The sequence below is a fragment of the Ursus maritimus genome, unplaced genomic scaffold (genome assembly GCF_017311325.1).
Source record: "Ursus maritimus isolate PB19 unplaced genomic scaffold, ASM1731132v1 scaffold_18, whole genome shotgun sequence".
NCBI lineage: Eukaryota > Metazoa > Chordata > Mammalia > Carnivora > Ursidae > Ursus > Ursus maritimus.
In genome coordinates this window covers 12,371,306-12,508,501 of record NW_024424230.1, presented here as the reverse complement: position 1 = coordinate 12,508,501, position 137,196 = coordinate 12,371,306, and the positions used below count along the sequence as shown (strand labels likewise).

General features: G+C 42.1%; 3 protein-coding genes across 5 annotated transcripts; all 3 read left to right on the top strand.

Moving 5' to 3' along the window:
- Positions 1-44,488: 44,488 nt before the first annotated feature.
- Positions 44,489-60,274, top strand: SERPINB2 (serpin family B member 2). 2 transcript variants are annotated; one of them, XM_008704864.2, is made up of 8 exons: positions 44,489-44,635; positions 48,409-48,585; positions 51,559-51,675; positions 54,056-54,184; positions 54,678-54,795; positions 58,052-58,194; positions 58,804-58,968; positions 59,302-60,274. In XM_008704864.2, exons 2-8 carry the CDS (start codon positions 48,418-48,420, stop codon positions 59,710-59,712), a joined length of 1,251 nt encoding a protein of 416 aa, XP_008703086.1. In that variant the 5' UTR covers positions 44,489-44,635; positions 48,409-48,417; the 3' UTR covers positions 59,713-60,274. The 2 variants fall into 2 exon arrangements, with proteins under 2 accessions (XP_008703086.1, XP_008703095.1); XM_008704873.2 differs by lacking the exon at positions 44,489-44,635 and adding an exon at positions 47,258-47,379.
- Positions 60,275-63,692: 3,418 nt separating this feature from the next.
- On the top strand, positions 63,693-83,549 carry SERPINB10 (serpin family B member 10). Its single transcript, XM_008704842.2, has 8 exons — positions 63,693-63,841; positions 67,275-67,451; positions 69,712-69,777; positions 70,195-70,332; positions 72,217-72,334; positions 77,973-78,115; positions 81,095-81,250; positions 82,630-83,549. Exons 2-8 carry the CDS (start codon positions 67,284-67,286, stop codon positions 83,032-83,034), a joined length of 1,194 nt encoding a protein of 397 aa, XP_008703064.1. The 5' UTR covers positions 63,693-63,841; positions 67,275-67,283; the 3' UTR covers positions 83,035-83,549.
- A 4,268-nt stretch (positions 83,550-87,817) lies between these two features.
- On the top strand, positions 87,818-103,303 carry LOC103675725 (serpin B8). 2 transcript variants are annotated; one of them, XM_040632447.1, is made up of 7 exons: positions 87,818-88,265; positions 94,422-94,599; positions 95,581-95,718; positions 97,669-97,786; positions 99,562-99,704; positions 101,246-101,398; positions 102,776-103,303. In XM_040632447.1, exons 2-7 carry the CDS (start codon positions 94,432-94,434, stop codon positions 103,181-103,183), a joined length of 1,128 nt encoding a protein of 375 aa, XP_040488381.1. In that variant the 5' UTR covers positions 87,818-88,265; positions 94,422-94,431; the 3' UTR covers positions 103,184-103,303. The 2 variants fall into 2 exon arrangements, with proteins under 2 accessions (XP_040488381.1, XP_008703074.1); XM_008704852.2 differs by lacking the exon at positions 87,818-88,265 and adding an exon at positions 88,865-89,204.
- Positions 103,304-137,196: the final 33,893 nt, after the last annotated feature.

Here is a 137,196-nt window from a genome sequence, read left to right as displayed (position 1 = left end):
ATGTTTCATTTCACCATCTCAGTAGGTTTGTAGGAGTATCTCATTATGGCCTTAATTCACATTTCTCTGATAATTAATGACATTGACTCATTTTTCATATGTCTCTTGGCCCTTAATATGTCTTTCTTTATAAAGATTTTTCAGTTGGGCTGTTTTCTTTTGATTGTCGAGTTGTGGGAACTCTTTACATATTCTGGAGACAAATAATTTTGTCAGATGCATATATTGCTAATATTTTCTCCCAGTCTGTGTCTTGTGTATTTATTTTCTAAAATATGTTTTTGATGAGCAGAAGTTTTTAATTTTAATGAAGTCCAGTTCATCAGTATTTTTCTTTTATGGTTTGTGCTTTCTGTATACTCTCTAAGAAAGTTTTACTTATCCCAAGGTCACAAAGATATTCTCTTTTGTTTTCTTTTCCATTTATTGTTTTAGTGTTTACATGCAGGTTTATGATCCACCTCAAATTGACTTTTATATAGGAGGTGAAATAAAGATAAAGGCTCTTTGTTTTTTCCATGCAAATAACTGGTCGTTTCAAAATCATTTATTGACAATCTAAAGACAATTTTCATTTCGTAAAGTGAAAAACCATGACAGTTTCTTATCAATTTTACTACTGAGGAGCGAGGAGGCATAAAAAGCATACAATCTTTCTTCTGCCATTTTCCCAGTGATCTCTTTTGCTTGATTTGAGCTGAGGGTCATTGTCAGGTGACAGTGGTGGTCTGCAAAACCACCTGCTCCCACGTTCATGTTTTCTGCGCATGGTGATAGGAGGAGAAATGTCACAGGAAAGCCAGAGCTGAATGGTTAATGTGTTAGGATCTCTAAACCGCCTCTTAAGTGGGTAACTTAATTGTCATGTACATTAATTCGGTTTTTTAACTTCAACAGGATTCCTAACTTTTAAAACCCCCTTTCCTATCTGCTAAATATTGGTGGTGGTGAATCCTCGTATGACACTTCATCTACATCACAGACTGCTCTGAGTCTTGCACATTTATGACATCTAACTGTTTCATCTAATGCCAGTTTGAATAATTCCTATCCCATGGCTGATCAGGTGTGTTTCTCTCCCCAAAGGTGAAATCCAGACCCTCTTGTCACCCAACAGCCTCACGGGGCCCCATCATCGGGTGCTGGTTAACCCCATCACTGTGCCTTTCAGAAAGACCACACCGAAGCAGTGGCTTTCAGGTTGGATGAGGTAGTCTCGTGTCCTAATTTATTTTTTGTCTTCAAGGTAATCCTCAACAATTTTGCCCCTAAAATATGTTACATCGTTTCTGGCCTTAGGCGGGTAATGCATTTCCAAGCGACTGTCCTAACTGCGTGTTCAACCAAGTGCAGGGTTGGATTTACGAAATGTTGGTTTTGCTATTAAACCTTTCTTCTAAATTCCCCATAGTATTTTTACCCTTTCTGAAAAGAGAGACACTAGTTTTGGCATCCCAGTTGTAAAATGAAGAAGTGGTATAAAATATAGACCTTGGAAGGGTTTAAAGTGGGTTTGGGCTTTGGGCTAAGCTTAAATCATTACTAAAGAATTCACTAACTGCAAACTGGAAGTGAGGCAGGTGATGGAGAACAAGGAATCAACACTTTGAGAACTAATGGGCAGGTCATTTGTAAAATGGGTGTGATCTTAAGCAAAGCCAAAGTGGTGAACAAGAGTCAAATCACAGTAGAAGTTTCCAGGCGTGCTGTTTTGCTCCTAACTCCAGTCTTCTTTTCTTCAGCTTCTTTTCTTAGTGCTCCGAACATGTCCAAGATATCAGGCTGTAACCAAAATAAGACGCGTCATTTGATAAGAAAGAATGGATTTGTATTTGATAACTCAGTCTGTAAACCATCAAATGTGTTTATTCTCTCAAATGTACTAGCAACAAATGCTTGAATTGTTGGTCAACTTAAAGTTTGTTACAGTTAACTATAAAAATAAAGAGGGTTTATAATTCTGAATAAAACGTTTTGAGGCACAAGGAATAGTGAATGACTTTAAGGAAAAAAATAATGCACCAGCCCAACACATTAGTCACATCTGGAAGTATCCAGTATTCTCTTTCTAAAGAATATTGCCATCACATATTGGGGTCATAACACATTTGGTGAAATTATGTTCTTTTTTATTGCTGATGTTTTCTAAAATGCAGATTCCAGGGCCACCTTCCTGAAGATTTACAAGAAGTGCTTGAGTATTTGCATTTTTAAATAGCCCTGTAGGTCCTTCCGAGGAGCCCCAGTTGGGGAACCCCAGTATAAGGAAAATGCAGTGGTGATTTTAGCAGGATTCATAAAGAGATACTTGAGGGGTAAGCATACCCAAAAAGGAGCACATCTGCTAGAGGAAATAGTTAATCAGTTGGAATCTTTCACTTCTCAGTAAATTCTGGTCCATTTCGTTTACATACACAATGCAGGTATCTTTATGTTATTTTAACTAGCATGTCATACAGAAAAACATAAAATACGGTTGGGGTCACAACTACATTTCCTTAAAGTGGCCTCATTATGTGGAACTCAGTACTTTGTTACATTCTTAGCTATTTTGTGACTACTTGGTACCACGCACCTCAATGCTGCAGATTAGTCCAGATGAGTCACATTTTACTTGATCTGGAAAGATTCCTAAATTATGTTCCTGAAAGGACCTATTTGACTTTTAGAAGTTTTCCTGATAAGATCTTTTGGTGCGTATTTCCCAGCTCTTCGGAGTGAATTCACCGCTTCCGGGCATCAGACACACCCAGTTGAGTGAAAAGAACAGATGGAGAGACAAGTGCTTTGTACTTCAGTGGCTGCTTCCTTGAGATGACTCCTCCTTTCAAATCATCACGATAGTCATCAGTCAGGTATTTCTGTGGAAAGATGCATAGATTTCGTTTTGGTCACTCAGTGTAGGCAATGTTGGAGGATGAATATAAACATGAATTTCCCGTGCTGTAAATGGAACAATAAGAAGAAATTGGCTTTGCTGTTTCCCTGGCTTTACTTTTACAGTAAGGCCAGCGGATAAGGCAGCCACAAGGGCTCCATATGGGAGCCTCGGGCACAGGGCCTCAAGGTGCCCGCCGCTGAGGGCCACTGAGCGTGGTCGTCCTGCTGCCTGGCGGGGATGGCGTCCTGGGACAGGGAAACCGCTGGCCACTGCAGCCAGAGCCACAAAAAAGGGCTCTGTCTGAGGATTCCATGGGGAAGGTTTGGGATGTAGAATAAGCACTGACACGACTGCTTAATGCAGTGCTACGTCCGCTGAAAAAGTAAGCAGAAGCCCCAAATGGAGGACATGCCCTCGCGCTAGGATGTGTTGCTTCTCCTTGTGTAAGTTCTAGGCTTTCAAAGCAGTCGCACACGTTTCCTCCTTCGGTCCTCACAGCTGGTTGTTGGTTTACATGTATATTAAAAAAAAATATACCACACACTGATATCTCTTTTAGGACCTGCTGCCAACCAACTAAATTGATTTCCACCAACACCCAAGGTCCAAACACACCAACTCAATGCTCAGGCTTTTCCCCGTGCTTCCTTCTCTGGTACATTTCCCCTGAACCCCATGTGGATGTTTTGCTTCCAGCATCGAAAGGATCTAGTCCCGGCAGCTTTCTTTAAATTCCTCTCTTTCCTCCTTCGCTTCTGAATTTTAAGCATCTCTCAAGTTCATGTCTCTCCCACTTATTTCACTCTGGCTGCAGACTTCTCATCCTCCCCTTCACCCTTTCTTCATCCCTGACGGTAAGGATCCTCACTGGCCCTGTGAAGTGACCAGGCAGGCACTGGCAACCCATCAGGGGGAGGAAACCTGGGGACCGAGCCATGATTTGCTCAGTTTTTCATAGCCACTCATGTCTGTGATGCTGTGAGAGCCCTGGCTTCTCAGCCTGCTCTGGCTTAGTGTTTAAGTTATTCAGACGCGCTGTGAACATGGCTGAAAATCAAAATCTCGGTTCTTATATGTAAATATATTTCCACATAAGCCAATATAGAAATACGATTGCTATAGGCTGTGAAGAAAAATAAGACAGACATGGAAAAGGCAGGGTTGGTGAGCATCTATTTTACGTTGGACAAGGCAAAACCTTTCTGATAAGTGAGGTTTGAGTCATTACAAATTAAACATTGTTAATGCTAGATAGTATTATTATTATAGACTTCCTTTCCCATGGTTAAATGCTGAATTTGTAGGTGGCAACATTGATATCCGACCATGGTTTTTGCCACAAACTCACTACAGGGCGGTGGGACAGTCAATCTCTCCAGACCTCACTTTATTCACACCATGAAGATGTTACAGTAAATGATTCCTATGGTTCGTTTTAGCTCTTAAATTTGATAATCTCATGGAAGTTCAGTGAGTTGGCATCCATCTAAGACAATCTACATGATTACTGTCGGTACTTTGTGGTGTACTTTGATATCCTTCACATGAGTCATAAAATTGGAACCTTTTAGAATAATGTTAAGATCTCTGAGAAGTAAGCAGACTCTGAAGTAAATCACAGTTGGATAAAATGATCTTAAAGAGGGAATGGGGTGCAATTAGGAGGTCTTTATAGTCGACCAGTTTTCTCCTGTTATGATACCTCACATTAATTCATCTCTGTGCATGAGGACAGTCATCCCCGGTTTCGTAAACGAGTATGAGTTAGAGGCAGTATATGGCGGATGTCAATTCCACGCAAACAAATTTTTTTTTTTCTGCTTGAGATTGCATCGGTTGGTGTCTGGTCTGCCTACCTTGTGATAGGTTCCATCCCCAACGCAGTCTAAATGAGCCATGGGACACTTAAACCTCCTCCCAGGAAGGCCAGCCGGAATGAGGAGAAGCCAGAGAAGGTGAGCTACCAAGAGGGAATGAGGAAAGGGGCTCAGTGTTAGGGAGCATGTTGGTTGTCTTACAATATTTTGTGGCCCTGGGGATGAAGGAACGAGTAATGTGTGGCTCCCTGAGTGAGAAAACTAATAGGTGGGAATTATGGAGAAGGAGGTTTATGGCCAAAATGGGAAGGGCCTTTCTTGCAAGCTGAGCTGGTCGACTATGGAGCCCACCTGTTTTTATAAAGAGCTGAACCATCGATACAAGGGCTTCTCAGGTGGGTGCTGGTTGGTAGCGCCAATGCTGTGAGAGACGCTTCTTCAAGGTCTCTTTCAAATTTAAGATTATTTCATTCTAATCATTTACAAGTATTGCTTTGATATAAATTCAGTCTCTGTGGATGCCTGACTAATGAGAAGGTTGGTTTGAGTTGAGTAATGAATCATGGAACTTTACATCAAAAACTAGGGATGTATTGTACAGTGACTAACATAATATAATAAAAAATTATTATTAAAAAAAGAAATTGGTCAGTCTAGAATTATAATTTATGTCATCAAAATCACAGAATCTCAGTTTCCCAAGGTGTCTTTTTTTTTTTTTTTAAGATTTCATTTACTTATTTGTCAGAGAGAGAGAGAGTGACAGAGAGACAGAGCACAAGCAGGGGGAGGGGCAGAGGGAGAAGCAGACTCCATGCTGAGCAGGGAGCCTAATGTGGGGCTCGATCCCAGGATCCTGGGATCATGACCTGAGCCGAAGGCAGACGCTTAACCGACTGAGCCACCCAGGTGTCCCTCAAAGGTGTCTTTTAAATGATCCAGAGAAAGGTGTAGGCATATACGTAAAGTGTGCAATTATAATACGTGTTGTGCTACTTATAGAGGATCATAAAAGGAAGAAAGTGGCAATTCCTGGTGATGATTATTTTTTCCCACGTGACTCTGGGATGGTGCATCAAGGCATGGATTCTAGGGCTCACGTACTTCAGTTGCAGTTCCTGCACATGACTGCCTTTTCCCCACTTATTCTTATAGAATCTGCTTTCCCAAGTGACAAGGGAAAGTAGCCTGACCTATTCAGAACCTCACATCTAGCCTTTAGAATGCTTCACACTTACGTATAATTTTTTTCTAAATAAAAATTTTCACATTTTGCTTCCTGCTTTCTTTCCCATAGGTTAGCAAGGAAATCACTTAGGAGAAACTGAAGAACTGGATAGGTTTGGCCGACACAAATGACACAGCTGTGGCTCTGCACCTGCCCCAGCTCCGACTTGACGGGTGTCATGAAGATGTAACTGTCAGACTGGCAGCTTTGGGAATGACAGATGTCTTTGACCCCTCAAGGGCTAAGTTTTCTGGCTTACATAACTGCAGGAGGAGGCTTTGTGGTCTCCAGGATAATCCGTAAGGCCAAGCTAGAAGTTTCTGAGGGTGGTTTAGAGTTAACAACCAACCAAAGGAGCAAAGTGGAAAATCCTGACATCTTCAAGGTGGGTGGTCCTTTCCTCTTCTTTATCTTACACAAAGAAACTAAGACGGTTCTCTTCTGTGGCAGAATCTCCACTCCTTAAGGAAGGGAATGAATTTATACTCAAACCACGCTGACTCTTCAACTTAGCTGTATTTTATGAGCTTGAAGAAAACTTTCCATAGAGTTGCAAATGAAAGAGATAAACCATGCTTCCTAGCAATGTTTTTCTTTCAACTATCTCACGAAGAATATCCAATTCATTCTTCCTTGGGTTGGTTTACATTGGTTAAAGAAGTTATAGCGTGCCATTAATTGTACTTATTAAAAATTAGGATCAATATTGCTTCTTTCTTTGGTAGCCTTCAACTTACTCAGAAACCTCATTCATTGGTTGCTCAAACTCAGAATGCCTTTTTCTAAAAAAACAGTGTTATTTAGTGTGATTAGGTCACCAAGTGAGTTCTTCAAAACTTGTTTACCTCACCTGCAGCTGACGTATGGTATCAGTGAAAGGAGCTGACCTTTGCTGGGCATGAGGCATGTGCCTGGCACTCACATGCATGACTTCCTGTAATTCTCAGCGAAACCCTCGGTGGCAGGAATTAGTTTCCTCCATTTTAAAGATGGGAACCCGAGGCTTAGGCTTAGTCATTCAACACACAAATGAAAAGTGACAGACTGGATTCTGAAACGCAGAAAGTCTGATACTAGACCCCAGACCTTGACCATGATTGGCCCTGCCCTATTTACTGGTTTGTGTTGTGAGACTCAGAGCCAGGGCCTCGATGATAGAAAATGAAGCAGACAGGAACAGAAGGGAGTCATTTCCCTCCTTTCTCTCATGTGGGAATGGGCACAGTTTAGAATAAAAATTTATAGAAGATTTTTCACGTTGACAAAGAAGTTTCATCCTTGAAATCATTTCATAGGCAAGTGTACTTGATTTCATGCTCATTCTCTTTTCTGTGTTTATCTCCACTTCTTAGCTCCCACTTCCTCCTCATCACGCTCTTTGTTCTTCTGGCCCTTAGATGCTCACAGTCTCAAGTCCCTCTCCAGGGAACCCTAATGGAATGGAAAGAGCCCTGGATTTGGTGTCAGGCTATCTCAGTTGGGCACCGAGAAGCTGACAGGCTTGGGGAGGCATCCCCCTGTCAGAGCTCAGTCTCCTTTCTGTGCAGATGGACTTTCTGAGTCAGCCTCCTTCACTAGGCTGCAGGCAGATTCAAAATTCATACACAAGGAAGGGCTTGCTAAGTTGTTAACTTTAAAATTACAGAAGCACGTGGGTGGCTCAACCGATTAAGTGTTTGACTCTTGATTTCAGCTCAGATCATGATCTCAGGGTCCTGGGATTGAGCCCTGCCTGGGGCTCTGTGCTGAGCAAGGAATCTGCTTGAGGATTCTCTCTCTCTCTGCCCCTCCCTACACATGTGCGCGCGTGCTCTCTCTCTCTCTCTCAAATAAATAAATAAATAAATCTTAAAAAAAAATAAAATTACATGCTGCCAAAATGCACTGCTGTCTGGAGCTCTGCACAAGGGACTCTGAGCCATCCCTTCCTTTGATGTGTCTCTCCCTCTCTGCTTTTCCCTCTTATGGGAGAATTTTGCTCCTTCTTCATGTCTACAAGCTTGATTATCTAATGCCAATTCCTTACTTCCCTGGTGCTGTTATTTTGCAGTCTTTCTGCATTTCTAGTTTTATCTGGTGGGAATGTTTGAGAAAAATGAAGTTTTGATCATTTTTCTCAGATTTGTAGAATTTGAATTGTATCTCTAAGTGAGTTGTGTTCTAACTCATAACTAGTTCAATCCCTTCGCTCATGTCAGAGCGTTGCTTTTTAGTTTTACCATTTAAATTTAAATTTATTGATATAATAAATCTAATATTAACGACTTCCCTTAACTCATTTGATTGGTAACTTGTATCAGGTGAGTCATTCCAGTGATGTTGTTGCATTGTAACGAGATTGTTTCTCAATCTCTGCTACCTCACAATTTAGATTTTAATTGCTTTAAGTTGGATATGGCAATTATATTTTGACGGGACTGAATAAAAATTCTGTAATGCATAACCACTGAGGAAATATTGGTGATGTTGTACTATTAAAAATTTACTAGTTGGTTAGAGTGTTTTTCATCGAGTCACTTTGCACACCCTACGTAGGTTGGTACACCCTAATTACACATTCCCAGAATTTATTGTAAATACCTTCCATTGTCTAAGCTGACGTTTGAGTCATCATAGTTTCCACATGAAGTACTGTCAGAAGCAGCCAAAGAGGTATGAGAAGACAATTAATGCTGGACAAGTCAAGGAAGGAAAAAATTAAAGGTGAGAACAAGGACAAAGTATACGGTAACATATAGAAACATTTTAACTATGGGGTTTTTTTTCATTGTAATGCTGGGGAGTTTTCTTCTTTCTTAAAGTTGTGTGTCTATGCCCCTAATCAGTTATACAGGAAAACAAGAAAAAAGAAAAAAGAAAAGGAAAGGAAAGGAAAAAAAAAAAAAAAAGGTGTAGTTGGGGAAAGTGGGACTCACACAGTTTTGTGAACTATTTTCTACAGAAACAACAGTTGACATCCCAAGAGTCTAATCATTAGTTCAAACAGAATGTATAATGGCTGAGTACTAAACCACTGCATCTCTAATGTAAACAAAACAAGTCCCCTCCCCATGGCCTTTTCTCGCCAGGGACATGCTTCTGGAGGGTGTGTGGCAGCCAGGTCTGCCTAAGGGAGCCCTTTGGTCATGGAATGCCAACCCTTGCTCTCCCAACAAGTAGAATGCTTTTTTTTTTTTTTTTTTAATATGGTGACTTTGGTTCCACTCATCCAAAAAAAAAAGAAGTGTTATTGGTAAAAAGAAGAAATATTAAAATAATTTTTGTATTTTTTTCATAAATGAATTTGTTAAATGCATGGATTTGTCCACCAACTATTCCATTGATTGTACTTTCTGAATTCTACACTGGCTTCTATCATCACTTACTTGAGCAGGTGCCCGGCTGCATTAGTTTAGTTTTGTTTTTTTTTCTTCAAAAATTCAAACCATTTTGACTTTTTTTCCTAGACTTGGATTTCAGTATTGGTTGGATAGTGTGGGGCTGTGGCTGTGTCGTTACTGTCCATTCATTATTTTATTCCTCAAAATCCTCTGCCTTCTCCCTCCAAACTGCATCACTTCACCCCTCTCACACACACATTTCTATACTCTTTGTCTCAAGAGCTTCTGCCATTTTGTGCTCTTCCATTTTTATTCTGCTAGCCATGTTTCTTTCTGCTTTTCCCTTGGGGATGTAAATTTCGCTGGGTCCACTAGAATATTACTAATTCCCTTACAGACTTAACTTCCTCCCCAAAATGATATGAAATGATGCCAAAGACATGAGAATAAGACATTTTTCTTTTCACTATAATGTGTGAGAGCTTAATATTAATCATAAAATCATTACTGAACATGTAAGTAGTTTGACACCTTTGATTAATATATTTTGTTTTAAACAGCATACAATCCATTTGATAGAAGGAAACACAATGCGATCAAAATTACATCACAATTTCTATTTCCTGAAAACAGGTATAGATAGATAAACATGTTGCATACAAGACACACCAAAAGTCACATAAATTAATTACCACCCATGAATACACTAAATTTCTTAACATCCAAAGACAGAAATTATAAATAGAATTACGTGAATTCCACCTACCTAATGAGGACAAGTCAAAATAAAACAGAAAAATATCTACCCATTGAGAGAGAAAGAAGATACCTGTGTAAAATAAAAAAGAATACATCCAAAAATTCATAACTAAAAATTTTTTTAAAATTAGAAATCTAAGGGACACCTGGGTGGCTCAGTCAGTTAAGCATCCAACTCTTGATTTCGGCTCAGGTCATGATCTCAGGGTTATGAGATCGAGCCCCGCATCAGGGTCCATGCTCAGCAGGGAGTCTGCTTGAGAATCTTTCTCCCTCTCCTTCAGCCCCTCCCCCCACTCATGCACACATGCATGCATGCGTTCTCTGTAAGATAAATGAATAAGTCTTTTAAAAAATTAGAAATCTAATTGTTATTTAGTACTACTCTTAACATTTATTTTTGAAAATAAAATGTTAAAAAAAGCTAACAGTGGTTTCTAGTAGATAAGATGTATTAAAGAAAAATGCCTTTACTTCAAATAAAGAAGATATGTTTTAAAAGAGTCTGAGGGACGCCTGGGTGGCACAGCGGTTAAGTGTCTGCCTTCGGCTCAGGGCGTGATCCCGGCGTTGTGGGATCGAGCCCCACATCAGGCTCCTCTGCTATGAGCCTGCTTCTTCCTCTCCCACTCCCCCTGCTTGTGTTCCCTCTCTCGCTAGCTGTCTCTATCTCTGTCAAATAAATAAATAAAATCTTTAAAAAAAAAAAAGTCTGGAATGTGTGTGGAATATACATAGGCAAAAGTGACCATGGAGTTGCATAATAGCACGAACCATAGGTTCAAAGAAATTCCTTACTTCATACTTGATGCAAATATTTCATTTTTATTCATCAAAATTTACATCTTTATATGCCTCACCTTGTATATAGCTTACTCCCTCAATGTACAGCTATACTTGGATCTATACATGAATTGAAAGTATTAATGAAGTTAGTCAATAAGCCAGCCACCACCCATTGCTTGAACATCCATACAGAACACGGCGCCACCCAACGATTTCTCTCTCCTCCTTCAACATAGCAACAAGGAGACTCCATCGCACAAGAAAAACCTCAGCTCCCTCGCACAGCTGTCCTTTCAGGGCGGAATGCCTGAGGGCTGTTCTCTGTGCAACTCTGTTCTAGCAGATATGTGCTGCTGTTTCAAAAAAAGTTTGGCATAGGATTAAAGATAAAATTTGAAATGAAGTATCTTATGAATTAATCTCTTTGATCTTGACATTCAGAAATTGAGAACAAGGAATGAAGGGAGTAAATCTGTCAAAATAATGAATAAATCATTAAGTTGAACACTTAAAATAGCTTCACCTGACTCTATCTTAGACCAAGACAGCTAGGCCAAAGGATCAGGAATAAACACTGGTAAATAATTTTATGGGAGTAATTAAAATTTCAGAACAGAAAACCGTATATTTCCATATGGAGAATAATATTGTTTGACAAATAAAGTTTAGATGTTTTTCTAAATTGCTGTTTGGAAGCAAGTATTCTATTTAGGAATTGTTTCTAAACCAGAAAACCATAAAAGCTATGGACTATAACTTATACAATATCTATTTTTCCCTATTGAAACAGATAATTTTCTAGAAAAGAGCCCTCCCTCTACCCCTGTGGCTATTCTACAAAATTTTAACAGCCTATGCCACATACTCTACTGTAATACTGATGAGCAATTTTATTTTTAAAAAATTTTAAAAAAGACTTTTATCAATTTTTTGACAGAGAGAGAGCATGACCAGGGAGGAAGGAGAGAGGGAGAGGGAGAGGGAGAAGCAGACTCTCCTGGCTGAGCAGGGAGCCCCATACGGGGCTCGATCTGAGGACCCTGGGATCATGACCTGAGCCGAAGGCAGACACGTAACCCACTGAGCCACCAAGGCACCCCCCAAGCAATTTTAGAATAAGCAACAAAACTGTAAGAGTAAGTAATAATGACGGTGATGATGATGAAGATGATTTAAACAAAAATGAGAAGAGAAACATTTATTTGCTTCCAGTTTTAATTAATAATTCTATCTGGGTTATGATTTGCTTAGGTCCGAGGCTGGCAGTAGTATTTCTAAACTTGGGTGGGGCTTTTGACCTATGAAGACACAAAGAAGACAAAAAATAAGGTTGACATGAGACAAATGCCTTGAATTTAATAAAGTGGAGTTAATAAAGTGAGGAAAGATGTTTGAAACTACTGTGTAGTAATACCTTCCTTAGCACACAGATTTTAAAGATAACTCAGAATTCATTTTGTGTATAGCTCTTTTTTGCAAGAGACTCTAGTAGAATCTGTAGATAAGAATCCATATACTTAGTCTTGTTATATTATTATATATTGTTATAATATATTACAAACTTATTTAACACATATGTGTATTACATTATGTTTTTATTGTCAACTATTTTGCCAAGCTAGTTAGGGAATTGGGTGGGACTCCTTAGGTGTATAAACAAGAAGAAGCAGTGGGGGAAACTCAGTAAAAAATGTTTTTCTCAAAGCATTTTTTATCCAGACTATAGTAAGGCTGTTTATATCCTTGCAATACTGATGAGCACCTTTCACTTGAGCTGAGGCCATGTTCTTTTTCAGGTTAAAAATTCATTTCCATTACAATTATATGCTATTTTTAGAAAATACGGGGCTTGGTATGAGAAAGAGAATTTAAATTAAAAAAAAGAATTTTCACATATATAATTTATTCAGACCCTAAATGTCCTGTTTTAATCATGTCTATCACGTAATAATCAAATATCTATCATCCAGTAGTATGAAGTCGGTACAGCCATCCATCAGCACAATCTGGAATCAGACAAGATTTGGGAGGATTAGGAAAAATGAGAACACTGAATAAAGACTGGCTTTCACTTTACCCGCGTATCATCGTAACCTCCAGGTAAATATAAGAGAAAACTGCTTCTGTGTAAAGTATCTTGTCAGGAACCTACGCGCCTCCTCCCACTGTTGCCCCCACCCCCTCATGCAGGAAGGAAAGGGTAGAGAAAAGAATCTTGTTGATTTAAATCAGAACGTACACATACTTTCATGTGTAGAAACAAAAAAATTTTTTCATACTGTAGAATTACTTTCCTTCTGTTTATCACAGTAATTCTGTTGAATAAAAACTTTGAGTTTTCCATTTCATAGCTGGAAATGTCTAGATTGAGACATGTAGTTGTTATCGTTGTTGTTTTTGATGGTCTTAGGCTCTAAGAATTACCTGGCAGAGCTCTTGAACTCCAAAACTGCCCCCTGAGGGAAGTCTTCAGTGAACTTTAACCTGAGGAGTCTTCAAAATGACCAAATCATTAGAAAACTCCCATCTGTAAGGTGATGGATGGAAATATGAATAGAGAATAAAATTCAAAATTTTTCTTTTCTAGTGGTGGCAACAGACACAATGATTTAATTTTAATGGAAAGCAAGATGTTTTCTTTTACGAGTTTTCATGAATTAAATATTGCATGCCACGCATTCAGGAAGCAAAGTGCTTTAACTGGCAAACACACACATAGCATAGAAACGTGATAAATACATGTAGCTCTACCTGAGTGGGATGCCCTCTGTTTTACTGGACTTTTTAAAGTCACGGACTCCTGGGGTGTCTGGGTGGCGCAGTCGTTAAGCGTCTGTCTTCGGCTCAGGGCGTGATCCCAGCGTTCTGGGATCGAGTCCCACATCAGGCTCCTCTGCTAGGAGCCTGCTGCTTCCTCTCCCACTCCCCCTGCTTGTGTTCCCTCTCTCTCTGGCTGTTTCTCTCTGTCAAATAAATAAAATCTTAAAAAAAAAATAAAGTCACGGACTCCTTTTAGAATTTGATAAAAGCTATTGATCTTTCCTCATAAAATGACATGGGCACATTCACAGAAGACGCTTCACACAATTTCCCAGACCTCTTTAAGTTGTGCATGGATCCCAGGCTAGGAAGTGCTGGTGTACGTAGCTCTATCTTTGTATCAGTGCTTCTTGAACCCATCCAGGTGGCAAGGCAACTGAACATTATGATCATCTTTGTGAAACATCACCTGTTTTTAATCCACCATACAATCTAGAAAAAATTACATATGTGTATGGGGTTATCCTGTGATCTTTGAGATAGTGCATATCTCTTATCCACAATGTTTCATGACATCTCGTGGTTTCAATGTACCTTTATGATTCTCGCTGGAATTTAGCTAGCTTACTTCCATAAATAATATCGTCTTTCTCATTAATTTGTACGTTGTTTAAATTAGCTTAAGATATTATATCCATTAGCTTGTTGTTTATCGTGCACAAATTGCCGTAAATCTGGCCTTTGGAAGCCCCCTCAAGGCAGACACCAGGTTATTTTGACATGTCCTCATCCTGCTTTGAGCACTTCTTACTGTTCAGTCCAACAAGATATCCCAGGATTATCCTGTATTTTCCCTGTCCCATTCCTGAAATCAGCCAGCTCTTTGAGAAGCTCTAATTCCTTTTAGCAAAGAATGGCATTTAGAAAACTAGATTTGGGTGCTGGGGTACTCCTTGCTTTATGGGTAGCTCCATTTCTAAGCCATTTCAGTAGGCAGAGATAGAAAATTAACATGATATATGATATGCCAAGATATATGCTATAATATATGCTATAATATAAGCTATAATATAATATAATATAATATAATATAATATAATATAATATAATATAATATAATATATGTTCATGTGTTTATGCTGGTAGCCATGCGTCAAATCCAGCCCTGCAGGATTTCTCTTCACCTTACTCCATTTCCTATTTGTGAATCATTCTCCCACAGTGAAAGTCCTGCTTCTCAGAAACATCAATATATTTACTTCCTATAATACATGCAAAAATTGTTTCAGAAACAATTTGGAACTCTTTTTAACAGGGCGAAGCTTACCTAGGAAGTGACATTTCATGAGTTCTTACTGACCCCTAGTGTTTTCTCTGCTGCTTCTGTAGTTTTTCAAATGGTTCTCCATGGAGGGGGTCACCTGCTCTGCCTCAGGTTTTCTCACCCTCAATGTTAATGGCATTTTCTGCCAGATTTCTGTGGTCGATTGTCCTGCACATTGAGAGATATATAGATTTAGTACCATCCATTGTCTCTAACAATTCGATAGTAACAGCACCACTTCCTCCCAAGTTGTGACAGTCACTTATGTCACAAATGTCTCCAGACATTGCTAACACTCCCTACTGTTCCTAAATTTCTAGTGAACCACAATACCATCTTTGCCTCAGAGAAGGAATGGAAGTACTGCCAAATTTGAGGATTTTTTTTAAAGGAATAAAGAGATTAAGATCATTCATGGCAAAGCCCTCAACTCAGGAATCGGGGTTTTAGAAGCTTGGCTGACCCAAGAAGGGGCCCTTCTTGACTAGAACATACACCTGCAGATTGACCTGGGAAGAATTAGACAATATGACCAGATTCCCTCAGCATTATGATCCTAAGCTATATGGAATACATGTGTCATTTTCACATTCCTGTGGCCTAGCAGATTTCTGAAATGAACTAGCAATTTAGCATCATCTTGGCTCCATGAAGAGCTAAGAAATGAGCATTCCAAGGTCCTGGGATGTTCTGCTTTCCTCTTTTCTTTTCTTTCTTTCTTTCTTTCTTTCTTTCTTTCTTTCTTTCTTTCTTTCTTCTTTTTTTTTAAGATTTATTTATTTGAAAGAAAGAGATCAAGTTGGGGGGGGGAGTGGGGGGAGGGAAAGAGAAACTTAAGCAGACTCTGTGCTGAGAGCAGAACCCGATGCAGGACTTGATCTTACGACTCTGAGATCAGACCTGAACCGAAAACCAAAAGTTGGGCGCTTTAACCGTCTGAAGCCCTGGGATGTCATTCTTGATAGACAGACCCTCTGTGTTGATATGGATCTCAACTGGTTGATCAGGGTCTCAGTTGGTTCCAAATTCCCTCACCTGTCCTGGGTGTTCTAATCTCTATAGGATGGGAATCAGAGAATTTTTGCTTTGAATTACCCCTTTTCCTGCTGCTTTCAAATAGCCAGTTTGGGAGTCATGAGTAACTCCCTTTCTAGTCTGGGCCATCAATCTCCTATAGGATGTGGGAATCATGGACCCATACCCTCAAAAATTTTGCCCCATTTTCAAATGCTTACATCCTCCCTCTATATTACTCTTGCAAATCTCTGCAAGGTTTTAAAAAAGCTATCCCTGGGGCGCCTGGGTGGAACAGTCGTTAAAGCGTCTGCCTTCGGCTCAGGGCGTGATACCAGCGTACCGGGATCGAGTCCCACATCGGGCTCCTCCGCTGTGAGCCTGCTTCTTCCTCTCCCACTCACCCTGCTGTGTTCCCTCTCTCTCTGGCTGTCTCTCTGTCACATAAATAAATAAAATCTTTAAAAAAAAATAATAAATAAAAAATAAAAAGCTATCCCTATTAAATTTTATATTTGTGGATTTTATATATATTGAATGTATTTTCCAAACTTTTCCTCTTATATTCTTATCATCTACAAATTCAAACGACTTGTCATCGCTGCCTTTGATAAAGTCATTCAATAACATATCCAATGACCTTGTTTGCCCTTTAGTGGGATATGCCGAAACATCAGCCATGGCCTGAAATTGCTTATGTTAATGAACTGTACCTTTGGGTTAAGGCCTGAGAAGACTAGTTAAAATAAACCTAATATCTTGCAGTGGTAATCAATTAAGTTTTGAAGGTAGCAAGATTGGGGATTGAAGCCAGGCTCCATTGCATGGGAATTTGGAGACTGACTTTGTCTTCTCTGGCCCTCTGCTTCCTCACTAAAAATAGGAAGACCAGAGCCACCTTTGGAGTGTTGTTGTAAGGGTTAATATGGTGGCATGTATAAATATACCTACCATGGTCCCAGGTACACAGTGGACCCTTAAGGAATGCTTGTTCCAGCATCCCTTCTGACAGAAAATAACCTGAATAGCTAGGTGTGCCTGTTTTCTCCCAAGTACTTCTGGCTTAACATTTGCATGGATCCAGGAGTTCTTAATTTAAGATTGCTCTTAGGCTTCTCTAAAGAGTTCTCCTATCATTGAATGTTAACTGTCACCATACTCAACTCTAGGGAAATGTTTTGGTTTTTTGGTTTGTTTGTTTGTTTGTTTGTTTGTTTGTTTGTTTGTTTTGGAGAGTGGTAGGGCAGGAGGCTGTCATACTAAAACACACCAGTTTGTTATTTGATCCAAAATTAAGCGCGCGCACACACACACACACACACACACACACACACACACACACTTGCTTCAATACATCTTAAGGCAGTTTTCCACAGTCAAGGTGAGCTGGTGTATTTACTAGTTTGAGTTATTTTTCTGGAACAAGACTGACCTCTAGAGGACAGGTGATGAACTTAAACCAACCAGAGCCCATGTCAGCAAATTACGGAGGTTAAGGTTGTTTAAAGGAGTCAGACAGATGCTGGAATTGGCATGGGGTGAGTGAAAGATCTTAATTCTGCATTAACTAATGAAAAAAATTTTGTATCTCCTTGATCTCAAGTATGTATTGTTTACAACTTTATTGACATGTTATGTATAATAAGCAGCATTTTAACAAAATCCTTCTTCCAATCCATGAGCATGGGAAGTCTTTCCATTTCTTTGTGTCATTAATTTCTTTCATCAGTGTTTTATAGTTTTCAAAGTACAGGTCTTTCCCTTCTTCAGTTAGGTTTATTTCTAGGTATCTTACAAATTTTGGTGTAATTGTAAATGGGATTGATTCCTTAATTTCTCTTTCTGCTGCTTCATTATGGTGTATAGAAATGCAACAGATTTCTGTATGCTGATTTTGTATCCTGCAAATTTACTGAATTTGTGTATCAGTTCTAGAAATTTTTTGGTAGAGTCTTTTGGGTTTTCTGACATGACAGTATCATGTCATCTGCAAATAGTGAACGTTGGACTTCTTCCTTGCTAATTTGGATGCCTTTTATTTCTTTTTGTTATCTGATTGCTGTGACTAGGACTTCCAATATTATGTTGAGTAACAGTGGTGAGAGAAGGCTCTCTGTCTTGTTCCTGACTGTGGGGGAAAAGCTCTCAGTTTTTCCTCATTGAGGATGATATTAGCTGTGGGTTTTTCATATATGGCCTTTATTATGTGGAGGTATGTTCCCTCAAACCTATTTTGTTGAGGGTTTTTGTCATGGATGGCTGTTGTACTTTGTCAAATGCTTTTTCTGTGTCTATTGAAATGATCATATGGTTCTTACCCTCTCTTTTATTAATGTGGTGTATCATGTTGCTGATTTATAAATATTGAACCACACCTGCAACCCAGGAAGAAATCCCACTTGATTAGTGGTGATGATTTTTTTAAATGTATTCTTGGACTCCGTTCGCTAGTATGTTACTGAGAATTTTTGCTTCCATGGTCATCAGGGACTTTGGCCTGTAGTTTTTTTTTTTTTTTTTTTTTTTTTTTTTTTGTGGTGTATCATGTTGCTGATTTATAAATATTGAACCACACCTGCAACCCAGGAAGAAATCCCACTTGATTAGTGGTGATGATTTTTTTAAATGTATTCTTGGACTCCGTTCGCTAGTATGTTACTGAGAATTTTTGCTTCCATGGTCATCAGGGACTTTGGCCTGTAGTTTTTTTTTTTTTTTTTTTTTTTTTTTTTTTTTTTTTTTTTTTTTTTTTTTNNNNTTTTTTAGTGGAGTCTTTATCTGGTTTTGATATCAGGATAATGCTGGCCTCATAGAATGAGTTTGGAAGTTTCCTTCCTTTTCTATTTTTTGGAATGGTTTGAGAAGAATTAGGTGTTAACTTTTCTTTATATGTTTGGTAGAATTTGCCCACAAAGCCAGCTGGCCCTGGACTTTTGTTTGTTCAGAGTGTTTTGGTTACTGATTCACTGTCGTTGGTGGTTATTGGTATGTTCAAGTTTTCTATTTCTTCCTGTCTCAGTTTCAGTAGTTTATATATTTCTAGGAATTTATTCATTTCTTCCCAGTTGTCTAATTTGTTGGCATATAGTTTTTCATAATGTTCTCATAATTTTTTGTATTTCTGTGGTGTTGGTTGTTGTTTCTCCTCTTTCGCTTGTGATTGTATTTTTTTAGGTCCTTTCTCTTTTCTTTTTAATAAGTCTGGCTAGAGGTTTATCAATTTTATGATTTTTTTCAAAGAACCAGCTTCTGGTTTCATTGATCTGTTCTATTGCTTTTTTTAAGATTCCATATCATTTATTTCTGCTCTGATCTTTATTATTTCTTCCCTTCTGCTGGTTTTAGGCTTCATTAGTTGTTTCTCTTCTAGCTCCTTCAGATGCTTTATTTGAGATTTTTCTTGCTTCTTAAGGTAGGCCTGCATTGCCACATACTTCCCTCTTAGGACTGTTTTTGCTGCATCCCAAAGGTTTTGGACTGTTGTGTTTTCATTTTCATTTGTTTCCATGTATTTTTTTAAATTTCTTCTTTGATTTCCTGGTTGACCCATTCATTGTTTAGTAGCATGTAGTTTGACCTCCATGTATTTGTGCTTTTTCCCAAATTTTGTCTTGACTTTAAGTTTTATAACGTTGTGGTCAGAAAATGTTCATGGTATGATTTCAATCTTTTTGTATTTGTTGAGGCCTGATTTGTGACCTAATATGTGATCTCTTCTGGAGAATATCCAATGTGCACTTGAAAAGAATGTGTATTCTGCCATTTTAGGATAGAATGTTCTGAATATATCCATTCAGTCTGTCTGTTCTAGTGTGTCATTCAAAGCCACTGTTTCTTTGTTTATTTTCTGTTTAGATGATCTGTCCATTGCTGTGAGTGGGGTGTTAAAGTTCTCTACTACTATTGTATTATTATCACTTAGTTCCTTAATGTTTGTTATTAATTGTTTTATATATTTGGATGCTCCCTTGTTGGGTACATAGATATTTACAGTTGTTAGATTTTCTTGTTGATTGTCCTCTTTATATGATACGGTGCCCTTCTTTATCTCGTTACAGTCTTTGTTTTCAAAGTCTAGTTTTTCTGATGTAAGTATCACTACCCTGGCTTTCTTTTGACATCCATTTGCATGGTAAATGTTTCTCCATCCCTTCACTTTCAATCTGCAGGTGTCTTTGGTCTAAAAGGAGTCTCTTGTGGGCAGAGTATAGATGGGTCTTGTTTTTTTATCCATTCTGACATCCTATGTCTTTTGATTGGAGCATTTGGTCCATTTACATTCAGAGTAATTATTGACAGATATGTATTTATTGCCATTTTATTTCTTGTTTTGTCATTGTTTATGGGTATTTTCTCTGATCCTTTCTTGTCTTTGTCACTTTTCATCTTTCCTTTCCACTCAAAGTGTCCCCTTTAATATTTCTTACAGGGCTGGTTTGGTGGTCACGAACTCCTTTAGATGTTCCATACTCATGGATTGGAAGAACAAATGTTCTTAAAATGTCTATACTACCCAAAGCAATCTACACATTTAATGCAATCCCTATCAAAATACCAACAGCATTTTTCACAAAGCTAGAACAAACAATCCTAAAATTTGTATGGAACCACAAAAGACACTAAATAGCCAAAGCAACCTTGAAAAAGAAAAGCAAAGCTGGAGGCATCACAATTCTGGACTTCTAGTTATGTTACAAAGCTGTAGTGATCAAAATAGTATGGTACTGGCATAAAAACAAACATATAGATCAGTGGAACAGAATGGAAAACCCAGAAATGAACCCACAACTATATGGTCAATTAATCTTCAACAAAGACAGAACAACTATCCAATGGGAAAAAGACAGTTTCTTCAACAAATGGTGTTGGGGAAAACTGGGCAGCAACATTGAAAAGAATGAAACTAGACACTTTCTTGCACTATACACAAAAGTAAATTCAAAATGGATTACAGATCTAAATGGGAGACATGAAACCATAAAAATCCTAGAGGAGAACACAGGCAGTGACTTCTTTGATTGGTCATAGAAACTTTCTAGGTATGTCTCCTGAAGCAAGGGAAAATAAACTATTGTGATGTCATCAAGATAAAAGCTTCTGCACAGTGAAGGAAACGACCAACAAAACTAAAAGTCAGCCTACGGAATGGGAGAAGGTATTTGCAAATGACATACCTGATAAAGGGTTAGTATCCAAAATCCATAAAGAACTTATAAAACTCAACATCCCTAAAATGAATAATCCAGTTAAGAAACACTTGTTATGATAAATATCAGGTGTTGAATGGAAGTGTTGAATCACTATATTGTATACCTGAAACTAATATTACACTGTATGTTAGCTAACTGGAATTTAATTAAAAACTTTAAAAAAAGGAAAAATAAATAAATTACTTTAAGTCCACCTTCAAAAAAAATAAGCTGCACATATTTCAAAGGAACCATTTGGTTAGTTTATGTAGTGCATACACACCAGCATAATCAAGATACCAAACATTTCCATCAGCCCCTAATATTTCCTCATGTCTTTTTGCAATCCACCCTGTCTCCATCCCCATTCTTAGACAACCGCTAATCTGCTTTCTATTATTCTAGATGAGTCTGCATTCTCTAGAATTCTTTATAAATGGAATGATACAGCATCCACTCTTTTTGTCTGGCTTCTTTTACTCAACCTACTGATTTCCACATTCATCTAAAGTTGCGTGGGTCAGTCATTCGTTCCATTCTATTGCTGAATAACGTTCCATTGCGTGCAGAGGATACATTTTGTTGAACTTGAGGTGGATCCTAGTCCTTAACATGAATATTAAAACTTCTAGAGGAAAAGATGAGAGAGGAATGTTGTGACCTTAGGGTAGACCACATTTTCTTGGAATACCAAGTGAACAGATAATAAATAAAGATAACTGGACTTTATCATAGTTAAAAACATTTGCTCTTTGAAAGAAGCCGTTAAGAAAACAAAAAAGGCAAGTCACAGATGGTGAGAAAATATTTGTACACATGTATCAGATAACTAATACGACAATAAAATAATAAATTAATATCAAAGTAATAATGAACTCAAAGACAAACACTCAATTTTTTAAAATAGCAGATATATCACAAAAGAAAAGAAATGATAAATGTGTGTTTTAATGCCTCTGAAATTGGGTTACAATTAACGAGCTTGCAATTGGTATATTTCTTTTTATGTAGAATTAATATTTTTATTTTTAGATACTGTATCTGTTGAGTACTGAAGTTTGGTAATAGTCTAAGCACTTTGCACGCATTGTTTCATTTAATCTTCACAAAACCCTATGAGGAGACGCTGTGATTAAAGTAATCTTCACGGGTGAGTAGATTGAAGCTCAGCGAGTTTACGTAACTTGCCCCAAGTCACACAGCTAGTCAGTGGCAAAACCAGTCTCGGAATCCACTATCTGCCTCTGTAGCCCACAGGTTAAAATATTATGCTGTTCTTTCATTACTACATTGGTGGTGGATTTTCAATGGAGGACACAGAAGAAAATAGGATCTTCAGTAAGTCCTGGTATTAACTTACCCCATTATACTTTGTGGAACATTAAATGAGTCACTGTGAGTTAAGTGCCTAATATTCGGTAGGTATACTACATAAATGCGAGTTCCCTTTCTTTCATCTATTTTGAGACCTTTTTTTTTAAACTGTCAAAATAGGGAGAGTGAGGTCCTCGAGGCTCTAAATAGCCATGAGAAATAAATTGCCAAAATATATATTGGAAAATTACATGATTCCACTAATTTGAGCCAGATTTTATTTATCACTCTTTTCTTTCAACTTTTTACAGCAGTCGTTTATGTGAAAACGCTTGAATGCTGTGATCTTCTTTATCAGTGGATGTCAGCCAGGAGCGGTTTTGTCTCTCAGGTAATATCTGGTGACATCTGGAGAGATTTTTGTCTATTTAGGGGCTTGGGGGAAGTTTTCTAGTGAGTGGAAGCCAGAAATGCTACTAAACATCCTACAGTTTAGGACAGCCCCCCACAACAAAGAATTATGCAGCCCCAAATGTCAGTAGGGCCAAGCTTGGGAGATCCCGCCTTATCCAAACATTGTCTTACTGACATCAGTGGAGAATTGTGAGTGACTGCAGGAAATTAAAGAGGAGGAAGACACGGTCCCTGTTAGCACATCGAGTAATCCAGTAAGGGGGAAAAACCCAAGTCTAATGCTAAGAACAATATAATGAATGTCATAAGAGAAAATAATAGAATATTTTAAGGCTTTAAGAGAGGGAATATAACCAGATAATCCAGTCGAGAAAACCGAGAAGAGTTCTGAGAGAATTAAGTATGGAAATAACCTTCTTTCTTAATAAAAACAAAAGTGGGCTTCCCCATGTGTGGTGATATGAGATAATTTCTGGTAGGCAAACATCATCTACCTTTTAATACGCTGAAACGCAGCTAGGACACAGCTGAAACTGTAATGAGACTTCACTAAAGGCGGTGGAGTCAAGGGCGTAGAGCCGCGGGAAAACAGATGGGGGTCCCGCAGTGTGCTTGCCCTCTTGGGCTTGGAGATGTGTGGCCGGCTGATGTCGGGCTTTCCCCTCCAGCAGGGGTGTCTCCCAACCTCTCCCTCCCCAAAGCCTTAATGGCTTCTACACTTCAGTTTTCGCCTCTAAAATGGAGTAACAGTAGTACTACAGCATTGGTTATTGTATAAATTAAATCAGGTGACATGTAAGTCGCTTAGTGCTGTGAATGCATGTGGTCGCAGTCAACAACCCCCATTATACAAGAGTTATTTATCGCTGTGGTATTGTGGTTATTGTTATGAATTAAATCAGAGCTTGTGCTCTTCTCACTGGAAAAACACACTGTCTGTATGAAAGTACGAAAATTGGGGAAGCATAAAGAAGGTGGTTACTACAGCCCAGCATTGATGGAAGAGGGCTGTGGGCTGAGGTGGGAAGAGGAAAGGGAGGGCTTCCTGGAGGGCTCAGAGAGAAGGCGCTGGAATGGAGATGTGAAGGTGCGGAGGATAGCTTTGGGTAGCTGGGGAGCGTGACTGAGCACCATGAGAAATAGTTCAATGGAATTAAATTCACTCAATATTCACTGAATGCTTTCTTAACTCGAAGCAAAGATAAATACGATATACTGTAAAATCATAGCCGAGAGGACAAGACAGACAAGTAAACCACTACCTATTTGAATTTGGGGGGAAGGAAGCAGGTGTGTGGTGAGAGGTTAGGGGAAGTTCACAACCCAGGAAATGGTTATATCAAGAACAAGGAACAAGAAGGACTAAAAGTCAGATGTGGAACTTTTTACCCAAAAAAAAGCAAAAAGGGAAATTTAAGAATTGCCAAAGCCAAAGGAGGCCAAAAGCAATTATGAAAACTGGACTATGGAACCAGAAACTGGGAGTCAGGAAGGAATATACATGTTTAAACAAGTCGGGAGCAGCTGGGTGGGGTGGGGTGGGGACTAGGGAGAGGCAATTACTTTGCACAGCTGTTTGTGCCCATGGATGAGTTTTATGACAGTAATAAAACACTCTCCAATTAAAATAATGTAAATCCTCATTTTAAATTGAATTTAAAATGTTTAACGATTTATTGACTTAAATGCATACATTAAATAATAAATAGAATAAGTTAGTTAAAAAACAATTAAAATAATAAATTGTTAATGAATGAGTCTTCACAACTTCCCTTACCCCTGCTTCCCTCTATTCTCTCTGCTTCTGTTAGGTGGAGAGCTTTCTTGCTTCATGGATTCACTTCCAGGCGGGAGAGGCTGAGTAACACGTATAACAAAGAGGAAATGAAGAAGCCAGAGGGTAAAGGAACGGATACAGTCCTTTAGGGCTGATAAAAGGAGGTGAGGAAAGAGGCCAATGACTTGTCCTCCAGTCAGGGATTCTGGATGAATGATTGACAGCTGAGGGGGAGCTAGGACAGTATGAAGGTGGGGTTGGGAAGGGAATGGCAAGGGGACTTAGCAGGAGATGCTCTGGGGTCCCAGCTGGAAACCCTGTAATGTTCTCCCAGGAGATGAAAGCAAAGTGTGCAATTGCTTGATGATTTCTGGTCACTGCACTGTCAGGACAGGGTGCTGTGGGCCCCACGTTTCTGGTGGCGGTAAGTGTTGAACTCAGATGGGCTTTATCTGGGTAGAACCTCCAGGAATGGACATCAGAGGAAGACCCGGAGACACAAACATTCAGAAAGGGAGAGGAAAAGATAGCTTTAGGCTTCCTAAGGAAATAACGGGGGAAATTACCGTAGTTTCCAAATGTACATGAATCCATTCATGGTGAGGAAACACCCTTCCTTCGCCACTGTCGTATTCACGAGGATCGTGGCCTGGCTTCAGATGTCAATATAGCAAAGTTCAGAAAGACTCTAGTTTCTCTGAAGGGTTGCAGGTTTATTCAGGGTTTCATTCTGCGAGAGACCATCACCAGATCTGACCGTGTTATTAGTGATCTCAGGATGCTATCTGTTTCTCCTTGCCCATGGGGTGCATGATCCCACAGGAAGCAAGGAAAGTTTTTGTTTCCAAACTAATGAGGTTTCATAGTCTCTTAGAAAGGCATGAAGGAATAATTAGAAAAGAACTGAAGAGGGCCAAGGCTATGGAAAGGCACTAAACAAGAGAAAACTGTGTCAAGAACCAGCAGATGCAAATAGCAATGCAAAAGGTAAGGCAGAGAGACTCACTACCACTCTGGGTAGATGGGAGAGTGTTTGAGGCAAACATCCTCTGTCATTGATTTCACCCTTTGTAAGCCAAAACGAGGTGCTTCAAACTTCTCCTCAGAGATGGAAATTGTTATTTGAGCGACACATTTGTTTTACCTTTTTCTGCTTGGGTGTTTCTATGGTCAGCTGCACCTCTAATTCTCTGATTTCACATTGTGTCCATATGGGCCGTGATACACTCTGACTTTCTGTTTCATTTCTTATGGTGCCATGCCATAATTTGAAGGGATCATGAAAAATAAGATTTCGTGAGCATTTTCTTCAGAACGCTCCATGTAAATCCCAGATGACGGTGCTCGATTCCACATGCGTATGTGCTGGGCCTGCATTCCAAATGTGTTGCAAGAATACGTGCATGGTGGGGTTGCCCCACGAGCCAGCAGATGTGTGATGTGCTGCCATTACAAATATGCAGGAAATGGGTTTGCGTGGGGAGTGATCTTCCTGTCTTTCCTCATGATTAGAAAGCTACATTATCAGGGAGGAGTGCTGGGTCAGCAGCTCTGTGTTGATGTGGCAATTTACTAGATATCTGAGTGTTCTTTCCTGGAGTGGGGGTGAAGGGTGAGGCAAAAGGGACACAGGCAGCCATGCCAGCAACCAACCAGTACGGATCTATGTGAAAAGAGTGGGATCTGGGGGCATTTGTTGCTGAACCTTCTATACCTCTGGAGATCCCAGTAGTATATGGGAGGTTAAGGGGTGAGGGGGTAAATGGGCCTGGACTGGTATTCCTGTAGGAGGAGGGGCTCAGGTACTGCCATGACCACATGATCTGAAAACCAGATAAGGTTTTAAATCAATTTTATTGAGAACTTTGGTTCAATCTTACAAGTCATTCAGTTCACCCAAGACAAAACTAGAACAATTGAGTAAAGACTTGAATGGCCTTTATTCAAGGGAAGAAATGCATGGATCAGAGGCAGTGGAGCACCATTCTGGAGGGAGGGGCAAGCGTGAGTTTTATGAGCATTTGAAGAGATGCGGAAACAGGGCAGGATTGACTAGGAGGCTAGGGATTTCCTTCTAAGACCAGCAGGTTCTGTTTTCTAGGGTTAGGTGAGCTAGGTACAGCCAAGTGACAGCATTGTGATTGGTCTGTGTTCGGTTTCTTTGATAGGCATTTCCTGTAAGTACAGGATGACTTTGGTTTAGATTTGTGACATGGGCCAGGCCAGTGAGTAGAGCCTCCGTTTTGTGGGTCCAGATATATATATATTAACTTCATCAAACTAAAATTGATGAAGCACTTACTACAGCATGGTTCTATGCTGGGTGCTGGGACACAGCAGCACCCAATCTCTTCACGTGGAGTTCTTCAATGATTAATCTCTCTCTTGGAGGAGGCCACGTGTTTTGGGTTGCATTCTCTCAGAGGCAGACTATAAGCCTAGAATTCCTGTAGAAGTGCTTTCCCTCGAGGGGAAACCAGGAACAGTTCAGGGGAAGCAGGATGAGGAAGGAGAAGCTAGACAAGGGTGGAATTTCAGGGGAAGTCCTAGACTCGGCCTGATCCCATGGGGACCTCTAGATCATAACACTCAGAACACAAGAGTTGGGCTTTTCTATTCTCCCATCTGTCAGCGACTGGCTGTGGGCCTTTCATGGGAGATGTAAAACTCAGAGGTACTTCCAGCTCTCATTACTGGGGACATGGCTTTGGCATCCCCTGGAAATTTTCTGAACGTTCCAGATGCAAGCTATTAGCAGCAAGTGGACAGGAGCTGGGGATGAGCATGTAGGCAAGGCACCAACAGTGTCCACTACACCCACCAGTAGGAGAGGGTGGAGCTAGGACATGAAGAAGAAAAGAGCACCCAGAGCTTTTCTACTCCAAGTGTAGTCTCAGAGCAGCAGCATCTGGTCTAATGGGGATCCATCAACAGGAGCTTGTTAGAATGGTGGAATCTCAGGCCTCATTGAAGACCTAGCTAATCAGAATCTGAATATTAAGAAGATCTCCAGGAGATTGGTATGCACATTAACTTCCAAGAAACTTGACTCCAGAGTGTTAGAAAAAATGATTTACTGACCTCCTAAACTGGCGGAAATAAGCATGGCGATCAGAGCTGCAATCTGGTGGGCCCGAAAAATTCTTAGTCTGAAGGTCCTCTGGCCCGGCAGCTGAAACTAGGGGCAAGAGAATGCATTCCCTTGGGGCGCCTGGGTGGCACAGTGGTTAAGTGTCTGCCTTCGGCTCAGGGCGTGATCCCGGCGTTATGGGATCGAGCCCCACATCAGGCTCCTCTACTATGAGCCTGCTTCTTCCTCTCCCACTCCCCCTGCTTGTGTTCCCTCTCTCGCTGGCTGTCTCTCTTTCTGTCAAATAAATAAAATCTTAAAAAAAAAAAAAAAAAGAGAATGCATTCCCAGCTGAGAGCAAGGCAGTCCCTACTTTGCTATCCTGAGCCCTATTACGCCAGGCTTGCAGGGAAGTGGGGAGAGGATGAGGAAGAAGGGTTTGGGTGCTGACATGGGAAAGCAAAATAAAAAATAAGGCAAGATTTGGAGCTGACCCCACAATCTAAGCTTGAAAAACATATTGAAAAGCTGCAGCAGGTAAATGACTTGACTCAGATATGCATCATTAAGGAGTCATGACACAACTCATGCATGAGGAGAAACCTCTGGGGTAAAATATGTTGGTCACCAGAAGGCCCCCAATAATACAAAAATGTCTCTTCCGCAACACTGAAAGTTCCTGCCATCAGAGTCATGATGCAGTCAGTCCAGTCACACCATCTGCAGAGGGATGCCATCTCTGGAGGGCTGCTTGCCACCAAGTTTGGGGGACATCTGGTTAAAGACGTAGATGGCACACACTCACTTAACCTCAGGACATTCCTAAAATCACACGAGAAAATCATGGTTTTCTTATTTTGGCTGCTGTTGCTTTCAAACATTAAGTGAGGAAGATAAAAGGAATTGAAGAGAATATAATAGCAATAACTTTTTGGAGGCTGAAAAGGTAGGTTGGTTATTATGGGTGGTAATTGGCTTGGCAGAACCAAGAAAATTGAATCCTAGAAAGTGAACCAGGAGGAAGGCTGATAATCCATTTCATGTACCTGAAGAATGTCTCTAAAGGCTGAAGAATTAGCAGCACCGAGGTGGAAGCTTGAGCCAGAAACAGACCAATGGAGGGATTGGGAGTGTGTTGAAGGGCAGTCTGGTGTTTAGATCCAGCATGCTGTCCCCCCCGCCCCCTCCAGGAAGGGAAGCAGGTGACTGGAGGCTGATTCTCCAGAGGCAGTAAAACAGATGGTGGCCTTCAGATAGTAGTACACTAGACACAGCTAAGATCAGGGCTGCCGTAATGAGAAAGAGGGGTGAGTGAAGGTTTAAATTCTGAATTGTACAGGCCCCCGGGCCCCAGAAATCCGGTAGCCATTGTCTTGCAGCTAGGACCTCAAAACAGTCTACTCTGGGCATCCAAAGATAATAATACTGGGGATCCCCCAAAGAAACAGCCCAGCTAGATCATCCTACTTTCCACACTTTTCTCCCTTCCTCCCTGGTTCCCTTCTAAGCAGAGTTTCTAGTTAGGTTTTACACACCCCATTCTAAAATAGGAGTAGACTGACAAGTATCCACAAGCATTTTAGAAAGGCATCTAAAATGAAAGAGCAACATCAGGGCATTTTCCATGTTAGAGATGCTTCTCCCAGCAGCTGCCCAGAGGGGCTGGGAAACAGCCTACAGGTTAAAAGAGTTAATGTTCCACAGAAAACTTGGACCAGAGAGACAGGAGAATAGAGCAAGCCCACAGAGGAATCCCTCCCTGTTTCGCTTGGAAGGACTGTTCCAATGTCTTCTATTTCCCATACAGCTTCTCGGAGATGTGTGAGCTGCGTGAATGAGCCCCTGGCTGGGTTTTCAAGCTCTGGCCAACTAGGTAATAGCTTTCCTGCTTTCTACGTATCACTTGCCTTCTCTCTTCCTCTTGATACCCTGGAATGGCACCCCATCGTAACCACTAGCATGTAAGCTTTGCCTCAGCTTCTTCTGCCAGATAACACATGATCCTAGACCCGGGTTTGAGAATGACCACAGAGCAGACTGTTCAGCCTCTACCTGCTGCCTCACAGGGGACTATGGAGGGATTGGAAGTAGTCTTTTATTGCTTTAAGGTACTGACTTTTATTTTACTTTTATTATAGAAAATCTCAAATATGTACAGAAGTAGAAATACCATTTTCATGATCCATATACTCACCAGCCAGCTTTAGTTATGATCACCCAAGTTCTCTCGGCACACCTATTCCTCTACTCTCTTTCTCCCACAACTTTGGCGGCTTTGAAACAGATTTAGGCATCATCCCATGTTATCCACAAACATTCCAGTATATGTTACTAAAGGTAAGGACTCTTTAAAATCATAACACAGTATCTTTTATCATAACTAAAACATTTAATAATTTCTTCATATCATTAAAAAGCCCATCATTCTTTAAATTTCTCTACTTGATTCCTAATTTTCTCCTCTTGTGGTTGGCTAATTCAAATCAGAATTCAAGTAAGTCTACAAATTTCAATTTCTGATATATATGTATCTCATTTCTTTCAATCTAGATATCTCTTTTTATCCTCGAATTATAAATTTTGAAGGAAATTAGTAATTTGTCCTAAATATATTCCCATGAAATTCCATAGTTTTGTTGGTGTATTCTTTGGTGTTTTTCCCTTTAAGTATCATTTTAACTCATGAATTTTAATATATTTGAAATGTTTAAATTCATTGCCATTCTCGGGTTTTTTTTTCCTGCTCAAATTGCCTTATTTTTGGTCAGAGGGAGCTTTTTCATGTTGCTTCTGGGCCCTTTTGACCCAACCCTGGTAGTCTTTAATGGCCTCTTTGCTTTCTGGCATAACAAGATGTTCAGACTCATCCTGTATATTTCCTCCCCCAGACCTAGAATCAATTATTCCTTCAAGTAGCCCTCATCTTATATAGCTACAAAAGTATTAGAAGTTATTATAGGAGAATATTTTTTCTGACTTTGAGAAAAAAACTTCCTTAAAAAGACACAAAATGCTAAATGTGTAAGAAAGTACAGATATATTTAACAGCATCAAGAGACATCTTAAAATTTGTAAAATGCCAAATTAGAATATTTTTGCATCATATATAACCAACAGTATATAGAAAGAACTCCAATATATTAGTAGGAAAAAGAAAATAAAGCTTCCTCAAACTTTCCCTGACCAAAATAAATTTCAAATAAGGATTTCACAGAAGAGGAAATCCACATCATCATAGTGTTATGAAAGGATGTTCAAACTCTTTGGCAATCAGGGAAATGCAAATTATGACATACCATTTTATCTATTTCTTGACAATATTGAGTGCTGGAGAGGTGTGTATTGGGGATGTCTTTGTACAGTGCTGTTGAGAATATGTATTAGAAAACCACATCAGGAGACAAAAACTAGAACCAAGTTAAATACGTACTGACAGGAGAATGGATAAATAATTCATGGTACTCTCCTTCATTCAATCCATTGCTGTTCAATGGAATAGCAATGAAAAAATGAGCTATACGTAGAAACTAGCTGACTTTGAGAAGTATAATGTAGAATGGAATAACCAAGATGCAGAAGACTATAGAAAATGTATGATTTTTATAAACAATTTGGCACTGTTTTGTATACACTTTAGAGAAACTCTTGGGTTATCTGTGTACATATGCAGACTTTCCCTAGGGCAGGAGTCAGCATACTGTAGCATATGGCCCACCATATGCTTTTGCAAGTAAATTTGTATTTGAATACAGCCACACCCATTTGTTCATGTCTGTTTTCCCACCACAATGACAGAGAAATGGTAATAGAGACCATATGGCCCACAAAGATTAAAATATTTACTATCTGGCCCTTTACCAAACACGTTTGCTTCCCCTCTCCCCACTCTAGAGTATGTGCAAGATAGTGCCAAATTTTAATAAAGCTCATATGCAAGCAAAAATAAACAACCTATTATTTTCTCAGATTTCATGAAAAGGATATATAAATAAAACTAGGGAATGATGAATAAAAATTCAGAACAGTGTTTACTTCAGGTAGGGATCAGAAGGTAGAGGATGGAATTGGGAAGAAAGCCATAGTAGATAGAAGTTACTGGCACTATTCCCTTCTGTGCATTAAATATTATGTTAGAAATATAACAAAAAATAAATTTAAAAAACGAAAATAAATAATTCCAGAAAATTTCTTAGGACTGAACAACATAATCTTCCAGATTAAAAGAGCCTGAGTACCAGTAAAATTGGATAAAAGTAAGCCCACCCCAAAGTACATCATTATGAAATTTTAGGACATTAGAGACAGAGAAATTCTGTAAGCTTCCAGAGATCAAAGTTAAGGTCATATGCACAAGACCAGAAATTAGAACAACCTTTGAGTTTTTAATAGCAAGGACAGATACTAGAGTATTTTTGGAGAAAATGTTTTTTAGCCTAGAATCCTATATATCACCAAACTGGTCATTTAGTAGAGGGGGAGAGAAAAGGCATTTTCAGATGTTCAAGATCTAAAGAACCTTACTCCCCATGTCTCTTTTCTCAAGCTGCTCATAGAACATTTACTCCACAAAATTGAGCCAGTGAACCAAGAACAGGATGATGAAGGATGTAGGGAAAGAGAATCCAATCCAAGAGAGACATGAAAAAAAAAATCCTCAGGTTCTAGGTCATCACAAGAGGATGATGGACTTTCAGGAGCTTTGAGAGCAACTGTTTGGTCTGCACCATATCAGAGGCTCAGAGTGTCCCTATCTTAAGAAAATGAAATTGATTAGATACCTCAAGCATTTGAATGTATTTTTTTCCAGTTTTATTGAAAAATAATTGACACACATTTCTGTGAGTTTAAGGTGTATGGTATGATGGTTTAATTTACAACATTGTAAATGATCACAAGTTCAGCTAACATCCACCTTCTCATATAGATACAATAAAAAGAAAAGAAAGAAGAAAAGAATAAAGGGAAAAAAATCTCCTTAGGGTGGGAGAACTCTTTGGATTTACTCTCTAACCAACTTTTTAATATATCGGATGGCAGTGTTAGCTCTGGTCATCATGTTGTAATTACATCTAGTACTCACTTATTGTAACTGGAAATTTGTGCCTTTTGACCACCTTCTTCCAATTCCTCTTCTTCCCACCCCTTGTCTCTGGTAAGCACAGTCTGATATCCTTTCTTATGAGTTTTTCTTTCTTTTTTTTTAAGATTCCATGTATAAGTGAGATGATATGATATTTCTCTTTTTCTATCTGACTTATTTCACTTAGCATAGTGCCCTGTGGGTCCATCCATGTTGCAATGGTCCTACCAGTCCTCACTTTTTATGGCTAACTAAATATTCCATTGTGTATACACACAACTTTATCCATTAATCCATCAATGGGCACTTAGGTTGTTTCCATGTCTTCGCTATTGTAAATAATGCTGCTATAAACATGGGGGTGCTGATGTCTTTTCGGGTTAGTGTTTTTGTTACCTTTAGGTATATTCCCAGAAGTGAAATTGCTGGATCATATGGTAGTTGTGTTTTTAATTTTTTGAGAAACTTTATGCTGTTATCCATAGTGGCTACACCAATTTACAATCCCACCAACAGTGTACAAGGGTGCCCTTTTCTCCACATCCTCACCAACATTTGTGATCTCTTGTCTTTTGATGGCCATGTAACAGGCATGAAGTAGTATCACACTGTAGTTTAAATTTGTACATCGCTAAGGGCACATGATGTCAAGCATCTTTCATACCTGCCTTTCATACATCTTTCTTTGGAGAAATGTCTATTCAGGTCCTTTGCCCATTTTTAAATTGGGTTTTTTTTTTTGCTACTGAGTTTCATAGTTCTTTACATATTTTTGATATTACCCCTTATCAGATATATGGTTTACAAATACTTTTTCCCATTCTATAGGCTGTCTTTCCGCTTTGTTGATGGTTTCTTTTGCTGTAAGAAGCTTTTTATACTTTGATGTAGTCCAATTTGTTTATTTATTTTGTGGCTTGTGCTCATAGGTGTCATATCCAAAAAATCATTACCAAGACCCTCATCAAGGAGTTTTGTTTCCTATGTTTTTTTCTGAGAGTTTCATGGTTTTAGGCCTTCCATTTAAGGTTTTAATACATTTCCAGTTAATTTTTGTGAGTGGTGTAAGCTATGGGTCATTTCATTCTTTTACATGTGAATATCCAATTATTCCAGTGCCATATATTGAAGGGACAGTCTTTTCTCCATTGAGTATTCTTGGCTCCCTTGTCAAATATTAGTTGACCATATATTATTGGGTTTATTTCTGGGCTCTTGCCTCTGTTCATTGATCTCTTATGCTAGTTTTGATGATTACAGCTTTATAGTACAGCTTGAAATTAGGAGTGTGATACCTTCTACTTTCGTTTTTCTCATTAAATGTATTAAAATAAGATTTATCTAGCTAGGGAAGGTTTGTGGTTAAGTTAGTAATAAGTACATATAAAACTAAATACATTTTAAAAAGACAAGATAATTCAGAATACTAAGAAAACAATATCTGCCAAAAGAACAATTACAGAATATGGCCCAACTATGATGAATTCCATGCAAATAGTCATAATAATTGAAACAGAGAATATTGATCTAACTAAATTTTTGATATTACTATATTAGAATATGGCAGGATGGGAAATGTGCACATTTGTAGCTCTAAAGGCCACGCTTACGTTGTTACTTCTTAAACAGTTTTAGGAGAGACATGGAGGAAAATACCCAAAGAACTTGCTAAAGGAGTTAAAACTAATTCCTTTAAAGGAGTGAGAAATCTGAGAAGAAAAATTATGTGCCTGCACAGTTTTAATTAAAATTTAAAAAATAAGTTACAAAAATGACACCACAGACCAAAACTTGATATATTAAATACAATCATCCTTTCCCAGTTTAACCAACCAACCTTGAAAATATGGCAAATCTGGAACTGGCCTTTCCCTTGAAAGAAATGAATTAAACAAATCAGGTCGAACCCACGAGGATGAGATGCTATTTTTTTGGTACTGTCTTCAGCACATTACACAATCTTTCCATTCACGTGAGGCTGTTCCTCCAGAAATGAGTGTTGTTTGGCAGTCAGAAAGGAAAGAAAAGAAAAAAAAAAAAAAAGCAGCCTCTGACACTCAGAAACTAGTCCAAAATAGCCATGTCATGTTCTTCTCCTGTTAGACATAAACCTTGTCACGGAATACCAACTCAAGACACGTTACTCTAGACCACGAAAAATGAGACAAAATAGTGCATTTCATAATTTTGTTCAAGTATGGACAAAAGCAAGGTCACTGAGCCACCCATAAAATACCAAATACCCCTGTCTCTCACCCAAGAATGATTGATCGCTACTTCTTTATCGTTTACAGTTTTATCCTCTCTATAAATAAGATTTATTGGGATACCAATCAAAGAATTGCACTTCCTCCCTTTTCCGACAGCATCCAATACAGAGCAAACCCCAGCCATTAGTAAGGTGGGGTGTTGGATGATGCCTTGTCATAGGCGGTGTGGACAAGGGAGGATCCAGTTTAGCACGTTGATTGAGGACTTACTTTTGCTAATTACATCGCTAGGCACTGGGCAAGTCAAGAGTGAATATACCATTGTCTCTGTCCTTGAGTTCCTAACAGCTTCTTAAACAATCCCAGAAGCCTAGAATTATACATTTCAAAACTGGAAGGAACATGGAAGTTATTGTCGATGGAAAGAGCATTGACCTAAAACATTTGGGTTTAATTTAATCCTTACTGTTTATTAACAAGACAAATCACTTGACTACTCTACTGTTCTGTTTTCTCAGCTGTAAAACAATGATTTATCCTACTTAAACAATCAGTGAGAATATTAAATAAGATAGTGTGCATTGAAATATTTTATAAGTTGTATGAGACCACTATAATGTAAAGGAAGGGAGGCTCAAAGAAGTGAAATCACCTACCCAAGATCACACAGCTATTATCAGATGTCAGTATAACACCCGAAGAGGGATAATTACAAACAAGGCTTCAACAGTAATACTACTACTACTACTACTACTAATAATAATAGTATCAATTACTTATTATTCTTAGTCATTCTGCCTTACACTTTATCTATATTATTTCATTTATAACAATACTTAAGTCTTGCATATAGAATGTGTGGCTCTTTTTATATCTCTCTTTATAATTTTATGCAGGGCTGATGAAACTCATGAGCATTATTATATTTTATATGACTATCAGAAATTTTGGAAAGGCAGGATATGTCTTAACTTTCTACATTAATTTAAGAAGAAAGAGGATGTTACACTTCAAGATTATGATGCTGTATTAGAAAATCATGCAACACAATTTCAATATGAGTCAGGCTAAGGGGTCACAACTCTTCATTAAAAAAGTGTGATGACCAAAGGTTCCTCCTTGATGGTAAAGTTTTCCAAAAAAAAAATTTTGAAATGAGCTTTATGTGCTCATGTTCAGGCAAACAGGAACTTGTTATGGAGTAAGAGTTGTTAAACATTTGTAACTGTAAGAATGGGTCACAAAGATATACATACCTGAGTGCTGTGGAAAAGTCTAGAACTTTCCTTGAGTAAATGGTGTGGATTTATTCTTTATCCCTCCACATATTTGTATTTCTTAGCATCACTTGATGAAACATGAGACTAATACAATATGTAGTCAGTTCTGATGAGTCAAAGAGCAACTGAACTCTAAGAAGTCACTACTGTAGAAAAGTTAAATCACTGTAATCACTACTATACCCTGCCTGGGTATGAAACAGATAGTAGCACTTTCATATTAAGGCAACTCACATATGGGTACAAATTCTGAAATGACCAAGAAATACGATTGAAATGGTGTTGGATAGGTGGTAAGAGCAAAAATCACTGAAAAATAAAATACTTTGGGAGATATTCATTCCTTTGACTCCGACTGCAGATAAACAAGCACTCCAAAGGGATAAATTAAGTATCTATTATGAAATGTCACACACACAAAGCCATCACAAGTCCTGACCTGACGGAAACCTGAGATGTTCTGATCTTTGTATGATCTCATTAACCTATTCACTTCAGTGTCAAACACATACATTGCTTACATTATTTCTTTCCCCGGAGCCGATATTCTTGCAACCCTACTAGCAGTGTGGTGTTTAGCAGCATCTTCAATTTTTTTCCATTGAAATTTATGTATTTTTGTTGGTAGACAAGTGTCCAATGAGAAACTTAGAAAATTGAGACAAATGAAGTAGACTTCTTTTCTTGTGGTCTTAACGGCCCCCACCCCATTTTCTCTTAGCTCTTAACCTCCTTTCTTAGTGCCTGATACTTGCTCACTGCTTACAGCTCCTGGGGCCCCAACTCCTATGATGTCTTCACCCGAACCCTGGAGTAGGGGAGGTATTTTACCTGCCTGACTCCCTCTGTGCCTATGCAGCTAGCTAGCCAAGATCGAGGTCTTTGTTCCCTTGCTTATGGAGTCCTATCTCAGCACCTGCCCCTGGAGTTCTCTGAACTCTTCTACCCAGGATCCCAACGTTTATCTCACATTAGTTCATGGAATTCACCCTTAACTGCTCCCTGTCCCAGAAGATAAAGTTTTCTATCTTCATAGCAAAAGAGGAAGAGAAGGAAGGCCACACTTTGAGGCTATCTCAGTAGTTCTAGGGAGGATCAAAATTAGGATACGAAAGTTTGTTTTCCAGTTTAGCTCAAAAAACATTAAGGGAACATCCCCAGGGAGCACACATTATACTAAAAGTTGTGGGTATAAAAACTGAGATATATAGCTTCTGTTCTCAAGAGCTTTACCAGGAAACAAATATGTAAAAATAGAGCTTAGCACATTTATCTAAGTACAGTAATAGAGCAGATCACTAATGCTAACAAATTTGAGCACCTATTATGTACCAGATAGTAAAGACTTATTTTACAATATTTAAATTAGTGTTATTGGAGAAGAACGCAGGGGCCAGATCACAGATGGTCTTGGACCCATGTGAATCCAATCTGGACTTGTTATCTTCTATTTATAGGGGACTCATTGAAAAATTTTGAGAAGAGACATAGCTAGGTCGGTTATGTTGTAAATACATCAAGCTTACGGCTGAAGGGACAAGACACTAGAGATAGGGAGATCAGGCCAGAGATGATGGAGACCAAAGAGCAATAGTTTTAGAGCTAAAAGAGGAGCACATCAACTCAAAAAATATTTCAAAACTAAAACAACTAGTGGGACTTGTGAAATGATGGATATGAAAGTGGATATAAAGAAAAGAATCAATGGTGTTGCTTCAGTTTTGGTTTGGATGACAGGTAGACAAATGGGAAGTAGATAAGGAGAAACAGGTGGAAAACGATGGGCCATGGGTGGTCAAGGGCGGGTGTCTGCTAGGAGGCTGCATTTGGCCATCTCAGGATCCAATGAGAGGTCAAGGTTGGAGACAGAGTCTTAGGAGCCTTTTCTTTGTTGTCTGCTTTCCTCCCCTCCTGCTCCTGTCACCCACTTGCATTCCCATATTCCTGTCCACATTTGCATTCCCATATTCCTGTCCACATGGTCTGTGATCGATGACTGATTAACAGAGGGAGAACTGAGCAGTCATTTCCCCGTCCTTCTCACTTTGACCCAAGTCTAAATAAGGGTGTCTTAACTTGGAGATGATGTAGGTGTTCTGGTCCCACCCTGTGATAAGATGCATCACTGTCCCCCAGTTCAACCTCTTTTCTTTTGACAGTTCCTTCCTAAAAATCAGGGATTCCCCTAGTCATTTTGGATGGGACCAAATCTGAAATCTGTGTGTGAATCATTAATGTCTTTTAGTAGTAAGTGTCAACTGGTCTCTGGTCTTATCTACTCTTAATAAAAAAAGATACAGGAATTCATAAAGAGAATAAAACAAAAGTAATCTGGATTTGGAATACATTCTACGATTATGTCTTATTTTTTTACCTTCTAAGTATGTTTATTGAAAGTTATCACAAAATGTGTTACTTTTATTAGGTATTGGCCTAGATGTACTAGGAACATGCTAGATAAAAGAGAGACTAAATTTACACTTGTTTGTTAAGGAATATAAATAATCCACTTATCCAAAAATAATCCATAAGGATAACAGAGAGCCAAATAGTGCATGAAATTGTGGTTACATGAATCCAGCTTTGTATCATTAGACCCTTGAAGGAAATGCATCACTCTAAGCGCAGAGTTTCATCGGGTGTATAGGATGAGTGGATTCATGATTCACGATGCATTCTGAGGCTGCTCTGCAAATGTGCTCTCTCTTTGCATGCTTTTGGCGTGACAGGTTTTAGGAAGGTTATTGGTTTTTTCATGTAGCTGAATCACAGAACACTGGATACTTGTTCCCACAGTCTACCAACCGTGGTATCTATGTTGGGGTTATCACTTGGCAACAAGATAAATACTCTGATTGAAATGTTACATTCCCTAACAGAGCTTGTTTCATGTGCAAACTTTCTCATACTCCTGGCTGGCCCAGGGCAATATCTTAAAATAGGCAAGGTTTGCTTTCCTTTGCCCTGGAATCTGCTATTGTCTCTTTCTGTGGCCTGGGCTTACTCTAACCAAACCCTCTCATTCTTTTGCTTATCCTCTTCACACACCCCAACACTCCTTCCCTGACCACCTCTCCCCACTCTGTCAAAACCCTTTCCATAGGAATTCAGAAACATGTTGTACGTCTCCTAGAGCCATTAACATGATGACTTTTATTGCTAATTATAGAAGGAGATGTTTATTCTCTGATAAAGATATTTCAAGAAGCATATATCACATGATGTCTTAGTCAATGGGGACCCCAAATTTACACCACAGAGGTGGCCACTTTCATATCCATTGACTCCTGCTCACAGTGATGGCTACTTAAATTTCTAGGGAGAACCATGCTACCATAATACTAAGGTTAATTAATATGAGTGATCTTTGTTATTAAAACAGTGTTTCAATATATTCAATGGAAAGTCATTAGTAAAATAAGATTATGAGATGGCATTTTATGTCAAAATGGGACTTCCTTTTTGACCTACAATTGTATCGTGCTTTGGATAATTGCAGCGGCATCATTCCTNGCTGAGGTCTGGATACACGTGTCTATTTCCCATCTACCAGCAAATCCATGGAGAGGGTAATTATGGAAGTACCAATGGTTATTCATTCAAAGCAGAGAAGAGAAAAGAATAGCATTACAACGTGCTGAACATGAGCAAGTCATTCAGCAAATACTTAGTGAGCACCTTAATTTGAGCCAAGTGCCTGTCTCCGTCATTGGGGAAGACTGTCCTGGCTTACGGAACCCATGGTTCCTACATACAGGGAGACAGACACCCAGCGGTTAACGTGCAGCTGCTCACTCACAATCGGACAGGGTGCTTCAGAGAAAAACACAGTGCATGTGATCTCCCAATTAGCATATTAGAACTTTATTCACAAAGTTGTTTTCTTATTTTTTTTTTTTTGTTTATTTATTCGACAGAGATAGAGACAGCCAGCGAGAGAGGGAACACAAGCAGGGGGAGTGGGAGAGGAAGAAGCAGGCTCATAGCGGAGGAGCCTGATGTGGGGCTTGATCCCATAACGCCGGGATCACGCCCTGAGCCGAAGGCAGACGCTTAACCGCTGTGCCACCCAGGCACCCCTGTTTTCTTATTTTTGACCTTCTTTCTCCTTTAAACACGTTTCATTGTAGTGCTACTGGGAAGAAAATAAACACCTCAGTATAGATACTTCGATCACGTATTGGTGTTTTTTTTATTTTTTATTTTTTTATTTTTTTTAAAGATTTTATTTATTTATGTGACAGACAGCCAGCGAGAGAGGGAGCACAGCAGGGGAGTGGGAAAGGAAGAAGCAGGCTCCCAGTGGAGGAGCCTGATGTGGGACTCGATCCCCGAGCGCCGGGATCACGCCCTGAGCCGAAGGCAGACGCTTAACGACTGCGCTACCCAGGCGCCCCGGTGTTTTTTTTAAAGTAATGCATACCTATTGTGCAAAATGTGGGGAATTTTTTTTTTTAAATAAAAAGTTGACAAACATCTATGAAGTTACTACTATCACTGTTTACATTTTGACACGTTTCCTTCAAATCATATTTCTGGACATATTTTACTTGTATGGTTGAGGTCATATTGCAAATATAACATTATATATATGTAAGCATACATACATATATATGTGTGTGTGTGTGTGTGTGTATAGTTTCTTACCACTTATGATTGGTTTATGATTTTTTTACCACTCTTTATCACTTATGATTGTCTCACCCATTTTCCTAGGAGATAAGAAAACGAGCTGGTGAGAGACTTGCCAGTTCACTTATTCTCAGCTTCTGACGAAATGAACTGACGTACAGCTGTTGCAAGTACAGTGTCAGGTTAATAGAGAGACTTAATCTTACTTATCTCACAATTGTAAGCCTCACCACGAGGTAGCGCTGCTCTTCTGATCCCCCTACCGACTGGGTTCTTGCAGTGATCTCCCGCTAATGGTCCCAACAGCTGGGTTCTGACTCTTCTACATTTTTCAGATTTTTCTTCCCCTTTACAGCTTTTACAAGCAGCTTCCCTTCTCTGGAGTTTATGAAGGATGTCTTCAGATTAGATCTCAGCTCGTTCTGGGATCAGGTCCCCTCTGTGTGATGCTGTCCCCTCTGTGAGATGCTGTCCCCTTTCCCATCTCTCCTGCCGCTACAACACTCACTGCTACAACATCCACCACACCAGGCAGATCTCAGACAGCCACTCAATGGTCTTTGCTTCTCACATCTGTAATTTTAGTGCTTTCCCCTTTCAATCTTCAGTTTTTTCATTTATCTTTATTCTCTCCCGGAGACCCCTAACACACATGTATTAATCCTTCCCCTCTTTCCTGCGACACCACCTACCATTGGTGCCACTCATTTGGGCTTCTCATCATACATTGCCTTTTATGCTTCCTCCAATATTTTGATGTCTGACCATCTTCTCTTTTTATACTAAGCTCATAAAATTTCTCTAATCTAAGCAGGAAGATAACTTCCAAATCTGGCCACCCACTATCACTCCGTTATGCTCGCTAACCTTGTCGGACACTTACTATATGAAAGATAATACACTATGCACTTGCAGACATGATCTCATCTGCCTTTCACAAAAGTCTGTGTCATTCAAGAATGCTTAAATAATATAGACTAATTATTTATCATCTTGGGTAACAATAACAATAAGAACAAAAACTAGAGGCAAGTAGTTTCCAGCATTGACTTGGGAGTGCTCTGAAGTCAGGGCTCTGGTTTGGCATCTCTGCAAAGATCTTGGCCTTCCTCTATGGTGGATGTATGGGAGCATCTCCTGGGATCACATCCTCACACAGCCAGGCTCAAAGTTGGGTAGAAGGGGATGATGTAGGACAGGGAGGTTCTCTTTGTATGTCTCCCTCTTATCAGAAAGGAACAATTTCCCCAGATGTTCCCCAACAGACTTCTCCCAAACCTTATTGACCAGGATTGGGTTATATGGCTAGACCAGACCAGAGGCCCTCCCTCCCCAAGACAAGGGATCTCTTGATACCTGAACAAAATCAAGAAGAAGAATAGCAAAAAGTGGATTGCTTTTGCCGAGGCAGTGAACAGTACCAGCATCGTTAAGAAGCTTAAGCTCAGAGAGGTTTTTTTGTGCAAGATTATACAACTAGTAAGTGGCAAAAATAAAATTCGAATTAGACCTTTCTGAGTCACTCAGAATCCATATCTGTGCTCACCATACAAAAGAGCCTTTCTAGAAAATTATAACATTTCATTCAGTCAAAAAATATTTTGTAAGTACCAGCTTGATGCTCAGCACTGTTCTTGCTGCTGAAGGGGCATCAAGTGTAGAACCTGTTTAGGAATTGAAGCCCACTCAAATGAAATATCTAGATACACACGATGAATTAGTGAATTAATAATACATGTTTATATTGTAGCTCTAAGGGGTGCAGGTCTGCATAGCATGAGTTCACTGAGGATTGTAGAAGTCAGACTGGATGACATGGAAGCTATGGGGTGTGAGTAGAATCTCACAGATTTGGGTCAGTGGGGAGAAGGGAGGATGGCATTCTTGTTGAGAAGAATAACTTGAATGAAAGCAATCAGGTGGAAACAGTAGATCCTGGAAAGAGAAAAGCAAAGGGTGGCTAGGGTTCTAGCTACATCAGCTATTGGCCCAACAGACTGTTGAGCTGCCAATGTGTGGTTCAAGAACAGTTGGACAGATTGGTCCTGTAGACACTGCCAGAGCACCCTGCAGGAGACTGAGTCTGGAAGGGGAGAGATACCTGGACCAGCAATGGCATCTATTGATCACTTGCTGAGGAGAGATCTGGCTGAGCACCAGGGGATGTTAAAACTTGTAAAAGGGCCAGTGGCTGCCTATGAGCTTCCTTTGGTGTCATGGAGGAACTTAGGAGTTGAAAGATCATTGTTGAGGGTGGGATTCCACTTTTTCTTGATGTGACCTGAGGTCTTCCAGCAATTAAAAAAATCAAATAATTTGGCTTTTGGCTGCCAGACACAGCTTCTGAAGAACATACCCATCCCATTGTCTCTCTGATAATAATGAGGGGTTTGGGCTAAGTCACCCCCACTCCTTTGGGTAGGAGACTCACATAAGCAAGATGAGGTGAGGGTAGATCTAGCTCTGTGAACCACGGGCAAGCTAAGAAGCTCACAGAGGGCTCAAACCCACACACTTGGTGTCACTAACACTCAGGTTGTTAACCCAGCTCTCTAAGCACAGACACAGAGCTCACCACCACAGCCAAGAAGATATATGGTGTTTTACTTCTAACCATCCCTTCCCTTTGAGGATTTCCTACACATAAAAGTAAAGCAAATAGAAGAGAAACCACCTTTACAATGTGTTGCACTTTTCAATTAGCTCTAACAATATAACCATGTTTAGACTCAAATTAACTTTCATCGTGCCTATTTTTTAATCTGTTTTTGTCCTCTAATTCCTTTGGCTGTATTGAAACACCTAGTGAATTTTTTCCCTAAACTTTGCTTTTTTTATTAATTTTTTTTTTTAAGAGAGAGAGCATGGGCATTCATGACAGGGGTGGGGAGGGGCAGGAGGAGAGGGAGAGAGAGTCTTAAGCAGACTCACTGCTCAGTGCAGAGCCTGACACCTCAGGGCTCAATCTCACGACCCTGAGATCACCACCTGAGCGGAAATCAAGAGTGGGATGCTTAACTGACTGAGCCACCCAGGCGCCCCCACCTAGTGATTTTTTTCAATCGAGTTTTCAACATCATCATCCTAGAGTTAGAAGTCAATTTCAAGTACACAGTGGATTTTCTCTGTATAATAAAAGATAAGATCTGTGTTGGAAACAGGCAAATAGAAAATTATTTAGTTGGGTGTGGCTGGTGATAGGAGACTCGGGTGGAACCCAGAATTATTTAGGAAATTCTACTTTGAGAAATCTAAGACAGTTTAAAATAGAGAATCTCCAAAAAAGAAAAATTGTGGTTCCCTTTTCCTCTCCATGCCCAAAGGGTTGCTTGGGGGCTGTCTAGAGTCAGAAAGAAAGGATTCCGTTGTCTTTAGATATTGCAAAGAGCCCACGAGCCATCCCTGTGCAAAGATAGGAGGGTTATTGTAGAATTTGTCGCTGTCCTTGGGCACAGGTATAGAGGGGGACACTTGAAACGGGCTGACAGACTTCAGCTAATTTTAACAGGCATGTGTAGGTATTGCCAAATTCTTAAGTTTCTGAATGACGTCATCCTCTGAGCAAATTTCTTAAACGGTGCCTTAGCAAACAAGCATTTTTATAATAGTGATGTCTTTCTGAGTAAAATGTTGAATCACTCAAAGGATACAGATTAGAAAGAGAGAAAAAAATGCTCTGTGGGAGGGGCAGAGCTTTATAAAACCAGTCCTCTCCGTGTGTGCACTATGACAGCTCTCTGAGGACGGTTTCTTGTCAGCAGCGCCTCCGGGAATAACCAGGTATTTCAGTCATTTCCATGGCCATGAAAACAGGCTTTCATTTTTTTCCCCCTCTTCTTTCATACAGGTGTTACTAATAGTGAAAAGTAAAGTGTGCGATGTGTTTAGAAGATGAGTAAAAATGTGGTGTTTTCTTTTTTAGATTTCTTTTAAGTAAAAATATTTTAGGTCAAGATTTGATTTAAATTTGTAGTAAGACTTAATCTTGAATCTCAGAAGCCAGGAGATGCCTGTGTAACATTAGCCAAACCAAAGTGCCTAGTCAAGTTGGGATGTGGATTTTATTAAGCAGGTTACAATATGTATATTCTTTACTGACTGGGGTTTTGACACAGAATTTGATGGAAATGACTAGATCAATTAAAAGATAGTAATTTAAGCAATGTAAGTAATCTATAAATTGTATATAAATATAATAAAAATAAGAAAGATGATAGTATCTAAAAACTATAAGAATTACAGAAATTCAGCAGCAATCTGAGTTGGGTCTCTTCAGCTCCACCTGATATTTATTGAATTAGGTCAATAATAGGTCAACTTAGTGGAAGAGAAAAATTTGCCAAACTAGTTGTTGGATTAACTGAGGTAATAGTTCAATAAATCATTTAATACCATAAACAGACACTCACTCATTCATTGTGAAAATCATCAAATAACAGGAATGGCTTTTAATTTTGCTGGGGGGAGAATGTGCTAAGTTTGGATGGGACGTTTCCTTGAAGGTACTATTTTCTTTTTGTTTTCATTGATTTTTGTGGTCAATTTTTAAATATTTGCACTATGTCATCACAAAACAAATTGTTTTAAATGCCACAGCAAACTCAAATCTAGCATCCAGCACCAACAAGAAGAGGGCCGTGCCGATGCCTGGGGGCACCTCCCAGCTTCTTGATGACGTGTGCCGAGTTTTAGAGCACTTTTGCGGCAGGAAGTGACACAGATATCATGGAGCCCAGCCCCACGTATGCCCTCCATTTATTTTTTCCCCATGCTAATATTACACCTTAATTAGCGGCATGATCTTCGGAAGCTAATGGAACAATTTTTAAAAATTTTAGTGGTAAGAAACTCACAGCAGGTGTCTTCTGTTTCGGGCAATGATGCTATTTGACACCATCTGTGACTTCAGTTTTATATTGTCTCAGGCAGATTGCCACCCAAAGATAAGGTGTGGACTTGTCTAAGAGGAAACATGCTATATGTGTGCCTTCACAGATTTCTAAGTCTGCGAACTTCTCAAACCGCATGTGAGAAGCACCAGACCCGGAATCAGAAGGCTAAGATTCAGTCTGGGCTCTGAAGCTAGCTAGCTGTGCAATCCACAGCTCCTATTTTTGTAACAAGAAATTACTAGGTTTTCCTGGGCAGGTAGTGACACAAATTAAACAAAAACAATGCTGCTGAAGGAATTTGGTAACTTCAACATAGACAGATTATTTTTTTATGTTAAATGCAGTGAGTTGCACCTTATTTAAAGAATAAAAACTAGACTTTTAAAAAGTAAATGTATCTGGGACAATTTAATTCTGTCCTTATGTACTTTTTTCTTTATAAAGTCACCAGGAACCTATCAAAAGCCTCTCCGATAGTTTAACACTTACATTTTGTTAGCGTCAGAGTGACCGACTAGACAGAACACTATAAAGAATTCAGTCTAGGAGAAGCCTGCAGTTACTTTTCTGGCTCTGAGCCCTTATTTATTTTCTTCACATGAAGATAGAGATACATTTTATTTATGATATTGATTCTTAGTTTGTTTCCAAATTGTTACTGAGGTAATTTACAAAAATGATCAGCCCAGTAAGACTAATTAGTTTCAAGACAATTTTAAATTGGTAGGAGGGAGAGGAAACAAACATCTGAGTCACCCAAATTAACCTAATCTCAGTGATGAAGCAAGAAAAAAAAACCATAGTGCGGTTTGTTTGGTTTTTTTTTCTACTTAATATGCCTTCTAGGAGCATTACAGACTTGCTACCTTCCTATTTTTATTTCCTCTTTCTAGCATTTCTCAAGCTAGTAACCTGCCTACACTCTTACACATAATAGCAAAGTTCACCACCAGCAGGAGAGGCCGTGTGAGGCCGTGTGGATCAAGCGGGTTCCTGAAGCAGACCTAGGCTTGAATCCCTGCACCATTGCATAGAGGCTCTGTGACCTTCTGCAGGTTACTTAACCTCTCTGAGGGTCAGGAGGTAACCTATACAATGAAGATAACAGTATCTACTTTCTTTAGATCTTACGAGGATTGAATGAGAAGAGGTGGTTTCAGGGACAAATTTTGCTTAATTTAGTTTTTGCCTTGATAAAATACAACTGGGTGGTATCTTGAATGAGACATTTTGATATAAATTGCAACAATTTTCTTAAAAAGAAGTACTCCTGAACCAAGTGTTCCCCTAAGACAGCCCGGCACTGGGGAGGGAGGGAAGTGAGTGCTGGCCCTTGCTGGGAAGCCTGTTGAGCAAGCCAGGCCTACAGACAAGGATGTCCCTCACCTCAGGGCTTCTCTCGGCCCCTCCTCAGCTCTGGGAAGCCACGGTCACAAAGTTTCCTGTGGGATGAGTGTCAGCGTCATTCAGTATATTTATATTTTTTTGGTAATTATAGGGTGTGTTTTAAGCCACCATGAAAGCATAACACACAGCCAGAAAAATGATCACCAGCCAGTACCAACAGATACCCGCGCACACCTCGGGTGTGTCCGTGCATTCCGCTTCACGTGGAGACTTGGGTCACCGAAGGTGTGTCTGTCCTTTATCTTTGGGTGGTGATAGGGTGTGTGTGTGTGTGTGTGTGTGTGTGTGTGTGTGTGTGTGTTTCATGTTCATTGCATGCAGTGCTGCCTGCAATGGATTTCCCTGCTAGGGAGTGGCAGGAGAAGCAGATGGCGGTTCCAGCAAACTGCCCCCCCTCCCCCGGACTGAACTCCTAAGCGTGGGAAGCTGTTTTATTGCAGGCTGTGGATGGAGGTGGGGGGGGGGGGGCAGGGGGTACAGGAGGTAGGAGCTGAGTAAAAATACCAACCCTCAAATGATGAATCTAAGCCACTTCCAGAAGCAGGGAATCTAAAAGAAGATTGACAGTCTCAACTGGGACCAACAAGAATATGTGTTGGAACATGTGTGTATTTGCCCATGTGTGTGCTGGATATTTGCAGATGTAGCCCAGAGGTTGAAAGCATGACTCTGGAGGTCACCCACCTGGCTTCCATGCCTCGTCCTGCCCCTTATAGTTGGGTGACACTGTCACTTTCCTGACCCTCTGTGCTGTAGTTTCTTCCTTCATGAAACACAAATAGCAATGCCTTTCTCATAGGGTTTTGGCAAGAATTAAGTGCTTCATAGGATGTCTAGAACAGCATCTGTTGTACAGTAAGAATGTAATAAACGCTATTCATTGTCATTGCTGTTATTATGGTTACTATATGGAGCGTCCCTCCTCATCATTTAACTCTTCGCTGCATCTCAAGATCTGCTACGTAATTCGCAGGACCTAGTGCAGAAGGAAAATGCAGAGCCCCTTGTTCAAAATTATTAAGAATTTTAAGTTGGTGACAGCAGAGCATCGCATGAAGCCTGGAGCCCTGTGAGGCTGCACAGGTCACATGACCGTGATGCCATCCAGGCTCTAGTTCATACTGTTCCATGAAGGAAGGACAGAGAGGGAACCCCTGTCTTGTGCAGGGTACACCATGTACTACTCGGCCAACATCACCCAGAACGTTGAGTCATCTTTCAGAGCTGTTTTTTTCTTCCTCACTTTCCTTCCAGATTGAAACAATGGAAGACCTTTATGTGGCCAACGCAATCTTCGCCCTCAATTTTTTTAAGCATCTGGCAAATACTAGTGCCACCCCGAATCTCTTCTTCTCTCCATGGAGCATCTCATCCACCATGGCCATGGTCTACCTGGGTGCCAGGGGCAACACTGCAGACCAGATGGCCAAGGTGAGTGTCTGTTAAAACTCCAAACTAGGGCTGGGTCCCTCCTCAATGCAATTGTAGAATTGCGATTTTATGCTTCAGGTAGCTTGACTTTACCAAGGTCAATAGTTGTCACATGCCATTACCACACAAGTTCCCTAGATTCAAATCTACAAAACAGCTAAATCATGAAATCTCTCAACTGTATGTAGCAGAGGATGTCATGAAGAGCTGTGGGTAACACACTGCTGGAGATGCAAGGAGAGTAGTATGACTTCAGAGGGCCTCAGCCGTGTTATCAACCCCGTGAGGTCACGTCAACAAAATGGCCTCTGGCCTCATGGCCAGTTTTCAAAATCAGGGTGGACGGGGTATGTGGCAACATTGTGAGGTCTTTTTGTCAAGGCCACTGGCTTCGGTCCTTGGTGAAGGGATACGAGCTCAGTCAGGGGACTCTTTCACTGAGTCTGGGGCCTTGGAAATCCACAGTATACCACAGGGCTCCCATGGGATGAATTCAGTGCATTTAAAAAGCACCTGCTCCTGTTATGTCCGAGGTCAGTGAACCGGATAAGGTCATCATATAATTCAGGTTCTTTCAGATTCACATAGCCACAAACATTGATATTGGGTGCTTGAAGTACAGGCCCTGCTTTCTCACAAGCATGTACTGTGCTTTCAGTCACACCAAAATGCCCCCGGCCACTTTCGGGCTTCCCATGAGAACTGTGCCTGAGTCTACAGATGTCCTTCGCTGGTGCATGGTGACCCATTTACCAGGGACCTGGTTTGAGGCGGTTCACAGGGAGTGTTAGCCGATCTCCCTGCACGAGGCGAGGAGGTAAAAGGCATCCTCCCTGTGTGTGTGGCAGTTTAAACACCCAGGCTTACAACAAACCTCAGTTGCTCAATCCTGATACCAGCAACATTTGGCAAGACTCCTTCCCCTTTATTCTCTTCCCTTTGGCGGGGGGTAGGGGGGTGGGGGTGGGGGCTGTGAACTGCATGGCAAACTTCAGAAAACACCAGAGTCTTAATTTTTTAACTGTAAAGGGAACAAAAGCAATATATTGTGGGGGAGAATGAGAAATTAAGAACTCTGGGTTGTTAAAATAAAAAAATAGATTTTGACACCAGAGGTGAATGAATGTATTGGTCACTCTGGGCAAGGACAGCTTTTCTGTATCTAGAAAGTACTTCAAGCACGTCGGTCTGTGCAAAGGTGTTAGGTTGTTTCCCTACAACTCTGCTGCATGTACTGATTTTACAGTTCAAAGGAAAATGTGGTTAATTCCCTACTAAAAAGAAGAAGAGAGACCCTTTGGCTTAGAGGAAGAAGCGCAGACTTTGGGGACAGGCCAGGATGTGTGGGGTGGTGGCTTTGCCAGTCTCCACTAGGTGTGTGAGGGAAGGCATCGAAACTCTCCAAGCCTCAGCTTTCTCATCTACCCAGTGAGAAAGGAAACTGCCAGCCCGGAGGACAGGTGTGAAGATTGGCGTTAACCCGGAGAGCGTCTGGGAGCCGTGTCTGTTCTAACAGCCAGTGCTGCTCAGCGCCTGAGCCGGGCGCCTAAGAGCATTTTATGAATTTGCCCACATGCTGCACGACACTATGAGGCTGTGATTACCATACTCATTTTACAGACCAGGAAGCGGGGCTGGGAAGAGGCCACTCGGCTGGAACTTGGTGTGGCTGGTAAAGGTCACAGTGTTGGAAGACGTGGAAGGGATGAGCTCCCAGAGCACATATGTCTGTGTGAGCTTGGTGTGCTAGCAAGATGAAGCCCCAGACCCGCCCGGGCTCTGCTGCCTGGCTGGGCAGGGTGCCTGCCTCTATTTACCCCATGGCCTCTGCATGGCCCAGGGTCCTCTTCCATCCCCCACTTCTGCGGGGTCTTTGCAGTGATTCAGGAAGGCTTTAGGGCTAGCCAGGAGACTCCTGACTTAAGCGTCAACCTCCTTAGAAGGGACAAAACCCAGAAAAGCTGTTTCAGGAAATATTCTTCCCTTCTGTGGGGGCAGAGTAAGGCCACTTCTTTTCAGAGTGTTAGATGGGACATATGACCTATAATGTGAAGAGCAGAGAAAGATCCCGTAACCCCTAACACCTGTCCTGCCAACCCGGAAACTCACTACCTGGCTGGACAAGCTTGTGTTTCCTTTGTCAGCAGCGTTCCCTCCACCATCCATTAGCTAGATAAGTTTCTCCTCACCACGGGGTCCCACAGGGGATGTGACACCGGCCCAGTGGGACCCAAAGGATGTGGGAGGTTGGGGGAAGGCCTGGGTGCAGGGTCAGCCTGGGGGTGCTGAGACCGGAGAGGCCAGGCTGGAAAGCTGTAATGCTGGGAAGGACTGAGGTAGCTTCATAGGACCAGCCTTCACCTGCCAGCTTCACTGTGTTTTCTGGATCTGCCACTTACAATATAAAGAGATTCACCTGTTACCTGACCCCGGGCGCCTGTCCCCTAGATGGATTTTGGATTCTATGTGCAATACAGTGTGTGAAAATATTTTATGGGATCCCTGTTAATAGTGAATAACTGTGTTTATGCTTAAACTAACTTGGGCTTGTAGATTTTGATAGATTAGAAGTGGATAATAGAGAAGGCCATTGAAAAGACAGAGAAATATAAGGTCGTGTATTAACCTTATTACTTTCTTCAAAATACTGGCATTTTTTATCAAGGCCATTTATGGGCTGGATGACAATTTAGATCCTTTAGTGAAGAGGTTATAAATCATCTCATCATAACAAATTGTTGTCAAAATGGCCAGTATATGGATTAGTATGAAATAACTCAAGCTGTTTCCTGTGAGGGTAATTTCAGTTGCTGACACTTACACATTATGTATAAGGAGTATCTGTGCTTGTTCCTGAGACGCTAAGGCAGGGATGTAGACAGGACTGCTAAGAAGTACCTGGGCGCCATTGGTTTAAAGGTGAAGTAATCTAGCAGGAGAATATAAATATGTTCTCTTTAATTCCAATTGCAGGTGTTTCAGTTTGACAAAGTTGGAGCCCAGAAGACCCCAGTGACCCCGGAGAACTTCACGGGTTGTGAACTCATGCAGCAGATCCGGAAGGGCACTTATCCTGAGGCTATCTTGCAGGTATGTGACTCATTGGTTCGTAATTTCTTTTGCATTTTATTTCTAGAAATTCTTGTCTTAAAATCGCAATGGTAGACAGGGAAAGAAGCTAGCACAACTTCCCCCATTCATAGAAAGAAAACTAAGACTCGGAGCCCTTAAATAAATATCCTATGGGCACACTGACAAATATGGGCAGGGCCAGAGTAGAATCTAGATGTCATGGCTTTTAGGCCAAAACTGTTTCTAAATTCAATCACAGCATTCTGCCATTAGTTGGGCATGTGTAATTTATTCTGAAATCACTGTAGCAACTTCTAGAATATACATGCACGGATGCAGATTTCCAGGTGGAAGAAGGTAAAGGGTGACAAGCAATTGAGGAATGGGGTAGGTCAGGCCCAATGACTTCATGAGAGACCGCTGACCCTTAGCTACCCCTCCCCGACACCTCTTTTATCATCTGTCCGTGTGTGTGTATGTACGTATGTACGCATCTCTTCATCATCATCTATCTCAGGTTCTAATGTCTTTTCTCAATACTCAATTTCCTTAAACATCAGCTCTCCAGCTAACTTATAGGAACTGGGCATAGACGTACTCCTGTTGATAAGCAACTTCCAAAACATGCTTGTGGCTTAGGTGGGAGGATATCTCCCATAGCTTCCTTCTGGAATGCTGCTCCATCCGCCTGTTGCCCAGGGAATTATGGGCTAGAGGAGGTGAGGAGGGCCCCGTCAAGATGGAGATCCAGACAGGTCGCCTGTGACACCTGGCAGTCCATCTGCAGGGCTCTGTCCTCTGCTTCACCCGTTGCTGCTGTGACTGAGCCCTGTGTCTGTCATCGTGCTTACAAACTGCGGGTTGAGGATGGGAATTCACCTACATTTTCATGGCTTTCTAAAACCCGGATTTTCCACTGTACAGACTACCCTTTAATTATAAAATGGGTACTTTCAAACGTATATTAACTTTTTCTGGAACATTTCTTATGTAATGTTGCAATATAATAAAATCCCTTAGAGGCCTTGAAGTTTAGGAAATTAGAAGAGAAGCCTCACTTTCTTCTAGGACGTTGGTTACTTCAAGGTTAAGTACAATCTGTAGCCACAGCAAAATTTGAAACAAGTAAAACGTTACCTTATGAGATTAATGCACTATATCAAAAGTATTTCCTCAGACATTCCTCTAAAGTGTCAGAAAATTCTAAGTATACGTTAATATAGCATTTTATTGTTGCCTTGAAATAAATACATTTGCTTAAGAAATATCTTGTTTAGCTATCCTGTGTTATATATATATTTTTAATTTTTTATGATAATTTTTTATTATGTTATGTTAGTCACCATACAGTACATCCTTACTTTTTGATGTAGTGTTCCATCATTCACTGTTTGCGTATAACACCCAGTGTTCCATGCAATACGTGCCCTCCTTAATACCCATCACTGGCCTATCCCAATCCCCCACCTCCCTCCCCTCTGAAGCCCTCAGTTTGTTTCCCAGGGTCCACAGTCTCTCATGGTTCATTCCCCCTTCTGTTTACCCCCCCTTCATTCTTCCCTTCTTTCTCCTACTGATCTTCCTATTTCTTATGTTCCATAAATGAGTGAAACCATATGATAATTGTCTTTCTCTGCTTGACTTATTTCACTTAGCATAATCTCCTCCAGTCCCGTCCATGTTGCTGCAAATGTTGTGTAATCATTCTTTCTGATGGCTGAGTAATATTCCATTGTATATATGGACCACATCTTTTTTTTTAAGATTTTATTTATTTATTTATTTATTTATTTATTTATTTATTTATTTGACACAGAGAGAAAGACAGCCAGCGAGAGAGGGAACACAAGCAGGGGGAGTGGGGGAGTGGGAGAGGAAGAAGCAGGCTCCCATCGGAGGAGCCTGATGTGGGGCTCGATCCCAGAACGCTGGGATCACGCCCTGAGCCGAAGGCAGACGGTTAATGACTGAGCCACCCAGGCGCCCCAGGACCACATCTTCTTTATCCAGTCATCTGTTGAAGGGCATCTCGGCTCCTTCCACAATTTAGCTATTGTGGACAATGTTGCTATGAACATTGGGGTGCATATGGTCCTTCTCTTCACTACGTCTGTATTTTGGGGGTAAATACCCAGTAGTGCTATTGCTGGATCATAGGGTAGCTCAATTTTTAACTTTTTAAGGGACCTCCACACTGTTTTCCAAAGTGGCTGTACCAACTTGCATTCCCACCAGCAGTGTAAGAGGGACCCCCTTTCTCCACATCCTCTCCAACATTTGTTGCTTCCTGCCTTGTCAGTTTTTGCCAGTCTAACTGGTGTAAGGTGGTATCTCAGTGTGGTTTTGATTTGAATTTCCATCCTGTGTTATATAAAGAGATCCCTCCTTTCTGTTTAAGGCACAAGCTGGAGCTACAATCCATTCGGCCTTCAGATCTCTCAGCTCTGCGATCAACGCATCCACGGGGGAGTATTTACTGGAGAGCGTCAACAAGCTGTTTGGAGAGAAGTCTGCGAGATTCAAGGAAGTAAGTGAAACCTGCAATTGAAGTGGCAGGGCCCCCGGTGTGCAATGAGGTCACTTTCAAAGCTGCTGTCTGTGATTCACAGGGAGAGAGTCAGAATTCCCCACAAGCTCCCTGAGGCTCCACATGCCCTGGGTCACAGCAGCTGTCGCGCATGCTTCCGCAGTGGGTGCTGCCTCCCAGAGTGACTGCTAAAGCTGGGGGAGCAGTGATTTCCAGAGCCCCTGCCCACGAGCGCAGCCTTCCCCTCCTACCCAGTGTCTATAAGGCACAGTGCAGGAGGGCAAATGAGTGTGGGCAAGGGGGTCAACGGAGCACTTACAGTCCACACCATTTCCTCTTTCAGCCTCCCAGGCCCCAGAGCCAGCCTCCACCCCTTCCCCTACCTCAGCCCCCTACCCCCCACGTCTTGACAGGAAGCCCATGATTTACAGTTACACCAAGTCTTGTCCAGTATATATTCTGTGTCACCTTCGGCCTGTTTCTTGCTTTACAGGAATATATGCAACTCTCCAGGAAATACTACTCTACCGAACCCCAGGGGGTCGACTTCCTAGAATGTGCTGAAGAAACCAGAAAAAAGATTAATGCCTGGGTCAAGACTCAGACCAAAGGTACAACCAAAGCAATATTTCCTGTTCTTCTTTTCAGTTAGAAACCTTTGATCTATTTTTTCAAAAAAACATTCCTACACTTAGCCCTAACTCCCTTAAAATTCACCCCACCTTGACTATTTTGGGAAATGTAACCTTATTCTTGTTTAGCTGAGTAGTGTTTTAAGTGGGAAAAAACGGTTGAGGTCTACTGCAGGAGGACATACGTTCAGTGCTTAAATAATCTGATTTTGGATGTTGCCTTAGGATGGAATATGAGAGCAGGCAGACACATCTTCCAAGGCAGGAAACACCGTATTGAAATAATTGTGCTCTATGTCCGCCGTAGACAAAAACAAAGAAAAAGGCGTGGCCCTCCACTGAGAAACTAGCGTGAGCCCACTGGCAACAGAGGAGGAGGGATCGGGAAATTATTTTACCTGTTTTTCACCCTTCCGGGCCTATCTGCTGTGAGGTTCTTTTGGTCCCGGCTAAATCGCTTCTACTATTGCAGCTCATGTCCCTAATTCTTCCATGGGCTCCTGCCTCGCTTTGGTTTTTTACTAGGACTCACACTTAAATCATCCATTCATAGTTATGCAATCCAGTCCTTCAGTCAACAACAGTTAATCCACCGCATATAATGTGCCAGGCACTATACACGTTCTGAAATGAGCTAGAACCCGGGCCCTACCACCCTAGAACTTACAGTCTAGGGGAGGCATACAGTTCTGTTGACATAAGATGGTCATAAGTGCTTTTATGGGGACATACTGGACCTTACATGGGGGCATGTGCGGAAGGCCCTTGGCTCCAGTGTTATGACGGGAGGGTCTTCCTGGAATGAGACGTGTTTGTGTCGTGATTAGGAGGACGGGCTGCAGCTGGGCAGGCCGAGGGCACGGTGCCTGGGGAGAGAGTTCCAGACACAGTGCACAGATGTGCCAACAGGCAGAGGTGAGGGAGCTTGGCTGGACTTGAGGGTAGAGCACAGGGAAGAGGATGAGACTGCAAAGGTGACCTCGCACACTTGTCATGCTGTCCCCACGTCCCCACGGGTCCACACAGAAACAGCGTCACTGCCCTCCAGCTGGCCCCTGCAGAAGATCTTACTCCTCACCCTGGCTTTTGAATTCTTAATAACCCGACAGACGGTGCTTGACGAGTGCTGGCTCCTGAGCTCTGGGTTGCTCCTCCGTACTTAGTTCTTCTGCCTTCCCTAACTTCAGAGTTTAAGTGGCAACCCGAAGTCCTCGGCTTTCCTAGAGGGATCTCCCAGCCACTCCCCTCTTGGCCGCTCCTTTGGGGCTTTGTTGCTTCATGACTCCCGTTAACGGTTGCCTTACACAGCCTTCAACTGTGACCGAACTGATTTTATTTTGTTTGTTTTGCCATCCCACATAGACTCCAATTATTTGAGGGTAGGGCCAATATGTCACCCTTCTCCTGTGTCCCCACAAAAATTAGCACAGTCTTTGGCTGATAATGAAAATCCTTCATTCTCCCAAATCTCCAGGTAGAATTATAGGTCGTAAATAAATAATTGCTGGCTAGCAACATATCGATGCATTTCTAGGAAAAAAACAGATTATTACAAAGGTGAATTGTTCTGGTATTTCATAGACTTATGACCTGTTAGGACCTGAAAGGTCCTTGGAGATAATTTATCCAAATTTGCCCTTTTATGGTTGTGGACTATTGGTCCCTGATGGCTTAACTGACTCCTTCAAGATGCCACTACCAGTTACTGGTGAAACTGGGGGTTCCTCTTTTTTGATCCTTAGTCTAATTCTGAATTCTTTATTTGGGTCTCTAAAGAGTTTGTTCGATAATGTACACAAACAGTAAATTCTCATGTAACTCCTATGTTTAAAACATTGTTTCAAGCAATAGTTTGGTGTCTTGGTTTCTTGTCTCCTGTACTGGGAAAAAGCATATGAACCAAGTTCTGTAGAACATATAAAATACTTCTGTTTCTCTGAAAATAGTTGCTCTACTTCTGTTGTTTATTTCAATAACGGATTTCGAAATTACTGTTCTAAAATACTGACAAACCACTGACACAGGAATCAGGGAAAGTGAAGATTAACAGAAGTGAAAGTAAAAACTGACTGCAGAATTAAAGAGACATGTACAAGTTCTGCTTTTCTGAGAACAGCGTGAATTCGTTTTCTCTCTAAGCATTGTTTTCAGTGGCTGCGAATCAAGCAGTTGTATTGCCAGAATGCCTCGTCGTCCTTTGGGCTGACTGCTTTACCAACTTTTATCAAAATTTGGGGACTTGTCTGTTTGATTTGTTATAATCACATGAATTCCGTCATTTACATCACAAGTTAAGTAAAGCCATAGCAATTTTCAGTAGTAACCAAGACCTTTAATTGCCTAGGGGATGTATTGAATGAATATATGGAAGTTGGTCAGATTACATCGACCTTTGTGTTAGTCCTTGTCTCTCAGTAGGATTGGGGGGTGCTGGAGGTGGACACAGAAGCCTGACCAGTCTACCAGTTAATGACCTTGAGGAGATTGCTAACCTTTCTCAGCGGGGGATCTTTTTGTGTAAAATGACACTAGTGGTACCCCAATAGAATAGTTGCCAAGATTAAGTAAAATAATGTATTTAAGCAGTTGAAAAATTATAGGGCAGGTGTTAACTGTAAATAGGCTGTTTCTTAAGCCATTTTTTTGTTAACTACCACACTTGGATGTTACAGTCTCTGAGAACCTTCGTCCTCTGCATTGCCATAGTACTTGGCGTTCTGTTATAGGATTTCCAACACATTGTTTCCCTGCTGATTTTGAATGCCTCTTCCAATATTCTCAGCCCCTCCAGGGCAATTCTTCCTTTTTCTCCTCTTGTATCTGCCCAACTCCTACTGTAGATCTAGCACAACTTAAAAAAAAAAAAAGTTTTTGAATGAATCAATGGGTCAGACCCATAGATTGTCCGGATCACATCTAGAAGGAGCGCTAAACTTTGAGAAACTTTGAGAAAACAACATAAAAGGAGGTGAAAATCTTCCTGTGTTTGATAGTCATTCTAAATTTTAAATACGTTACTTCATTTTCTTTTAGACTTTGCAAACCTTCTGAGAAAGGCAGTCTGCTGTATTGATGCTTTAAATGTATTGGGAGAAACACTTAAGCTTGAGACCGTCCCCTCGGCCGAATCTGACAAATGTAGATGCTGAGTGTGGTGGTCACTCAAGAGATTCAAATCATAATAACATCACGGCTCTCGGTCATGAGCCCTAAACATACGTTATGTTTTCTGTAGGCAAAATTCCAGACTTGTTACCTGAAGGTTCTGTAGATGGGGACACCAAGATGGTCCTGGTGAATGCTGTCTACTTCAAAGGAAAGTGGAAAACTCCATTTGAGAAGAAATTAAATGGGCTTTATCCTTTCCGCGTGAACATGGTATGAGACAACCAGATGGATCTTCCTAGTATATATTTTAGGACCTTGGCCAAGACAGAGAAAGAAGTTAGAGACCACTCATGCTCCTGCATGACTTGTCAGTCATAAATTATGCACGTTGGACAGGTGGTTGACTCTTTCGAGCTACCGAGTATCGCTCAGGAATTTTCTGAGAGGCCATCTGACTAATGGTGAAGACCGTGGGCTTTATAATTACATAATTCTGGATGCAGTTGTAGCTTCTACCACGAAGTTTCTACTAGTAACAATTTATGACCTTATTTATCTCCTGGAAATTCCATTTTTTAATCAGTAAAACTTGGCCGTTGTGAAGATTCAATGAGATTTCACAGAATTCTTGGCCCATGGCAGATGTTAAACGAATATTTTAGTATTATTATAATTATTATTGTTGTCCATTTTAATAATAGATGTAATCATGGTAAAGCTAATACGAGCAACTGTAAGGGTATGAATAATTTATTTTGTTGATTTTTAAGAACCTATTTCTTCAACACTAAAGCAGAATCTATTTCTCTTTTATGTCTAATTGTAAATCTCCTGACATCTTAGGATCAACTTTCATATTTTACTTTTTAATAATTTTAGACTCAGCGCAAACCTGTACAGATGATGTACTTGCGTAAAGAGCTGAACATTGGATACATAGGTGATCTAAAGACCCAGATTCTAGAACTCCCATATGCTGGAGACGTCAGCATGTTCCTGTTGCTTCCAGATGAAATTGGTGATGTGTCCACTGGCTTGGAGTTGGTAAGCCATTCCAGCTTGCATTGTTTGAAACCTCTGGATCTAAACTCATCTTTCACGACAAACATGTACACAGGTGTAGAAAGTGGTGTGCAGTTCCTCACAGAAACATGGGAATTGGTTGATAATAAATGTTTAGGTCTCAAACTTTCATTCAGAGTGTGAAAATATGTCATACATGCTATATTCTTGCAAATCTTTTACCAGTGTATTACATTTTTATATCACCCACAATATGGTAAGCTTAAAGTCATTGATTGTTAACATAAGACTTACAAGTTATTTGCCTTCTTTTCTGAGCATTTATGGGTCTTTTTTTAATGTTTGGATTTGTAGCTGGAAAGTGAAATAACCTACGATAAATTCATGAAGTGGACCAGCAAAGACACGCTGGCCGAAGACGACGTGGAGGTGTACGTCCCCCTGTTCAGATTAGAAGAACGCTACGAACTCAGATCCGTTCTCAGCGGCATGGGCATGGAGGACGCCTTCAGCCAGAGCCGGGCTGACTTCTCAGGAATGTCCGACACCAATGACCTGTTTCTGTCCCAAGTGTTCCATCAAGCCACTGTGGACGTGAACGAGGAGGGCACGGAAGCAGCTGCCGGCACCGGGGCCATTCTGTCGGGGAGAACTGGCCACGGAGGCCCGCAGTTTGTGGCAGATCACCCTTTCCTCTTCTTTATCATGCACAAAATCACCAAGAACATTCTCTTTTTTGGCAGGTTTGTCTCACCTGAAAATTGAAAAGTTCTGCTTCTGCACAGGATTTCATAGCATGAGCTGTAAGCCTTAGAGGCAATAAGTGCCAAAAATTTAGAGCCTTTTCCTACACATTTCTGCTCTTCTCTGAACAACTTCTGCCACATACTAATGATAAGTACAGAAATAACTAGACAGCTCTCCACCATGACATTACAAGTCAATTAATCATTTGTTCTCCTAAGTGGAATGACGCCCCAGTTAGGTCTTCCTTCCTATCAGTTTATTGTATAGCATTAACTTTTACTGTATTATTTATTATTTTGTATAATGGTTTTAATTATTGTTCACCGTCAGTTTTATGTAGCTGATAGAATTACAGAAGCAGGTGATCAGTTATTTTTCTATCTAAAAAATGTATTTACTCGTTTGTATAATGAGGGATGAGTGGTTGTCCTCTCCATGCCCTTTTTATAGTAAATACCTAGAAGAAAGCATTGAACAACAGGAAGATACATGCATTTCTAGCATTGTGTATCACACAGATGTGTCTATAACTTATGTAAAATTGCAACTGTATAAGAAAAATAAACATGTTTCCACACAACCATTTGTTTGTTGTCATTCCATTGGGTTGTTAGCTCATAAGACTGGTCATATCTTGATTCCCAGGAATCAGGCATCATGCCTCATTTTGTGGGGACCAAGAAAAAACAGAATAAAGGAGATAAGAGGATAACCACCCCTTCGGGGAGCCCCAGTGTTGGGAGTGGGATGGGGTTGTGTGGAAAATGGTTTAGAGCTGCCTTCTCATAGCAGCAAAAGGCATAGCAATTCAGAAAAGTTTGAGTCAAAGTCCTTTGGGGATCATCATGGTTAAACCTCAAGGATATCAGGAATAAACACCAGGTCCAGTGGTTCAGACATAGAATCAAGGTCAAGGTCATCGAGCTGAGAGTTCAGAGAGGGCAAGATGGGCTGGGTGTAAGTGTAGGAGGGGAAACACAAAGGTCTTCTTTTAGGGGTGTTTGCCTCAAATAGCGCTGGATGCTTTTGAGTGGGTCAGAGGCAGAGCAGAACATGGCTTAGGTCCTGAGAATTGAGGCGGGTCTGGTTTGGGGAGTCCGAGCTGGCTGCAGAGTCTGGCTGCTGGAGTGTGGCTGGACTCTGAGAATGTCTCCCAGGCAGCACCCTCCCCGTGACAGAAGACAGGGACGAATGACCCCCTGAAACCTGGGCTAGCAGGTAACCTTGGGCCCTTGACTGTCAGCTCCTGCATCTCAGTTTTAGCACGTGTGAGTCGTCCAACCGTGGGCCAGGAATGGTGCTTCTTTATGCTTCGGTTTTCAGCCTAGAAAAAGTCATACTTTTCTCATAAGGTGGCCATGACGGTTCATGAATTCATACATCATGAGCAATTCAAAGAATGCTGAGCACGTACGGTGTTTAATAAGTACTAGTGCTGGTGTTTATCATCTTTGTCAGGAATAAGACTGCCTCACTGTCAGATGGTCAAGCGTAGAAGCCCGAAAATTTAAAAAAATAAGTTTGTGAGGCTTGAATTGTGGTTTGTTTCCTCTACATCAGACATTCTCGAAAATTAAGGGTCCTTGCTTCTTGCATTCTCTTATGTTTAGATTCGTTTTTCTATGAACTTCAGTAATTCAGCAATTTGATCAGTAGCAGCCTTTAGAGTCATTGCGAGTCTGTAGGTATCCATGTTTCTCACTCTCATTATTGAGTTAGAGGACGGGTGAGGAATCCGAGGTTCAAAGCACTCTTCAGCGCTCTAGGGGCATGATTTTTTATGGTCTTCTAGCACCCAAGTTGCTGATGGGAGAGTTGATGTCAAGATAATTCTTGTTCCTTGTAGTTTTCATAATTTTCTTTGTGTTCTTAATGATGTTCTTGATATTTCCTTGCTTAAAGACTAGTTTTTTAAATTGTTCTTAAAAATTTGTCTTGCTCATCAGCAGGTTTTTTTCCATCTGGAAGCTTGTGTCTTGCTTCAGTTCTGGGAAACTCTTAGCCATTGGGATATGTTTGTATCCCATCTCCCCCATACATACATGAAAGCCCTAATTTCTAATGTGATGGTATTTGGAGACGGGGCCTTTGGGAATTGGTTACGGTTAGATGGAGTCCTGAGGGTGGCATCTTCATGATGTAATTGGTGCCCTTAGGAGGAGATGAAGGGATCAGGGCTTCCTCTCTCCACCATATGAGGACACAGAGAGGAGGCAGTTTACTGTGAAACAGGAGGAGAGCCCTCGCCCAAAACCCAACCAGTCTGGCACCCTGATCTCAGATTTCCAGCCTCTAGAACTGTGAAAAAAAAAAAGTTTGTTGTTTAAACCACCCAGTCTTTGGTATTCCCTTATAGCAACCCAAATGGAGTAGGACAACCATTATCCTCTCCTTGTCTCTGCCCACTCAATTCACACTCTTCTTCCAGATTCCTATTAGGACAATATTGATGCATCTAGAGTTCTCTCTGTCTTGGAAATTTTTGGAATACCTAATAAATTCACTTGATCTAAACATCAATATCATAAAAAGGCCAGAGAAAAACTATCCCTAACACCCTTGTTCCCTCCCCATTCATATAGTTCCTATCCCTACAGCCCTATTAGTAATGTCCGTACCTATTGCCATGTATACATAGGGTAGGCTATAAATGACAATGACAAACAAAATTATGTTGATAATATTAGATTGTTAACTTAGGATACTATTACCTCTTTTTCTTTCCCTGCCCCCCCAACAGGCATCAAAATCATGCACAACCATGATTTTATCAACATGGGGAGTATATATATAAGGATTCTAATCAAGAGGTAAGTGGGAAAGGAATCTGGAGAAGGTTCGGGGGAAAACAATGAGTAAAACTGAGTCTGTGGCTTTAGAGAAGATGAAACAATTTCTTGGCCAGTCTGGCAGTTTCTGCATTGATGCATTTAATGCAACAGCAGTAACTGGAGCAGGTCTCAGTGCTGCACGTTAGTGTAGCCTGAGTCACTCTCTAGGGAACTGCCGTCAGTCACAATGGACAGTCCCTCTAGCTACAGCCTCCATGTGATACTTTCAGCTAATGACAGTCTGGAGGCCCCAGCAGATACTACTATCTGCTCAGCACACGTCCGGCAGGCGCAATAGAATTTCTTACACAGGTCACATTCCCCTAGTGAAGTCCAGAGAAAAACTCCGCTCTGGCTTCCCCACTCACCTTCAAATGTTAAACTCTGAGCCAGTTTACCAGGAGACACATGTGCCCCATGAAGAGAAAAATGCAAAGTGCGTGAAGTACATTCCAGATGTATTATAATAGAGAGGCTCCTTCTCTCCTTCAATCCCTCTGGAATGTTCTCGACTCCATCCTCCTCACCACCCCTCCATGCACAAACATTCAGTGGTAGAAAATAAAACAATAACTATGGTTTTTCCCATCGAAGAAATATGGACAAGTGAGGGAACATTCATAGAAAGAAATAAAAGAAAATTAAAAAAATGATGAACCAGGATCTGACTCAGCAGCAACTGTGTCTAATACTTTGGTCCACACCCCTTGTCCCCGGGTGGGAGAATGGACATGGGACTGGTTGGAGTTGTTCCCCAGGTGCCACACCTACCCATCGAGAAGAGCACCGACACTTGTTGGATGCCTCTAGCCCACGGCAGCTTAAGAATGGCTTTCACAATTTAACAGCAAATATTTCACCCATAATATTTTCCATTGTACTGCCCATTATTATTCCACTAATTTAGAGCTTTTTATTTATTTATCTATTTATTTTTAAGGAAGACTACTGGGGAAAACTACTAGAGTTGCTGCCAATTGGCAGACTAGAGAAGAGAGTAAGCAAGGGAAGTGTGAGTTACAATTTGTCAGAGCTCAGGTTTCTGCATGCAGACAGACAGGGAAAGTGTGGGTAATTAAGTCATTCAAGCAAAACCTTCATTGTTGATCTTTGTCTTTGTATTTGAGCTCCTGGCCAAGATAAACCTGAAACGAAGAGTGTATGGGCTTGTAAAAGTGAATCAGAGGGTGGGGCCAAGAAAAGGGAGGTGCTAGAATTTTTAAAGATGATTTCTACAGTTAAAAGTTACTTAACTCACTCACGATCTCTTATTAAAGGAACCAGTTGCCAATTCTGCTCCAACAGAAGAAAACAAGGTATTGTAAAGGTTTCTTTGTTTAAAAATGTTTATTTATGTTTTCCTTCTTTATTGAAGTGTCTAGCTGAGTAACAAATGATCGAGCCTTCGAAAACAGAAATAGTAGGTAAAGCTCCATCCCCACCTCCTCAAGAATTCTGTGCAAGTCAGACAGATTTAACCCCTCGCTGGTTCAAAGTTTGTATGGGAAAGAGGGCAAAGGGGGAGAGAGAACATTCATTTAAAAGGAGCTAGAAAAATGGTTTTACCAGGAATTGGGAAGCTGTGAATGGAATCTCCTCCAGTCACATTTCTAGATTGGCCTCCTCTGTATCTGTCAACATAGGCAAAGAGAAATAGAGTATTCTCAGAATAATTGAGGCCAACCCCTTCTAACCCTTCAGAAGAGCGGGCTTGGCAATATGAATTTGATCCCCATTATCAATGTGTGAAATTAATGGTTCGGCTCTCTTTCCCTGTCCTCAGCCAACATCCCGTCCTGGGCACCACTCCATGGGCTGTTAGCTTTCTTCTCTTCCATTGAGTAGCCTAAGCCCCAAACTTTCATTGTGTGCTCATTGTAAAACATCCCCAACTATTGCTTCCCTCAGAAAATGGCTTTGGGTAAGTATAGAAGTGCTGAGGGGAGATGTCATCCTCTGGTAGGCACAGCTCTGAGAAGTAGGCACTATCATTAGTATCACCGGGAAGGCATGGAGTCTTGGGTATCCTTTTACGGAAAACGGGGTGAGGATCCTTCCCACTTCCTCTTCCCTCCTTTCTTCCTCCTCCTGTTCACCTTCTTTCCTCACCCAATCCCTCCCTTTTACCGTTAAAATCTTGAAGACAATGAGATGCAATGACAAAGGTGATTGTATTCAGAGTCCAGAGAATGGGATTGCAGTGATAACTTTGCTCTTAGCTTGCTGTGCACATTGGGCAGAACATTTAAACTCTCTGGGCCTTAGTTTTTTAGTAGATAAAACAAGGCAATTGGACTAGAGGGAACTCCAAAGTTCTTCGGGGCTATGTGTATCTATTATGCAACATTTTGATGAATGACACTATCCTTTCATTATTTTCATAGTTCTCCGGCTTTTCCCCTAAACCCTTGAGAGATTGAAATTTTACATATTTTGCATATATATTTGTATGTATTGTGTGTGCGTATGTGTGTGTGTGTATACTGACACATCTGAAAACTGCAGAGAACAATTAATTTATTTTGAAAATGGCATAGTAGGTTTCTGATCTAGACATTTATAATTGTCTTTGAAAAAATCATTGTCTAACCCTTGTATGGATGAATTATTCCTATAAAACATCATCCTAAAATTCTGCGTCCTTCAGGAAGCACTTTCCACTCGGGTTAGATTTTACCAATGGCTTAACACGTCTATAAATTTTTTGTTAAAAAAATGGCAGGAATTATTCTTCTGTGTTCTGGACAATACCTCATATATTAGTGATGATATTAACAAGAGAATTAATGAAGCTGAAGATAACTGGATATTAACGTTCCACAAGTAATTAGCTCTTTCATTAGATAAAATTATTGTTTTCAGGAATTTGTTACAAGTAATTAAACTCTAGAATAACCATAAACCGTAGGTAGAAAGAGAAAAAAATCTCAGGCCCTAAGATATTACTTTCTCCTCCCTTCATGGTAAGTATGGTTTGAGGAGCCAAGCGTTTTCCATATGAATGTAATTCATGAATTCTAAAGAGATAAAGCTTAACTTGGAGGCAGTAAACAAAGTATCATCTGGATGAATATAGCTGTAAAGAGATTAGGGAGGTTATTTCCAAGATGGCACTGAATCTATCAAGAAAAAGTACATACTGGCAAGTTTCGAACATTTTGTTGAGAGCGTAGACTTACTACAAAACTAGAGTCGTCTTTTTTCCTTAGTCAAGTAATACCAGCCAAGGATTATCATCATCCTCAGCAATAGGCAGGAGCTGCAACTGAAGCAGGACTTAGAGGGGAAATTCTTTGACTAAGTGTAATCCTATGGTGAGGAGGGATTTCAACAGGATCACCGTTAATCCAATTCATGATGAAACCAAAACTTGGCCTACACGCTCCTCTCCCTTGATTCAACTATTTGACTGGAGAGAACTCCTGACCTTTCTGAAGTTCTAAGGGCCAGGTGATGTCAGTATAAGATAAAGTTCTATACAACATTGGCACTAATGGGAAATTTTAGACCTAGGAAGTTGATTTATTTTTAATCATTTAACCAGTTTGAGAGATTTTTTGGCTATAAAATGACATCAGATTGAAGTAGTTATTTCTTTGATAAAACCCAAGTCTTAAAGGACTGAAAATGTCTGGCGATTAGAGGTGAAATTTAGAGGTTGAATATAATTTTTTTTTAAATGAGAAAAACAGTTCTTTTGTTCAGAAGACCAGTTTCAGAGGGTCCCAAGTGAGTGAGAATAAGGGCAAAGAGCCTTGACTTCTCTACTTCTCTATGGGCATTTCCCACCAAACTGTGTATGGTTTCAAGTTTGGGTGGATAAAAAATGGCGGCTGGAGCCTAAACAATGAACATCGTAAAGAAATAATAGACAAGTATTTATAAGATCCATTTTGTGTAAAGTCCGGAGCGAGGTGTTGTTGAAGGTACAGAAAATTTTACTCTCAAGGAACTTACCAGGGAGTTGGAAAGATATAGAGATGTGAAGACAGAACTAGCAGTGGGATAAATGTCAATAAGGGGCAAAAATGATGTTGTGGGACATAACGCCGCTGTGCACAAGAGATCGGGAAAAGCTTCTAAAGAAAAGGAGAAACTGGAACAGAATTGGATTTCAATAGAGTAAAGGAGGATCAAAGCATTCCAGGAACAAAGAATATCATAGCTAAAGGCATGAATGAATAAATAAGGTTAAGAAGTATAAAAATATGGGTGATAGATAAGTGAGAAAAAGAACAAGGTTTCTTGAAAAAATGTCTAGCGATTTCTCATCTACTGTGTAAAGTCAGCAGTCACGTGGTGCCTTAGAAAGCAGCACAGGGTGCTGAGACCTGGTTCTACTACCATTTTTATTGTGGTTTTCTCAGCAAGTTGCTGCCGACTGACGAGCACCCAACTGTTACTCTGCTGCGCCTTAGCACTAAAATTTGAGCAATCCCCTCAAACTCTCCAGACTTCGGTTTTCTAATATATAAACTAAGAATGTTGGCGTGGGATTTTCCTATAGTTCATTCAACTGTTACAAATAGGTACACGTGTAAAGATGAATGAAAATATGTGCATATAAAACGGATGGACATATATACGTTCTATATACAATATAAAATCGAATTAGATAATACATATTTTTGTCATTTCAAGAAGAGGTGATTAAAGAAGATAGTTGTGTCAGCCGCAAGTAGAATACAAAAGTAAAATAAGTGGAAAGGATTATTAACAAGTTTTCCATCTCTGCTTTATTTTTCCTAGGTTTTCCCAATGGACTCTTTAGTCAAATCAATCAACCAATTCGCCCTGGACTTCAGCAAAAAGCTGGCTGAATCGGCTGAGGGCAAAAATATTTTCTTTTCTCCCTGGGGCATCTCGACCTCGTTGGCCATGGTGTATTTGGGCACTGGAGGTACCACGGCAGCCCAGATGGCCCAGGTGAGTGGGAGAGGTCGAACACCCTCTGTGGCCTTTAAATAGAGTGCTTGCTTTAACTGCTACCGTCATTTGCTTCCTGAAGTCCATATAGCTTACATTTACAGCCATATCCTTCAAAACAGAAGATACGCTTAAACATTTTTTTTAGGCCGTAAAAAGACATCTGAGAAAGAGAATCAACTGGAAAACTGCTGCTTAAATAACCACATAAGAGCCCATGTTCCCTAGCAAGTTCAAATAGAGACACAATAAGCTTATTGGGTTTGGTTCAGCACCAGAAACAATTTTATATTGATTATTAATGTATTTCAAGAAGTAATGGATCATACTTTATTTTTTATTTTTAATTCCAGTGAAGGTAACATATGGCGCTACATTAGTTTCAGGTGTACAATATGGTGATTGGACAGTTCTGTACTTTACTCAGTGCTCATCATGACAAGTGAGCTCTTAATCCCCTTCATCTATTGCCCCCATCCTGGCACCTACCTGCCCTCAGGTAACCCTCTCTTTGTTCTCTGCGGTCAAGAGTCTAGTTTTTTGTTTGTCTCTTTTTTCTTTGTTCATTTGTTTTGTTTCTTAAATTCCACACGTGAGTGATAGCATATCGTTTTTGAATGGCTCATACTTTAAATAATAGAATTAGTCATCATCTTTCCAACCTCAGAAAGATTTTCCTGAAGACACAAATAGAAAAATAGGTGAATCCAGTTCTTCGTGCTTTGTTTTGTTGTTTCTGTGTTCAACCCCTGGTTGTCTGAATGAATGTAAAGAACCCATTGAGAGCATTAAAATAACAAAACAATAGTATTGTATAAGCAATGCTGGATTTGCTGTAAGCATCTTCAAAGCACTGTGCATGTGTGCACGCGCAAGTGTAGCCATAGATAGCAAACTTATAATTTAAAAAGCCATGTGTATATGTGTGCATGTGTGCAAACATATAACTACATGTGTGTGTGTGTTTTAAAATAGAAATAGAAAAGAGCCCTAGGGGCGCCTGGGTGGCACAGCGGTTAAGCGTCTGCCTTCGGCTCAGGGCGTGATCCCGGCGTTATGGGATCGAGCCCCACATCAGGCTCCTCCGCTATGAGCCTGCTTCTTCCTCTCCCACTCCCCCTGCTTGTGTTCCCTCTCTCGCTGGCTGTCTCTGTCTCTGTCGAATAAATAAATAAAATCTTTAAAAAAGAAAAAAAAGAAAAAGAAAAAAAAAAGAGCCCTAAATCATGCAATAGTCAAAAGGCCAAATGATAGGATTTCCACTCAAGGTGGTGCCCTCTGGGCCCAATACAGAAAACAGCACAGCCAGCAATTCTGAATGAAATAGGCAGAACTTATCTTCTGCCAGCTTGGGCCACCCTTATTCTTTTAGTTCACAAGATATTGTGTAGTTTAAAACAACAACAAAATTCTGGTTCACCCCTAATTAATAATCGGTTAATTATTATAAGGTTTAACTGTTAATGTGATAGACAATCTTAGATGGATTCCAACTTGGGTCCATTTCATATAAATATATCGCTCTGTGTTTCTTGCCCTTGCTTTATCTAAATGCTATTTATATATTAATAGCAACACTTTGCAATTGAGACTGAGTCGCTCATGTACCCCTGTCTGTCACTGGGTGTCAGTCAGCGCAAGCTTGGTAAACTAGAATTTATTTCTCATTGTGAGCTGGGTCCAGGCTGTGGGAGCTGGAATTATCACCTTGTTTTCTACTGCTGTACAATTCAGGGGAAGCAAGCATATCCACATCCTTCTCGTTAACTTCTAAATGAAATGCTGGCGTGGACACAAAGAATGCGTCTATAACTGTCAAGTGGGATAGACAATGAGATCTGAAACACTTCACTAGAATCGACAACTAAAATCCCTGAATTTTCTGGATAATGGGAGCAATGGTGGCTTATGCTTAAATCATCTAAATGCTCTCAGTTGACCACCTAGCTTTCAAAACAACCGTAGATAAAAAAGTAAAACATGGGATACCTCTAAGGATCTTCCCAACATCATCTTACATGTCCTATAAAGAGTATAAGAATAAAGAGACTAGCTACTTAAACAGGAATTTAAAAGATTTATTTAAAGGCTGCTGTTGACTTATTCCATCCATCCAATTAACACATCATTTAAGTGAAATCGGAGCCCCCTGGTAATTAATTATATGTTCTGTAGTGATGGGAACGACTGACTTGTATTTGCTGATGAGAATTTCAGATGGTTAGTGTGTTCACATATTGCCTTTTTATTGAAATGACAGGTGCTTCAGTTTAGCAGAGACCAGGACATCAAATCTTGTCCTGAAAGTGAGAAGAAAAGAAAGACGGTATGTCTTATTTTTAATGTGCATTTGATAATTAAGTAGACAACACTTGCAGCACATGTATTTTAGTGGCTGATTTAAGCAACCCTTGACAGGGAACTTCTCTTAGAAAAATATCATCAACTATAGAAAAATTTTCAAGATACAAAAATGTGTACGCTTTTTGGAAGGGTCGTATTCTTTCCCTTTATCTCTCTCCATTTTTTTCTTCCCCTTCAAAACTGCCCCACCTTCAAGCTCGTTCTTGCCTTGACAAACTAAATGTGAAGAAAACAATGCCTTAACAACTTTTAAATTCTTGCACTGCTAACATTAAAGAAAATAGTTTTTCTCTACTATGCAATTGATTTCAGCTTTTGTTTGCATATAGCTAGTTCGTGTTCAATGTTTTATTTGACTATTTGACCTTTTCTTTTAAAGGAATTAGGTTTGGGCAAGGTAGAAGAAATACAGTCTCACTTCCAGACGCTTATCTCAGAAATCAGCAATCCCAGCAAGGCTTACATACTTAAAACTGCCAACAGGATATATGGAGAGAAAACCTACCCATTTCACGCTGTAAGTGCAAACATGTCGTTTTAAGCTGATGGGAAAGACAGAGCCCTATGAGACCAATCAGTAAACTCTTTGTACATTTCTCTAGAGACCCCAGGGACAATGTTCATGTCTGGGGTCAGCATTTCTGGTAAATAATCATTTAGGTCACTAATAAGTGTCTAGTTGTAAAGGAAAGCAGTAATGGGTCTCAAGCCAGACCTAGTGATCAGATCTTTATGCTCAGAATAAAGGGGTCCACCTCAGCTGATGAACAGGTACAGAAGTGTGGTTTGCGTCATCTCTGGGTTAGGCTTTGTTTCACGGGGAATGGAGCAGAAGACGCAGAGTAACTCAGCAGCGTCGATCTGCAGGAGCGGAGGGCGGAGCTGGTCCTAGGAGAGCGGCTGGAGACCATGGGCTCAAATGTACACAGTCATGGACAGCATGACTTTAGAGACTTTAGGAAAGACTCTTAACATGGAATACCATCACCTTCTCCCCTTCTCGGATGGTTGATACCCCACAATGCAGACCATGCTTTTGTGCTCAATTCAGATTTAAGGGCTCTTCAGCCAAGCCAAGCACTGACTTTCCCATTCGTCCATCACATCTCATCTCGTAAGAGAGCAGAAGGACCCAGGTACCCCGAGGGCCAAGAGCAAGGAAACTGGATAGGGTGGAGGGGCAGCAGTAGAAAAGATAAAGCTGTCTTGTGATATCGAGCAGTGCTGTCCTTGCCCTTAGCAAGTGAATTCGGGGAGCTCAGGACTTGGGCTGTGTAATGACTAAAGGCAGAAAAGCATCCAAACGAGGCCTGAAAGACATACCCATTGCCGGTAGTCTGGGGCGTTCCAGTTTGGTCCAGAAGTAGGAGGTATTTGAGTGGGGCAGGCACTTAGAGATGAGAAGGACACGGAGAAAACGAGACATTTTTTACAATGTCCACAAGCCCTGGATATGCTTGGAGAGGTTGATCAGAACCCAGGAGTCAACACAGGGAATGGTGCCTCGTGAATCTTGAAGCCTTCCTTTTTGACCAGATTATAATTTCTATAGAATTTAGACTTCCTAATCTTTGAACCACTGCGTGAGGCTGAATTAACTCAGCACTCTTTACTGCACACAATGCCTCCACCAACTAATAAACTGACGGAGTGCGACAGCTGTCCTGAAGAACAAATGATGCTCCCGTGGCAGGTGCCCTCGTAAGCCCGCTTCTGACGACGGCCACCAGAAGGGATGTTGAAGGGCGTCGAAGGGCGTCGAAGGGCTGGAGGACGAGGCCAGCTTTCTTCCCTCAGACGGCCTGCTGAACCTTTGCTTAGCAATCCATTTTCACGGCAGCGTACAGCTCTGCTCAGGGGCCCTCCACAGTCCTTGGGCACTTAGAGTCCATGGCAGGAGGCTTCACTTTGGTTCCAGCTCTGTGGCAGAAAGCCAAGCGCAACTGCCAATACGTCTTAGTCACTGGAGTCAGTCCCGGGATTCCTAGACTTCTCTCCCTTTTCATTCCAGCCCCACTTCACAGGCATGAATAAACATAGGAAAAGGTAGGAGTGTTTGGGTGGCTCAGTCCATTAAGCATCTGAGTCTTGGTCTTGGGGTTGTGAGTTCAAGCCCCACGTTGGGCTCCATGCTGGGCGTAGAGCCTACTTAAAAAAAATAGGGAGGGTATGGGAGCCCCAGGACTGTGGGAGTCAGGCCTTCCTTCCTACCTGGACCTCTGCACGGCTAGTCTGTGCCCAGCTAATTTTAAAGAGGGGAGTGTTTCGTCTTTGACCAAAATGGGAGTATGGAAAGACGGAAGGGAACAACAGAGTGGGGGTTTGCAACTGTCCATCGATAGACTTGATTTCTCAGTTTTGGACAAACTCTACAAAAGGATATTTTACCTATATCTTCCAGAAATATTTGGAAGACATGAAAACATACTTTGGTGCAGAACCACAGTCTGTGGACTTTGTGGAAGCTTCTGGACAAATCCGAAAGGAGATCAACTCTTGGGTTGAAAGTCAGACTGAAGGTAAGCTTTCACCAAGCTGCTTGGGAAAGTGCCTTTTCCAAGCATTGTTGTATTTTTGAATTTGCTTTGTGTGTAAGTACGTGTATTTCTTAACGAGAATTATGGACACATTCTAAATATGCGGAACATTTCTTTCTATTCACGCCCATGATTTTCAGATCCATAGCTTTCCCAGTAAGTCTTATCTAAAACATATAAGTAAGATACCCACTTTACTAAGTGGGCAAGAAAATTCTTATATCCCAATAATTGCAAAGAGGAGCCTAGGGGCAAAAAGCAGGAAAATGCAAAGGGGAAAGTTGAAACACTACTACATTTGTGATTTCTAAAGAAAAATAGCTAGTAATTAATAACGAAATTGTGACATTAAATGTGTTATATAATCTTAAGTAATTTTCAAAATGAGGTCATGTAGTATACAGGGGGCTAAGCTGCTGTAGCAGAGAGACCTGGAATACAGTGGCTTAATGATAAGGTAGAAGTTTATTGTTCTTTCACATAATAGTCAAAAGGCAGATAAGCATTCCGTTGCTGAGGCAATCCGGAGACCCAGACTGGTGGGTCAGCTCTGCCACCCTCAAAACATGGCTTTCGTGTTTAAGTCTAGATGATTCTTGCATTTGTCATTTTAAAGTCACCAGGAAATGGGGAAAAGAAAGCCTCTTTGCGTTTAAGGAGATGACCTGAAAGTTTCACACATCAGTTGCACCCATATCCCAAACTCAGCTACCTGGCGCGCTTCAGGCTCCGGGGACCCACGTGTCCTGATATGCTTGGGTCTTTCCTGGATTTAGCCCCTGAAGACCTCTCAGTCCCAGGCAAACCAGGATAGTTGGTCACCTAGACTTGCTGTAATAAAGATCTATAAGATGTACTTTTTAGTCACACACTCACCTAAAAGTTGAACGTTCTATTTCTTTTTTTATTTCAATTTTTTATTTAAATTCCAATTAACATACAGTGTAATATAGTTTCAGGTTAAAATTCAGTGATTCGACACTTCCATAGGACACCCAGTGCTCATCACAAGTGCCCTCCTTAATCTGAATCACGGGTTTAACCCACCTCTCCTCTGGTGATCCTCAGTTTGCTCTCTAGTTAAGAGTCTGTTTCTTGGTTTGTCTTTCTCTTTTTTCCCCTATGATCATTTGTTTTGTTCTTAAATTCCACATGAGTGAAATCATATGCTATTTGTCTTTCTCTGACTGACTTATTGCACTTAGCATAATACTCTCTAGTTCCACCCACATCACTGCAAATGGCAAGGTTTCATTCCTTTTTCATGACTGAGTAATATTCCATTATGTATATAGACCACATCTTCTTTATCCCTTTACCAGTCAATGGACGCTCGGGCTGTTTCCATAACTTGGCTATTGTTGATGGTGCCGCTGTAAACATCAGGGTGCATGTGTCCCTTTGAATTAGTACTTTTGTACCCTTGGGTAAATACCAAGTAGTACAATTGCTGAGTGATACAGTAGTTCTATTTTTAACTTTTTGAGGAACCTCCATACTGTTCTCCAGAGTGGCTGCTCCAGTTTGCATTCCCAGCAGTGCAAGAGGGCTCCCCTTTCTCCACATCCTGGACCACACCTGTTGCTTCTTGTGTTGTTGATTTTAGCCATTCTGACAGCTGTGAGGTCAGAGCTCATCGTAGTTTTGATTTGTGTTTCCCTGGTGAGTGATGTTGAGCATCTTTTCATGCGTCTATTGGCCACCTGGATGTTCTTTGGAAAAATGTCTATTCATGACTTCTGCCCATTTCTTACCTGGATTATTCATTTTGGGGATGTTGAGTTTTGTAGGTTTTTTAATTTCTTTTGGATACTAACCCTTTATCAGATAGGTCATTTGCAAATATCTTCTCCCATTCCATAGGCTGCCTTTTAGTTCTGTGGATCGTTTCCTTCGCTGTGCAGAAGCTTTTTATTTTGATGAAGTCCCAATAGTTTGTTTCTCCCTCCCTCTTTGCTCACACAGCACTTGGTGTGAAAGTTCACTTTGACATGCACCACACTGTTATTGAATTTAACTGCTGAAGCCTCCCCGACCAGACTCAAGGGTCCAAGTGCAATGATGCTGCCTGATGCGAGTTTCAGCTCTGAATCACTAGCACACAGCAGGCCTGCTAATTGTCGTTGTTCAGAACGTTAATGCTTATTGAAATGCCCGGAGGAAGTTGGCAGCCCTGAATTCTCAGTTCCTTTTTCATTGAACTAATGACTCAAAAGCCATGGTGAAGCAACACTGACCATTTTACTTAACTTATGCCTGATTTGGATTCATTCAAAAGCAAGCCTGTTTTTAGAATTACAGATCAGCTAGCATTTACTGAGCACTCGTACTGTTTCAGTTGGCAGGAGGACAAAATGGGATTGCACAGGCAAAAGCGTGTTGTAATACACGACACAAATTCAGCATGGCAGACGTGACTGTAAGAATAGTCTGGGGCTGAACTAAATCTAAGGCCTCAAATTCCTAGCCCAGTGCCCATTATGTTGTCTGGAAGAGAGAGGGGGGAGCCCTACGGATAGGAAGGCTAAGAGCAGTTAATCTGCCATCTTTACATGTGAAGCAAAGCTTTTTAGAGCCGAGAGGAGAGCCATGGTCTGGTGCTGCGGAAGCTCGCTTCTTCGGGTCCTTGCCCTGCCTCTCCAGCACAGACCGCCACCCTCAAAGAACATGACCAGACCCAACTAGGTCTAGGTCACACAGCTGCCAGGGAGATCTTCCTGTGATGACAGAAATGTGCCATAAGTCTGCCCTGCCCAGTGTGCTAGGGTCACATGCTCCATCCACATGTGACTATAGATGAGTTGAAATGTGGCGAATGTGACTGAGGAACTGAATTTTTAACTGTACTTCATTTGAAGTAATTTAAATTTAAGGAGCCATGTGTGTCTAGTGGCTACCATATTTGACAGCACAGAAGTTTTGCTTTTGAGGAAGAACTGAATTAATCATCTTAAATTATGGAGGAAAGAGTAGACTTCAGATTACAGTTGCTATAGGGTCAAGATATAGGATAGACACGCTTTGAAAAATCCTCTGTTGTCACACTACTCGTAAAATGAGAGTTCCTCCAAAGTAAGCTAACCCAGGGCATGGTCAGAATCTTTTATTTCGCCTCTATTCCCTGCATCCCATGACCTCATTGCTCCAGCTGGCAAGGCTGGCTCTATTTCTTAGAAGTGGAATCTTCCAAAGAGGAAGAAAGCCGTCATCTTTCTGTATTTTCTCTTTACATATTGAACACAAATATCGGCTATTTGAAGGCTATTCAACAGCAAATAAGGTCAGGACTTAACCAGCTATTCAGGAACTTTGTCAAGCCAGAGTTCTGCACCTCCTTAAGAAAAAGTTACCAGAAACTCTTCGGCATGATTACGTTCCATCTGAATCACCTGAAAGAAGCTTCTTTCCTTAAGCTTTCAAGTAGACCTTCTTTCAAGTAGTCATATGGATACTGGCACGTACTCGGCATTCAGAGTCAAAGTCTCAGTGATAGTGTCAGTTATATGTTGCAATTTTTTTTCTGGTTTGTCTTCTTTATAGCCTATAAGCCACTTAAAAGTGGGTGTTGGCGAAGGTTATTGTCTACATGTTTGTAATCTCAAAATCTCTCATGTGCTTGGCACACTGGGCACTCTAATGTCACATTAATAACTCTGTGCTCTGCAGGACTTTACCCTGAATATCTTCAAAGATTATCGCTCCCATGACCTCAAACTACCGAGGGTGTGTGCAATGAACCAGCCAGTAGGTGGCACTTCAGCTCTAAAGAGTAGGGCAAAATCAAGGCCAAATTTGGTTCTGTGTGTTGCTTTTTTTTTCTTCTTCAAGATTTTATTTATTTATTGGATAGAGAGAGACAGAGCGAAAGAGGGAATAAAATATTATATATATATAATTAATATATAAGCAGAAAGAGAATAAGATAGATATGGAAATATTGACAAATGTGTGTATAATATATGTATTTTCTAGCATTCTCTGCTGAGCAATGACACCCCAGTAATAATGAGCATAGCTCATGAGCATAGCTATATCCACACTTGATTTCTAAAACCATCCTTCAAACAACAACAACAACAACAACAAAACCCAAAAAAATGTAACCAGGGCTCCTGGAAGAAATGTTAATTCTAGGGCTGGGACATGGAAAGCACCAGATAAACCTTAGGACATATTGTGGTACCAGAATGTAAGGGAATGCTCAAAACATTTGAGAACATGTCAAAAGGACATAGGAGCCAACACTAGGTTTCCAATAACCAAATCTGGGACAATTAGAGCAACAAAATAGGTAATGATAGTAATAAATTATAATCCATAGGGTAAAACAATTATCCATGAGTCTATACTGATATAAATTGTCGAATACCTAAATAAAAGGAGGAGATGGGAAATTTCTTCTTCACAGTAGAATTCCAGTTGACAAATGGTGAAAATTGAAGCAAATAGAAGGAATGGTGAAAATTGAAAATAACCATTTGGCAAACACCACAGTCATCATTGTTTTAGACAAGACCACCAATGAATGCTAAAATCGGTGGGCAAAAGTTTGATGAGAAACATGAACCTTCTGTGGTCACGAAGTAGCTTCTCACATGATACTTATGAATTACAAAGGGAAAACGTTGTAGTTTTATAGTGAGAAACCTGTGGAAATCAAACCATCAAAGTTAACATCACCCATAATGGGAAATAGGAACATAATTTATTTCCTGGTATGATTCATTGGGAGGCACAGAACATTGCTTCTGTGGTTGCGTTGGTGGCCTAGGGCTGCCATGACAGATTACCACAAGCTGGATAGTGTCAAACAATAGACATGTATTCTCCCATAGTTCCGGAGGCTTCAACCTGAAATCAGGGTGCGAGCAGGGCCATGCTTCCTCTAAATGCTCCAGGGAAGCCATTGTTCCATGCCTCTCTCCTAGTTTCTGGTGGTTGCCGGCAACCCTTGACATTTCTTGACTTACGGACACTTCAGTCTCTGCCTCTGTTAGCACATAATCTTCTTCTTTAGGTCTGTCCTACGTCTGTGTTTTCACATGGTCTTGTCCTCTCTGCGTGTCTATGTCCAAATGTTCCTCCTCCTGTAAGGACATCAGTTATTAGGTTAGCGCCACCCTAATCCAGGATGACTTCATCTTAACTTACTTAGATCTGCAGAGACCCTATTTCCAAATAAGAGCACATTCACAGGGACTGGTAGTTAGGACCTAACATATCTTTCCGGGGGACACAATTGAGGAAACATCAGACAAATCTGAACTGCGAATTGAGGGACACGCTACCAAGCTTCTTCAAAAGTGTCAAAGTCATGAAAGACAAAGAAGGAATGAGGAACTATCTCAGATTCAAAGGCACTAAGATGAAATGACACCTAAATACAACTTGAGATCTTGGATTGAATTCTGGTCCAGAAGAAGGACTTTACTGGAACAGTAGGTGAAATTTAAATAGGACCTGTTAGTAATAGTCTATTAATGCTAAGTTCCTGGTTTGGATCATTGATGGAAATAAGGTATTATCACTTAACACTATTTCATAATTATCATTTTTATAGGTGTGGCATATTGCCAGGATGTACCTATACCATTTGTAATCTGTCCTTTTGTTCTTGTAGGAAAAATCCAGAATCTCCTACCTGATGATGCTGTGGATTCTGCAACCAGAATGGTTCTGGTGAATGCCCTTTACTTTAAAGGAATCTGGGAACATCAGTTCCTCGTCCAAAACACCACAGAAAAGCCTTTCCGAATAAACAAGGTAGAAACCTTTTAATAATCGGCATGGTTTTTTACATGGCGTTGTAAAGGAGATTCTACTTGAAATTCACTCTTCTTTCTGAATATATGTTCTTGGAAAGTCTGGCTGTTACCAGGGCAGGCATGGCTGAGCTAAAAGCCAGGCCCATCCCACCTGGGAATTCCTCTTTCGTTGTTTCTTTCCTGAAAATAGACTATTCACATATTTTTATCACTTCGTCCTTGCTACGACTATGGTAGAGTAGATAAGGTAGGTATTATATTTATTTCCCAGATGGCAAAGTGACAGGAGCCATGCCTAAGTTAGAAATCTACAGAACTGTAACCCCCAACTCTTCACTATTAGTTCTGTTCTTATTCTACTCGACCAATACTCTCTTCTACCAAACTCTTACCCTTCCATAAGTAAAAGAAATACACATTTAAAATCTCATCTCTTTCATTGTTTTCTCTTTGTGTTAGGACACAACACACTAATTTTTGTGATAGGAACCCACTGCAGCAAGAAAGGAGGCTAATAATAAGGTGACAGATTCCCCTAGAATCCAAGGGCTGGAACGTGGCTGGACCTTGGAACTTGAGTGGAAACAAGGATTCAAATGTGGTCAAGATTCAGTCTCTATCTTTTCAACTCTGTTTCTCCCAGCATTCTTCCCTCAGTCTAAAGTCTAATTTTCTCTTCTTCCCAGCCCACAGTGGCAGAACATGGCTACTCACAACACTGCCTCTGTTTTCGAGACCAGTCTAATAGATTTCATTTTTAATTCCTAGGAAAGGAATTGATTAACCAACATTTGCTAAAGCTGTTTAGCCCTGGGGTGGGTCTTCTCACATAAACAGTGCTGCCAAGGACCCACTAGAGTAATTACGTGGATGTGTGCAATAGGCGGTTCTCAAACAATCGGTGGGATAAAGGTGGGGAAGGGACTGAACATACAATCGAATAGGCTAATCAGAAATGAGCCGGAAAGCTACCTGGCTTAGTATATCCACAAGGAATTTTCAGTTGCAAGTGATAAAAAGCATTCCAAAATAGCTCCAGTAAAATGGGATTGTACTAGCATTAGTTATGTAACTAAGAGGAACTGAGATGTCCAGGGAATCTCAAGACATAATCTCAGTTCTCTCTCTCTGCCCCAGTTCCCACTCCCTCTGGTTGTTGCCTTCATTCTCTGATACTGAAGATACGGTTTCTCTGTATGACCAGGGTATACAGTTGCCCCATCGTCAGCCTTAGAGCTTCACAATCCTAGTAGATAAAGAGTCTTTGCTGCTAGCTCTGACAGAATGTTCCCAAAGGAGGACTCTGTTTTGTGCCATTCATGTGTTCATCCCTGAAAAATCCCTGTATCATGAAGTGTCCTGAATGAACAGCCCTAGTCATATGACCACTACATTAGCAGACGGGTGGGACTTTGTGATTAACAGTTCCCTGTAGAATGGATAAATAACAAATGTCTACAACATCTGAATTGCAGGGTTTTGATTTTTTTATTACCATTGGATTTATTATAAATAGACTTCTTTAAAGAGCACTTTTAGGTTTGCAGAAAAATTGAGAGGAAAGTAGAGTTCCCATATACCCCCCCCCCACAATTTCCCTTATTATTAACAGTTTGTGTTAGTATGGTGCATTGTTGCAGTCAATGAGCCAATATTGGTACATTTTTACTAATTGAAGTCTATAGTTCACATTAGGGTTCACTTTTGGTCTTGAATAGTTCTATGGGTTTTGACTAATGCATAAGGTCATGTATCTGTCATTACGGTATCATTTGGAATAGTTTAACTGCCCGAAAAATGTCCTGTACTCCATCCATTCATCCTTCCTCCTAAATACCTGGCAACCTCTGATCTTTTTACTGTCTCTATTGTTTTGCTTTTTCTGGAGTGTCATGTAGTTGAAATTGTATAGTATGTAGCCTTTTCAAACTGGCTTTTTCCACTACACAATATGAATTTAAACATTCTCCCTGTCTTTCCCTGGCTTGATAGATCATTTCACATTACTGTTGAATAATATTCCATTATCTGGACATACTGCAGTTTGTTTAGCCATTCACCTATTGAAGGACATCTTGGTTGCTTCCACTTTTTGGCAATTATGAACAAAGCTGCTATAAATAATCTGTGTGCAAGATTTTGTGCAGACATAAGTTTTTAACTCCTTCTAGTAAATACTCAGGAGCACACTTGCTGGATCATATGGTAATACAATGTTTAGCTTTGTAAGAACCTGCCAACTGTCTCCCGAAGTGGCTTCTGCTTTGCATTCTCACTGGCAAGGAATGACAGTTCCTGTTGCTCCACATCCTTGCCAGCAGTTGATATTGTCAGCCATGCGAAAAGGTCCGTAGTACTATCTCATTGTTCTAATTTGCAATTCCCAAATGATGTATGATTGAGCATCTTTTCATATGCTGTATGTCTTCCTTCGGTGACGTATCTGTTCATATCTTTGCCTATTTTTAAAATTGGGTTCTTTTATTATCACTGAGTTTTTTTAAGTTCTTTATATATTTTGATACCAGTCCTTTATCAAATATGTGTTTTGTGAGTATTTCCTCCTGGCCTATTGTCTTCTTATTCTCTTAGTAAATTTCAGTGTTTATGATACTAAAATATTTTCTCAAACGTCTGCATGTGAAATACACCTTATTTAGTTGCTGAATCATTGACATTGGCATAGTTTGCATAGGATTAGGTACTTTTTAAAATCTTCAGTAGGATCCAGCTTGCTATGATTTATAGAGGTTGCCACAATAGCGTTATAAAAAGAAACTTCCACATCACTTATTGATAATGTTATCCAGTAGAACCCCTATTTCAGAGAGCAAGGTCCGAATAACTTTATTCAGCATTTTGCAGAGAATCACCAATTTTGCCAGGGTCCCAGACTACTGCGAACCAATTATGATAAAACAAAATTAAGCATTTGGCAAAACTCTTCCTCAGTGACTTTGCTACTTCCTTTCCATAGAGTACAAGCAAACCAGTGCTAATGATGTCCATGAAAGAAAAACTCCAAGTTTTTCACATCGAAAAGCCACAAGCCATGGGCGTTCAGCTCTACTATGAGAGCCGTGACCTCAGCCTGCTCATACTGCTGCCGGAAGATATCGAAGGGCTGGATCAGGTACCGTCTGTCTGCTGCGAACGTGGTTCTGATGTTTACCCCTCTGGGGAGAAGCATAAGACACGGTCTTCCTGTTTGTTCTTTGATGCCTGTAGAGGGAGACAACCAACGTACCTTGAGCCCCCAGGACTTTACCTTCACAGTGTCATTTAAGTTTATTAAAACTCTGCTAAGTTGGATATCACTATTCTTCAGAAAGTTTAAGTAATCTTGAGGCTCTCGCCCTGGGTAAACGAACAGTTTCTGTGTCAGTACTCCTGTGGTTTATCAGCCAGATTTCTATGAAGCCTGTCATAACTTTGGGCAGACCAATGTCTGAGCAATTTGTATATTTAAATTGAACGTTAGTTTCTCATGCAGTGGGTGGCCTGGCTTTCTTTGCACCGTGCATAACTTTTCATGTGTTCCAGATTCTCTATACTTCTAAGTTTCTACAGCCCTGCTAGAATGTAGAAGAGAATTCCAAATGGTATCATAAAATTTGTGAAACTGGAAAGAATGGTGAAAGTAAGACCAAGGGTGGACACTAAATCATTAGAGTCACACCCTTATCAGATAAGCCTTTCTTCCTGAGAGTGCAGGCTACTGAGCTGAATGTGTTGTCAGATTGCTAATGTACATCATTACAAGTAGGTAACTGACAGCAATACTTGGGTCCAGAAAACTCTCAAAGTAGCAAAAGCATGCAACCTGAAACAAACATTTTTAAAAAATCAAGCACAGTTTTTCACAAATATACTTATGCATATGCATGTACATATCTATATGTATTTATTATTTTAAAAATTTAAAATATAAAGAGGAGAAAAACACTCTCAAAAACTATACTAAAAAAACAGGCATTACTCTTAAGATTTGGAGATTTTCCTTTCTTTACTTTTCCTTCACTTTTTTTTTGGCATAGCTTATAGTTACTAATTTTATATTGCTGTGATTATATGGACATTTTATTTTATCTCAGATTTTGTTTTCGAAGAGCTGTCTCCCATGTTAATATAACAGATATTTTTTGGTGCCCTGGCACATAATTTACTCTCAAGTTTATGCTTGTGTGTAGACAGCACCCGAATGCATATTTATGTTGACTCATTTCCGTGTGTAGTTGATGTCTTGCAAGCTGGCATAGAAGTACGCCATTTTGAATCAAGGTCTAATTCTCCTGTATCCCGGCAACTACTCAGTGGCAACACAAAGGTTCTGTAGGTCAACAGTGTGAGGGATCTCATTACACAAAGAATTTCCAAATGTGCGTGCTTTGTTACCTTGGGTAACGGGAGGGATGATAATTCAACTGTGTAATATTTTGAGGTCTCACTCAACCATAATTCTCACTCCACTTTGGAATTGCTGACTCTCTCCTCCTCGTTCCGCACCTGCAGCTGGAAAAGGCCATCACCTATGAGAAGCTGAGCGAATGGACCAGCGCAGACATGATGGAATTGTATGAGGTGCAGCTGCAGCTCCCCAAGTTCAGGCTGGAAGAGACTTACGATCTCAAGTCAACCCTGAGCGGTATGGGGATGAGCGATGCCTTTAACCAGAGCAGAGCTGATTTCTCAGGAATGTCCATGGAGAGAAACTTATTTCTGTCCAATGTTTTCCACAAGTCTTTTGTAGAAATAAATGAACAAGGTACAGAGGCTGCAGCTGGCACTGGGAGTGAGGTGAGCCTTCGAACTAGACTCCCCTCCCTTGAATTTAATGCAAACCACCCGTTCCTCTTCTTCATCAGGCACAACAAAACTGACAACATTCTCTTTTACGGGAGATTCTGCTCCCCCTAAACCATGTATGTCTCTCGACAAACAAGACCATCTTCCGGTGTGAAAAGTGCATCAAAAGATGGAAAAACACAATTATAATAAAAACCAGTTTGCAGCTTGTATCTTTTCCACATTTGAATGTTAGCAAATAAACCTTGAAATAATGCATTCTAGTGATTTTATCATACCTATGTAGTTAGATCGGCAAATTTTATTTTTACCACTTAACGTTTTGTCTAAATGTCTTTTATTTGCATTTCGGAAGTACTATGTTATTCAATTGAATGCCTCACAATTTTTGAACTACTTGGTCACTGTATTGTCATTGTCACTTATATTTCACATGCCTCATTGAGCGAAGAAAAATCTTTACAAAGGTGATATATAGATTCTTAGTTTGAACAAATGTATAAAGATAATGTTAGATGTTAGCACCGCAGAAAAGCTGTTAGAAGTATACAGAATTCCCTGGATTATCTTTGCAACTTTTCTGTGAATCTAAAACTATTCAAAAATAAACATTTTATTAAAAATAATTATTGTGTAATAGTGTAGTCATACTAACATCCCTGCTTTAAAAAATCTTATGGAGTAGAAGAACACATTTCTTTTTAAAAAAGATTTTATTTGTTTATTTGAGAGAGAGCGCACGTGAGTGGGGGAGGGACAAAGGGAGAGAGAGAAGCAGACTTCCCACCAAGCAGGGAGCTCCAAGACTACGGACGCTGGGCTCCATCGCAAGACCCTGAGATTATGACCCGAGCCAAAGGTAGATGCTTAATTGCCTGAGCCACCCAAGTGCCCCTTGTTATTTAATTTCAGAGATTGATTATATTCTCTAAGTCATTTTTTGATGTTCATTTAATAAAAGGAAAGACTAGATCTGACACGAACAGTGTATAAATTAGTATAAGAAAATGTGTTTTCTGTATTAAATCTTGGCTCCGTGCTGTAGGATAAAAAAATGCCTTAGCTTCAAAGATAGGAAATTATAATATATGTGACATTTTATCATATCTACGCCTTAGCTCCAAAGATAGAAATTGTAATATATGTAACATTTTATCATATCTCTATGAAACATTTTGCCTCCCTCCACAATATCTCACACTAGGTAGCAGTGAAACAAATCCTTTGTGTCTGTGTTCTAGTAAATTATAAGTCCTTAAATATTATAAAGGAAGACCATTGTAACACTCTCAGGGACTGACAATCAGAGAGCATTAAACACGATATTTTTCAAACAAACAAGAAAGGAAAATGGATGATACTAGAAACTCCAGATGAGTAAGAATGAGATTAGTAGGAAAGTCTTACAAACCCTGTGCTATTTTTTGTATTTTTTTAAACATGTTTGAGTCTTAGGAGAGTCTAGTTCACTAGCCTTGTTAAGTCTTGATTTATTAGATTTATGGAAGTTCAAACGTTTGCAAAAGTGTGTTTGTGAACTTTGTAAGTTTGCCTTTAAAGGTGTTTAAAGCTTTTAAAAAAATCTGAAAGTTTGTGTAATCAGTGCCTAAACATTTAAGAAAAAAATAATTTATTTGCTGTTTAAGCACTGTGCTTTAATGTTTGAGAAAAATATTATTTTTACTTGATTGACAAATAATAAATTGCCTGCTAACTAAGGTATAACAGTAGGGAAAGTTGTTTCCTGCTTGTGAAATTACACCGTGGGAAGGAAAATCCCACAAACTTTAAACAACATTGCCCTTACCGGCGGGGTGGCCGACTAGGAAAGGAAAATGGGATTGATGAGTTTCTCATAGGGGAGAGCGCATTAGAAAGGTCATTGCCAAGGTTTGCCTGATCTGTGGAACGTTCGGGGGCACATTTGCCCTCAGTACACAGGAAACTGAAGAAATGGGGAAGAAGGCAGTAGGAACATAAGGAAAAAATGGTATTAAAAGAAAAAGGAATGCATTCATAGTACACTCCTTAACTCAGCAATGAATACTATTTATCTGTGATCAGGTTAACACTTAGGGCAAGTGAAATGGTGTGAGTGGTGTAAGAAGAGCGAATCCTCAGGCCCTAAATTAGGAAGGCAATAGATAATGTCTAAAATTGTTAGGTCAAAAATGGTAATACAGCCATATTATTTGGAAATATGGAGGCAGATATGAGGAGAAAGAGTGATTGCTTCTGGGGAGGTGGGAGGAGCGGATAGGAACCCGTTGTCTTTTCAATTATCTCCTCACTCAGAAACTCGCGATGTACAGAATTTATTTCCTTCTAATCTATCTATAGATTATGCTCACATGTAACTTTATTCCTAATTTACACTTAATATCCCGGGCTCCCGTGGCAATATTGTTTTGTTCTACTAATATTTACATTAGTATCCTGTCACGGACGTGGTAGAGTCTGATCTGTCCTCTGTTGTTGGGCATTTGTTGATTTTCTCTGTGCACGTGAAATAAAAAATGAAGTGGTCATCGTTCCGCATAATATTTTAACCCATTCCGTGAAATTCCTTGAAATGCATTTTTTCATTCAGAAAGTATAAATGTTTTCATGGCAATTTCTTTTCTTCTTTCTTATTACACCCATCCTTTTCTTTTCTCTCTTCCCTCCCCTCCCTGCCCCTCCCCTCCCCTCCCTTCTCTTCTCTTTTCAACACAATTCTGGAAGTAACTGGCACCCAATTTACAGCATCGCTTATGAAAAATAAGAAGTCATGCCCATCTTATCTTACCAACATTGGAAACCGATAGTTTTTATACTTGCGAATTCTATGTTTTAAAATGATAATTTTAATGTGCTCACCACCACTTCTTTCCTTTAGGGAGGCCGTAGTGTAGCATAGTGATTAAACAGGGAACTCGAGTCACACAGACCTGGTTTCCGATCCTCTGTCTGTTGCTTGGAGCAGTGCAGCCTGGGAACCAGAAACTTAAGGAGCTAAGGTTCAGTGTTTTGCTCAGGTATTTTCCAGCACCCACCTCACCCAGAGTGGTCCAGATTAAATGAAGTCTTGCAAGAGAACTCCAGGCTGGGATCTAGCACATAGTATATACTCAAAAAATATTATTCTTCTTTGAGGTTAACACTTTTTCATATAATGATTAGCCATTGCTTTTCTTTTTATTTCCTTTTTTAACGGTTAATTTTTAAATGTGAGTATAGTTGACACTGTTATATTGGTTTCAGGTGTACAATAGCCATTGCTTTTCTTTGTTGCAAACTTGCTAATGTCCTTTGCACATGTTTCTACTGGGGTCTGTTTTTTAAATCAGCTTTTCTCGAGCTATTTAAGTGACATTTAAAGATTTTTTTTCAAATATTTTCTTATTTTGGTATTCATCTTTTAATATTATGGCACCTTTTTGGCATATGGAAATCAAATATGTTTGGTCAAATGTATTGAACTTCTGTGATGGTTTTCAGATGACTCATCGTGAATGTGTTAGAATGCTCTGACTGGTAAAATGTTAATTTTGTAAATATTTAGAAAAGATGACAGAGCAGAGGGGTACTGCTCCCCACAGAGCTCACCTATTTATCTATAGGATTTCTCCACTGCATTTACAGACTTTCGGACTAATTGGGCCTTGTAATTCACCTCTTGTTCTCATCCCGATTCCTCCTTACCTACCCTACTCTTCCTAGAGTAAGGGCTCTTGGGCAGTGGTCACAACACAGGGCATTGGTGTCAGGTTAATCATTAGTTAATTAATATTAGTTAATTAATTAATATTAGTTAATTAATATTAGTTAATTATTATGATTATTAGTTAACTGTTATTGTTAATTATTATTTTCTTTTTAAAAAGTCTAGTATTCCAGGGGCGCCTGGGTAGCGCAGTCGTTAAGCGTCTGCCTTCAGCTCAGGGAGTGGTCCCGGCGTTCCGGGCTGGAGTCCCACATCAGGCTCCTCCGCTGGGAGCCTGCTTCTTCCACTCCCACTCCCCCTGCTTGTGTTCCCTCTCTCGCTGGCTGTCTCTATCTCTGTCAAATAAATAAATAAAATCTTAAAAAAAAATAAATAAAAAGTCTAGTATTCCAAATGCGCTGACCTCTTCTGTGATGCTAAGTGGCTGATACTAGCAGAACACCTAGCAAGTTTTCTTTTTAAAAAATGCCATTGATGCCTTTAGGCAAAGGTGTGTTTTACCTATGAATGTGAAATCAACAGCTTTTGAAGGATTGTGAAGTGATCATTTGAGAACATCCATTGGCCTGTTTTTCCATCGATGTATGATTTCATTACTAGAAAAAGATGTTAAAACTCTCACATATGGGCACTTAAAAAACTTGCAAATATAATTTTCCTAAACTTCACAAAAATCTTCCGAAAAGAAAAAATTTGGTGGGTTTCTAACTGTTCAAATACTGAAAGTACATGCTGAAAAATCTGGGTTTGCAAAAGCCAATGATTTTCAAGAGAATAAGTAGATTTTCAATATTAGATCTCAACCAGAAATCTTTGTACAGCTAGCATGTGAATGCAAATCAAGTATCAAGGTTTAGTCAGTAGAACGAATGATGATGCTTTATTCTATTTTAATCAACCCATTTCCTTGGAAGCATTTCCTTGTGACAGCTCTCAATTCAAGTTTAGAAATAAACTGAGCCGAAAAACAGGACTTTAAATTACTGTATTTCAAAGCTTTAAATTAAGGTTAAAACAAACATATTCAATCACGTTGATCTCATTACGTTTTGAAATAATTGAGCACAAAAAAACGTGTATTTCTAATAAGTGTATTTCTAATAAATTTTTTCTTATTCTTTTAAATTTTTATGTCTTTATAGCGTTTATCATGTATTAGCACATCTAAATATGAATGTTGATACCAGAGATCATGCTCAAAAACTGTCTTGATGGGTGTCCTACCAAAACAGTTTGGAAGCCACTGGCTTTAAGAACCTTGAACCTCTGCTCTTGCTTTTCCACTTCCGAAGCGAAGTCCCAATTTTGAAACTGCTCTTACATATACACACGAAACAGGAATACTGCGCCTACCAGCCCGGGAAAACAATCCAATCCCCTATGGGGAGGCATTCGGCAGACACCCTCAGAGGTTGGGGCCCCGGCCTCCCCCGCGAAACCACGTGCGCTCAGGCCCGGGCAGGACGACAGCCGGGGAGGCTCGGGCTCCTCCCGCGGACACATAGGGGTGCCAAGCAATCCCGGACGGCCCTGAATCACCCGCCGGAAGCCTCGCCCGAGATCAAAGCTGTCGGGAAGCGCGCAGCAAGCTGGAGGAGCAGCCGAGGCAGCCGCAGCAGGAGCAGGAATCTCCCAGGTACCGGGGCTGGGAAGCGCGCCGGTCCCCAGGTTCCCGGCGCGCGCGTCCCCGGCCGGCAGCGCGGCGGCGCGCGGGATACAGCGGGGAGGGAGGCCGGCGGGAGGCGGACGCACAGCGCGGAAAAGAAGAGGACCAGGGGCTGTCGGCGGGGGCGGGGGGCGGTGATCGGACCGGACAGCGGCCGGGCAGCTGTGGGGGACTCTGAGGTGGGTGTGGGCGAGGTCGGCCGTGGCACCCAGCACGGGCGCGCAGACGCGCCCTGGGGCGCAGGGGTCCCCCGAGTGGGAGGGACACCGCGTCGGCTAAGGCCAGCGCGCTGCGATCTGCCCGCAGGGAGGGAGAGACCGGTGACCCAGGCCTGGGGTGCTGCTGCCGGCGCCGGCTGGTCGGAAACTTTTGGGTGCGTGGGCGCAGTCGCGGGGTGCAGCAGAGAGACCGGGGCGCCCGCTGCAGCCACGCCTGGAATTTCCAGGGCGTCTTGGGCAAGTTCCGGGGAGGGGCTGGGTCAGCACCACCTCCCGCGAGGAGGCCGATAGGCTCGAGGCCCCTCCCTCTGCCTCTTCCCTCCTTTCCACGCTTCCCCTGCCTTCCTTTATCCTATTTTTCTTCCATGCTCTTTGCTTTTCTTTCTTTTTTTCTTTCTTTCACATCTTTCATCTGCTCTTCATTGGCTGCTTTCCCTCTGCTTGAGAAAATGCTCCCTTGCCCGTTTCCACCTCGTCTGCCGCCACAGTCATTAATTTAATGGATTCCCCTTTTCCAGTATTCTCCCCAGCTCCTGCTCCCAACGCTTGGTGAGGCTCTTTCGGGCCCCTGCTGCCTGCGGCCCCCTGTGCTGCCCGCCTGTCCTCCTCCAGCCCTCGGGCTACCCTGGGCTTCCTGCCCTTGTCTTCTTCCTCTTCCTACCTGCAAAAACCGGGAGTTCTTAAAAACTAGGTGAGTTTCTCTTCTTAGGCCTCTCTGTATGTTGTAACTTCATCCCATTTCCCTAGGATCTCCCGCAGTCTGGGTGCTAAGGGACCCCAATCTCTTGCTGTGGGACTTGGCCCGACTCAGTAACCTGCCTGGATTTACAAACATCCCTTGGCTGCCTTTGTTACAGGGACCTAGGGACATACCATGGTCCACACATCTCACATGGAATGTATCAGACTTCCTCATTCCATCTGGCTCCTCATAAACTTCCAAGGTGTCATGGCCTGCCCCAGGCATCAGTGAGCTAGGAGCCTGTTAAAAGGTAAACTGAGGCATATTAAAAAGTTCAGTTCATCAGAGCACAGATGAATTCGAATGGGGCAGCATCCTGTCTAGCGGGCAGGAAGGAGCCCTGAGGAGCTGTGCAGAAGCAAAGACTTCTAAGCAGAAGGGGGTGGGAACAAGGAAGTTATACTGGCAAAACAGAGGGTTGGTTATCACAGAGTTCTGTCCTTTAGTGGATGGCCGGGGTCTGGCAGGTGGATGACGTCACTAGGGCTGGTCAGGCAGTTCCAGACGGACTGGTTTCGGATTCCATTTCGGGGAGAGCCGACATTGTAATTCAGTTAAGTGTCTGCATCTGGGCCTGACCGTAAGCAGCTCCGTCTGGGGCTGGTGTCTTGTTTTTAGCCAGCCGCAGCTTGCTCCCTGACTCCTCCTGCTCCCTGTCCCCCCATGATGGGTCACCCGGCGGGCAGTGCCACCTTGCACTCCACAAGGCTCATGCTGCCTCCGTGTCTGGCAGCGACTGCTCTATGGCCCTGCGTGGCCCGCAGGCTTTCCAGCCCTTTCCAGAATCCGTGGTGAGCCACTGCGTTTTCTAAACCCCAGTGTACTCCTATAAGACATTTGTTTAAAAACCACACCTGGCCCTCCGGACCGTAGCTCAAGTTCAGACTTCTTGTCCAAGCGCACCCCGCGTCACACAACCACAGAGACCCAGTCTCTCCGCCCCAGACGGACCTGCGCCTCCCGCCACCTTCTCCGTCCCGCCGACCCCACCGCTGCGCCCGCAGCCTCACCTCCGCTTTCACCACCTCACAGACACTCCTGCCAGACCTGTGAAAGCCAGCTCGCCCCTCACCTTCTCCTGCGCTTCTGAAGAGAACGTATTCCTCTTCTTTGTGGGCTTCCTTAGCACTTTGTGGATTATCCGGCTCCAGAGCGCAGGGCTGGCTCGAAACCACACAGTTATGTTTGTGTGTCTCCCTCGGGTGGGAGCGCCCCGTCAGGAATGATGGCCTTTATTGTTGTCCTCTCTAACCCATAGAGGAAAGTGCTATGATGAATGTTCTTTGTATAATTCACTTTTGGAGGGTCTGGGGGAAGGCGGAGTGGAGCAAGGAGCTCCCAGGTGTTCGGGGGCCCAGGATGAGAGCAGTGCCTCCTCCGTGGAGGCAGAAGGCTTGCGTTTGCGGCCCACTCTGCTACTCTGACCATGAGACCTGAGGACAGTCGTTAATTGTAAAAGATTAGTCTTTCACCAGTCTTTTTAGTCTTTCCCCAGTAAAACTAGTTTAACGCCAATTCATTTTATAGGCTGGAAATCAAACCGTTCCACATTGTTGTGTTTTTATGACACAGTTGAATGGTGGCCCTGGTACCTAGAGGTATTGTTTTGTATTATATTGAAATTCAGTCCTTTTCATTTTTATTTATTTTATTTTCTTAAAGATTTTACTTGAGATAGAGCGAGCCAGACAGAGAGAGCATGAGCAGGGGGAGGCGGAGGGCAAGGGAGAAGCAGGCTTTTGACTGAGAAGGGAGCCCCATGAGGGGCTCGATCCCAGGACCCCGAGATCATGACCTGAGCTGAAGGCAGATGCTTAACTGACTGAGCCACCCAGGTGCCCCAAAATTCGTTTCTTTTTAGATTTGTTGGGCAAGTTCCACTTTGTTTCAAGGATAACCCTCTCAAAAGCTTTATGTACACATGAGATGGGGCACGAAGAAGTGGGGGAAAGAGAGTCATTGAATTATCCTGTTCCAGCTCCTGCCTCTTCATGGGTGTGACCTGGGACACACCCCTGAGGTGCCCGCGTGGTGAGTGTGTGCCAGGGTGTCCTCGCTATGGGGCAGCTGCTGATGGGAAATGCTGTGCTACCGACCAGCACCTGCCCACGTGGAAATGAACTGAAGGAAGAGGAAAGATGGGAGAAACCAGAAGTGGGCATTTGCCATTAAGGGCAGTTAAAATGTGAAGTTGGAATTGATGTGATATTCCAGTACGTTCCTTTGCCTGTTCAGGCAGGACAACACACACACACACACACACTCTCTCTCTCTCTCTCTCACACACACACACTGAGCAGCCTAAACTTAGGCTCAGGTAGGATCAAATCCCAAGGGTTTGTGTCTGTCACCCCCAGGTTACCAACTTCTCGCCTCCTCCGGGTCTCTTTGCCCCCCCCGGCCCCGGGGGCTCCTGTTTTCTTTTCTGAAAAGTCCTCCAACAGAAGGCAAGGAAATGTGGGGCTCGAGGTGGCCCGCAGGCAGGCTGGACACTGCTGTCTCTCGTGGGACTTGCCTCCCCCCCCCGAACTTTTACTTTTGTCCCTTAAGAAATGGCCTGTCAAGTACAGCATGCTGCTGTGTGAGCTTGTCAATGTTGTATTCTCTTGGTTGATGTTGTGTTTGTTTGTTTATGTGTTTATTAAAGATTTATACAGTTATTTATTTGAGAGAGGGAGAGAGAGAGCATGAGCAGGGGAAGGGGCAGAAGGAGAGAGAGAATCCATGAGCAGACTCCCTGCTGAGCAGAGCCTGACAGGACCACGGGGCTTCTTCCCAGGACCCCGAGATCATGACCTGAGCTGAAACCAGGAGTCTGCTGCTTAACCTGCCGAGCCCTCCAGGCGCCCCTTGGTTGATATTTTAAGTCATTTCTTTTAAACCTGAATTTGCACGGGGTGGGGCTGTTGTAGAATCTGTATTTCGAGTGCAGCCTTTATACTTGTTTGTCTGACATCACACTGTTTTTTCTTCCTAAATCAGAGACATCTTATGTCTTCTCTTGAAAAAAGTATCTTAGGAAGAAGCTTTCAAGGAAGCAGTCAACCGCTAGAGAGGCTCTGTTTGAAACAGTTGTCTCTCTGGCCTCTTCCCACCCACTGAGCTCCTCTTTGCTCTCCTGCCCCTGAGAAATCCAGGAGACACCCCCCCCCCCCCCAAGGCCTAATGAGATGCACTTGCAAGAATGCGGTAGGAGGCACTGCTAGTCTGTGAAACTGAAAGAAGAAATATCACATGAGGAGCCACTGGTTGATAAAAATGAACAGATGCACGATGACCCTTATGCTAGGCCGAGATGCCAGTACTTTTGGTATTGCTTATTTGCTGATTTTCCAAACTGGAATCTGTTTTCCTTGTGTAGCTTTAAAATTTTCGACTTTAAAATATAGATGCAAATGGAGGGGGGGGAAGGATAACATCATAGAAAAAAAGTAGCTTGCAGGGTCATGGGATTATGAGTGACGATTTGTCCTTTTATTTTCTAGAATGTTTTCAACTGGAGCAGCAAAGAGACTCAGGGAAACCAAGATGAGTTGGTGAACTTTAAGAATTTACTGAACAGTAGTCCAGGTTTCTATAAGGCGGAAGAGAAATAGACAATTAATGAAGAACTTATAATAATTTGCTGAAATTATAATAATTAAGAAGGTGCAATAACTTTTCACATCTTGGAGCAAGGGGGCTGGTGAAGTTCTCCTACCCTCCCACAGAGACTGGGAGGTAGGGGCGCTGTCTCCCTTGATAATTCCATTTTTAAAGGAACGGCTTCTAGGGATTGAGAAAGACTGTCCTGGGTTTAAAACAGGAAAGAGGCTTTTCAGAATATTTCGATCTCAGAGGAGCAGAGAAACAATTTACAGGGACAAGTTGTCTAAAGCAAATGCTCTAAGGAAAGGAAGGTCAGCAGAGGCAGGAAGGAGTGTGTCTAAAGCTTAATCAGGCTGGGGGGCAGGTCAAGGCTGGGCTTGGTCAGACTGGCCTCGGAATTCGCGCCTCTGACTCCAAGTGTCCACCTGCCGACTTGAGAGTTGGACCTCATGTTGTACTTGCCTGCTAACGGGCTCCCGGGCCTGCTCGCCAGCCCAGTTTCAGCCACTCCACAGAAAACAGTGTATCTTTTTGGAGTTCCCCTGATTCAAAGTGAATTTTCTGTTTTCCTAAACCCACGCTTAAAATTTGTTGAAATCCATCCAGTTGATTTCACATGACATGGTGACAGCAAGTCGTTTTTTCTTTACGAAGACTTCTTTATAATAGGACATTGTTTCTAGATTATGCCAGGGACACCAAACTGAGGGAGAGCTTGCAGCAACAGGGGGCTTGTGCAATGATGAAGAATTCAGGCTCTGGGATCAAACTGCAGTTCTGACCGTGACTTTCTTGCTCACTGCCTGTGGGGTCTGGGAAAGCTGCTAGACCTCGCTCAGTCTCCCTCCCTCTAAGGTGGGGCAGCTGTACCGATCTTCTGCATTGTTGAGGGGATCAAGAGATTCCGGACAACATGGGAACTGACATGGAGACGTGTCGCCGTTGTTCCACTGGGGGAGGGGCTCTGAGCCCCTGCAGGGGTCCTGCTGCTGAGGGTGGCGCCATCCTTCAGCCCCGAGACTGTGAGAAAACTTTGTGAGAAAACCAGTGTCTTAGTTTCCTATCGGCGCTGTAGCACCTTTGTGCAAAGTGAGTGCCTGACCACAATAAAAATGTCTTATCCTGCAGTCCGGAGGTCAGAAGCCCAAAAGAGGTGTGCAGAGTTGCACGTTTTCCTGAAGGCTTTAGGGCAGAATCTGTTTCCTCGCCTTTCGCAGCTTCCAGAGGCTGCCTGCCTTCCTTGGTCCATGGCCTCGTGTCCTGCGTCATTCTGACCTTTGCTTCTATTGTCACATCTCCCCCTCTGACTCTGACCCTCCTGCCTTCCTTCTAGAAGCATCCAGTGATGCCACTGAGCCCACCTGGGTACTGCAGGAAATCTCCCCATCTCAAGATCCTTAATTCCGTCACTCACATCCACAAGGTCCCTAAGGCCGCGCAAGATAACAGGGGTTTGGGAGATTCAACGTGGGTGTCTGTGGGGGAGCAGTTCTTCCCGTGACCACACCCGGTGTCCACTGACAGGGGTGCCAATGGCGGACGCGGCTGATGTGCCTCCATGTTGTGCTTTCCATACAGGCCTTCCCCGATGGAGGATCTCTATGAAGCAAATGGCAGTTTTGCCATTAACTTATTAAAAATGTTGGGTGAAGAGGACAGCTCCCGAAATGTGTTCTTCTCCCCTCTGAGCATCTCCTCTGCCCTGGCTATGGTCTTCATGGGGGCCAAAGGAAACACCGCCACCCAGATGTCCCAGGTATGCGTGCTAGCATTCTGTCCCACAAGAAGTCCCCAAATTTCACTTTTGTTACATTTTAAGTTTTGGCTAATGTTATATATCAAATTGAAATGTAGCTGTTTGAATGAACTTGGTGTTAAATGGGTTCCTTCTAGTGTATGGTTATGCACTAGAAGAAAGCAACACAAACGTGCACTTCTGTCTCTGGAATTATTGAGAGGGAATGTCTAGTCTGACCTGAAACGGGTTCTGTGGGACCTGAGCTTCCAATGAAGTCGTGGCAAATACTTTAGGGAAGTACTCTTTAACGTCTGTGTTACCTTAGGATTCTTCAACGGTCTTGTGAGGGTCCCAGAACATTGCCAATGCACATGACCACCCCATTGATAGCAGGGGTATGTGGGTGCCCTGTGGAAGTGCTTCTGGGGATGGCAGCTGGGGGGGGTCGGTGGATGGAGCTGGAGGAGGGAGGCTTTGGACTGGGGCTACTGGGAGACAGAGGAACAACCTTAATTTTCACTGTGACTTGACGTGGAAGTCCCAGTCTGGTCAGCAGAACTTCTGTGAAATTGCTGCTGAAGTATTTTCTGTTGATTTCTGCTCATTCTCATATTCCCTGGGTCGTGCTAGATTCATTCCAACTACCTCTTTGTACTGTTTGGTCTCCCTCCTGAGTTCTCACACCCACATTTCTAAGTGGATAAATTAGCCCGGACAGTGGTTTACACCGGGGGTGGCATTTGCCTCTGTCGGGACAGCTTGGTGGTCTGAGAGGTGCTACTGACACCTAGTGGGCAGAGGCCAGGAATGCTGCAGAACATCTTGGCCCCAAATGTCAGCAGTGCCCAGGTGCAGGAAAGGCACTGTGGGAGGGTTAAACCAAACACCTTTCAAGACGGGATCCTTTGTGATCTTCAGCGCAAGGGCTGTTGGAGATAGATAGCTCTTTGTGGGAGCAAGATGGCAATGTTACAAGTCCGTGTCCCTGTCTGTTGCCAGGCGCTTTGTTTGAACAGAGGAGGATATATTCACCAAGATTTCCGGTCACTTCTCACGGAGGTTAACAAATCTGGCACTCAGTACTTGCTCAGAACTGCCAACAGACTCTTCGGAGAGAAGACATGTGATTTCCTTCCTGTAAGTTGTACTCACACATTGACGTTAAAAAAAAAACCTGGCAAATAAGGTAGAAATTACAGAAGAACAGAGATAAAGTATAGTTCTGTTGCCTTAAAAATGTGCTTAGAATTATACTTCTGTAATTATAATTTTGAATTTTATGATTGCCTCTGAATTATGTCCTTTTTAAAGCTGGGGTTTTTTTAAGGTTTTTATTTATTTGAGACAGAGAGAGCACGCAAAAGCAGGGAGGAAGGTCAGAGGAAGAAAGGAGAAGCAGACTCCTCACTGAGCAGGGAGCCCAATGCAGGGCTGGATCCCAGGACCCTGAGATCATGACCTGAGCCCAAAACAGACACTTAACTGATTGAGCCACCCAGCAGCCCCTAAAGTTGTTTTTGATAGATCCCTTCCAGATGTCAATCTCAGTATGTCCATCTTCCTGCACCCAGACCTGCTTCTCCCCCTTGACCTCCTGTGCCTCAGTGACGACATCGTCCCATGTGTGTACCCAGCTGTCCCCAGGCTCACCTCTGGTTGTTGGGTGGTTCCTGCAGAGCCGGTCTCTCAAGGCCTCTTAAATTGTCCCCTCTTCTGAATCACCACCACCACTGCCTGGGTCCAGACACACACTGGATCTTCTACACCATTATTTTAATTCATTCCTGATGGAGCTCTCCACGTCCACCCAGGTTCTTCCACACTTCTGACAGAATAGTCTTTCGAAAATTAAAATTGGGCCACGAAACTGAGGTTTTAAATCTGTGCACTTCCTATGTACTGAAGCGTGTAATTCTCAAGTTCCCCAGTCCGCTAAATGCCTGCCATCATGCAACACGTGAGGGCCAAAAAAGAGTGTTGCATACCGTGCAGAGTGTCGCTACCTCAGATTAATGAAGTGATCTGGACAAACCCGGCCATCTTCCTGGCTGGCGGTTCCAAGGATGTTTCTCGGTGAGATTCAGATACATCCCTGTCCTGGCTCCTGTTGGGTGCGACCCCATGGAGGTTGCCTGCTCTGGGCTTGAGTATCATTGGAGATAATTCTGGGTCTTCTAGGACAAGCACTAATGATCCCAGGAATCTTCTGGTTAACTGCTGTTCATTTTTGACCGTCAGCCTGATCTTTGAGGATTGTCTTTGGGGGGTACTGGGGACACAAGGAGCCACCATCCCATTTTCTCAGTTGCTTGGCTCCTCTTTCTGTCTACATTTTCTTTCTTCTGTAGAAGCTAAAATATTTGAGAACAGGAGATGGGCGGAGGATGGGAGCCAATTGCCAGGCACATTGTATCTGGCCCAAGTTTTTGTGAGGTGAGTTATCTTTGGGTTTTTGTGTATTGGGTACAGGCACTTCCCGACTTGACCCCGACTGACACTTCAAGGCTCATCCCCTGCCGCTGTTTTCCCTAATCCACCCACCACCCCAAGAAACCCCCCTGTGATCCAGGCCTCTCACATTCCAGTCCTGGAGGGACCTGTAAGATTTCTGGATGATCCAGTTCCACCAGGGAGCCTCTCAGGCATTCACAAAGCTCACACATTGTGCTTGGTGTTGGTGCTACAAAAACGGGTCCAAGCGAGGGTCCCCGGCAGACACAGGAAATCAAACAGGAAGTCAGCGTGGAGCGGAAGTGTCTGACAGGGAGGCTCGGGGCGGTTCTGCGCATGCACCATCCGCGTTCTCGACGCCTGTGTGGCTCTCCGTGTCCCTGGGCCGCGTCTCTCCACAGACCGTGAGCCGCCTCGGGGCCGATGTCATGTCTTGTCCCCGGTGTCCGGCCCCTGGCACGGGGTCCGGCCCGGCGGCTGCGGGGGACACGTTTCCGTCGGTTGTGTGAATGAGTCTGAAAGCGCAGGGAGCCCCGTGGACAAGAATTCAGGCCGCAAATAGGTTCAGAGAAGCAAATGCTTTCGCACGGGTGGGACCGTTGCTGAAGAGGGCACACTCGGTATCTTGTGTTCTAGGCCTTTCGCGAGTCCTGCCGGCAGTTCTACGCGGCCGAGCTGGAGGAGCTGTCCTTTGCAGAAGACAGCGAGGAATGCAGGAGACGCATAAACGACTGGGTGGCACAGAAGACGGAAGGTGAGATGCTCACTGCGCTTGAGGTGTCGAGGGGGAGAGCGCCCAGATCGGCGGGCTCCTGACGCCCGTGGTGTGGCCTCCGGGGCCCTGAGCCAGTGTGGCCTATTTGTGTGTGTTGGCTGCATTTCCAGGCCAGCAATCCAATTCGGTTATTTTTTCTCGGGTTTATAAGGTCACGGGGCGGTGATTTCTAAAAACTACGTAGACCTAGTGTAAGGCTCTCAGACCCTCTCGCCTCTGCGCTGTGCTGGAAAATCCCCGAAAAATGCCCCCCAAAAATGTCTGGGGCCCATCAATCTTCTATTTGGGGTGGGGTGGGGAAGCCCTTGTCATGTCCTGAGGGCAGAATGACATTCAATTTAGGTTGCGGCTGAGCTGGGGCCACATTTCGCCTTATCTCCCGGTGGTAATGAGGACAGCTGGTGTTATCTGCCGCCTTCGGGCTCTCCTTCCTTTATCGTGTGGCTGAGGCCGAGTTTGCTTTCAGAGCATGACCTTCGCTCCAGATTCTGGAAATATAGTTCGGTGGAGCCCGCAGCCTCCCCTGTCCAGACCACACTCTGTCTTACCAGGAATATTTTGGCCAGTGCTTGACTAGAGTACAGGGAAGGGCATGCTTTTAAGCACTCGAAGTACCTAACACAATTGAGAGACTTCCAGAAATGTGTGTGTGTGTGTGTGTGTGTGTGTGTGTGTGTAGGGGAAAGGGAATTAAATCACTTATTTCTTCCTGTGCCCACCTGGACATCTGTTCAGGCTTTAGGTGCACCCACTGTGTGTCCGGCAGCAGCAGGGCCCACGAATATACTGAAAGCCAATAAAATAATGGCCGTTGGAACGGCAGAGCCTTTCACATATTCCTACGTTGTATGTGCAGTCATCTCTCGCTGTCCAGTTGGTCCAGCAGTACCGGGTCACTCAGGGAAGCCAGAAGCTTCTGGCTTCTACATCACCCTCCCTATATCACTCCCTCTTCATCAGATTGACTGCCAGCACATTTCTCCAAAATATCAGAGCCATAGGGGACACTGGGGATCACCTTGTCCCCGGTCTCATTGGAGAACTCAGCTTGGGCCCCTTTATTGTACCCCTGAATTCCTTTCCCCATTCACTGGCTTCAGGAGGACTGCTCTCACCCATTTACAGGTCTGTATTCCATCATCCTTCGGAAGCTTCTCCTCGCCTAAATGAAATTTGAAGGTTGGCGTGGAGCAATGATTCTCAACCAGAATCAGCCCTGAGGTGACATTTGCCAACGGCTGAAGCCATTTTGGTTGTCACAATCGGGGAGATGCTACTGGCGGGACACCCTACAATGCACAGGACACTCCCCCCAATGAAGGATGATCTGGCTTAAAATGCCAGTAGCGGCGTCGTTGAAAAATCACGGCGCCGACATTGGGAAGCTTACAATTAGAGGTGAGGCTCTTGGGCTCTTGTCTCAGCGCAGCCGCTTGGCACCTATGGGATCTTGGCAAATTGTCAGCCAAATCCTCTGACCTGAATTTCTACTTCTATAAATTGAGGGCGAAATGAGAGTTGACCTGCCTGCTTCAAGATTGCTGTGTAGGGACCGCCAGAGTGTACAGGCCACACTGCGTGTGTGCACAGCTTTACGTCCCAGCACCCTGTTCCTCAGGCCTCCAGCAAGACAGGATCGCAGCCTGGCTGTCACCCACGCCAAGCTTCATGTGTCAGGAGTGTTGTTGTGAAAGAGTGTGTCATCCCCTCCCTCTCCCCCACATGGCTATAAACTTCTCTCATATTCTTCGCAGGTAAGATTTCAGAGATCCTGGGCGCTGGGGCAGTTGACCCACTAACGAAGCTGGTTCTCGTGAATGCCATCTATTTCAAAGGAAAGTGGAATGAGCAGTTTGACAGGAAGCACACAAGGGGAATGCCCTTTAAAATCAACCAGGTAGGGAAATATTTTTCGGGTGTACTGCTAACTTTCTTTTCTTTTTTTTTTTTAAGATTTTATTTATTTATTCGACAGAGAGAGAGAGACAGCCAGCGAGAGAGGGAACACAAGCAGGGGGAGTGGGAGAGGAAGAAGCAGGCTCATAGCGGAGGAGCCTGATGTGGGGCTCGATCCCATAACGCCGGGATCACGCCCTGAGCCGAAGGCAGACGCTTAACCACTGTGCCACCCAGGCGCCCCACTGCTAACTTTCTTAAAGTAATATGCTGGGAAGATGGTGAATGAGTGGAAAAAATAATTTATTTCATACTATATTTCTCAATGAATTTCATGCCTCCATATATCTTTTATTGGGGAGGGGAAGAGAAAAGCGAAAATCATTTTTATATGGACAGTTTTGTGTTTGCATCCTTGCATCTTTGGCCATATTACTTGGATAGAAAGAAAATTTCTTCCTAACTCTTGGAATTATGTTTGTTTTGTACCATCACTGTCTGTATTTACATAGACACCTTCTTGCAATGTCAGCGACAACTATGCCTATATATTCCCTTATAACTCATAACCATACGGTTCTGAACACGAGGAAAAAGTGTTAGCGCATGTGCAGGCTAACTTCGTCTTTATTTTTGCATCTTTTTAAAAATAAAAATTGTATATAGGGTGCATGAGATGATTTGATGTAATTCACATAGAGAAATAATTGCTTTGGTTAAGCCAGTTAGCATACACGTTCCTCACATGATTATCATGTTATTTTTGTGATGAGAGCACCTGAAATCTACTCTTTTAGCAAATTTTCAGTATTCGCTATGGTATTAGTGACTGTAGTCATCATGTTGGACATCAGAGCTCTAGACTTAGAGCCTAACTTTAAAAACACTTTTGTCCCTTCACTTTTGGGTGTGACAATGGTTGGCATCAATAGCAATTAGCTTGAAATTTGACTTCCGTCAACTTGATGATGGCATATCGCACACAGATTTAAAAGTCTAGAATATATTTGATGCAAGCTTTAGAAATGGTGGACATCTACAAATCTTGTCAAGGTCCTTGCTCCAGGAAAACCAAATACATAAAGCCAGTTATATAATTGAGCAAGTTTTCAGAATAAAAATCTAAGTTTCTGTAGCCTATCCATCTTTTCTAACCACATCCTTCAGCCCCCAAACCTGAATATTAGTTAATTCTCCCCTTAACTTGGATAAATAATCTTTAATTACAAGGTCCCTGGGAGTGCTTCTCTAATGCATCTTCTCAGAAGAGAAAAACACAACTTCTTCCAAAAATAATGTAGGGTTCTATGTCTACATTTGTCAATTTATTCTCTCTCACGTGATAGTAGTTGACCTGCTGGGACAAGAGCGTGTCATATTCGGCACTAACACATAATAATGAGGGTTTTGCATCTATCCGCATATGCGCAGAAATGATGATTCCCTTACATGGACCTAGGGGTTCTGCAGATGAGATTTATCTTTTTCGTAAGCCGTGCTCATTTTTCAGCCATTGGATTTTAATTCCGTGTTTTTCATTAGGAGAAGAAGACCGTGCAGATGATGTTTAAGCAAGCTAGGTTTCACGTGGGGTACGTGGATGCGGTGCACACGCAGGTCCTGGAGCTGCCCTACGCGGGGCGGGAGCTGAGCATGGTCGTGCTGCTGCCGGACGACGACACCGAGCTCGCCGTGGTAAGCCCGGGCCGGTGCCTCCGAGCGTCTGTGGAGACAGCCTGAGCTCGTTTCTTTATGTCGGTCTGTCAGGTAGCACGTGAGGAATTTTCCAGTGGAGGGTTATTATGAGTCCTGGGTGAACTGCGTCTCATGTCTGGGGTGACCGTGTGTTTGCATTTCTGCTGCGTGTGTATCCACGGAGAGGGGCTGGTGGCGAGGACACAGTCTCAGGCAGCTAAGAAGAGAGACTTCCAAAATTATAAGAACACTACGCTTTATTCTGAAGGGAGGGGCTAGACGAGTCCCAGGAATTACTGAGCAAAAGTACTAGGCAAGGAGAGGGATTGATCTGGGCAGTGTTTCTCGAATAGTCATGTGCGTAGGAATCTCTGGGTGTCTTGGTAAAATGCAGTGTTTGATTCAGGGGGCGACGGCTTGAGATTTTGCATTTCTGACAAGATTCCGGGTGAGGCAGGTGCTGCTGGTCAGGGACCACACTTCGGGTAGCAAGAGTCTCAAGGACAAATGAAGAATTTTTCTTGGACGGGAGGAGAGGGATCTCTTCCCGTGTCAGAAAAGAAACAAAGTTCAGGGTGGGAGAAAGTAAATTTGTAAGGAGGTCAGGACCAGTAGTGGGCTTGGTATCGGGCTCTCCAGGGGTTTATAACGTTTGCTGATTCCTCGGGTGTAAATACTCCCACCTGGCTGAGTTGAGGCGACTGAGGGTCTAACAGTTGCCTCCTGCTGGAGATAGAAGCCAGCTCCAGCACACCAGGGCACAGATGTCGAGGGTGGGGCCTGCCTGGTTGCCTGGTTTCTCTGTGGAATCAGAAAGCTATTGGCATAAGTCAAGGGTGAGATCTGTCATGGAAGAAAATTAGGAGAATCTGGGAATTTGAGCTAATGTCCAAACAGCCATCACTGGAGAGCAGCATTCACCTGGGCTCTTCCCTCTCCCGAAGCCACGTCTTCCTTCCTGTTCAGATGATCCCTGATTTTCCCGCTTTTGCCCATCAGAGTTCTGAGCCACGCTCTCTTTTTTGTCAAACAATCTGTAATTCACACTAACGTGCATCTCATGAATACAATCACTTGGTTAGGAGAACTTTCCAAACTAAAAAACGTTTGAAATGAGTTTGGTACAGATAGTTCAAAAGAAAAATCTCCCTTCTCTCAAGTGTTTTTTTAGCTATTTTCCTCTTATATCCATAAAACGGAAAAAAGACGAGAATTTGAGGGAAAATTTTGGTGTGTTTAGAAGAGGAAAATCTCTGTAGATTGTCTTGGACCAGAACTCGTCTCGTTGCCTATCATGGGGAGGAGGGGTGCTGAGTGGGGAGGGGGGCACCAGGCTGTTGTCTCTACATTTTAAGATTCGACTCCTCCTTATTTCAGGTGGAAAAAGCACTTACGTACGAAAAATTCAGAGCCTGGACAAATCCAGAGAAGATGACGAAGGATAAAGTTCAAGTTTTCCTTCCCCGACTGAAGCTGGAGGAGAGTTACGACTTGGAGTCTTTTCTTCGACGTTTAGGTATGACTGATGCGTTTGAGGAAGCCAGGGCAGACTTTTCTGGAATGTCGGCGAAGAAGAATGTGCCCGTGTCCAAGGTGGCTCACAAGTGCTTTGTAGAGGTGAACGAGGAGGGCACGGAGGCGGCGGGGGCCACGGCCGTGGTCAGGAACTCGCGGTGCAGCAGACCCGAGCCAAGATTTTGCGCAGACCACCCCTTCCTTTTCTTCATCACGCACCGCAGCACCAACAGCATCGTGTTCTGCGGCAGGTTCTGCTCTCCTCCTTAAGGCGCAGTTGCGGTAAACGCACTCCTTCCGCTTCTGCCCACTTTGCCTTAACGCAGAGTCCAGGCGACCGAATCGGTGTGGTGGTTTGAATGCCCCAATAAAGCGTGTGCTCCTGGGGAATCTGTGTGACTGTCCATACTGAATATTCCGCGGCCGCTGAGAAAACCGAGGCGTCACATGTGTGCGGTTTGGGGCTGAGAAGGCTATGCTTCTTCTGGGCAGCTCCTCTTTCTCATCGACTCTGCTCCCAGCTGCCTGTCAGGGGACGGCCTGCTCCTCTCAGAGTCCGTTCTCATTGTCCGTGGGCGTCTTGAGCACGTCGAGGATGCACGTGCCAGCCCTCTCTACGCGTTCCCATCCTGCAGCGACCTCAGAGCTCTGCCCGCTTCCGCTGCCCGGCTCCCGTGGGGATGCCAGGGCCCAGCCCCGCTGCACACACAGCCAGAGGCAAATGCCACGGAGTAAAGCCCGCAGCCACCTGGTCCCTGCCCCGTCAGGATCACACAGACCGCCCTCACGTCCCACGTCTCACACAGTCCCTCATGGAGACAACTCCTTCCGATCTTGCCGTAGGCCTGCAGGCCTGCGCTCGGAGGCAGAGCTCTGAGCATGCCATGTAGTCTCCTTTCCCTTTCTTCTGGAGCAGCCCCCTCCCCCCCCGCCCCGCCAAGGATCTTCATGTGAAGCAGCTGTCAGGACAGTGTCCCTCTACTTATCCACATATGCTCACTTGTGCTTCCACACGGACCTCCCAACAGTATTTTTTTTTTTTTTAAGATTTTGTTTTTATTTATTTGACAGAGAGAGCCAGCGAGAGAGGGAACACAGGCAGGGGGAGTGGGAGAGGAAGAAGCAGGCTCCCAGTGGAGGAGCCCGATGCAGAACTCGATCCCAGGACTCCGGGATCACGCCCTGAGCCAAAGGCAGACGCTTAACGACAGCGCCACCCAGGCGCCCCCCGACGGTATTTTTTTGACTTAAAAAAAGATTTGTATCATGGTGGCAATTTGGAAACTATTGACAAGTACAGAGAACACGGACGTCATTCACAATCCCACTGCTATGAAATCACTATTAATGATGTATAGCCTTCCCTATTCTATGTACGCAAATACAAACTTACAAACATTTCGGCACAAGCTAATCGTAGACTTCGATAGCTAATTCTACCCGTACTTGCCATAAACTCTCCTCAAGATAATGATGTCATCAATTTGATGTGTCAAATTGTATGGCTCTCTGTATTTTCTATGATTGGATCTACTTTTAGACAATTTAGGTAATTAAAATTATATACTGTACTCTTATGGATGTACTTAATATTTGCTCACATCCTTCGTATTTTAAAAGAAATATTCCTACTAATGGTCCTGTGAAGATAAAAGTTGGGCACATTTTGAGACTTATTCCAGATTGGTCTCCAGAAAGTTGTACTGATTTATAACCCCCCCCCCCGCCACTGTCCATGACCATTTATATTACCCCTAATGCTGCTGGCCAGTTTTTTTTTTTAATGAGTGGTTATTCCTGACTCCGTTTTGGATTCACAGTTCACAGTTACATGAACCATTCATATTACAGTTCTTACTAAAAATTCATCAAGCTAGAGTATGTTTTCTGTTTGGGCCACATTCATTTCAGGGACCCTACTTTCCAAAGAAGGCTTGGCCAAAAATGAATCCACAGGACTAGAAAGTCTGCATCTTTTAGTTTTAATCTCATATCCACCTCTTATCTTAAAAAAAATATACCTTTATTGAGGTATAATTTATACAGAATAAACTTTACATATTTAACATGTACAGCTTGAAAAGTTTTGCCCCATGTATGCACCCATGAAACCAAGGAACCAGTGGGCAGGTACCAGGCCCTGGGAAGCCCGTCAGACAGCCTTCTGAAGTCTACAAAGACCACGAGCTAAGAAGACCTGTCAACCTTTACTCAAACTTCTTGGCTTTCCAAGTAAAGGAGACTAGGGGTCAGGTTGAGATCCCTCTGTCCCCAGAGGGGACCAGAAGCAGTATGTCAAGGTCAGAGTTCAGTGGTCTCCAATCTCTGGGCTGAGGGTAGCTCAGGAGTTCTCTAGTGAAGTAGAAATGTTCTATACAGTAGCTGTTCTATACAGCGGAAACCTGGCCCAGATGGGGGTCTCAAAACTGCAAAGGTCCTAGGAGGGCTCCTGTGCATCCCACCCAGGGACAACACCCAAGGAACTAGTATGAAAAATAATTTTGATAACAGGACCCACTTCATAGAGTTGTTGAGAGGGCTTAATGGGTTCGTAAAGAGGTTGGAACAATGCCAGGTGTAGCGGTGCCCAGCATGTAATCGGTAACATTATTAGGCAAGACTCCATTGCATTCTTGTGCATTTAAAAAGCAATAGTTAGAAACCGTAATTTTACATTAAAAATACAATGTTCTCAGTAATAATGACTTGAGATAAGCAAGACTGTTGTGTTGAAAATTAAGAAATGCTATTGAAAGGGGCGCCTGGGTGACTCAGTCGTTAAGCGTCTGCCTTCAGCTCAGGGTGTGATCCTGGAGTCCTGGGATCGAGTTCTGCATCGGGCTCCTCCGCTAGGAGCCTGCTTCTTCCTCTCCCACTCCCCCTGCCTGTGTTCCCTCTCTCACTGGCTGTCTCTCTGTCAAATAAATAAATAAAATCTTAAAAAAAAAAGAAGAAATGCTATTGAAAGATATTAAAGATGGCCAAAGGAAAGGGGGATATTTCATATCATGAATAGAGAGATTTGAGTTGAAAAGTCATCAGTTTTCCCTCACCTGTCCTATAGATGTAATGTAATTCTAACCCAAATTCCAGCAATGTTTTCTGTGGAATTTGACAAGTATATTTAAAATTTTATGAATAAGCAAAGGGCCAGAAATACCCAGCACACTTCTAAAGAGAAAGATCAAGTTGCAGAGTTCTGCTCTACCAGATATTGAAGCTTATTATAAAGTTTTAATAATATAGTGTGGTGTTTACACAGGGATAGACCAACAGATTAATAGTACCAAAGAGAGCCCAGAAGCATACTCATTCATATAAGAAAATGGGAAATGGGACAGAACTGGCATTAGAGGTCATTAGGGAAATGATAACCCAATATAGTGTGCTGGGACGACCTCCTTATATAAAAGGAAACAAAGTTAATTACTGAGAGATTAAATACCAAAATATGAAAACCAAATTTTATGAGTTTTACAAGAAAAGATAGCAGAATATTTTATGACTGTAGGGAAGGGAAGGATATCTTAAACAATATATAAAAAGCAAAACAAGGCAAGCAATTGACAAAATCAACATTAAAATACATGTACTTGAAAATACATTTAAAATACACAATAAAAATTCCAAAAAATAGGTTCAAACCAGGAGATGATAGCTTACCATGTTTAGCCATTAAAAGATAAATATCCAAAAAATAAAATATTTTCATGAAAGAATCTGTTGAAAAATGGCAAGCCAATGGAAAGAAGGGTGAAGACTTGAGGAGCCGCTTCACAAAGAAGAAAACAGAGAAAGTCAAGAAACATATGAAAAGATGCTCAGTGTCAATGAAAGACAGCAAATTAAAGTAGAAATCAGAGGTTCGAGAGAGATGTGACCATGGAGGAAGGGCAGAGCAATGTTGTTGGCTTTGGAAGACGGAGGAAAGGGGCCTGAGCCAAGGAATGTGAATGGAGAAGCTGAAGGAGGCCAGGAAAGGGATTCTGCCCTAGAGTCTCCAGGAGGAGCGTAGCCCCGCGGGCACCGATTCTAGTCCGATGAGACCTGCCTTGGACTTCCGGCCAGCAGAGCTCTGACATCATGAATTCATGTTTTAGATCTTTCCATTTGTAGTAATCTGTCACAGCATCAAGAAACTAATCAAGTATTTGGCATGATGCTTTTCTTTCGCAAATGATAGAAACACATTTCTGTCTAACTTAAGAAAAAAGTAATTTATTATCTCATCTCAAGCTTAAAAAGTACCTAAGGAATAACTAGGACGGCAGACCCAAGTGTCTTTGGCTCACTCTCCATTTCCAGCTTTGCTGTTTCTCTGAGTATTAGCTTCCTTCTCTTTCCCCACAGAACGTGAGGTGGACCTCCACCCCTCTACCCATCAACCATTGTCTTGGACTGACCCTTTTGTCACTTAGTTATCCTAGAACAAACAACAAGGACAAAGGCACTAGGCTGCACTGACATCCTAGCTCCTTGCAAAACCATACGGATGAACCAGAGGAAGTTATAATACGAAGCTTGGAAGAGCATCAAGTGTTTTCTATTAACCTGTTTTGGCCTTAATCTAGCAGCGATAGGTCTTAGTTCATGGCTTCCTTCCATCAGTCAAAGATAAACACAACTAGAAAAAAATTAATTTAAAATAACATCGATCCGGTTATTTAAAAGCATTTGGACCAACACAATTATCACATGCAAAGCTCACCTACTCTGTTGGTTTTCTCTCGCTGCCTTGATGGGTTACCGACGACTCTGGGGCTTGAGCAACATGGATTTGTTGTCTCGCGGTTAGTGGTTCGGTAGGTCAGTAGAGTTAGCTCTGCCCAGTCTTACAAGATCAAAGTCAGAGCGCCGGCAGGGCTGCCTGCCTCCGTTGAGGCGGCTCTGAGGGAGAACCCATCTCGGGGACGGTCAGTTACGGGCAGCCTTGAGCTCCACCTGGTTGCAGATACAAAGTTCCTGCTTCCTTCTTAACGGTCATTGGGATCTTTCTCCTTCTTCCATTTTCCAGACCAGCAATGGAAGTCCAGTCCATCTTATGCCTTCGTAGGGCCAGAAAACTTGACCTCTATCCGTCTTAGGTTTTCACTGAGACTCTTTAACAAAAAGACAGGTTAGCAAGAGAAAAACAGTTCACTATTGCATGCATTCGTGTATGCTGTGACCAGATATCCCACTCCTAGTTTGCTACTAGAGAAATGAAGTGTTCAAGAGACATGTAAAATAGTGCTCGTAGCAGTATTGTTCCTCATAGCAAGAAAAAATGTTGAAAAAACCCCTAGGAAAAATGTTGAATTATTAAAATGAATAAATTATGTTGTATCCATACAGTGGAATCAGGGTCATCACCTTGCTTAGCTCTGGGGCACTGTTCACATTGCTAGCACCTTTCATATAGGTTGTAACGTACTGGTGTCTTCCGGAGGTTGTACAAATTTGTATGGAATACCGTATCTTGGGGAAAATGAATTAATCACAGCTATCGGCATAAAACATAATGCAGAGTAAAAATAACACGTCAATTACATTTGCACAAAGTTAAACAGTAAGCAACCTCATCATTATGCTGTTAAGAGATATATACATGTAGTAAAGCTATAAAAAAATAAAGGAATTACTAATGCAAAATACAGGATACTACTAAATTCAGGGCAGGGAATAAATGTGATCAGTTAGGTCAACAGGAAGCTTCAATGTTATTCAAGATACTCAGTTTCTTAAGCCAGGTAGTGGATATCAGATGTTCATTAAATTTACTATTAATCTTTAAATATATCCATTGGTATATCCATGGTGTTGTATGCATGATACATTTCACAATAAAAAGAAATTTAACAAAAGAATGGAGAAATCATGGTATAATATAGTGTGGTAAAAATGCAGTCAGCTAAGAAAACAGGACTATTAAGTTTAATAATCAAACTAAATGTAACTTCCCTATTAAAAAATAAAAATCTTTCAGATTGAAAATAAAGAACAGTAGTTTGCCAATGTGGTTTTCAAGGATGATATCTCAAATAAAGTGACATAAAGTGAGCAGAGACATATCAGGCAAATTTAAACAAAAGGACACTAGGAGTCAAGCTATTGATATCAGAAAAACTAGACTTCAAGGAAATGAAAGGAAGAAATGCCGTCATTTGATACAGAAAAGGGTACAATTCACAGTGAAGATAAATTTAAACTTCAACGTGCCTCTTTCAATACTGGGCAAATGAACTCAGAAAAAACAAATAATAAAAACTAGACGAGAAAGCTCAGTATTACGCTGTACTCCACACGAAGAGCCATTTTTCTACATCTTTACATTTCTGAAAGTCACGCGTGCCTTGATATCATTGCCATTCTGTACCTGTTTGTAGTCATCGTCTTTATTTTTTTTTTCCACTTCAAGTTATTGGTGCTATATGTGTTGCGTGTAGTTGCCATTAATTTTTGAAGATTATATTAGTTGGCACGAAGACATTACTGTGAACGCCAAAAATTGCTAAAGTGCAACAATGATGTGAAATTTGATCTTAGAGAAGCAAATCCTTATGTCTGGTGGAAGGAGTAAAAATTCCCTATTCTGTTGCAAAGCAGTGACCACGATTTATAGAGCCCAGGGAGGGCTAGTAGAAGCTGTGCTATAGGGTTACCCATCATCTGCCAGCATCGAAGCTTCCAGAAAGCGTGTCAGCAGCTCGGAAGAGAATCCTAAAGACGCCAGCTGGTGCTCTGTCTGCTCACGTTTGGTGGTGTTTGGTAATGGCCACATAACAAAGTTCCTGATGGCACGATAAACGACACTGTGACAATAAGCCATGAGCATCTATGCTTTTAAGCCCTGTAACTATTTAAAGAGTCAAGTTCTGAACAGGCGTCAAGGTTATTTTGTAATTTATTTTGCAAATATTTAATTTTACATTTGAATGAGAATAAGATTTAATAAAATATACATCTAAATACACCTAAAAGAACTCTTTACGTATTTATAAAATAAAAATTCAAGTGAGATAAGGTATTGTAACATAATGTGATTGGCACAGCCTTCATTTCCTTAGCAATACATGAAATAATAACGCATTTTAAAGCTGAGATCATTTTAGAATTGATGAATTGTGGTACAATTGATGTGATTATTTCTTCCTTTCCTATCTTCCTGTCTAGAGGGCATCAGCATCTAGTGTTGAACTCTCTGAACTGATCATGGACAGCTCAACTTTTCTGTTTTCTATTCTTAAAACCAGAGAGATTTCCTGAATATTTTCTCCTAGTCCCTCTATTGATTTTTGGGGGTAATTATTTTTTAAATTTCACAAACATACTTTTAGCCTTTTGATAATTTCTTTTTCATGTCAATCTGTGTGTGTGCGCGTGCGTGCGCACGTGGGTGTGTCTGATGAGTTCTTGAATTAGCTAACAATACTAATCGGAATTTTTAATGTTCTTGTCTAAATTGTTTCCTCCAGGTCATTGTTCTTTCTATAGTAAACCAATGATACTCTTCAAAGTTCATTGTCAAGTTTGTCCGATCCTATCTAGCAAGGCATAATTTTGATTACTGGCATAGGCAACTCGCTTCTAATATCTCTACTGTTATATGTGTCTAGGTAAATCTATTTCCTCAGTAGGCTTCCCTTCAAAAAGTGTGCTTAGTTGAGATGCCTCATGTTTGTGGAAAAGTGTGTCAACTTGCATCTGTGCCAGAGGGCACACAGGCAGAGAAACCTGGCCTGGTTGCCCCGTTTCCCACCGACTCCACTCTCCTGCCTCCTATCTTAACTTTCAAATTTCAGAATCAGGTGAGTTCTCCTCTTGGACTCTAGTGTCCGTATTAAAATCTTTCTCAGGCCAGATTTTATTTTATTTTATTTATTTATTTTTTAAAGATTTTATTTATTTATGTGACAGAGAGACAGCCAGCGAGAGAGGGAACACAGCAGGGGGAGTGGGAGAGGAAGAAGCAGGCTCCCAGCAGAGGAGCCCGATGTGGGACTCGATCCCATAACGCCGAGATCACGCCCTGAGCCGAAGGCAGACGCTTAACGACTGCGCTACCCAGGCGCCCCTCAGGCCAGATTTTAAACATTTCCTTACAAAAAAGTTCACACTACTTCGTGTTCCCCAGAGAGCAGTTCTAGACTGCCCATCACTTTGCAGCTGGAAGGTGGGGGCACGGAGCCAGCTGGAACCACTGCAGCCCCCTCTCCCTCAGTATCCGCTGACTCCAGTCCTGAGCCTGCCTGGGCCAGTCTGTGGCTCAGTGAGCACAACGCAGAGCAGATCAAAGACGCCAGGCCTATTCTAGGTCCCAGCATCTGGTGACCTTGACCTTCAGCCTCAATAACTGGGCGAAGATGAATTTGCAGAGAGAAGACTCCAGAGATTGGCTCCCTGGATGGAAAGGAAGCAGTTGCCAGCAATTCAGAAGTTCCTAACTAGCTGTATGACCTTGAGCGAGTTATTTAGAGTCCTTTGGGTTCAGAGTCTCCTCCTCTGTAAGGAGAAAGGGTTTGCCCAGATGATCCCTACGTACCTTCCGGCTCTCACGTTGTCTGATAAACGCGCAGCCCAGGACTACTCAGGGCCACGCGCTTTTCTTTCTTCATTGAGATTTTTCATTACTTTGTAAGCTTTTGTTATTTCAAAGATGACTTCCGTTGTTAGAAATCTAAGTTGGCTCTAGTGTGCTTGTTATATCGACACCTTTCTCATTTCAGTTAAAGACTTTGATGACAGTTTTCCAGAGAGAGCATGGCAAAATAAAATCATGTTTTCTGTTCTAACATTGGTTTCATCTTCATCTTTTGTCAGCGGAAATATTGCTATTTGTCATTTCAACATTTTCCAGTGACACTTCTTTCCTCATTTGGGGCCTTTGAAGCTTCCCTCAGCAGAATGCAGGCTTTGCTACCAGTTCTCCAGGGCTGCTGCTCCTCACAGAAAAGGGGGTTCGGCGAGCCTGCTCTGTGCTAATCCAGGTCTCTGGGCGGTCGCCGCTCTTCCCGATGAATAGAGCAGCATTCAATTAGAGGACCAGGGTTTGGAGGAGAAAAACTGCCCTGGGGCTTAGTCTCCTGTTGCTTTAGCGCCGCTGTTCGGAACTAAACTTATTTATATTCGATGGACCCTATATGCATCTTCCCCAGGAGAGGCCTGGGGTGCCTGGGCCTGGAAGCAGAAGGGACGGCTGACCTGGTTCTCGCTTCCTGACAAGCCCAGCTGGTGAGTGAAGCAGTCCACAGGCTCCTTCAGCTGGGGGCGGCCTTGCTGATCCCAGGGTCACAAAGTGCCCCTGAACTCAGGATTGTTCTGGCTGAAATCAGGTTTGTTCTAGAAGACCCAGAACCTCTGATGCTTCTGCTTTCAAGGGACAACTGAAGTAAGGATAATTTTCCTACCTTTAGGTAGGGAGCAGAGAAATATTATGGGTGATGAGTGCAAGGGATAAACAAATTTTGTTACTGGTAAGGGTCACAAGTGATTAAGAAGGGATTTATTAGAAAGTCACAGAGAGGGCGCCTGGGGGGCTCAGTCGGTGAAGCGTCTGCCTTCAGCTCAGACCATGATCCCAGGGTCCTGGGATTGAGTCTCCTATCGGGCTCCATGCCTGGCAGGGAGCCTGCTTCTCCCTCTCCCTTTGCCCCTCTCCCTGCTCGTGCTCTCGCTCATTCTCTCTCTCTCAAATAAATAAATAAAATCTTTATTAAAAAAAAAAAAGAAAGTCACAGAGATTCAGCATTTGAAGAGGGAGGGATTTTAGGAATAATCTAAATGCCGCTTCCGTTCTGTGGAATCTGAGACCCAGAGAGTTTGTATGCCTTGCCCAGCCCCCGGCACGCTGCCTCACACATTATAGCAGTTTATTACACAGTTTTGGATTAAGTGTCCAGGAGCACAAACCCAGAGAGTGACAGTCCTCACTTAGGGGTGTGGAGGAAGCATCTGCAACGTGAGAGCCCGGAAGAGTCTCTGACGTTTACAACTCCTCCTTTCCCATGGCCTGTTCTGAGACCCGCTCTAGGCCGCCAGACTTTCGCCTTTAGAAATAGCAACAGAGAGCTGTGTTTGCACCTCGTCTGTTTATAGAACATCACCTGCCAAGACACAACAGGAGAAACCTGACCAGCACCCCTGACTTCCACTCTCCGGTCCCCCCACATTCAATCCACTCCACACCCTGCACTGCACCTGCTGTCCTCCAACCCCCCCCCCCCCCCCCCCCCCCCCCCCCCCAGTTCCTCTGCTCCAAGCTCACCCACTCCCTCCTGAATGGAATCCTTAAACTATGATTAGGGTCATAATTTTAAAAAAGTAAACACTTTCATACCATTTTCCACTTTCAGGGCCTTCATGATAAAATCCAGCTTGCTCAAGTGACACGGCCTTTCAGGGTCTGTCCTCTCCTGACTTCTTTATTCACATTGCTTCCCATTCTCTCTCAGGCGAATGTGACCCCCCTAGTCTGATCTCTATTCCGTGCTGCGTCATATCCTCGCAGCTGTGGATGTCGGCCACACAAGGTGTTTCCTCTCCGCTTCTTGCCGTCATACTCCCCCCACTGCAGTACTTGGCAACCCGGGAGCACCTGGCAGGGGGTCCCCAGGTAAAGGTAAGACCAGAGGAGCCCGGCTTTCTGAAAGTGATAGCGGATCCTTCTATAACCAGGCTCCCCTCATACCAATGAGTTGAGGTCTCCCCATTTTAGAGATGGGAGAAAAACTTACTAATCAGAGATTTTAAATAACGGGCTGCAAATCATATACCTAATAAACAGCAAAGAAGGATTTGACGTTACTCAATTAACCTTCTCATCATATCACTCATCACGAGGGGCAGCTGTTCACTTGCAGAATGCACAACGCCTTATTTCCAAAAAGACAAGCTCCATTAATTATGCTCATTTCTCTACTAATCATCATTGTCCATATGGAATTTTTTTTTTTGACTCTGAGTCTGGGCTGGAGACGAATTTTTCAAAATAGAAGCACTGGTTGTAATTATAATTGAAAAAACTCCATCCATTTAGAGCCAGTTTACAGATTATGCTGGTCACGACAACCATTTTCCCAGGTAATGTCTCTCTGATGTTTAAAAAAGTCTAAAAACATTTCCAATATGGTACCACTTGGTGTCGCTATGAGTCTGTATGTAGCCGACTGACCGGAGATTTCCGTTTCATGAATTGCAGACAAATGACAACTTGTTTATTTTAAAGAAGAACTTCCCGGCTAAACTGGAATAGACCTATCAGAATTCAACTAAAATTCCTGAATTTCAATTTTGTTTTTCAAAACTTAATATTATGCAACTTTGAGTTTATTTCAGTGGACATACTCCAGCAAACAAATCTTCTCGTGTTAAAAATAAAAAGCCTCATCTTGGTGCACTGAACAGAAATAAAAGAACCAGAAGGAAACCCTTCAAATATTGTCAAGGGCAGATCAATGCAAAGTGAATGGAATTTTTAGAATTGATTTCTTACAACTAGTAATTTGATTATTAGTGCCACTCTGGTTTTATTGTGCTGGGGATGCTGGAAGCAATTGGGTCCATTGAAATGGGTAAGACAAATAATATTGATTGAATATTTGTGGCGTGAAGACATCGTGTTAAATGATTTATAAAGTCTATAAAGTGTATAAAGTCTAATCGTCTTCATCACTGTGACCATTTAAATGCTTTACTTTTGTGTAACGCTTTGCAGCTGCAAAGCACTTTGTCTTAACGACTCCCATGAGGCAGAGGGCAAATGTCAAAAATACTCAGGGAAACCATTAGAAATAAAGGAAAGATGGGGAAGCATCTGTGAGTTACCTATAAAAGTATATCAGAATTTATTAGACACATCTCGATATTGGACTGCATGTTTCCCACAGTACTTGCTAAGGTCCTTAGATTTCTTCATGGCTTAAAAGAATATTAAAAACAAATAAAGTCAAAGAACAAATGAATGACCGTAGGATTATAACCATCATTCAGGGTCATCCCCTGGCTGGGTGAAGAATCAAGGCCAGCCAAAGGGTGTGTGTCCACGGCATTATGATGGCCATCAAATCTCTGTTACACAGGTTGTACCTTGACCTCAAGGTATAATAATAATAATAATAAGCTGCTTATTGGAAACGGTTTCTCAGATGTCTGCAGGCATGCGAACTGCACAGATTTCAAAGGAAAGAGATTTCCCATCCCTGCATCTGCTGCCCCCCACCCAGCGCCATCCTGATTTCCCTCGTGTGATTCCAGTCTCACCAGATGGCACCGCCTTCCAACCCCGTTCTCCAAGCCAGAAACCCAGAAGTCACCCTAGACGTCTTTCTCTTGCCTTCCACATGCAGTCACTCGTGCCTTCCTGTCTGTCTGCCCTGTGAATACCGACGTCTCTCATAACCTGTCTTCATCCCTCCATACCCATGGCCAACGGTCTAGTTCAAGTTCTCATCTCTCTCAGAAAAGGGCTTCTTCGTCAGCTTCTCTTCTCTTCTCCTCCAGATTGTTACCAGAACCAGTCAAGAAAATAGAATCAAGTCACACCCCCTGCTCCAAATTTTCTAACAGCTAACCCTTAACTACAGGAGGAAATCCTCTTTTTCACGTCATGTAAGATCTGCTCCCTGTCTCCTAGCACAGCACCTGGTAAGGCTCATGCCACAGCAACACTGAACTACAGAATTGTTCCATCGATTTTGGTTGAATTAATAAAGAAATAAGCGACAGCGTGATTGGATGGCTAATGGACTTGCACCTTAACCTGCCAATTGTCACATCACTATTAAAACTTTCTTTTTGGGGTCGTGAAGTTTTTATTGGGCTCAAAAATCCTCAAAAACGAATGATTAAATGAATGCGTGAATGCATGTGAAAAGATGTGGGAGTATCAAGATGTAAATTTTTAGTTTATCCATGAATTTCTGGCTAGCCAGCTAAGGAGCTTCCCGGCGCAGATGAGTCCCGGGTTTAGAGTCTGGGGTGTGGCCAGAGGACGCTGCAGGTACCCTTGACTTTCTTCCCAAGGCGGCTTGGGGCCATTGCTGGGAGGAACTCTGCTCCCGGAGTTCTGACTGCCACAGACTGCTGGCTAACCTTGGGTAAGTTATTCTACTTCCATTTCTCCTAAGCAACGTTAAAATAGCAACATTAACCTACCCCCCGCAGGCATGATAATAAGTACATTTTCCCCCAAAGTGCAATGTACGAATTTTCATTAGTCATAGGGCTACAATAATAGTTAATTGTCCCTAGTTCTCCTTGTTATTTACTGCTCACTCAAGCAAAAGGAGTTACTGAAGGGACTGAGGGGGGGAAAGTTGCAAAATATGCTGATGTACCAAATAAGTTGCCAAGAGAATAAAAAAATGTAATCAAGACTGCCGAAGACCTTCTGATTTCCATCCCAACGAATCATTAGAGATTCTATTGCAAACTCATTTTCTTATCTCTTATCTCTAAGTCAGCTCCTCTGCCAAGGACTTAAGGACTCAATTTATCATCTCCCTTAACAGGTACCTTGGCTGCCAGTGTGCCTTGGCTCTGGATCTACCCAACTGATTTACAGCAAAATTGATCCTGACTCAGAATATTTGTGCTCTGGGTTTTAAATGCAAATGCCTAAGTGCTGGGGTAATAGACAAGCAACAGACAACCCTTATCCTATGAATGTGTAACTTTTACTCCCATCTCTCCTCCTCTGAAAGAGGGAAATTGCCTTTCGAATCAACCAAGTGTATCATACCACAAAATATCCTTCCCTTCTTCCTCCTTCTATCAGGACATGCAAAGAAAAAAATAGGCAAAGGAAACTTTCAGAAGGAAGAGTCTCTAGAACATCAAAAATCAAAGCAACTTACCAAGGTTTATATCTCAGTTGACTGACTCAGTCTTTCCAATATGCTTATTGGTCAGTTGACAGGACAACTACACTGAAACAAATCAGTAATTGTATTGAGCTTCTTAATAGAGATGAATCATCATGGCATTAGAAATCGTAGAAAGTGCAGAAATAGGCCATTAAGGAAGCTTCCACATTCCTCCTTTTAAATGTATAAACCAACTAACCATAGCGTGTATCTAGTCCAGTTGTAGACTAGACCAGACATATGCCTTGCAAGCATCTAGTCTGGAATTTTCCTTTTTAGCTCACTAATATCGCTTTTATAATACGGGTCCCTCTCTGAATGTTTTATTTCTCAGTCAGATGGACAGCCACCTCAAGCATCCTTCTGCTCTCTTCCTCCGTTGCAAATTAACTGAAAATCCTCAGGATACAGAATCATTAATGTGTGAACCTTTAGATGTTGGGATATACGAGTAGCGATTTTGCAAATGAGAAAACTGAGACTTTCAAGGGTTTGCCCAGGATGAATAGTGAGTGCCACAAACAGCTATGAGATTCATTCAAGAAAAACAAAATCAAATTTGAAGGCGCAAGTTCAACATTATTTGGAAAATAATATTCATTCCAGCTTTGATTCAACATAAAATACAGGCCTGTTTCATTTATGTGTTGAACCATATGAATGTACGTTTTTGAGGTCGAAGATACTGTAGTGTGGTATGTGTATTCTACCCTGCGTGCGATTATCAGAGAGCAGGAGTCCTTAGTCGTAGTTGAACATTTACAAAGATAAGGTATCAGATAGAACTTATCACCTATTCCTTCAACCCACATTGGACATCTTTGACTTGTCTTCCTACTTCGTGCTTAATCTGTCACAACCTGTCATTTTAGCTCCTTGATATTTCTGCAATGCTGTCTCTTCTTTCCATTCTTAATTTTTTTTCCTTAGATCAAGGGTTGGCAAACATTTTTGGTCAGTGACTGATCGTAAATATTTTAGCTTTAGGGGACAGTCTCTGTCTTGACTGCTCAGCTCTGCCACTGTCGTGCTGAAGCAGACGTAAACAATATGTAAATGAAGGTGGCCGTGTTCCAGTAAAACCTTACGAACATTTCGAACATTTCGCTACTATATTTCATCCGGTTTACCGCAATCGTTCTAATCTAAATCCTTAATCCAGTCCTTAGTAACGCTAATCTGATCCTGCCGTAGCACCATGGCCCGCTTAAAACCCTTAACAGCTGCTGTCACCTGCTGGGGAAAGTCCAGATTCTGTTGTATGTTGTGTAAGACCATTAAAGGTTTGGTTTCCATAAGCCTTTCCGGTGTCATCCCGCCTTGCCTACAGGGACGCACTGTTCCCTTGATCTCAGCTAGCTCGTGCGCAGCTCCAGCAATCTTCAGCGAAGGTCCCTCTGGGTCTTTGATGTGTTGTTTATTCTGTCCAGGTTACGCTCCTTCGTCAAAACCTTCTCTCACTTCCCTAAACTCCATACATCCTCTAGTTCTCATCTTGGATATCACTCCTTTTTATAGAAAAAGGGTCTTCCTTGACCCAAGACTGGAATAAGTGTAACTCCCATGTACACCCATTAAGGACAAAACTTAGATCCACTGTCATATGGGCCGTAATATCACCCTCTCCCTTGGACAATCAATTGGAGAGCAGAGAACTGTTCGTCACAGGAGCACAGGATCCGGAGGCACAATAAATGTTTGTTACGTGGGCCCACGTGTACGCTAGTACTTTGGGGAGGGGTATAAATAGGATCCAGCCAGAATGTGAGGATAATAGCTAACGCATTTAGCACGTAAAAACTGACGGATGACTTCAGTAGGTGTTATCTTTTTTTTTTTTTTAAAGATTTTATTTATTTATTCGACAGAGAGAGACAGCCAGCAAGAGAGGGAACACAAGCAGGGGGAGTGTGAGAGGAAGAAGCAGACTCATAGCAGAGGAGCCTGATGTGGGGCTCGATCCCATAACGCCGGGATCACGCCCTGAGCTGAAGGCAGACGCTTAACCGCTGTGCCACCCAGGCGCCCCTCAGTAGGTGTTATCTTATGTAATTAATCTTCTCACTCACCTTGCTGAGAAGGTCTTTCAAAGAGTCATCTCTATTTTACAACTGAAAAACAGAAAAGACTCATTGAAACGAAAAGGGTTGTCCAAGATGAGAGGATAAATTAACAACATATTTAGGTTTGTTTTGTTTTTTATAGATAAAGTCTTCTGCTTCTCATAGTCTGGAGGTGGAAAGAAAGTTCCTATGAGTCTCGAACCTCTCAAGAATGTGATTTAATATTAGCAAGGTGGCACTGTGTTTGTCAGTCTGTGCCATCAGGGTCTAATTTTCCGTTTACATATGTGGAAATAGGATACTGTCTATTTCGACAATATGAAGGTAATTCCCCCAAACCTGCCACAGTCTGACTCCCCCCGAAGCTGGGCCCAGGGTGCAGTAAGTCAGGTCTGGGCACAGACATCGCCCTGCCAGTAACCGCAGAGCGAGAAGAGGACAGCTCCCAGCAGGCCCTCGCCTGGTTCCAGTGAATAATTCATTAGGATTGCCACTGGCTGGGGAACATCCTTCTTCCTCTGATTACTTGCTTTTACCCACCCATTTATCTTCATTAAAGACTTTGTTTCCTCTCAGATACTTGTCTCCAATTTTCCCATTTAAAGCTATTTTTTCCCCCTGGCTTTGAGGTTTTAGATTCACTCTTTCTACTCATACCAATGCTCACCACAAATTCCCAATGCAATCAACGTTTAAATCCTAAAATTGCCCTCCCTGTTGAGATATAACCAAATTTCACAATGGTCGGTCTTGACATCATTAGTATAGGATATAGACTGGTCAACTATTATGACCCCCTCACTTGAGACTTGTTTTATGTGAAGATTAATGATCAGTTTCCCTTGCCGATGACAAGTTTCATTTTACATAGCTGAACTTCTGAATAAATAAATTAAAGGTAATTCGGCAAGTGAATGTTTGATTTCTCACATTCCAAAATTATTAGCAAAATACATATTCAATAGTCAGTGTCAATTTTATTTTTCCCCTGCTGTATTTCAGTGATATTAAGGGAAAAAGAATAAAGTTTGTTTTGTGTACTTTTCTTTTTTAATATGCTCATGATTATTATGATTCTGATGCTACGATCTTTCTGTCATGCGCTGAATTTTAACCTCATGATTTTACCAGTAATTAGCATGATTAGTGGAAAACTTACCACCTATTAATTTCTGAGCTCATTCTTTTTAATCTTTTTCTGAAGATGGGTACCATGTTGCCAGTATCCAATCTATTATAAGAGTTTTGAAAAATCATTGTAAGTTAATTATCTTGACTAATTTCCTTAATAGCCTAGGGCATTTGTCATTCAGACCTATTGCTTAATACATGTCCATGTTTTCCAAGCATTTTTTCACTTATTCTTTGAAAATAGCAATTTTTACAAAGTCTTCATTAGTTCCTAATTGTTCGAATTTATCTTCTTCATTACACCTGCTAAAGACCAATTTTAAAAGTTCATTTTCCCTGCTATTTTAAAGTTGTTTTTATGCTTATATCCTTTGTTTATTACAGGATTTAAATTATTCCAGTATATTTTGCCTTTGGTTTTGGGAACAGCTGAAAAAAATCCTTTGTGTGTATTTAGCATAATTCATAATAACTAAATTAAGGCATTTTGAGAATAAAGGTTTTTTCCTTCATTAAAAGAATAATGCAAGTAACATTTCTTTCACTTCTTGTTAAAGCATTAAGCAGGTTTAGCTACTGAAGCTTGTAACTCACCTAGCTTTTGTTTTCAACATATCCTAGTACCATTCAAACCCAGACAGTTACTCGGGCATCTGTCCGTGCTAGAGGATTTCCTTACCACCCACCTAAGAAAATGTGGTCCTAAGTCATGACATTTTAATTCTTTGAAGGTACTCAGGCAAACAGAAGGAACAACAACAACAACAACAAAAGCAGTGAGGCAATTTTTTTTTATCTTGATGGAAAGTTTTTAGTCTTTGGTATTTTAAGCTTTTTCATCTGTAACTTTTGTCTGCATTTTAATATTTGTATCCAAAATGCATTCTACTACGGAAAAATTAAACATTGAATATTTTGAATTTAATAGATACCTGCAAATTGCGTTTTTACTTTCCTCTTATACATTGCAGGGGGCAGGGTCTGAATCCCAAAGTCCGATTTTCCAATGTCAGGTAAGTGTCTCCAGAAGGTTCCGGTGTGTCATCACTAAGGTTTATACTAGTGCTGAAAACGACGTCAAACATCACAAGTTCGAAACAGAATACAAACAGACACTGATAAAGCAAAGAGACTTTCTCCTCTGTTAATTTTACGTCTCATCAGCTATGAATGAGGAGGCTGGGGCCAGTCTCCATCCTGCAATTTCAAACCTAGGCTGGTGGTTCTGCCTTCCTGCACCGGATTCCTTTCCTCTTGGGGTTCCAGATTCACGCCCCTTTTGGCTACAAGTCAAATGTAGGTCTCACCCAGTGCTTTTGCCAGCACACCCAGGGCCCTGTGATTTCCAGCACGCGCCTGTCCTCTCTGCCCATCCCGCCTCCCCCCTACCTATCCCCGTCCCCCACCTCCACCCCCACCTTGTTCTCCTGCTTCTCACTCCCCCAGATGTCCTGGTGCCTGGTCCAGCCTTTCCATCTGGAGGAGCAGATTCTGCTTCCCTCACAGCTTTTCTCAGAATTGACAGTTTCACTAAAAACAAACAAAAAAGCCCCAAACTAAAAACAAAACAAACAAATAAAACACTTAATAGATTTCCTTGCAGGGCACCAGGCAGGACATATCCAAGCCTCCGTCCTGCGTGTTGGACCCGTTGCTTCTCGCAGGCTGTGCACACCCTGTGATCAGCGTCGCCGGGGCTGGTGAAATGTGGGGCCCTCGTTGTCACTCAACAGCTGCTCAAGACTCTGCTCTTTGCTGGGATTTAAACACACCCCCTTCCCCCACTGCCACATTCCCACAGTCGCCTCTGACCCATTGCTCCAATCCCAGTTCTTTAGGTCGGCACCGTCCCAGGGACACCTTTAGTCCAGAGCCCTGAGGGCACAGGGGGTGTCCAGAGTGAGGCCGAATGAATTGAGCGTGTCTTTCTGGGCCCCTGGGTGGCCCCCGTCTGTCTGCTCTCGCTTCTCTGTCACTTCTGCGGAAAAGCAGAAGCTACCCAGTCGGGAGTGATGGCCAGATTTTTCGCACAGATTTCACTGGGAGCCCGACGGTGTTTTCTCTCCCTTCTCCTCACGCTTTGAGCGCTCTGCTGTTCTCAGGGCCGGCCACTCCGTGACAACGGCCGACTGCCACCCAGGGCTGCGGTTTGCCTGGCTCTCAGGCCCACATCCTCAGCGGGCTTCCCAAATGCGGGATGAGGAATCCCGGGTGAAACTTTACAGTCATTCATGTCCTATCCGAAGCATTTCATCTGGGAGCTCAGCGAACCTCGGTGTGAACGAGGGGACTCTCACTGCCCCCCATCTAGGGCATGTGGGTTTGGCTCTTCTGATCCAAGTTGACTGGTAGCGGGGCTTGGCCCTTTGGGTCTCTGTTTCTCGTACAGAATCACAGCCATTCGTGGGGAGGCCAATCCTTCCCTGCCAGCGGGGAAGGGCTGCGTGGTCTGTGGAAGTTCGAATACCTATCTGACGGTAAATCGCATGCCTAGGGTGGCACGCGGGGACGTTTATCTGATTGTTAGTAATACCTTAGAGAGGTCGGCAGGTGCGTTATTCCCACAGACGCCACGGGGCGGAAAGTGGGTTAGGTACTTTCATGCACACACTGGATGTCAGTGCTGTTCTAAAATCGGGAAGCACCATGGGTGAGGAAGCATAAAGCACCACCAGATGCAGGGGCCGATGTGAGTGGAAACCAGTGTATCAGGTGGTTGAGAGCGGACTCTTCATAGAAATCACAGCCTGCTCTGGCTCTTACAAGAAAAACCTGAATTCGTTTTAAAATGGTTGCCCTGGAAAAATATGCCAGGCTGATTCGAGGGTGTGTGGTGGTGGTCTCTGGGGGCTATTGGAAAGGGCGGTGTTTTGACTGCCCAGCACCTCTAAGCCTTCCTCCATCCAGAGTCACCCCACCATGTGCCTAGAGAATCCCACCCAGTCTTGTCAGTGATCAGAGAGAAACCAGAACTGACCTCCTGAACCCAATAAAGTTCTCTCCCCTCCTGCTCTTAGTCTGTTGCTTTCTCTGTGTATCTTGGGTGAGGGTTCTCTCTAAATACAGTATGAGCCTCATGGCCAAATTCTCTCTAATCCAGTCATCCTGGCGCCTTGGGTGCGCCTCGAGGAATGATTGTGTGTGCCAGCCAAGGGGATCAAATCCCGGAATGTTTGGGTCTGGGAAGCTCACGCTTCTGTCCGCAGTGACAAGATCTGAGGATCGTCATGAGGAAGAAAGACCATCCTCTCCTTCTGGCGTCAAGAGAAACTGTTTCTGGGCCAGAAGTTGCAGGGACTCTTTCTGTCACTATAGTCCCCGAAACTGCCAGGCACGCGGGTCGGAGAGCTTTAACTGGGGAACACAGGACCCTCCGGTACTGGGCATGCTTTTCATTTCCTCTCCTTGGAGGGCCATCGGTCAGATTCACTCACTGGATTTGAGGGAACCCAAGGAAGGTGCTAATTGTGTAGGAAAGAAAGAAAGACATTGTTACAAGGTGGGAGTCGGAGTTCAGAAACAATCAGAGTAGTGAATGGGCGGCCGATTCATTGTACTGCTCGAGACATGTCAGTGTCTAAATCACTGGAGCAATTTTTTTCCTCTGGTATTTTTCTTCTTGTGTCGTGCTCATCAAAGAAACCAGATTATGTTATGAAATAAGCCATCACGTTTTTATTTCAACATCTGGTGCCAGCAAGTTCGCGCATCTTCACACTGAACCTGCCTTACCCAAATCTACGAATACAACCAAATGAGGTTGTCAGGTCTCTTTTACTCACTAAAGACAGAATACAAGAATCTGGCAAAAAATGAAAATTTATAGCTTCAATCATTGCTTGATCTCGGCTGTCGATTGACTTCATCAGAGTTCAGTTTCTTTCCTCTGTTTCCGGGCTCTGACTTCTCCTGAGTAGCCCTCGTTCTCTCATCCCATGTGGTGGCTCCCAGCGTTTCTTGGCTCCTGTACATCCAGATTAAAGTTTGTAGATGCGAGAGCAGAAATCTTTTCCAAGAATCTCAGAACAAGCCTTACGTGGCCAACGGACAGTGACTGGATCCCATCGCTGGGCCGACCTTGGCTGCTCCCATGGGCCACAGTGAGTCACATGCTCAAGGTAGCGTTAAAGACGGGTTGAAATGGGGGAGATGTGGTTTCCCACAGAAAATTCAGAATATTCGAGAGATGATTTTCATCCATCACTCTGCTGTTTTGACGGGGCAAACTGAATGATGATGTCATGAAAAGCGGGAGCTATGAAGAAACAGGATTCAGCCCTTTCCAGCCCATCTTCTGTGTTCTTCACTCAGTCGGGATGAGGCAGGAACCCACCTTCTTCATTCTGTGGCACATCGGTGTGATAGGGAAGATTCAAGAAAAATAATCTTATACATGTATTAAAATGAAAAACAAACAAAACATAAAGCAAAACTGCAGAGGGGAGAGTCAGGTGAAGTTAAAATTCAGGAACTGGGGCATGAGCCCTGGAGGCCAGGAGCTCTGGCGATGTTGGCTCCAGCCCTGTTTGCTCCGCCCCAGGCTGGGAGCCAGGAATTATTTTGCGAAGTTTTCAGACTCAGCACATCTGTCTGCCCGAGGGCCCCATGTCCTGGGGAAGCTGTTCTGAAAGGCTCTTTCTACCCTCCTCACTAACAGGAGCCTGCAGCCTGTTGCCTCAGGAGGGGCCCTGTCATCGTGACTCCAAACCCCCCTGAGGGGCAGCCTTAATGGTAGGATTTTATTTGACTGTTCATTTAAAATTGAGATGCATTCATGAGCAGGCGTCTTTCCTGTGCAGGTGAGTGGTGGGAGCAGATGGACCCCATAGAAATGAAGATTTATTTTTCATGTGACTGTCTTTAGCGACTAAATAGGAAGGGAGCACAGAGAAAGTGTGAGGAAGGAAGGAGGCTGCACTTTCTCTTTGTCCTGCACCCCTCCCAGGGGCGAGAGGAGGGCCAGGGGCTGCCTTGCCGGCTGGTTTGGTCTTAGCTCATGTGAGGAGATGCTAAGCCTGGGGGACTCTATGGGCTGCTGGGGGGACCAGAGATCCGAGGAACAGGCAGCCCATGCTGACTTGCTCGATGACCCTGCATGAAACCCTCGTCCCCTCAGAGTCCATATATATATATATATATATATATATATATATATATATATATATATGGACTCAGTGATTGCCAAGTGCCACCTTGCTCTGCAGTATTAGGCGTCCTTGGCTGGATCTTGATGTTGTCTCATCATTATCACCGCTGTTACATCCTGGGCATTGTATTCGACTTTTATATACCAGATCTCACTGCACCCTCACTTCAGCCTCACCAGGGGTGTATTAATTAGCATCAGCTCACAAATGAGGATCCTGTACCCAGAGAAGTTACATGACGTGTTCTAGATCACTTAGCTGTGAAGAAGCAGAGCCAGGAAATAGAGCTAAGACTCCCTCTGCTTCTGAAGTCCGTGGTCCCTACCCAGAGGAAGGCAATTTCTCTGCCAATGATGGATTCATTTTTTAAAATTCATGTGTTAATTTATGATAACTTTTCAGTCAAATCTACCTAAAATCAAACACAGATCATTATATTTTTGAACCCGAGACAATTGGCTCTCGTAACAATACCTATTAGCATATCTGTAAGAGGAGAATAGTGATACTATTTGTACCATAATTGATGAGGCAAGTTACATTAGTTGAAGAAAGAAGCATGTGGAAACTAGCTGAACATTGTTGGTACTAAAAGGCTTCTAAGCTCTTTTCTCCCTTCTTTATCAAACAAGGGTAGGATCCTAAGAAAGAAGCCATCACTTTGCTATTGTTGCACAGAGCAAATTTCGATTGGGTTTCTAATAATCTTTTGTTAGGATTTGTGAACGAAAAAACTTAAGACTGGTAACAAGTTCAGTCTGAAGTCATCTATGGCTCTCCAATCGATGGCAAAGAATCTTCTGAGAGATTACATGTATTCCCTGAAGGCCCTAAGGGCACGACTAGAATGTGTGAGAGGAAGCCAGAGATGTCAGCTCAATAAAGAAACAACTTTCCAGCAATTTAAGCTTCAAAGAAAGAACAACAGTGGCGGAAGACAGTGGGTCTGCTATCATCCTGGGTCTTCAGGTGCACAGGGAAGATGGCGGTCCTTTGTTGGGTAGGGTTACACCGGAAGACCTTTAATAACCCGCTCAGTGCTGAGATTCTGCTTCAGAGATCCTGTGAATCTGCTAAGACGTCATGGTGCGATTGATGCGGTTTGAAGCGCTGGGGTCTGGAGCCGATGGCCGAGGAAGAATTCTTAAGACATCTTTGGGGCAAAAAGGTGGTTTTGTTACAGCACAGGGACAGGACCCGTGGGCAGAAAGAGCGGCACTGGGGTTGTGATGAGAGCCTGATTATTCAAGATTTCCATCCCAGGAGGGGAGGGTGATGTTGGGGCTCCAGGAAATTGAGACTACAGGTTTCTGGATGTTTGGCTATTGATTCGATTGCTTTTTTCTTGTAAATCATTAAGACAGTTGCCTACTGATAGCGACTCAAGTCAGGCATGACCTTGATCCCTATCAGTTAACCGAGTGTTTTTCCCCTTTGTTCTAGGGCAGCCAGGACTGCCTGAGGAGTGTCACGTATATCCCCCCTGGGGGTTGGGAGGGTTTCAGGCTGTTAGCTTGCGCTTTGCCCTCGGCCTGCCTTCTCTCTCACCACTAAGGAGGAGCCAAAAACCTCAGGATGCATTTTTTATGTATTTACTCATTCATTCATTGCGTGTGCGTGCGTGTGTGCACGTGCGAGTCTACTGGGCCCTGGGCTAAGCGGCGTGAGGGATCTAAGTAAAATATATTCCTTCCCCGGGATGAGCTAATAGTCTGACAAGGGAGGGACACATGTAAAATAGAAAAGGCAGTAAAATTTGACTGATATTACGTTGGAAGACTATAAAGCGTAATGCGATGCACACGTGGGGCTAATCAGTGCTTTCTGCTTTTGGTTTAATAGCTTGTGTTCTTTGTTATTTGGCCTACTCTTTGATTTTGAATGTTCTAATTCAGCCACTAGCTTTTTCTGAACCAGTTCTGATCAGTTCTGGGTCTCAGCTCTGCAAACAGCAATCACGGGGAAAGGACGCTCCGGAATGCCGCCCAGAAGGAAACGGACTGCTAAGTCTCCCTGGAGGTACTATTTGTGATTTAGTGGTGTAGGTGGGGTCGGAGTAATGAGACGAGTGGGCTTAGTCTGGGATGGGAGATAAATGGAGAAAAGAGAACCAAACGACAGTCAACAATAGTAGGGACTCACTGGTTCATCTGTACTTGGGTTGTTTCATTTCCAAGGATAGAATCGAAGCATCTACTGACTGTAGAATGATAAGGCTTCGGGGGTTGCAAACCACAAGTCTTCAGTCACTACTCTCCATGTAACACATTATAAAAGAATCTGGAATGATCTACCATCACATAACCTGAGGATGTTGCTGTCGTGACCTCCTTCCAGCGTGATCCAATAGAAGAGGCTTTAGGTGAGCTCTACTCCTTACTCCTTCAGTTTTTTTAGAAACACTTTTATTTCTCTCTTTTGACAACGTCCAGAGAGAGGGATTTACTCTTGTTTGTCCAGCATCCACTGCCCACAGGGTAAGATCGAAGCCCATGGCTTGGTTACAGAAGGCTGCAAAGTCTATGCCAACTTCTTGTCATTCTTACCCCTGTACCCCAGCCAGGTCCTCACTGATGGGCTCACTGTCCCTCAGACGTGCCGCCCTCTCATAAACCCAAGCCTTGCGCACGCTCTTCCCTCCACCTAGAGGACCCTTCCCCGCTTTGTCACTAGCTCATTGGTGGTGGTTTCGGAAGAAATCGCATTTTTAATCTTCTCTCATTCTTCCAGGCACAGTTACAGACTGTTCTATATTCTGTGCTCCCCTAATTCTGTTGTTTTCTGTGTTTTGGCCTTTACCATGTTACACTGAAATATGTTCTTACATTAGTTCTGGCTTTCCCTTTTGATTATAATCTTCTGGCGGCCTGGGACTGTAACATTAATTTCTAAATCTCCATAGTCGATTGTAGTGCTTGAGGAGTGCTTGAGATGTATGAAAAATGATCAAGGTAAATTAGACATATCTGGGGACTGGGTGAAATCTTCTCTGTACTCTCAACATACCTATATATGCCCTGTCATGGAAGGCACCATATGATGGATTTATTACACTGTCGTGGGGAGAACACTAGTCTCAGAGCGAAGGTACTCGAACATATTGCCATCCCTGTCATCTATTTGCTGAGCAAGATTCAGGAAGTGACTTAACTTGAAAAAACTCTTGGTTTCCTTATCGGTGGAGTCAGTGTTGAAGGAGATCGTCTTGAAAGTCTCTACCAACTACAAGATTCTGTAATTCTGTAGAGCGGCCCATGGCCCAATTATAATGTTAAATCAATGCTATTAAGTGTTATTATAGAGCAAAGGGTTTAGTGGCCACGGAGCCACAAAGCCTAGATTCACATTCATCTGTAGCCCAGCGGTTGTGTGACGCTGGGTACACCATTTACCATGTAAGCTTTAGACTGGTCATCTGAAAAGTGGGAGCGAAACGATAACTTTCCTTTGGGACTGTTAGGAGCACGCAGTAAGATAATTCATTTGAAAGTGCATTTCGGTTTTGGTTATTAATTATTTACCCCACACGTAGGTGTTAATGATGTCACGGAGCTAAGATCAAGCCACCTTCATCTCCTGGCTGATCTACCTCGATAATCTCCTGACCATTCTCCCTGCTTCCAGAATAGAAATTTTAACGATTAAGTCTGATCACATGATTCCCTTGCTTTAAACCCTCCAATGGCTTCCATTTTAAACTTCGAATAAAATCCTAACTCTTTACAGGGTCTATAGAAACTTACGTGTTCTGACCCCCACCTATTTCTTCAGTGTCCTACCTGACCATTCCTACTCCCGTGCCCCAGGCCACTGACCTACTGGCCCCCCTAGTAAATGCCCACATCCTGCTTTGGGTCTTTCTCCTTGCTCTTCCCTTGGCTGGGTTCTCTCATCATTCTGGTCTCTATACAAATACTAAATATTAAAAAGATAGTTCCTGTCCACAGCACACCTCTTTTTACCTGGGACAACTCTGTATCTCTTTACCCCTAAGAGTTACAGATGTTTAGTGACTTGTCCAATATTACTCAAACATTAGAAATTAGATCCCTCCCAACATAAAAAAAAATTGATATGAGAAAAAGCCCCCCCTCCCAATTAGAACCTAGAGGTTCTGTATTGTTTCTTTTTAAGATTAGATTCAGATAGATTGGCACTATTCTATTTCTTTACTATAAGAAGGGCCCACTTGCAGGTTTGCTGAGTGAAAATTTACTAATGCGGCTGCCACTGGGGTCATCAATCGTCGTCATATATACGGGTGGTGCAGCTTTGGATTTCACTATTTTTCCTATTCTGCAAAGCATGGGACACAGACTTGATTAATGCCTCAAGCGTGAAAGTAACATGAAAATTGGGACTGCATTTTCCAAATGGCATGCCAAAACAAAATAAAACCACGTAGTCACCAGATTTTACCAGCAAGCACGATTTTCTGTGTTCCAGAGATGAACGGGAGGAAAATACCTGACAAACACATTTCACTTGTCGATAGGTAAATAGATATGAATTAACTGCTTTTAAATGATCATGGGAGATGGTTAAATGGGCCACAATGGGCATAAATCAATATCCACTGTTCCAATCTTTTTCATAGCGATTAGAGTTAAGAGACAGTAAAAGTACTTTTAAATTAGTGAGTGACTGGAGGGTAAGTAAGGAGCAAATGTCAGTATGTTGATAGGTCATCAGTCCCAGTTTCATGTGCACAGTTGAAAGTTGTGATTTTCAAAGTCATTAGTATAACATAGGAAAGATAAGCAAAACATAGTAAAACAAAAATCACCGCCAGAGGTCACCATTGCAAATATATACATATTTTTTCCCCACGGCTGAAATTCAGGGACTCCGCTGTACATGGGATCTGAGCTCCAGCACAGGGTGGGATTAATCTTCTGACAATAGCAATCTTTCGCCTTATTTCTAAAACCCCAAAAGCCTGTCAAGGTTTATTCAATATGCCTTTGAAATTAGGAAACTATGAGCGCTATCCATTGTGTAGCTGAAGGGATGAGAATATAGTTCATGGGATATGAAAATGGACACCAGTCGGGTAAGCGGCAGGGTGAATAGAAGTCTGGGATGTTTCCCTTTCAGACGACTGGTGTTACCGTCACATGCAAAGGTTTCTCTCTTCAGAGTTCTTTAGGTTCTGTTTCAATGAGGACTATGCCAGAAAGCCATGAGGATAAAGGGTATTTTCTTTATATGTTGCAAAACAAAGAAAATATCTGTATCTTCAAAGTAATAGCTATATGCTTACTAAAATTTTCCAATAGTCACATTCCCCTAATCGTTGATTATTCTTTCCGGTGAAGTAGAACCAGTTAACTTTGCATTTTCTGACTCTTGCTCATGACTGTGATGATGCCCAGAGGGTAAGAAGGATATGCAGCTTTTTAAAAGTTGCCTTTAGAAAGGGTGGGTTTTATACAAGCAGGAGGAAAAAAATACTGGGTTTTGAAACCATTGGCCTCAACATTTTTCAGGCATTGGAGTCTGTGGTAATTTTGTTCAAGTGAGTAGAGGTGTTTTGGAATTGTTCGCTTGACTCTACTTGGAAACTCCATGATCAAAAGTGGGCATTTGCGATGCACTTAGAAAAGAGCATTTTTCCGAATGTCTGATAATTTGGTGTATGAGTCTGCTGACAACCATGAGATCACCGTCATCCTCACGTACAGGCGCTACAGCGAGGGTCAGCACCGCACGGGCCACCCGGGATGGCGGGAAACGCCCTGAGGACCGCGGGAGGGTGCTGATCTGCTGTCCCGAATAACCTAGACAGCATTACAGTCACGATATAATGTCTACAAACACAAAGCAATGTTAGCACACTTAGGGCTTACTATAATCTCTTTCTTAATTAACTAAATTTACAAATAGGCCACTTACTTTTTATCAATAAATCTTGAATGTTTTATAATCCAGAAGAGTTCAAGAATGAAACACGGGGGCTTTAATCTTAGCCTGTACATGGTATATGATATTTTCAAGTTGTTGTCCCGAGAGCCTTGAAAAGTGGTCATGAGGATTGAGTATATTAAACTAGGCTTATTTTCAAAAGTTCAAGCTTTAATTTCTTCTTGAAAGGCTCTTAAATAGCAAGGAAATTTTAGTCGAATCCAAACACAGACTCTTTATAAACTTATTACTGTCTATGAAATTGTGAATGCCAGTAGTGAAGAAATTAAATGAAGATAAATAAATAAAACTTAAAAAAGAAGAGAAATAATTATTCTTTCTTCTCTCAAAGAAGAAAAAGACCACGGAGAAATTCAGTCAATAAACATTTAATGAAAAACTACTTGAAAAGATCTCTTTGGAAGTTATTAGAAGAACAACAGGAAAAAACATAAAGCCATTGTCAACAAGACAGTCACTTCAAGTGATCGTACATGTGTACACATCACAGCTACTAATCATGTATTTGCCATCCACTTGCTGAGTATCTACAGGGTCTCAGACATTGAGAAGAGCTCTGGGAACCAACAATCACAATAATGACAGTTCTACTGAGGACAGCAAGGGCCATCCATTGAGACCCTTTTATGAGCCAGGCACTTATCAGGCTTTTTCCATTTTGGTTTAGCCCCATTTTAAAGTTAAAGAACAGAGGATGAGAGAAATTAAGTCTCTTTTACAAGTGTTCAGAGCTGTTTACAGACCAGGCAGCTAAATTCTGATTTGTTTGGCTCAAAAATTTTTCCACTATATCATACTCCTGGTCACACGCAGACACAGAAGCCAAATCTGCTTTCCCTGAAAGGTCACAGGTCATAAAGGGGATGCAGACATATAAAGTTACAAAATAATGTAATAACTGCTCTGATCAGGGATATCTGTAATCTAATAGGCACTAGGGAGAAGGGAGCTTCTGTGTCTTGTGGCCCATTCACAATGGTGATGCTAGTGCCATTTTGATTTCTAGTGTGAACAGAACTTCACTACGCAGTCAGAGATAGGAAGGCACACGATTAAAGAGAATAAAAAAGAGCGAAGTGTCATTGCTTGAGGGGAAGTCCACATGGTTTAGTGAGCCTTTGCAAAGGAGAAAATTTGTAGAATTGACTTGAACTGTGCCCAAAGAAGTGGGCCGAGAGCATGACGATCACATACGCAGGAGGGGCCCCCCCCCCCCCCCCCCCCCCCCCCCCCCCGGCTCATGCTCTCTCTTTCCAAAATAAATAAATAAAATCTTAAACGCAAAAGCTTCTGGGAATATACAGACAGTGACTGCCCACAGGGGCACTGAGCACTTTCTCTCCGGGCATGAGTCCTTCCCCTCTAGACGTGTTACAGGGAATGAAGATAAGTTTCTCTAGGCAGGGTAAGAGTGGCGGGTTTGTCAGGGGGCCCTATAGAAGATCCTGATCTCCTTGTCTGGAGTTCCTCAACTGGGACACCAGTCCATTATGTGTGCAGGCTCCCCTGCACCGCCCCCATGGGACTTGGGGGACAAGAGGGGCTGACCAATGCGAACATGACACCCAGGTCTTCCATTCTACGAATAACGAACGATCTACATTATCTGGACTCAGTGTAAGGTTCCCGGCCTCATTTCCGGCCGGCAGCAGGCCACCCTACCAGCTGCAGGATATTCCCGCTCTAGGATTGCTTGAGGGCTTGCCGAAGAAGCCAGGAGAAGAGAGGCCACTTAGGGAGTACCTTTGAAAAGAGAAGGGGACCTTGGTGGGTGCGAGGTGCGTGCGTGAGCGCAAGGCAGGAACCATAAGTGCCTGGAAGTTATTAAAAATAAAATACTGGCATGATATGGGAAGGATCTGTAGAGCGGGTGATGGCTAGGCCCTGTCTTAAGGAATCGCGATGACTCGTAGGTGGGCAATGAGGAAAACGCGGGGCGCTAATAGGGTGGCGAGCCGAGTCCGCAGTGGGAGCCGCCGCAGGGGGCAGCCCAGGCTCGGGGCAGAAGAGCGGGGGACTGAATCGGGGTTACAGGAAGCTCCGGGAGTGACTCACCCGGAGAAGGAAGAACATCACTGACTGCTCACCCCATACCGCCACCGTTCCTGGCCACGAATGGCAGAGGAGGGAACGGCGCCTCGTCCGGCAGTCCCTTCAGGGCCGATGGATCGCGATCATCTTCCGCAGAGACGTTGCGTCTGCGCAGTTGGACTCCTCCTTCACCGCGTGCACCTGTGCCGTCCCTCACGTCGCTCATCGGTCGTCAGGCGTCCGGCCACGCAGGGCGAAACCGGGAAAGGCGATGTCTGGGCTTTGCTTTTCACCTTTGTGTGCCGCCGGCTGGGCTCGGGCTCCACCCTGTGGAACGAGAACCACCATCGGCTGTAATCACGGAGGCTCGTTGGTTCTCCGGGTTTCTCTGCGACAGTGAAGTGACGGTGGACACCCCCTGCCCCGGTCAAAACGAAAGGGAAGTAAAAGAATATGGCTCTTATTTTTGTGCGAAGTTTCCGCTTGTCTTCAATGCGCTTTTTGAGATCCACGAACGACTTCGGGTTCTGGCATCCGAACACTTGAGGACGTTTAAGGGATTTTACTGTGAAGACGGATCTGTGAGGTAGAGCCCTGCGTCGGAGCTGGACCTCATTAAAAATAAGCCGAGAGTGAAACAGCTGTGTAGGAGTCGGCATCTTTATAGGGACAGAGACATAGCCCTAGGGGGACAAGTTTACAAAGCAGCCTTGAAGCCAAAGAATTCTGAATGATTTCAAGGGTTGCCTTCATAAGAGAAGTTTTCAGTGCTATTTTCTGGTTTAACATGTGCTCCATAGGATTTTTTTCTTTGTATTTATTTGCTTGTTATTTATCTGACAAGAATATTGTCCTTCCTTTAAAATCTTGGTGTTTTGTCTACTTTTCTAACTAGAGAAGTCAACTAGATGCTTTGAGAATTCTTACTGCTTATTGATTTCTTATTGTTTATATGAATGTTTAACATGCATTTTAATTTTCACTAGGATACCTATTTTCCTGAAAGGTGTTTTTGAAAGAATTGACTTTGGGTTTATTACATTTACTGTGGTATAATTCTTCCTTTCATTTTATTCATCTTATGGAAATGTCATTAGTGGTAAAAACTAAAAAGGCAAATGAAGATATCAAGGGAAGCAAGCTGCCCTTGCTTTTCCTCTGGATAAATTACACAACAAGGTTGCTCTCCCAATTAGATAATGTCTTGGGAGATAACCAGTCACTTCCTAAATACAAGCACATTTGAATTTTAAAATGTAAGCTTTATAAAAGGTGATGCATTTTCAATCTCTGGGCTAAGTATAAAGTGTGGTAGGACGATGTGGGTGTGGGAAATGCTAGCATACAAGTCAAGAGATTTTGTACGGTTAACTACAAACATATACAGACATACATGCGTGTATATGTACATATGTAAAAATTTGCATAACCATTTAAAATATTTTTGGTTGTTTCATCGTTGAGTTATTGTTTGAATTTATTTCCTTCAGTGTTCTCTTGTTACTTTTTGACTACAACGATTCCTTTAATATTAATATTTTTGAGGGAGGGAAGGGATTCGGAGGGAACATGATAGGAGTTCTGTCATTCTTTGGTTAGATGAAAAGATCTAGGACTGGAAATTTCTAACTATTTTAACCTCTGATTACTTCCAAAGGATATACACTTTTTGTGGGCATCTAATGAAGTAAATACAAATTTAAAAACCCAGTGACTAATATAGAAATATAATGATAAATATATTCGTGTATTTAATCTAAATGCAAATTATCAACTAGACCCTTAACTTTTCAAGTCAAAAACTTTTCTCCAGCTGCTTTTGTAACTTTAACAAAGATATTAAACTACTTTGTACACTTTCAAAACTACTTTTTTTTTTAATGTCACTTCTGGGAGTATTTATATTTTTCAGCAATATAAATCATAGTCTCCGTTTAGCTTGACACTGCTGGTTCAGGAATATGGAATACAGTATTAGTTTCTGTAAGAATGAATTGACTTCACTATGAAATAAGGCTTTCTCAGTATCAGCCCTACAGAAATGTATTGGTTACAGCTAAAATGTATGGTTATGCTTACGCTAAAACATACAGACATTATAAAACTGAATATTGGTTTCGGTAACAATGTATTCTTTCCAATGGATTCATGTGGCTTTCAGCAAGAATGTATTGATTTCATTAAAATGTGCTCCTTGAGATAAACAAAAATTCAGTTAAAATGCATTGGTTTCTGTTAAAGTTCATTGACTGAAGTGAAGAACATTACACTGTTATTGGGTAGCCTCAGGGTTTGGGAAGTATTGAATAGAGAAGCATACATAAGTAATAATAAAGGCTGAGGAAACAAAGATATTATAAACTGTATAAAGATGTAAATATTCAACATGCGTTATTAGATTGAATTTTCTCACAGGCAACAAGAATTGGTTCAGGTACTTTTCACAAAGTCACTACAACCTCAGCGTATTCTGAATTCAGAGGAGCTCAAGTAACTTAATGCATAGAAACTCTGGTTTTCCCTCTGTTTAAATTACTCCCCAGGAGAATATCAGGTCCATTGGATGCTTTTCAAGTCACATGCTGTCTGAAAATTTCCACTTTAAAAAAGAGGATGGTCTTTTGGTGAGTTAATGCATTTTCCCCCCCAATAGGATCAAAAATATCTGCAGAGATTAGACCACTGTCTGTGAGAATCCAGTTGATTTTGCTTAATCCCACGTTGTGTCTTCATACTTGTGGAAAAGGAAGAGAAAGGAGGAAGAGAGAGGAAGGGTAGATACAGTTAACCGTATTTCTTGTTTTGGTTTCTGAACAAAGGAGAACCTAAGATTCCTTGGGGTGAATTATATTTCAACAGTATTAATTATAAAACCGTCTAGTTTTTGTAAGAGCAGAATGGAGACAGGTGCATTTCATTTGGGGAAATATTATTTTCTTTATTATCATTTTATATTATCTGAGCCTTGTGAGGCTAGAATAGAAAAATTAAAAACATAAGCAAAAATAGAAATTAATTTAAATCACTTGATATTCTATCATTCATGAAAAAAATCACTGTTTATATTTGGTACCTGTTTTTAACAGAATTTTTATGCTTCATAACTATCGATATATTTATCGGTTTTAAAACAAATCTGATATTTGGACTTTGTTCTAAACTGCTCTTCAATGTATATAGGAAATTGCATAAAACATAAATGAATAGCTAAATGCACAATTATATAGGTAGCATCTGACCAAGTTGGCCTTAACATTCCCATCAGCTGGACTCAACTTAAGACAAATTTCTTCCTGACTATAGGCCCCTGATCTCCCTTTTCTTAGAGTATTTACTTTAGAAAACTTGTAAATTCTTTCTTGCTTCTTTGAGATGGAAATCTTCTACCACCCAAGAATGTCAGTTCAGGAAGGACTCAAGAACCATCCTTGGAAATGCAATCCTCAAGCAAGCTGGGAAGGAGGAGCCTAATTGCTGTAAGGATCAGTTAGCAAACACAGGTGGCCCGATCACATCAACCAGCCTCCCCACTAAGGTACTCTGGTAGTTTCTCAGGAATTCGCTCTAGTGTTTTAAAATCCTCTTGCCTTCTGTTTCAGTAGAGTTGAAGTCAGTCCCTCTCCCATATTGCAATAGTCTTGAATAAAGTCGTCTCTGCCTGTTTAACTCCATCCAGTGCAATTTTCCTCTGACATACCCATGCATGCACCATTCACATTAGGGTTGTAACACTATCTTAAGCCCTTCTTGCACGCCCTTTCCTATCCACATCCCTGCCCCCTTTTTATCAGAGGTAACCACTATCTAGACTTTCCTGCTAATCAATTCCTCACTTCTCTTGAAACCTTCTCTTTATACCTTTCCCACTCTGATATATTTGGTACATTCCTAAGCCATTTCTTCTATTTGATCTAGCTTTGAAATGCATTTAAATGGAAACAGAAAGCAAATGTTATTTTAGACTGTCTTCTCTTGCTCACAACTGTATTTGAGATCAATCCACGCTGTTGCCCATACTGTGATGTGTTACTTTTTATTACTGTGAAGTATTCCATTGAATGCATATGCCACCGTTTATTTATGGTCTACTGGTAGACATTTGGCTGTTTCTTCTTGGCTATTACAAATAATGTTGCTATGGACAT

Bases quoted from the DNA above. Each gene is read 5' to 3' on its own strand.
- SERPINB2 (XM_008704864.2), top strand. From the start codon at position 48,418: ATGGAAGACCTTTATGTGGCCAACGCAATCTTCGCCCTCAATTTTTTT. The intron at 51,676-54,055 runs GTATGTGACTCA...TTTCTGTTTAAG, and splicing joins ATCCTGAGGCTATCTTGCAG to GCACAAGCTGGAGCTACAAT. The intron at 54,185-54,677 runs GTAAGTGAAACC...CTTGCTTTACAG, and splicing joins AGTCTGCGAGATTCAAGGAA to GAATATATGCAACTCTCCAG.
- SERPINB10 (XM_008704842.2), top strand. From the start codon at position 67,284: ATGGACTCTTTAGTCAAATCAATCAACCAATTCGCCCTGGACTTCAGC. The intron at 70,333-72,216 runs GTAAGTGCAAAC...TATATCTTCCAG, and splicing joins AAACCTACCCATTTCACGCT to AAATATTTGGAAGACATGAA. The intron at 72,335-77,972 runs GTAAGCTTTCAC...TTGTTCTTGTAG, and splicing joins GGTTGAAAGTCAGACTGAAG to GAAAAATCCAGAATCTCCTA.
- LOC103675725 (XM_040632447.1), top strand. From the start codon at position 94,432: ATGGAGGATCTCTATGAAGCAAATGGCAGTTTTGCCATTAACTTATTA. The intron at 95,719-97,668 runs GTAAGTTGTACT...CTTGTGTTCTAG, and splicing joins AGACATGTGATTTCCTTCCT to GCCTTTCGCGAGTCCTGCCG. The intron at 99,705-101,245 runs GTAGGGAAATAT...GTTTTTCATTAG, and splicing joins TGCCCTTTAAAATCAACCAG to GAGAAGAAGACCGTGCAGAT.